This window comes from Salvia hispanica, chromosome 2 (genome assembly GCF_029641045.1).
Source record: "Salvia hispanica isolate PSC_SH4W2 chromosome 2, Shi_PSC_v1, whole genome shotgun sequence".
Lineage (NCBI taxonomy): Eukaryota > Viridiplantae > Streptophyta > Magnoliopsida > Lamiales > Lamiaceae > Salvia > Salvia hispanica.
The window spans coordinates 4,589,831-4,700,000 of record NC_142693.1 but is presented as its reverse complement, the minus strand read 5'-3'; the positions used below and the strand labels follow the sequence as shown (position 1 = coordinate 4,700,000).

At 36.7% G+C, this 110,170-nt stretch overlaps 12 protein-coding genes, 1 non-coding gene and 4 pseudogenes across 26 annotated transcripts; 7 read left to right on the top strand and 10 right to left on the bottom strand.

Annotated features, from left to right (window-relative positions):
- The window catches only part of LOC148931460 (germacrene A synthase-like), a 2,020-nt pseudogene extending 55 nt beyond the window's left edge, over positions 1 to 1,965 (top strand).
- Positions 1,966 to 7,245: 5,280 nt separating this feature from the next.
- On the bottom strand, positions 7,246 to 9,829 carry LOC125201253 (germacrene A synthase-like). The gene is made up of 7 exons (XM_048099291.2): positions 9,687 to 9,829; positions 8,968 to 9,241; positions 8,513 to 8,885; positions 8,218 to 8,436; positions 7,983 to 8,121; positions 7,638 to 7,883; positions 7,246 to 7,559 (listed from the first exon to the last, which is right to left on the bottom strand). Exons 1-7 carry the CDS (start codon positions 9,786 to 9,788, stop codon positions 7,260 to 7,262), a joined length of 1,653 nt encoding a protein of 550 aa, XP_047955248.2. The 5' UTR covers positions 9,789 to 9,829; the 3' UTR covers positions 7,246 to 7,259.
- Positions 9,830 to 14,928: 5,099 nt separating this feature from the next.
- LOC125201945 (germacrene A synthase-like) lies at positions 14,929 to 18,486 on the bottom strand (annotated as a pseudogene). Its single transcript, XR_016135893.1, has 7 exons — positions 18,358 to 18,486; positions 17,849 to 18,122; positions 17,304 to 17,676; positions 17,009 to 17,227; positions 15,944 to 16,082; positions 15,609 to 15,854; positions 14,929 to 15,365 (listed from the first exon to the last, which is right to left on the bottom strand). The product of XR_016135893.1 is annotated as a germacrene A synthase-like (transcript).
- An 8,855-nt stretch (positions 18,487 to 27,341) lies between these two features.
- Positions 27,342 to 29,780, top strand: LOC125202053 (germacrene A synthase-like). The gene is made up of 7 exons (XM_048100370.2): positions 27,342 to 27,467; positions 27,561 to 27,834; positions 27,914 to 28,286; positions 28,359 to 28,577; positions 28,807 to 28,945; positions 29,044 to 29,289; positions 29,360 to 29,780. Exons 1-7 carry the CDS (start codon positions 27,387 to 27,389, stop codon positions 29,657 to 29,659), a joined length of 1,632 nt encoding a protein of 543 aa, XP_047956327.2. The 5' UTR covers positions 27,342 to 27,386; the 3' UTR covers positions 29,660 to 29,780.
- Positions 29,781 to 30,073: 293 nt separating this feature from the next.
- LOC125202803 (germacrene A synthase-like) lies at positions 30,074 to 32,803 on the bottom strand. Its single transcript, XM_048101276.2, has 7 exons — positions 32,693 to 32,803; positions 32,097 to 32,370; positions 31,645 to 32,017; positions 31,349 to 31,567; positions 30,887 to 31,025; positions 30,524 to 30,769; positions 30,074 to 30,399 (listed from the first exon to the last, which is right to left on the bottom strand). The coding sequence occupies exons 1-7, from the start codon at positions 32,792 to 32,794 to the stop codon at positions 30,103 to 30,105; spliced, it is 1,650 nt and encodes a 549-aa protein (XP_047957233.1). The 5' UTR covers positions 32,795 to 32,803; the 3' UTR covers positions 30,074 to 30,102.
- Positions 32,804 to 42,555: 9,752 nt separating this feature from the next.
- On the bottom strand, positions 42,556 to 45,667 carry LOC125185125 (germacrene A synthase-like). Of its 4 annotated transcripts, XM_089066035.1 has the most exons (8): positions 45,540 to 45,667; positions 44,915 to 45,185; positions 44,448 to 44,823; positions 44,142 to 44,360; positions 43,517 to 43,655; positions 43,364 to 43,415; positions 43,170 to 43,273; positions 42,556 to 42,855 (listed from the first exon to the last, which is right to left on the bottom strand). In XM_089066035.1, exons 1-8 carry the CDS (start codon positions 45,639 to 45,641, stop codon positions 42,556 to 42,558), a joined length of 1,563 nt encoding a protein of 520 aa, XP_088922161.1. In that variant the 5' UTR covers positions 45,642 to 45,667. The 4 variants fall into 4 exon arrangements, with proteins under 4 accessions (XP_088922161.1, XP_047937578.1, XP_088922159.1 ...); XM_048081621.2 differs by having other exon boundaries at positions 43,170 to 43,415; positions 44,448 to 44,820; positions 44,912 to 45,185; XM_089066033.1 differs by having other exon boundaries at positions 43,170 to 43,415.
- A 2,183-nt stretch (positions 45,668 to 47,850) lies between these two features.
- Positions 47,851 to 48,863, bottom strand: LOC125185133 (germacrene A synthase pseudogene; annotated as a pseudogene).
- A 400-nt stretch (positions 48,864 to 49,263) lies between these two features.
- On the bottom strand, positions 49,264 to 52,205 carry LOC125202016 (germacrene A synthase-like). The gene is made up of 7 exons (XM_048100327.2): positions 52,061 to 52,205; positions 51,301 to 51,574; positions 50,856 to 51,228; positions 50,550 to 50,768; positions 50,183 to 50,321; positions 49,832 to 50,077; positions 49,264 to 49,762 (listed from the first exon to the last, which is right to left on the bottom strand). The coding sequence occupies exons 1-7, from the start codon at positions 52,160 to 52,162 to the stop codon at positions 49,463 to 49,465; spliced, it is 1,653 nt and encodes a 550-aa protein (XP_047956284.1). The 5' UTR covers positions 52,163 to 52,205; the 3' UTR covers positions 49,264 to 49,462.
- A 10,158-nt stretch (positions 52,206 to 62,363) lies between these two features.
- On the bottom strand, positions 62,364 to 64,118 carry LOC125201706 (uncharacterized). The gene is made up of 4 exons (XM_048099926.2): positions 63,898 to 64,118; positions 63,052 to 63,122; positions 62,785 to 62,920; positions 62,364 to 62,645 (listed from the first exon to the last, which is right to left on the bottom strand). Exons 1-4 carry the CDS (start codon positions 64,058 to 64,060, stop codon positions 62,557 to 62,559), a joined length of 459 nt encoding a protein of 152 aa, XP_047955883.1. The 5' UTR covers positions 64,061 to 64,118; the 3' UTR covers positions 62,364 to 62,556.
- A 2,085-nt stretch (positions 64,119 to 66,203) lies between these two features.
- Positions 66,204 to 66,285, bottom strand: TRNAS-AGA (transfer RNA serine (anticodon AGA)). The gene has a single exon. It is a non-coding gene; the product is annotated as a tRNA-Ser (tRNA).
- Positions 66,268 to 70,015, top strand: GATB (GLU-ADT subunit B). Of its 3 annotated transcripts, none has more exons than XM_089063506.1 (9): positions 66,268 to 66,415; positions 66,955 to 67,627; positions 67,931 to 68,139; positions 68,215 to 68,355; positions 68,460 to 68,663; positions 68,743 to 68,940; positions 69,171 to 69,239; positions 69,363 to 69,479; positions 69,566 to 70,015. In XM_089063506.1, exons 2-9 carry the CDS (start codon positions 67,003 to 67,005, stop codon positions 69,644 to 69,646), a joined length of 1,644 nt encoding a protein of 547 aa, XP_088919632.1. In that variant the 5' UTR covers positions 66,268 to 66,415; positions 66,955 to 67,002; the 3' UTR covers positions 69,647 to 70,015. The 3 variants fall into 3 exon arrangements, with proteins under 3 accessions (XP_088919632.1, XP_088919633.1, XP_088919634.1); XM_089063507.1 differs by lacking the exon at positions 66,268 to 66,415 and adding an exon at positions 66,420 to 66,551; XM_089063508.1 differs by lacking the exon at positions 66,268 to 66,415 and adding an exon at positions 66,476 to 66,498.
- Positions 70,016 to 70,230: 215 nt separating this feature from the next.
- On the bottom strand, positions 70,231 to 72,782 carry ATSEC20 (Sec20 family protein). Its single transcript, XM_048112031.2, has 7 exons — positions 72,418 to 72,782; positions 72,134 to 72,203; positions 71,962 to 72,017; positions 71,776 to 71,851; positions 71,645 to 71,681; positions 70,677 to 70,791; positions 70,231 to 70,596 (listed from the first exon to the last, which is right to left on the bottom strand). The coding sequence occupies exons 1-7, from the start codon at positions 72,723 to 72,725 to the stop codon at positions 70,347 to 70,349; spliced, it is 912 nt and encodes a 303-aa protein (XP_047967988.1). The 5' UTR covers positions 72,726 to 72,782; the 3' UTR covers positions 70,231 to 70,346.
- Positions 72,783 to 73,676: 894 nt separating this feature from the next.
- On the top strand, positions 73,677 to 77,101 carry LOC125185143 (disease resistance protein At4g27190-like). Of its 3 annotated transcripts, XM_089065920.1 has the most exons (4): positions 73,680 to 73,878; positions 73,953 to 74,689; positions 74,764 to 75,921; positions 76,027 to 77,101. In XM_089065920.1, exon 4 carries the CDS (start codon positions 76,170 to 76,172, stop codon positions 76,908 to 76,910), a length of 741 nt encoding a protein of 246 aa, XP_088922046.1. In that variant the 5' UTR covers positions 73,680 to 73,878; positions 73,953 to 74,689; positions 74,764 to 75,921; positions 76,027 to 76,169; the 3' UTR covers positions 76,911 to 77,101. The 3 variants fall into 3 exon arrangements, with proteins under 3 accessions (XP_088922045.1, XP_088922044.1, XP_088922046.1); XM_089065918.1 differs by having other exon boundaries at positions 73,679 to 73,878; positions 74,764 to 77,101; XM_089065919.1 differs by having other exon boundaries at positions 73,677 to 73,878; positions 73,953 to 77,101.
- An 819-nt stretch (positions 77,102 to 77,920) lies between these two features.
- Positions 77,921 to 98,012, bottom strand: LOC125201570 (putative disease resistance protein At4g27220). 5 transcript variants are annotated; one of them, XR_016135024.1, is made up of 5 exons: positions 97,885 to 97,962; positions 97,393 to 97,461; positions 93,763 to 93,797; positions 78,439 to 81,889; positions 77,921 to 78,108 (listed from the first exon to the last, which is right to left on the bottom strand). XR_016135024.1 is itself a non-coding variant. In XM_048099742.2 (4 exons), the coding sequence occupies exon 3, from the start codon at positions 81,886 to 81,888 to the stop codon at positions 78,502 to 78,504; it is 3,387 nt and encodes a 1,128-aa protein (XP_047955699.1). In that variant the 5' UTR covers position 81,889; positions 93,763 to 93,797; positions 97,885 to 98,012; the 3' UTR covers positions 77,921 to 78,108; positions 78,460 to 78,501. The 5 variants fall into 5 exon arrangements, 1 of the variants encoding a protein (XP_047955699.1); XR_007172937.2 differs by lacking the exon at positions 97,393 to 97,461 and having other exon boundaries at positions 97,885 to 98,012; XM_048099742.2 differs by lacking the exon at positions 97,393 to 97,461 and having other exon boundaries at positions 78,460 to 81,889; positions 97,885 to 98,012.
- Positions 91,662 to 92,905, top strand: LOC148931459 (uncharacterized). The gene is made up of 2 exons (XM_089064792.1): positions 91,662 to 91,932; positions 92,154 to 92,905. Exons 1-2 carry the CDS (start codon positions 91,662 to 91,664, stop codon positions 92,834 to 92,836), a joined length of 954 nt encoding a protein of 317 aa, XP_088920918.1. The 3' UTR covers positions 92,837 to 92,905.
- A 1,979-nt stretch (positions 98,013 to 99,991) lies between the features above and the next one.
- Positions 99,992 to 109,187, top strand: LOC125201201 (putative disease resistance protein RGA4). Of its 2 annotated transcripts, XM_089065376.1 has the most exons (5): positions 99,992 to 100,242; positions 100,370 to 103,491; positions 104,383 to 106,285; positions 106,931 to 107,041; positions 108,580 to 109,187. In XM_089065376.1, exons 2-3 carry the CDS (start codon positions 100,382 to 100,384, stop codon positions 106,205 to 106,207), a joined length of 4,935 nt encoding a protein of 1,644 aa, XP_088921502.1. In that variant the 5' UTR covers positions 99,992 to 100,242; positions 100,370 to 100,381; the 3' UTR covers positions 106,208 to 106,285; positions 106,931 to 107,041; positions 108,580 to 109,187. The 2 variants fall into 2 exon arrangements, with proteins under 2 accessions (XP_088921502.1, XP_047955178.1); XM_048099221.2 differs by lacking the exon at positions 108,580 to 109,187 and having other exon boundaries at positions 106,931 to 107,215.
- A 487-nt stretch (positions 109,188 to 109,674) lies between these two features.
- On the top strand, positions 109,675 to 109,801 carry LOC125202892 (small nucleolar RNA Z247; annotated as a pseudogene).
- Positions 109,802 to 110,170: the final 369 nt, after the last annotated feature.

Genomic DNA, 110,170 nt, shown 5'->3' with positions numbered 1-110,170 from the left:
CATTTTTGGTCCACTTGCTAGATGAAATATATAATTATGATTGTTTTTTCTATATAAATATACGTTTGTTAGTAAATTATTTTTACTAGTATATTTGCAAGTGATTTATCTAAGAAATTAAGTTGAAGAAAAGTTTATTAGATCTGTATCCTATAATAATTTGATTGGATCATTGCTGCTTTACTTTTAATTTATAGAAAAGAATAATATAGTTACAATATTTTCGTAGCATCCCTCGTTAGTTAGAGACGGGGTCCCCCAGCTTGTGGGGAGATCAGTTCATCAATTACATTTCTGACTCCAAGGTATGTAATATGCATAATCTCTACAACTTTAATTTTGACTTTACTTGTATACTTATTACAGATTCAATTATAATTAATTTGGTATTAATTGTAGGCCTTAGAAAAATACTCCAAGATAGTTGAAGAAGCAAGTTGAGCGTGCCCTCGTGCAGCCCTTGCACTTCGGGACTCCTAAAATTGAAGCACGAAGTTACATCGCGCTGTATGAAGAAGAAGAGCACAAAAATGAAACCCTAATCAAGTTTGCCAAATTAGACTATAACTTTTTGCTCCAGCAAGTTTCTAGGTAACATAATTTCGAACCAATAGATTTGTGGTGTTGATACTAACTAGAAATAATATTGATTGCTATGTATAGGTGGTGGAGAGAATTAGGGCTTATGTCGAAACTTCCTTATACAAGAGATAGGACGGTGGAGTGTTTCTTTTGGGCTATGGAAATGCACCCTGAGCCACAATATTCTTGTACCCGTGCAACCCTTGCCAAGAGCATTGCGATCACGTCTGTGTTGGACGACACGTACGATGCTTATGGCACGATTGAGGAACTTGAGGTTTTCACCAAGGCAATAGAAAGGTAAAATCGAAGAACATGCTTGTATCGTCATTTCATTTGGAATTACCATTTTTACTAAATTAGGGATAATCATTCTTTCCTCAACTAACTCATGGTGTTCTACATTCAGCCATTTCCCACCTTCACTCTTTATTTATTTATTTTTTTTCTAATATACAATTCTTTGCTAATTTCATTCCATTAATTTCACCTTGTTTATAATTAATTGCTTGCTTAAAAGGTGGGATTATGGAGAAATCTCTAAACTCCCCGAGTACAGGAGACCTATTTATAAAGCTATCTTGGAACTCTACAATCCATACGAGGAAGAATTGGCTAAGGAAGGAAGATCCTACACATCATACTACGCCATAGAGAGAGTATATATGATTCGTGCTATAAGATTTTTTTTTTTTTTTTATTTTATTACTATTACTATTATGAAAATGTGTATTCTTACCAACTTTGATATGATATGGTCCATAGCTAAAGGAATTGGCAAGAGGCTACTTTGAAGAGGCGAAGTGGTTCTTAGAGGGTAATTTGCCACCATTTGAGGAATACCTAAAGCTTGGTCAAATTACGAGCACCTACGATTATCTGGTCCCCTCTTCTTTACTGGGAATGGGATCAGTTCGAAAGGAAGACTTCGAGTGGCTATGCAAGAAGCCTAAAATACTTGTTTCCACACTCATAATCGGTCGCTTACTTGAAGACATAGGTTCTTATGAGGTACACATATTCATGCGGATATAAACTTTTTCAATTAGGGATATGGTTTTTTAAAACTATTTGTGGTGTTTAGTTTGAGACGAAGAGAGGTCAACTTGCAATTGGGACTGAAAGCTACATGAAAGATAATGGTGTGACAAAAGAAGAGGCCATGGCCAAATTTATGGAATTATGTACGAATGCATGGATAGATAACAACGAGGAGATGCTAAGGCCGTCTTGTTATAAATCCAGGATCTTCTTATGCATATCCTAAATTTGAACCGCGTAACATATGTTGCTTACAAAGACAAAGAAGATGGATACGCTCAACCCGAAAAGGTTCTGAAGCCTCATATTGTTGGCATGTTGGTCGATGCATTTGAAGTTTAGTCATTTGCAATAATATATATGTATATTTGGTATGTAATTCTATTTTGTTATTGCTATGTTATCTCTACTTTGTCGTAGAGACACTTCGATGTATGGTTCCTTTCAATCGGTTTGCAATAAAAATTAAATATTCAAGATTTTCCAAAAACCAAAATAACTTCATTTAGTGCATGTCTTCGCCACGTAATGTGTTATATCAATTTAAGACTTGTATGTGCTGTATCAATAATGCCATACACTTGGGCTATCGAAAAATTTAACCATAGATAATTACAAACAATGTTAAATCTCACGGTTTCCTTACTGGTTATCAAATTTATAGGAAAGAGTAAAAATGAGTTAGTGGAATAAGGGGTCCACTACCAAAAATGGTAAAAGTGAAATGGGACAATTTTGGGGGACAGACGAAAATGGAAAAATGGGACAAATTTTCGTGGACGGAGGTAGTAATAATTATCCTCCATATTTCATCTTGGTTGAGTGCTACTATAATTTGTGTGTCAAATTTCCAACAAATCTGGTATCTAGAGCCACTCGATCCTACCTATGACGGCAACGTTGAACATGGTCCAGTCCCAAATTCCCAAATCGAAGAAACACAATTATGGAAATTGGAGTATTCAGATGCGAGTCTTGTTGCAATCACAAGAGTTGTGGGATATTGTTCAACACAGCTACACCGAACCTGCATCCCAAGAAGCCGTAGATGCCCTGACGAACAATCAGAAGAACGCCCTCAGAGACGCAAGGAAACGAGACAAGAAGGCATTGTTCAATATCTATCAAGGTATTGATGAAACCACGTTCGAGAAAGTAAGTGCCGTCACCACGTCAAAACAAGCCTGGGAGATTCTGAAGAATTCTTTCACCAGCCTGGGAGATCCTACGTGGCGAGTTTGAAAGTTTGGCCATGTCTGAAACGGAGAGCATTTCAGACTATTTCACAAGACCGTTAGTTATTGTGAATCAAATAACAAGGCAAGGGGAGATAATTGAAGATGTTCGTGTCATAGAGAAAATTCTTCGTTCCTTGACGTTGAAATTTGAGCACGTCGTTGCTGCTATCGAAGAATCAAAAGATCTCAACACCATGTCCATCGACCAGTTGCAGAGCAGCTTGGAAATCCATGAGCAACGCATGAAGAAAGAGGCCACTACTTCACTTGATTATATGTGTTGGAATAAAAATAATTAAACTTGATTTTTGTAGTAGAATTATCTAGATATGATAAATATCTAGATATTATGAAGAATTATCTAGATATTTGTAGGTATTAAAATATCTAGATATTTTAAGGATAATTCTCTAGAATTAGTATGTATTAAAATATTAAGATACTTTAGTAGAATTCCCTAGAATGTTAGGAAAAATATCTAGATTTTTATGGAGAAAAATCTAGATATAAAATACTAAGAGCACTCCCAATGGTTAGGCGTTAGGGTCGGCGAAAAATCGCCGAAAATTGCCGGATTATTGCCGGGCGTTGGGGAGAATTCGGTGATAATTCGGCGATAAATCGGTAGATTTATCGCCAACTCCCTTATTATCGCCGGATTATAGCCGACCACTGTGGGCGATATTTCGGCGATAATTTTTTTTTTTTTTTTTTATTTCCCCCCTATAAATACACACCTTCTCTTTATTCTCTCCCCATCCCTTTTCTCTCTTCATTCTCTCCTCATCCTCATCCCTTTTCTCTCTTCATTTATTTTCTCTCTCTCCATCTATATTTAATGAACTCTAAATCATCTTCTCATTCTCGGACCGACGAGGAGATATCTCATTCTTCTTCCGAAGAGGAGGTACCTCCCGCTCCCACCGGATGGGATGTCGCGGGTTTCGCCAACAACCCAATCAACAACTATATCTCCCGTTTCATACAAAGCGAGCTTGCTCGAATGCAGCAGTCACCCCAACGGCCAATCCGCAGGCGGCGCCGATACATCCCCCGCGACCACGCTGGTGGGCACGATCGGCTGTTAGCCGATTACTTTGCTGAGGAACCACGTTATCCGGAAGATGTATTTCGTCGCCGATTCAGAATGCGCCGCTCCCTCCTCCTGCGCATTGTTAATGCGTTGTCCGCGCGTTACCCCGAGTTCCAGCTCCAGCGAGACGCCACAGGGAAGCCCGGTCTATCGCCTCTGTAGAAATGCATCGTTGCCATCCGACAATTGGCATATGGAGGGTCCGCCGACATGTTCGATGAGTATATGCAATGCGGCGAGACGACTGGCAACGAGTGCCTGAAGAATTTTTGTCAGGGCGTGCGAGAGATATTTGGGGCGCACTACCTTCGCTCGCCGGACGCTGCCAGTGGAAGAACTGCCCAACCGCGTGGCGAGGCCAGTTCACTACCGGCTACAAAGGTACGCATCCCACCATCATTCTTGAAGCCGTTGCCGACCAACGGCTTTGGATTTGGCATGCTTATTTTGGTATAGCCAGGTCGAACAACGACCTAAATGTTCTCAATTCCTCGCCCCTTTTCAACGAGCGGGTCCACGGGTTAGGCCCCTCCATCGAATTCACGGCCAATGGCAATGTGCATAACATGGGGTACTACCTGGCTGACGGCATCTATCCGCAATGGCCCGTGTTTTTGAAGACGATCAGATGCCCAATCGGAGATAGTAGAAAGTATTTTGCCCGAGCGCAAGAGTCTGCGCGCAAGAATGTGGAGAGGGCGTTTGGGGTGCTCCAATCACGATTTGCACTGGTAAAGGGCCCGACGCACTTTTTCTACCAGGGGGTATTGCCGACATCATGTATGCGTGCATCATCATGCATAACATGATCATCGAGGATGAACACGAAGGCGTCCTCAACGTCACCAACGACACCAGTGTTGCATCATCGAGTCACGGTGTCTCAACCGAGTCCGAGTCCGCCCGCCGGAGTGTACCGTACAACGAACATGGACGGTTCAAGGCGTTCATGGACATACACCAAAAGGAGGCCCATCGAGCACTACAACACGATATGATCGAAGAATTGTGGGCAAATAGAAACCGCGCCCACCGCCCTTGAATTTTTTTACTTTGAATTTTTTTTTCCATTCCTGTACTATTTTTTTTTATTAATTTTCGTCGTTGTAATGTTTACTCGTGTTTAATACAACGAACTTTATTACTATTATTTGTTTTGTCTTATAAATTAAATTAGCTAGCTTTATTATATACAAAAATAAAACAATTAAATTAGTAATGATGTAAAAATGAAATGTTGAGTTAGGGAAAAATAAGGGAGAAATAAGGGAGAAATCATTGGAGCAGTTGGCTAAAAGTTGGCTAAAAACTGAGGATAAATTTTGGTGCTGATGTGGCGCTGATGTGGCAGGAGTTAGGGAGAAATAAGGGAGTTTTTAGGGAGAGCATTGGGAGTGCTCTAAAGAATCTAGTAGAGAATTCTAGAATATGGGATGCATGCCTATAAATATGGCATAGTTGTAACAAGTTGAAGAAGTTGAGAAGTGGAAGAAGTTGAGAAAGTTTGAGAAATAGAGTGTTCTTTCCTTCCCCACATCAAAACATCTCCTAAACCATTTCCTACATATTCCACCCATCCTCCTCTCAAATATTTCCTCCAAACTAAATTATTCCTCCAACATATATCCTATATATTTCCAACAATATGCTTCAAGCGAAGATGTCAATCAATGAAGACAAGAAGTCTGAGCTCGGGACATCGCGTGGTGGATACAACCGAGGTCAAGGCTATCGTGGCCGAGGAGCACGCGGCCAGAATTACCATAACGAGGGAGGACGTCAAAATTCCACCTATCGAGGCAGAGGTCGGAATTCTTATGGACAACGAGGACGAGGAAGAGGACAATATAGAGGCGGTTATTCTCAAACCTACAATCAACAAGGGTTTGATAAAGTAAATGTCTAAGTGCTATACTTGTCACGAATTCGGGCATTACAGCTATGAGTGTCCAACGGCCGGAAATACCAGGGCCAATCAACAAGTCAATTATTTTGAAGGTGGAGATGATGATGAGCAGGTAATTTCAACCTCCCTTTTTACATATAAAGAAATTGAGGGCGATCAGTATAGCACAATGTACTTGGATACTGGAGCAAGAAATCACATGTGCGGAAATAAAGATCAAACATGGATCTGGGAGGATAAGAATATTGGAAGCATACTAGAAATTGTACCTGATCAACATGAAGATGCACGTGAAATTGAAGAACCAGAATCACCTGAATCATCTCAAGGTCTAGGTGGAAAGCCAAGAAGAATGCGCGATCTGAATTATATGTATGAAGCTACTGAAAAAGTTGATGGAGCTGGAGAAAAAAATGTGAATCTTATTCATATAGATGCGGATCTTGCCTATGTAGATGCTGCGCAAGACATCACGAAGAATTGAGTTTAAGGGAGGATGTTGAGTTATTAAACTCAATCGCTTCAATATTAAGAAATGATTTGGTGGAAGTGATGAAGTAGGTGCATCACCACTTTATCTTAGTTGATGAAATTTTGTGATTTCCTCATGGTCAAGAGAAGGCCGCAATCTATCTACGTCACATGGCGGTGGAATTAGTGATCAGTGTTTAATCTCTTCATGAATAAGCAAATCTCCAAGAATGAATATGAGGAGGTGACGTAGCATGTACGTGTATAATAAATAGCCATACATAGTTGACCACTTTATAATCTTTGAAATCTATAAATAGAATAGTTGCAGTTCATTGTAATATCAATCATAAGAGAAAAAGAAATGTAGTGAATGAGATTTAGAGAGAATGAGCCGTAGCTCATAGTAGAGAGAAAGGAAGAGTGAGTGTTTGTAAGAGCCGAAGCTCTTAGATAGGAAGAAAGAAAAGGAATTGTGTGAGTTGGAGTGGAAAGTTAGGAAAAGAGAAGAGAGTTTTGTAGTGCTGAAGCACTTTTGTTGTGTATTTTGTAATTCTTTTGTGAGAAGTCTATTAATAATTATCCTCCACATTTCATCTTTGTTGAGTGCTCCTATAATTTGTGTGTCAAATTTCCAACAAGTTATACATCTGCACAGAACTGAGTTAATACTACAAATGGACATGGGTATAACCGACATTCAGAACTCAGTATATTTCTTCGACAACATATATATATTCTCTCCAAATATGTATAGTAAGCCATCATTGTTACACCTTTTATTGCCGCAAATAACATGCATAACAACACTATATGGATTACATACCATGTGTGTGTATATATATATATATATATATATATATATATATATATATATATATATATATATGGTACAATCGTTTTGACTGCTAAATATTATTCGAAATGACTAAACCTCAAATGCATCGACCAGCAAGGCAGCGATATAAGGTTTCACAAACTTTTCGGGATGAGTATATCCATCTTCCTTGTCTTTGTAAGTAACATATGTTACACGTTCGAAATTGAGGATACGTGTAAGAAGTTCCCTCGATTTATAACAAGACGGCCTTAGCATCTCCTCGTTGCTATCTTTCCATGCATTCAAAGATAATTCCATAAATTTGGCCATCGCCTCTTCTTTTGTCACACCATTTTCTTTCATGTAGCTCTCAATCCCAATAGCAAGTTGACCTCTCTTCATCTCAGTCTAAACACACCACAAATGTTTTAAAATATATTCAATTGAAAAAGTAGATGATTAATCTCTTGATATATGCATACATACCTCATAAGAACCAATGTCATCAACTAAGCGTCCTACAATGAGTGCAGCAACAAGTATCTTAGGCTTCTTACTTAGCCACTCGAAGTCTTCCTTTCGAGCAGATCCTATTCCCAGAAAAGAAGAGGCGACCAGATAATAGAAGCCGCTGGTAATGAGACCAAACTTTAGGTATTCCTCAAATGATGGCAATTTACCCTCTAAGAACCACTTTGCCTCCTCAAGGTAGCACCTCGACAATTCCTTCAGCTATGGATTATATCATATTAAGTTTGGTAAGAATATGCACTCTTGTAGTAGTAATAGTAATAGTAATGAAAATTTCCTTATATGTAACAAGAATCATACTGGTTCTATGGCATAGTATGTTGCGTTGGATCGTCCTTCTTTAGCTAATTCTTCCTCGAATTGAATGTAGAGTTCCAAGAGAACTTTATAGAGAGGTCTCATGTACTCAGGGAGTCGAGCAATTTCTCCACAATCCCACCTTATAAGCAAGAAAATAAGTTGGATGGTTAAGCAAAAGTATTGTACCAATCTAATGAATGAATTCCATCGTATCAAGCGTGTCCTTAGATTTTACCTCTGTATTGCCTCGGTGAAAACCTTGAGTTCATCAATGGTACCATAAGCATCATAGGTGTCATCTAGTAGAGATGTCATAGCAATGGTCTTAGTGAGAAAGATACGAGCACGAGAATATTGCGGCTCATGATACATTCCCAAAGCCCAGTAGAAACACTCCACTATTCGATCTCTTGCATAAGAAAGTTTGGAGATAAGCCCTAATTCTCTCCACCACCTATATATAGAAATCAAGATTATATCTAATTAGTATTAACACTGCACATCTATTGGTTGAAAATTGCATGTGTTACCTTGAGACTTGCTGGAGCTCCTCTCTGTGCAGAATCTGCAATAGGTTAAAGTCTAATTTGGCAAACTTGATTAGGGTTTCGTTTCTGTGCTCTTGTTCTTCATACATGGTGATGTAACTGTGTGCTTCAAGTCTAGGAATCCCCAAGTGCAAGGGCTGCACTAGGGCACGCTCAACTTGCTTCTTCAGTGGCGATCTGAGGTTTGGCACCATTGATTTTAGAGTGGCCGTAGTAAAAGCAAGAGCGTCGTCAAGTATGGTGTCTCCATGTGTTCGAAGATATGAAGCTTCGTACAAACTCAGCATACCCTTCGTGTCGTTCTTAATGCTCTCTTTGAATTTCCCATTCACATCAGTCCATTTATGGAAAATTTCTGATTCCAAAATTTGCGTATTAGTCATAGATTTAGTAATTATTTTTATTAAAATTAAACACATAAATACACATTATTATACCAGTAGATATAGGGTGGCCGTGCTGCCTTAATAATCGAAAATGGAGAGCAACGGTGTACAAATCATAGGCTTCATCATCGTCGTAATTCGTTTTAAGATTGAAAAATTGTTGTAGTTTCTCTTCGATCTCGCTTTCAAAGTGATATGAAATGCCAAGCCGCTCGAGTGTGTCGATCAGATTCATGGTGTCTATCATTTTGGTTTCAGGAGCCGTTAGCAAATTTCGAACATCACTTTTCATCACTTCAATTCTCTTGGAGTATTTTTCTACGACCTACAATTGTCAAATAATTACAAATGAGGATCACATTATCTACTTAAAAGAAAATTGGAAAGAGAAATGCATGAAACTTATTATATATCACTTGTTACAATCCAATAAGAAGATAATTCATTTCAAATTATTTACTACTAGCATATCATAAGATAGAGCCGATTTGGTCAATAAATCTCACATTAATTAGTATGGAGTACAATTGATGTGAAACATTTGGGTCCACAACAATTGACCTTGTTACTAGCTAACATCTTGGTCATGACTGGTTTAGAGTCAAGGTTGACAATTTATAACCCAAAATCCCATAACTCATCGAAACGAGCTTGATAAGTATAGAGATGGCCCGAACCCAAAACGGACTAGCCCAATTGGCATTCCCTATTCGTTCCACCTTGGTAGGCAAAGTGAAAATAAATAAGTGTAGACAGATCTATATATATACCTTGGAGTCAGATACATGATTGATGAACTGATCACCCCATAAGCTAGGTGCGAACTTGGACTCAGGGCGATGGTAGAAACTGTTGGAGTTTAGAGCCGCCATTTACAAATCTAGAACAACAAAATAAGTATTTAGAGAAGAGTTGTAGTAGTTGAAGTGTTCAATAAGAATCCATGTATATATAGGCATAGGATCAAACTAAACGACAATTTGGACTATTAATTGATCACTAAACATAAATTATGGCGGCCGTCGTGTAGTTGTCTTGTGTGGTTATTGCGTTAAGCCAAAATTAATGTTTGAACAGATATAGGGCTTACTATGTGGTAGTCAAGAATTAATAATTCAATAATTTATAAAAAAATAAATAAATAGTTATGATGTTACATCGAATAATTTATAACCCAAATTAAAATGGCAACCTATCACCATTTCTATATAGTCATCAGATCTATTAAATGGATGGATGAGATTGTTTTATAGGATTAGGGTATGGATTGCTTGTTTACGAAGAAAATATTGCTAAGGATAATTTTGTCATTCTGCCTAAATTGACATCTTTGACAATGGTAAGCAAATGTTGACACATTGCGAAGCAAAACAACTAATGTAACCAAGTACTCCCTCCCCATTCCATAGTAACATGGGCGTTTTTCCATTTCCGTCCGTTCCATAGTAATAGAGTCATTTCTCTTTTTAGTAAAAGTCAATACATTTTTCCACACATACTTTACTCTCTGTTACTTTTTTCTTTCTTCATCTCTCTACCTTTTTCATTTTCCACTTTATTTTCTTTTTACTTAACTCACCTAACACAATTTTTCTTAATCTCCGTGCGGAAAAATTTTGGCTTCATTACTATGGAATGAAGGGAGTACTAAATTACAATAGGAATTCAATGTTGAGTATTAAACCACATCAAGCACAAATAGACATGTATTGATAATTTGTCAATAGTACACTTGTTACTTACAAATAATAAATTATAAATTGACATGCAATATGAGATTTATGATTATTTTTAGAACACTAATGACAAATAAGGAATCAATGACATTGATATGCACTTTCTGACCAAGAAGCAAAACACATGTAAGTAAGAAAGATGAGATACAAAATTCCTATTAAGCTATGAAAATAAAACAACTAATGAAATAAGGAGTCTATGACAATGATATGCAATTGCGATTCAGAAGCAAACAATAAAAAAATGTAACAGAGCAAATTGACATACGAAATCCATTCAAGCAATTTAGGCAGAATGACAAAATTACCCCCTAAAAGCGATATTTTTTTCATAAACAAGCAAACCGTACTCTGATCATACAAAATAATTCCATCCATCCAATTAAGAGATCGAATGGCAATTAATGGTGGTAGATTGTCGCTCTAATCATGGTGTTCCTGTAGTGTTCTCCTACATTAAAAATTTGATATATACTCCCTTCGTCCCGAATAATTCGGGTCACTTTGATCAGACACGAGTTTTAAGAATTGTAATGAAAAGTGGGTTGAAAAAGTTAGTGGAATGTGGGTCCCACCTTTATAATAAAATGTGAGTAGGAATGAGTTAGTGGAATATGAGGTCCACTACCAAAAATGGTAAAAGTGAAATGAGACAAATTATGTGGGACGGACCGAAATGGAAAACTGGGACGAATTATCTGGGACGGAGGGAGTATAAGAATTACGAGGGCAAGTTGAGCTGTCAAGAATTAATACCTACATCTTCCCTTCGCCCATCATTTAAAGAGCCATTTTGACTCGACATAACTTTTAAGAAATTGTTTGACTTTGTGAAGAAAAGTAAAGAGAGAAAGTGAATGGTATGTTGATAGGGACCTGATATTCTATTTTATTTCGGAAGGGAGCTCATATTCTCTTTGTATAGGAGATCTTTTTGTACCACACATATTATAAATATGTGTGGTGTCTTTTATTATTATTAACCAGAATGAAATAAATTAATATTTATCATTCTCTCTATTGGTTCTCTCTCTTGGAGAAACCGCCAGTTCTCTCAAAGTCACGTTATTTCATTTAATTTCTTCAAATAGGAATTAATCTCATATTAATTCCCATCAAATTGGTGCTTTCATTAGATTATCATCCTCCTATTGATTTACTTTCTACCACCATGTCCGTCTTGCTTTTAAACTCTCATCCAGACTCTCCTCTTCGGTTTTCTAGTGTTAACCTCATGAGATTGATTTTGGATATTCATGAATATTTTGATTATCACTTGTTCTCTGATGCTGACGGTCTATTTTTTGTGAGGTTATTTTTTGATCATCTAGCATCCGTATGGCTCCACAAGTACCGACGCTTGAATCCTGATTGCTCATGGTAAGAATTTTTGGATACTGTTTATCATAACTTTGATGAGGATGCAATTTATTTCACCGAGACGAATAAACTTCTCAACAAAATTATGAGAGCAGTTGCATATTTAGCAAAAAAAGATGCCATGGCTAAAAAGGAGGCCACATCTGGTTCCTTCATCAAGACTATTGCAAAAAACGACGATGAGTCAAGAACAAATGTCAAGTCTGATCCAGACATCGTAGAGACGGAAAAAGATGATGACAAATCGCCTCAAAAGATAGATGAGCCAATGGTTTTGGTGGAAACCAATAGCCCAAAAATCATTGTTGTCATCATTGGTTATGTCACTAAAGTCGAGGAAGAGATCTCATGTCCAAAGACGGTTTCTCCATCACTCGTTGCGGTCCCAAACGATACAATTTTGTTTGCAGACGAAGATCCAAACAGAGACAACGAGATGAATGATTATTTTTCTGACTTCTACCTTGAGGGCAAAGGTCCTTATCAATTCTCCACCGTTGAAAACCACCTTGAGGACAATGTGGTTTTCAATGGTGGGGGAATTGATAGAGACCTGATATTCTATTTATTTCGGAAGAGAGCTGATATTCTCTATGTATATTTATGATTTGATTTGATTTTGATTAGCTCTCTTAGTTTATAGGAGATCTTTTTTACCACACATATTATAAATATGTGTGGAGTCTTTTATTATTATTAAGCAGAATGAATTAAATTAATATTTATCATTCTCTCCGTCGGTTCTCCCTCTTGGAGAAACCGCCAGTTATCTCAAAGTCACGCTATTTCATTTAATTTCTTCAAATTGGAATTAATCTCATATTAATTCCTATCATATGTGAGACCCATTTAAAGTATTAGTTTTGTGTTGGATTGTGAATGTAAAAGGCTGGTGAGATATGAGATTCACACATTAAAAATGAAATAAAGTAAATAGTTTTATAAATCGTGGATAAATTAAAATGACAAAGAGATTCTTTAAACGAGGGATGGAGGGAATAATTTCTGAAAAAGGAAACAAAACCAGGGCAAATATGCATATTTATGGTTGGCGGCGTTGTAACTTGAACAAACATTAAAGTCTCGGAATAATTTCTGAAAAAGGGAAACAAAACCAGGGCATAATGCATATTTATGGTTGGCGGCGTTGTAAGTTGAACAAACATTAAAGTCTGGGATAAATCTATGGACCTTGGAGCTATAAAACAATATTTTAAGAAAAGGTTATTACTATTATTTTTTTAAAGTCGGGGACAAATCTATGGACCTTTGGAGCTATAAAACAATATTTTAAGAAAAGGTTATTACTATTATTTTTTTAAAGTCGGGGACAAATCTATGGACCTTTGGAGCTATAAAACAATATTTTAAGAAAAGTATATACTACCTCCATCCAAAGATAAGTGAGTAAAATTTTTTTGGCACGTGTTTAGAAAAATGGAGTTTTGTTAGTAAATTGGAAAGTAAATAAAGTAATATAGTTAATAAAGTATAGAGAAAAAGTAAGAGAGAGAATACCAAAAAAAGAAATAACTCACTTATCTTGGGATATTCCATAAAAGAAATGTTAGTAGCTTATTTAGACGTAGGAAGTAATAAAAATAATTAATGCTCAATTTTACCATGCCCGATTCGTCGACCACTTGCGTTAATAGACTTTATATTACTAAACGACCCTAATAGTGATTCCATTGAGGAAGTGAAGAAGGCCGTCGCATCTCTCGATGTTGCCCGAGTGACATCCGAAGATGTTATTGAGAATTATTTGGATAAAAATAGAGATTTGCATGATAGTGATGTTGCAAAAATGATTCATCAACCGACATTGCTTGCCATCGATGCATGATTGATCCCGCCTCGAAATTCCACGGCCTATTTGGGAATTTGTGGACGTGTTGACAAGCTTAACGTTTTAGCGCTGAGTTTTGACAACTGCATTGGTCTTGCATTGATGATTTTTTATGGAGATGTTGAAGTGGCACGTCCAATAGGGGGACTTCTGGGGGAAGATCATCTAGGCGAGAAGGAGCTTCTCTTGGTGTATGATTTCTTCAAAGATACGGATGTGAAGACATTGATTTATTTAGGATGACCTAAATGATCATTTTGCGCGCATTCGATCCTTGTATATGTGTCAGTTTTAGCAAACGAAAATATGGATTTCTTGCTATGCAGATGGAAAAATCGGATTTACGTGAGAGCGAGAAAGGGCTGCCACTAGAAGGAGTTATCAAGTGCTTGTTTGCCGCCGCAGAAACCTTTCGCATCGAGCTATGCGTGCTTGCCAAACATGTTGTCTTCACTAATGCTTGCAAATTTAATGGGGATGATGAAGGGAAACGCTCAACTGCTTGGTGTGAGTTTGATCCAGGAGGAGACACCTCGCCAAAATTTTTGCTTTCAACTATCGTAGTTGCTTTGTGGTTTCCACCTTAAGGACAAGGCGGATTTTAACCGTGAGGGAGTTGATACGATCCTCTATATCTTAGGAAATCTCAATATTTAGTTATATTTTATTTCACCATATCTTTTCCATATCTTTGTTTTCTTATTCAATAATTTAGTATAATAGTATTAGAATATTATAAATAGGAGATATTGTATTCATTCATTCATTCAATCAATTAATAAATTATTATTTTCCCCAAAGATAACGCGTCGAATAAGCAAATTCAGACAGTGTTACATAGTGTAATTGACATGCCGTTGAATACTTGTTGGGATTTACGACGAGAGTATGGTTGTCAGGACATGACTAAATTCTCAAAAGAAAACAGAAAACCATGATCAAGATGCAGTTATGGTTTGCGATTGTGTGGTTGTTAAGTTAAAATTAAGCGAATGATAGATACATAAAAACTAAATTGAGATTTGTATTTTCTTAAGTCAAAGTGAATACACAATTAATCTCATATTTATAATACTGGTACTTGAGTACCTAGACGCTTTATATGCATTGCGGGAAAGAATCAACAAAGAAAACCCAAAATGAAGCTTATAATTATGCTCGACTCATTATTTGAATTCAAAAAGACTAAACCTGAAATGCGTCGACAAACATGTCAACAATAAGAGGCTTCAAAACCTTTTCGGGATGAGTGTAACCATCTTCTTTGTCTTTGTAAGTAACATCTACTAAGCGTTCAGAATTGAGGATAACCGTAGAAGATCCCTAGATTTATAACAAGACGGCCTCAACATCTCCTTGTTGGTATCTTTCCATGCATTCATAGCCAATTCCATAAACTTGGACATCGCCACTTCTTTTGTTACACCATATTCTTTCACGTAGCTTTCAACCCCAATAGCAAGTTGACCTCTCTCCATCTCACCCTAAACACAACACAAAATATTACTAAAAATAATACTAGAATGGTAGTTAATCAATAATGACACGAGAATTTAGGAGATGTTATTCTGATTGTTTAGTGAAAGTTGAAAATAAGTAGCGTATATTAATATAAGAGAGAAGTTTTTTCTGAAAAAAAATGGAAATATCTTTTGTAGGACAAACTAAAGAGGAAAGTGTGCAATTTACTATGTGATAGAGATAGTGCTGTCTATCAATATACGCACCTCATAAGAACCGACGTCATCAACTAAGCGACCTATTGTGGATGCAGCGACAAGTATCTTAGGCTTCTTACTTAGCCACTCGAAATCTTCCTTTTGCGCAGATCCAATTCCCATAAAACAAGAGGGGATCAGATAACCCAAGGTGCTTGTAATGAGACCAAGCTTTAGGTATTCCTCAAACGGTGGCAAGTTACCTTTTATAAACCACTTCGCCTCCTCAAAGTAGTACCTCACCAATTCCTTTAGCTATATATGGATCATATCAAATAAAATCTGGTTAGCATACGCACTCTTGTAATAGTGATAAGAATTTCCTTATATATAACACATCTTACTCCTTCTATGGCATAGTATGATGCATAAGATCGTCCTTCCTTAGCTAATTCTTCCTCGAATTGAATGTAGAGTTCCAAGATAGTTTTATAGAGAGGTCTCATGTACTCTGGGAGTCGAGAGAGTTCTCCAAAATCCCACCTTACAAGAAAGCAAATAAGTTGGTTAAATTGTAACTTGTAAGCCAATATTGCACAACTTGAAATTCTTAGGACATGCATCGTATAATAGAATGAAAGGATGATGAATGGAATGGATGTAGGAAAAATACGATAAAACTGGGAGGATTACTGATACGAGTATATCTACATAATATTCTCATATCTCTATTATTTCATATATTATTGATTTAGCATATCTTTCATATTTCTTGATCCGTTAGGTTATTAGGGAGTTTTATAAATATGAGTCTTTGTTATTCATTGAAGAAATACAATTATCTTTTATTGTATTTTACTTTTCTGCACTTTACTTTTCCTAGTCTTTGTTCATCGGTTGCTCAACGGAATTCCTTCCGCAAACAGACCTCTTTTATCCGGCAATTTCTCGCCATCATTCTCCGATACGAGTATACTCGTATCAATTACTTTGTTGGTAGGAACAAGGATCATGAAAGGGAAAAAATGAAAGCATAATTCATGGAAACAAGGAATGACTATGTAATTCTATGAATATGATTTATGAATGACAATTCCTGATTTAATTACATATGGAAATAATTATTCCAATAGAATGACGATCATGCAAAAATTTCGTAACAACTAATGAATACAATATATGTAGAAATGGTCATGTCATTCTATTATACTCCCTCGGTCTCACCATAAGTGAGACATTTCTTTTGAGTATGAAATTTAAGAAAATAATGTTTAGAGAATTAGTGGAAAATAGAATACAAGACGTTTCTTTTGTGTATGAAATTTAAGAAAATAATGTTTAGAGAATTAGTGGAAAATAGAATACAGCATGTGAAATAATAAAGTTAATAAAATAGGAGAGCAGATAAAGAAGAAAATGTTTCACTTTAGGTGGGACGAGAGAGTACCAAAAATATCCATAGATTTTACCTTTGTATTGCCTCGGTGAAAACCTCGAGTTCCTCAATTGTACCATAAGCATCGAATGTGTCGTCTATTATAGATATCATAGCAGTGCTCTTGACGAAAAAGACACGAGCAAGGGAGTATTGAGGCTCATAGTGCATTGCCACAGCCCAAAAGAAACACTCCACTATTCTATCTCTTGCATAAGAAAGTTTGGAGATAAGCCCTAATTCTCTCCACCACCTATATATAGAAATCAAGATTATATCTAATTAGTATTAATACTACACATCTATTGGTTGAAAATTACATGTGTTACCTTGAGACTTGCTGGAGCTCCTCTCTGTGCAGAATCTGCAATAGGTTATAGTCTAATTTGGCAAACTTGATTAGGGTTTCGTTTCTGTGCTCTTCTTCTTCATACATAGTGATGTAACTGTGTGCTTCGAGTCTAGGAATCCCGAAATGCAAGGGCTGCACTAGGGCACGTTCAACTTGCTTCTTCAGTGGAGATCCGAGGTTTGGTACCATTGATTTTAGAGTGGCTGTAGTAAAAGCAAGCGCTTCGTCTAGTATGGTTTCTCCGCGTGTTCTAAGATACGAAGCTTCATACAAACTTAGCATACCCTTCGCGTCGCTCTTAATGCTCTCTTTGAATTTCCCCTTCACATCAGTCCATTTACGGAAAATTTCTGCTTCAGAAAAGTCATAGATTTATTATGCATAGCCAAACTAAAACAAGAAAGGTATATACAACAACAACAACAACAACAATAATAATAATAATAATAATAATAATAATAATAATAATAATAATAATAATAATAATAATAATAATACACATAAATACATATTATTATATACCGGTAGATATAGGGTGGCCGTGCTGCCTGAACAATCGAAAGTGGAGAGCAACGGTGTACAAATCATAGGCTTCATCATCGTTATAATCCATATTGAGATCGAAAAATTGTTGCAGTTTGTCTTCAATCTCATTCTCAAAATGATACGAAATTCCTAGGCGCTCGAGTGTGTCGATTAGATTCATAGTGTCTACCATTTTGGTTTCCGGAGCTGTTAGCAGATTTCGAACATCACTTTTCATCACTTCAACTCTCTTGGAGTATTTTTCTATGACCTACAATGCCAAATAGTAATTATAAATGACAATCACATTATCTACTTGAAAGAAAATTTGGAAAAGGAAATGCATGAAATCTTGTTATACTATATCACTTGTTACAAACCAATTAGAAGTCCTTTAAAATACTAAATCTTACTTCAATTAGTTGGCTTATACAATTGATATGAAACATTAGAGTCCACAACAATTGACCTTGGTTTAGGAAAAGTGAAATTATATAAGTACTTACCTTGGAGTCAGATACATGACTGATGAATTGATCACCCCACAAGCTAGGTGAGAACTTGGACTCAGAGCGATGATAGAAACTTTTGGAATTTAGAGCCGCCATTTACAAATCTAGGACAACAAAATAAGAATTTAGAGAAGCAAAATGTGATGTAGTTCAAGTGTTGAACAAGATTAATCCATGTATAAATAAGCAAATTTGGAGTATTAATTAATGGATCATAAAATATAAATTATGACGGCCGCACGCCGTCTTGTTGTCTTTCTACATGTAGTTGTCTTTCTAAATATAAATGTAGTTGTCTTTCTACATGTAGTTGTCTTTCTAAATATAAATGTAGTTGTCTATTGTGGTTGTTATGTTACAGTTTGGGTGTCAAGAATGCATATTAATAATAGCTCATTTCTAGGTGGATCTAATTTTTCAGTATTAATACTTCACTCATTTTTTCTTTCTACATCTTTCCTACTTTATCATTTTTTGCAATAAAATCTGTAACGTCCTTAAAATTTCTATTTTCATGAGACAGAGGGAGGATGAGATTGTTACTTGTGAATGTGAAGTTGTCCATCGGACGCCAATCTCTTTTTATATTTAATTTGTAATTAAATTTATAAATTAAGTTTAATTAAATTAATTTAGAGTTATTATGAATTGCCCGATCAAGTGGAGGTCCACTTCACAGGGTTTTTTTTGTCTCTACCTTCGTACATCGTGGTAGAAAGTTTGTTTATTTATGCCTTTATTAGTACATTATTGCCGATCATGTGGAATTCCACTTCATAGGGATTTGTCTCTACCTTCGTATATGAATCATATCAAATCAAATCAATCAAATAAATCAAATAAATCAAAGGAGATAGTACCAACTCCTTTAGCTATACGATAAAACTGCGTGACCAAAATTTGGACAACCAAATTCTAGTTTGATATAAAAAAAACCGGTTTGTTTATAATGTCCGGTTTAATAGTAATTGCATTTACTTTGCTGCTCTTATAACAACTAAAAGAGATGGAGTTCATAAAATTACTAATATATCCTTATTTGGTTGTCCAAATTTTGGTTGATTATCATTACTCCTAACTATATATGAATCATATCAAATCGAATCAAATCAAGTCAAATCAAATTTGGTAAGAATACACACTCTTATCATAGTAATAGGAATTTCCTTATATATATAACATAAATCATACTCCTTTTATGGCATAGTATGCTGCATATGATCGTCCTTCCTTGGCTAATTCTTCCTCGAACTGAATGTAGAGTTCCAAGATAGCTTTACAGAGAGGTCTCATGTACTCTTGGAGTCGAGAGAGTTCTCCAAAATCCCACCTTATAAGCAAGCAAATTAATTGGTTAAATTGTACTACTTCCGTCCACAATAGGAGTTATATTTGGTGTGAGTACAAGTTTTAAGAAATGTAAAAAAAAGTGTGTTGAATAAGTTAGTGGGCTATGAGTCCCATTTATATATATTAGTTTTATAAGAGCATCCACAATATGAAGTACTTCCCAACGGACTAGCACTGGGACTTTCCAAAAACACCTTCTGCCACGTCACTAAGACTTCCCACCCTACTGCCACATCACTAGGACATCCCACTACACAATAGTGGACTAGCACTATGACTAGCCGACGCCCTAGTGATACACTCGGATTTTGCACTATTTTAAGCCATTATTTGGTCTGTTTTTAATGTCAAAGTTACATTACATGTCCATTATTTGCATATTTTATCTATTTTGATATGTTGATATGTTTTGTGAGAAATGTGTATATTTGAGCCTAAAAATTGGAGTCAAAACGCGAAAGTTGGAAACTGGAGTTTCAGGTAGCGTCCGGTGACCGCCGCAACACTTCCGGCGGCCTCCGCCGCTCAGCGGCAGACAAAGACACGCCTGACGACCGCCACAAGGAGCCAGAAGCTTCTGATTGAAAGGAAACAAGAGAATTCATAAAGAAGAAAGTTATGCTAGAGAATGCCATAATTATCAAACTGAGGATTCTACTGTTTCATTACCTGCAATGTAATGTTCATACAAACGATATATATAGCTAGACTAAGAAGGATCTAGAATCCATTCCTAATCTATTGTACAAACTAATTACAGAACTTAATCATAATAGAAATCCTTAATCTTTCTTCTTCACAATTCATCTCATTGCCACGTCTCTCCAAGATACTTTGTGGTCCTCATTCTTGTTTGTTTGTAGAACAACGGATTGTAGCGAGTCATGTTATAGAGCGCGCGGTCGTATTCGGTTACGGACAGACGTCCCTAGGTGAGGTTGTGAAACTCGGCTGCCTTCGCTTTGCGGTAGCTCTTGGGTATGTACTTGTCGTAAACCTCGGTCTTGAAGTCTTCCCACGTCATCCCGTCCACACGTTCTTGGGGCATGGTCTTCAGCTTGGTATCCCACCAAAAGTCGACGGACCCGGTCAGTTGGTTCGTCACGCAAATCATCTTCTCCTCGTCGTTGCACACCAAAGTCTTGAAGATGCGTTCCAAAGCGCGTACCCAAGTTTTAGCCTTCGCTGGTTCACCCATTCCGTCGAAGGTAGGAGGCTTTTGGTCTAAAAACAGCTTTACGACTTCCCTATCTACTCGTTGAGGTGGTGGTGGCGGCGGCGGTGGTTGTGTCACGTTTTCTTCTTCCGAAGCCTGGGAAGTGGGTTCCTCGTGCCTTACGTTGTGTCTAGGCGGCATTCTGATTCATTTTCACTCGAGTCGTTAGCGTACTTATTCAAACCCAAAAATAGTGATGTGATACATATTTGAAAGAAAGGTTTGATTATTTCCACAAGTAAGGTCCAAGGAATGACCACACAATAGCATTGTAGGAAAAACAGTTTCGCAAGACAGGCGTAATAAAGTTGCCCTATACGGTGAAAGATGCTTGGAAGAAAATTAGAGCGGGAAAGTATATTTACATAATGAGGTAAAAAAGAGTAGAGATAACTCCTTGCAAGATAAGATAATAAAAAGGTGCAAATTCCCCATTAATTCTCAAAACGTGGCCAATAGGTCTTAGTACAACGAATGAAAAGGAGTAAAGTAAAAGCGAAAGGAAAGGTAAAGTAAAAAAAGGTCTTAGAATTCTCAAAACATGGGGAAAGGAAAACAAAAATCACTATTTGGTCACTAATCATCTCCACCCTCATCCTCTCTCGGTTCTTCCGACTCTCCGATACTCTCTGCGTTTGAGCTCTCTCCCTTCTCGGATGGTCCCGTCTCCTCGTCTTTCTTCTCGTCGCTTAGGAGCGAAGGAATTGAGGTGAGCATCTCTTCGACCTCCCTTCTGATCCTTAGAGGGGCCGAAGTGCGCATCCTAAGTGTCCTCCTTCGGGGAACGCGAGCAACGTGCGGCTCCTCGTCATCGCGATACTTCATTCGTCGCGCTGCTCCTGGCGAGTACCTTTGCGTTGGTGGATGGAGTGGTGGTCCGTCGGCTGCAGCTGACATGGCCGGAAGTAGGACTCCTATTAAGCTGACGAAGTCTCCTCGAGGCGTGTACTTGGGTGGGTTGAACCAAGTGTAAGACACTGCGGCTTGGGCTGTCCGCTCGCTCCAAGGAGAAGGTAGCATATGGATAAGTCTCATGATCCCCGCGTGATGGGTGGTTCCATACGCGTAAGCGTCCAGCCAGTGACCGTAGAAATCGGTGACGAAGTTCAGGAGGAACTGTTTTCCGTCCCATTCCAGCTCTCTATAGCGCTCCACCGGAAAGTTCCTATTCATAGCGTAACGGCGACGCATAAGGGCGTGATAGGGTTGAACCATCTATATAAAGAGGAAAAGAAAAAGTCAGCACCGCCACAAAGGGTGGAAGAGAATAACAAGTGTGTATGGTTCCAAGTGGTGCTGCGGAAAAGGATAGACATGTGTAAAAGCAAAAGATGGCGGTACGAAGATAGTATCGTCGGGCGTTCTCGTTCTTAAGGCAGCTATTCGCGCGTTTCCTCTCACGATTCGTCGAGTTCCATATACACTAATTGCCTTATCCTAGTCATTCCACGTTTCTATTGTTGGTATAAGCGTTGTGATCGTACAACTAAGGCATACTAGGTTCCAAGAAGTCCAGGTCTAAGCATCGCAACCATTGCAACATAATCTCACGTAATCACATTCGCATTTCACAATTCACAAGTTCACAACATTTCCAACACTTATGGCATGCTTTCTATGTTCAAAACAAAAGACATTTTCCACCAAAATTTTCAAGAACAAAAAGTTTCCAACATAAGTCACAGTAATATTTTGTACCTCTTTCTTCGCGGTTGAACGGGACGAGTTGCGGTGTTGAGCCTTCCATATTTAGCACATTAGTAAAGGGTTACAAGAAGAGAAAGAAAAAGTTTTAAAAAGACTCTTAGGTCCAGAGTGGAAAGAACTGAGGCTCTGATACCAACTGTAACAGCCCGCCTCCCTAGGGTACAATAAACGCGGCGACTGCTACCAAAACGGACTTAAAAGAAATAAACATAGGCTAGGATTTCGTTTAAAGAGTTTCGGTCAAAGTACTTAAAGGAACTACCAGAGTAATAAATCAACGGTTTAACCTAGAAGCTTTAATAAGTAAAAGAAAGGTACCATAAATTACGACCAAAAATCTCAAGAGTTTAGCATAATTTCCAAGAAAACCACAAGAAGTCTAAAGCTTCTAAATCGAAAGGAATAAGTGCAAAGTATCCAAAACAATACTAAAGTGTATCAAAAACTCGGCGGAAACGACCAAGAGAAAGTGCAGCTATGTATGAAGACACAACTACGCTTGAAGTTAAAAACACCCATCTGAATTAATTAATATGCTCAACACCCGCCACTGCTCGTCGTCGTTCAACCTGCACATAAGGAAAACACATGCAGGGCTGAGTATTTTGAAATACTCAGTGAACTCGTTGCCAAAATATTTTATAAGTTATGCCACCCTTACCATAGTGAACTCGAGTTTTAAGCAGTTAAGAGAGAATATCACGAGTATCACAAAATTATTTTCCATAGACTGGCCAGTCAAACAACTCCCTACTTTTCTCATCAATTTCCACAATCACATCATTTCCATGGTGCGACAAAAGTGTGGCCACACTTTTCGCCCACGAGACCGGCCGACTAGCAAGGACGGCTCCCGATCCCACCGTGTACACAGCCTGGTAGGATTTGCGGCCCTACTCAGACCCGAATTCATTTAAACATATCCATAGCCCTATAGCCCAATGGAGCGAACTCTCAAACTGGGCATCAGACGCACAATATCACAACAAAACAGACATAGGCATGTCATAACAGTTAAACCACCCTTATTTCTCCACATTCATAAATTTGCACATAAAAGAGTTTAAGAATAAAGCCCACCTCGACTGCTTAGATTTCAAGTATGTTCTTTCCTTTGTTATCCTGCTTCGCAACCGAGGTTTCACCTTTTAATCACATAGGCATATACCACAAATCAGATCCAACACAAACTCCTAACTCATGCATGTCTCAACGCTTTCCCTTTTTCCATCGATTTATCTTAACGTCATCAATCAAGGCCATGTTCATCACATAAGTTCCATTCGCATCTCAACTCTAGAATGTTCATCACATAAGTTCCATTCGCATCTCAACTCTAGATCTAACCAACATATGTCACACACGAGTATTTTTCCAACACACACACACACACAACACGCACACACACACACATGCATACATATTTCCATATCCCCTTTATCCCACTTTCACTCAAACAAGATGCACGAGGGTTCAAGAATACCGATTAATCGGTTAGAAAGAAGAGGAATCGACTAGAAAGAAGAAGATTAATATGAGAATACCTTTTTGAGAAAAATGAACGGTAGAAACGAAGTAAAGACTTGGTTCATCAAAAATCTTGAGGCTCAAACTCTAATTCTTCTCAAAGGATGAAGGATTAATGGAGTAAAGTAGAAGAAAATTGAGAAAGAGTGGAGAGAGGGAGGGGACGAAAATTTGGGGTAGGGGGCGAAAATTGTGATGGCTAGGGTTAGGTTTTTGGCTTCTTATTTATAGAGTTCAATAAGATCTTTAGGTAAATAAAATAGAATATTTGGTAAGATTTGATTCTACACAATAAAATATTGTGGAGTAGGGAAGAAGAAATAACAAAATGAACTAGGGTGTCAAGGCATGAAATTTTCGAAATCTATGGCTTCTAATTAGCCAAGATTTCGTTTGTTTATTTTACGGAGTGGAATAAAATATCACGGAGCAAAATAAAAATAAGAATTCTCCCAACTAGAGATTGGAAATAGGCGTGTTCTATGCCTTTTAAATAAGGCATGGATTTTTAGCACTAACTAAAATAAGATATGACAAGATCTCTTGAGGTATGGAAAGATTTGATAGAATATTTAAATTCTAGGTATGAAAGGAAATCAAATAAGGAATCAATTAAACAAGCAAAATAATACTTCCTTCCCAACATGAGTGATTTTCAAAAATCACCAATAAATAAGGGGGTGTCAATTTTCTCATAGAAATAAGGAATAAATTGGATTTTGGATTTAATTTGGATAAATATCCCAAGAATTAAATTAAATCCGGAAAAATAGAATTCCCTCTCCAAAGAGTGAAGGGGTTCGAAAATCTCAAGGATTAGGTGGCTAGTATTTATGGAAATTTTCCCTAATATTCTCACTCACCCTTAAACAATTAATTCACCTCATAATTTAATTAATCACATGCCACATCATATAATCAACAAGTTTGACTTTTCAAACTTCCAACGCAACCCTAAACTCGACTCGGTCAAAGAAACTCATGCAATAAATTCATCCATCAATTAATTCTCGTCTTCCACGTCATAAATAAAAATTCTAGAGCTCTAAAATTAGGGTTCGAAAATTCGGGATGTTACAAAAATAGTGGTTAAAGAGAGATCTAGGTTTTCTGATTTAAAAGGAAGTTTTAGATGTTCAAATATTTGAATTGAGGCAGCTAGATAGTGTATGGCTATGAAAAATATAAACAAGATTATATCATCGCAGTTTCAATTATTGATAAGCTAAAGCTAGTGGCTAATTTAAAATTATTGACCTTAAATAAGTCATTATTTAATTTATTAGGTCTATACGGGACAGACGACAATAACATAATATGCAATCATATATTTTTTTAATCCACGCGTCAATAAGAGTTTTCAAAATCAATTTTGATAATGAAATTGTTTATTTGCATGTCAATTCCATAAGATTTTCAAAATCTATCTTTTAACAATTGTTTATCTAGTTGAGTTCCGTGTCCAACCGAAAAATGCAGCAGTTCTTTTTTGGGGAACCAACATTTATCAAATAATTTTTGGCATCAGAAATAATTTATTATTCTGCCATATGAGTGGTAATAGAAGAATAATAATAAGAAGAAATCGATTCTGAAAATGATTTCTGATGCCATAAATTACTCCACAAATCTTGGTTCCCAAAATAAAAATCGCCTACATTTTCTTTCATGAGTCAGAGTCACAATAATATATATACTACTCCGTAACACTTTATAAAAATATGGACATTTTCTTTTTTTTTTTTTTTTCGTCCCATAAAAATAGTTAATTTTTATTTTGGAAAAATTTCCTCAATCATTAATTATTATATAGTATATCAATTTATTTATAACTTGTACCACTAGGATCATTTAACACTAATAATAACGTGAGTTCTACTATCCACTAATACTATTTTAATTATATGTCTCCTCATTTTTTCTTACTTTACTAATTATACATTAATTCTTGTATAGTCTCAAATGTCCCTATTTTTATGAGAGGGTGAGAGGATGAGTAATCCTATTTCTGAAATTGTTTATTCATATGTCTACTTAATAGGATTCTCAAAATCAATCTTGACAATGAAATTGTATATTCACGTGTTACGCAATAAGATTATCACAGTCAATCTTTTCAAATGCTGACCATGAAATTGTTTATTCACGTGTTTCTGCAATATGATTATCAAAATCGGTCTTTTATAAAGTTGACCGGTAATGAATCGACGAAGCTATTGATTCATTGTTCAAAATTCAAATGGGTCCGATCAGTTAAATTATGTATCCAAATAATACTAGCAAATATCCCCAGCACTAATGTCATATTATAAGCACACTACGCCTTAAGTGTATTATCAAGCTCAATTATAATCCATTGGATTAAAACACACAATCATGATTTAGCAATAATCGGAGTCTGATAGAGAAAGTAACTATTTTACGAAATTTGCCCGAGAGTCCAACTCCAGTGGACCGCTAAGTTGGTCTGAACCAACCTAGCTAGCAGTCCGATGACTTGGTCCAACGAGATTTTTGATATTTTTGCTTTTTAAAGCTCAATCTATTTCTCATAAAGATATACATTCAAATCCTAATACACTAAAAATATGTTTGCTCTGACCTATATATAATTATCCAAGATTCTATTATGTTTGTCTAGGTACGATTATTATGATCGATTAGGATCTATATCATATCTTCATCTGATAAAACCCTGAGAAGTCTCCAAACTATTGGTTTTATTTAGTTTGATCATGTTTTCTCTTGTAATTTTTTTAGTTTCGTTGTCTATGTATATAAACAAAATTGACAATGATGTATACTTAATTTTAATAATTTTTCTCCAAATCTCAAATTATTTTAATGGTCCATGTAGCTAATATTTTTGATTATGTAGTCAATAACTAAATGATTTGTTTAGTCAATGAAATCAAAGCAGTTATTTATCCTTTTTATTTAAGAATTACTATTAATTTCAAAAAGTGTTATAATTGTTTATCTAGTACAATAAATTGGTTAATGACATAATGTTGCAGTACTTTTAGATTTATATCACTAGTCTATATGGATACGATGCACACAATTACCCTTTGCTTGCAACAATGCGAATAAAAAGTACTTATCACAAACAGAGAAATGAACTCTTCTCTGCCTATATATATACATGGGCAATGGCTTCATGTTTAAGAACTACACTTACAAACCTCTTGTCTTCTTGTTTCGGATTTGCAGACATACATAAATGGCGGCTCATCGTCCCGAGTACAACTTTCCCCCCAGCTTGTGGGGTGATCAGTTCATCAATTACATTTCTGACTCCAAGGTATGTGAATGTATAATATCTACAACTTTAATTTTCACTTTACTTGTATACTTATTATAGATTCATTTATAATTAATTTGGTATCAATTGTAGGTCTTAGAAAAATACTCCAACTCAGTTGAAGTGATGAAAAATGAAGTGAGAAATCTGCTAACAGCTCCACAAACTAAAATGATAGACACCATGAATCTGATCAACACACTCGAGCGCCTTGGCGTTTCGTATCACTTTGAAAATGAGATCGAAGAAAAATTGCAACAATTTTTCCATCTCAATACTAATTATGACGATGATGAAGTCTATGATTTGTACACCGTTGCTCTCCATTTTCGATTGTTCAGGCAGCACGGACACCGTATATCTACTGGTAAATATTAGTGTATTAAATATACCCTTCTTGATTTAATTTGGCTATAAATAATACTAATATGATTGTTTTGAAGCAGAAATATTTGCTAAATGGATGGATGAGAAGGGGAATTTCAAAGAGAGTATTAAGAGTGACACGAAGGGTTTGCTGAGTTTGTACGAAGCTTCATATCTTCGAACACGTGGAGAAGCCATACTAGAAGACGCGCTTGCTTTTACTACGGCCACTCTCAAATCCATGGTGCCAAACCTCGGATCGCCACTTAAGAAGCAAGTTGAGCGTGCCCTCATGCAGCCCTTGCACTTCGGGACTCCTAGAATTGAAGCACGAAGTTACATCGCGGTGTATGAAGAAGAAGAGCACAAAAATGAAACCCTAATCAAGTTTGCCAAATCAGACTATAACCTTTTGCAAATGCAGCACAAAGAGGAGCTCCAGCAGGTTTCTAGGTAACATAATTTCGAACCAATAGATTTGTGGTGTTGATACTAACTAGAAATAATATTGATTGCTATGTATAGGTGGTGGAGAGAATTAGGGCTTATGTCGAAACTTCCTTATACAAGAGATAGGATGGTGGAGTGTTTCTTTTGGGCTATGGCAATGCACCCAGAGCCACAATATTCTCGTGCCCGTGCAACTCTTGCCAAGAGCATTGCGATCGCATCTGTGTTGGATGACACGTACGATGCTTATGGCACGATTGAGGAACTTGAGGTTTTCACCAAGGCAATAGAAAGGTAAAATCGAAGAACATGCTTGTATCGTCATTTCATTTGGAATTACCATTTTTACCAAATTAGGGATAATCATTCTTTCCTCAACTAACCCATGGTTGTCTACATTCAGTCATTTCCCACCTTCACTCTTTATTTATTTATTTATTTATTTATTTTTCTAATATTCAATTCTTTGCTAATTTCATTCCATTAATTTCCCCTTGTTTATAATTAATTGCTTGCTTATAAGGTGGGATTATGGAGAAATCTCTCAACTCCCCGAGTACATGAGACCTATTTATAAAGCTATCTTGGAACTCTACAATCCATACGAGGAAGAATTGGCTAAGGAAGGAAGATCCTACGCATCATACTACGCCATAGAGAGAGTATATATGATTCGTGCTATAAGAAACTTTTTTTTTTATTACTATTACTATTATGAAAATGTGTGTTCTTACCAACTTTGATATGATATGATCCATAGCTAAAGGAATTGGCAAGAGGCTACTTTGAAGAGGCGAAGTGGTTGTTAGAGGGTAACTTGCCATCATTTGAGGAATACCTAAAGCTTGGTCAAATTACGAGCACCTACGATTATCTGGTCCCTGCTTCTTTTATGGGAATAGGATCTACTCGAAAGGAAGACTTCGAGTGGCTAAGCGAGAAGCCTAAAATACTTGTTTCCACACTCATAATAGGTCGCTTACTTGATGACATAGGTTCTTATGAGGTAACGCATATACACACATATATATACTTTTTCAATCAGGGAGTTTTTGAATACTATTTGCGGTGTTTAGTTTGAGACGAAGAGAGGTCAACTGGCTATTGGGATTGAAAGCTACATGAAAGATAATGATGTGACAAAAGAAGAGGCGATGGCCAAATTTATGGAATTATGTACGAATGCATGGATAGATAACAACGAGGAGATGCTAAGGCCGTCTTGTTATAAATCTAGGGATCTTCTTATGCATATCCTAAATTTGAACCGCGTAACTTATGTTGCTTACAAAGACAAAGAAGATGGATACACTCAACCGGAAAAGGTTTTGAAGCCTCATATTGTTGGCATGCTGGTCGATGCATTTGATGTTTAGCCAAGTCGAATCATATATAGTACTCAAAATAGTTGTACCATGTATTTGGTATGTAATTCTATTTTGTTATTGTTATTCTATCTTTACATTGTTGTAGAGAGACTTTGATGTATGGTCCTACTTCCTTTCAATCTGTTGGCAATAAAAATACTACTATAAAATAGTAAAGATTTTCCAAAAGCCACCAATTAAGTACAGTGCCCCTCTCAAATTTCCTTTGCTTGTAAATTTGACCACTTCGATGATTCTTCGTGTGTACAATTTCACTATTTTTCTGACAATTTGACTTAATTACATAATATCCATGGGTTTAAAAGACATTCAGACATCTAAAATAAGTATATATTTCTTTTATTGCCATAAGAAACATACAACACAATAGAATTTCATACCATATTATATATGGTAATACAACTATTTTGATTATATATGATTCGAAATGACTACGCCTCAAATGCATTAACCAACAATGCAATGATATGAGGCTTCAAACCTTTGGGTTGAGTGTATCCATCTTCATTGTTTTTGTATGTAACGTCTGTTACCCGATCAAAATTGAGGATACGCGTAAGAAGAACCCTAGATTTGTAACAAGAAGGCCTTAACATCTCCTCATTGGTCTCTGTCCATGCGTTCGTGGATAATTCGATAAATTTGGTCATCGCCTCTTCTTTTGTCACACCATATTCTTTCATGTAGCTTTCAACCCCAATTGCAAGTTGTCCTCTATCCATCTCAAACTAAATACCACAAATAGTATTCAAAATTATTCTCTTACTGAAAAAGTAGTTGATTAATATCAAGATAAATATACGTATGTATATGATGAAGCTGTTGCAATAGATATCGGTAGTATATGCGTACCTCATATGAACCAATGTCATCAAGTAAGCGGCCTATTGTGAGTGCGGCCACAAATACTTTAGGCTTCTTACTCAGCCACTCGAAGTCTTCCTTTCGAGCAGATCCTATTCCCATAAAAGAAGAGGGGACCAGATAACCGAAGGTGCTCGTAATGAGACCAAGCTTTAGGTATTCCTCAAATGATGGCAAGTTACCCTCTAAGAACCACTTCGCCTCCTCAAAGTAGTACCTCACCAATTCCTTTAGCTATATATGGATCATATCAAATCAAATCAAATTTGGTTAGAATACAAACTCTTATAATAGTAATACTACTAATAGTAATAGTAATAAGAATATCTTTATATATAATACAAATCATACTCCTTCTATGGCATAGTATGTTGCATAGGATCGTCCCTCCTTAGCTAATTCTTCCTCGAATTGAATGTAGAGTTTCAAGATAGCTTTATAGAGAGGTCTCATGTAGTCAGGGAGTCGAGAGAGTTCTCCAAAATCCCACCTTATAAGCAAGCAAATAAGTTGGTGAAATGCATCAAAAGTAGTAAATGGATGAATATAGAAAAGAATAACAAACCTTGGAGAAGCATGAAGTGGAATGAGAGTGAAGTGGGATGGTGATAGAAATTAGAAAGTGTATGGATGTAAAAAGGATGAATGACAAAACTTTGATGATTCAATTGTTTGATAGACACAAGGAATGGAAGCGATATTAGTTGAGAGAGTGTGAGAGCCAAAATTTGATGGTGGAACTAAGAGGTTTAGGGGAGGAATGCTTATTCCTAATAAGAACTCGAATGGAGATGGAATGGTCTTGGATTTTACCTTTGTATTGCCTCGGTGAAAACCTCAAGTTCCTCAATTGTACCATAAGCATCATATGTGTCGTCTATTACTGATGCTATAGCAACACTCTTGGAAAGAACGACGCGGGCACGAGAATATTGTGGCTCATAGTACACTCCCAAAGCCCAAAAGTAACACTCCACCATCCTATCTCTTGCATAAGGAAGTTTCGACATAAGCCCTAATTCTTTCCACCACCTATATATATGTATAGCAGTTAGTATTAGCACTACACTACACATATATTGACCTTTTTTGGTTTAAAATTATGCTACCTTGAGACTTGCTGGAGCTCCTCTTTGTGCAGCATCTGCAAGAGGTTATAGTCTAATTTGGCAAACTTGATTAGGGTGTCGTTTTTGTGCTCTTCTTCTTCGTACGTGTCGATGTAACTTCGTGCTTCAAGTCTAGGAATCCCCCAGTGCAAGGGCTGCACGAGGGCACGCTCAACTTGCTTCTTCAGTGGCGATCCGAGGTTTGGCCCCATTGATTTTAATGTGGCAGTAGTAAAAGAAAGCGCCTCGTCTAGAATGGTTTCTCCCCGTGTTCTAAGATACGAAGCTTCATATAAACTCAGCATACCCTTTGCGTCGCTTTTAAGGCTCCCTTTGAATTTCCCATCCGCATCAGTCCATTTTCCAAATATTTCTGCTTCAAAAAAAAAAGTAAATTAGGCCTAGTTTATTATTTATAGTACAATATATACATAATAAATACATATATATACCAGATGATATAGGGTAGCCGTGCTGCCTGAATAATCGAAAATGGAGAGCAACAGTGTACAAATCATACGCTTTATCATCGTGATAATTCGTATTGAGATCGAAAAATTGTTGCAGTTTCTCTTCGATCTCATTCTCAAAATGATACGAAACGCCTAGGCGTTCGAGTGTGTTGATCAGATTCATGGTGTCTATTATTTTAGTTTCTGGAGCAGTTAGCAGACTTCGAACATCATTTTTCAGTACTTCAATGGTCTTTGAATATTTTTCTAAAACCTATAATGCATGGAATTCAATCTTTGTTATAAAAATAACAAAATGAAAGCGTAGACATATAGTACCATATGTAATTAAATGCAAACTCTAAATATTGTACAAACTCCAAACTATGCTCAGGAGCGTTAGAAAATGTCAATAGATGATAAAATAATAGCAACAAAAAATGTCAAAACAGTGTCAACGGTTGATGCTGTGTTGACATTTTTTGTTGCTATTATTTTGTCATCTATTCACATTTTCTGATGGTCCAGATTATAGTTTGGAGTTTGTATGATATTTAGATTTGCATTTTATCACTACCCATGATATAGATATATACCTTTGAGTCAGAAATGTGATTAATGAAGTGATCACCCCACAAGCTAGGTGGGAACTTGGACTCAGGGCGATGATAGAAACTGTTGGAGTTTAGAGCCGCCATTAATTTACAAATCTAGAACAGCAAAATAAGAAGCTAGAGACGCAAGTTGTGTTGTGGTTCAAGTGTTGAACAAGATTAATCCATGTATATATAGGCATAGGATCAAACAAAACGACTATTTGAAGTATTAATTATTGGATCATAAAACATAAATTATGACGGCCGCCGTGTAGTTGTCTTGTGTGTTTGTTACGTTAAGCCAAAATTAATGTTTAAACAGACATAGGACTTACAATTAGGACAGCGTGGTTGACAAGAATTAATACCTCGATAATTTATAAAATACATAAATAGTAAGTATATTAATATATTGAGTACTTGATATAGGACTTACATGCAAGAACAGCTTGTGTGTCAAGAATGCATATTTATGGTTGGCGGCAGTGTGGTTAAGTAAACAAGATTTTAGTCCGGGACAAATCATTAAGCTATGGGCCTTGGTCGGCTATAAAACAATATTTTAGGATACGAGCAATAAAAATAAGAGTATATTAATCGTCTCTTTTAATGCTCTGTTTTTTTACATAGTACTATTATGCTTTCTTAATCATTTTAGAGAGACACCTATCATCTAAAAATATCAATTTTAAACTTTTACTTGGAAGAGAGATCCATTTGGTAAATGGATTGATGTAAATGGGAAATTTCAAGAGAGTAATAGGAGCGACGCGAAGGGTTTGGTGAGTTTGTATGAAGCTTCATATCTTCAACACGTAGAGAAGCCATACTAGAGTACGCGCTTGCTTTTACTACGGCCACTCTCAAATGCATTGCGCCAAACCTTGGATCGCCACTGAAGAGGCAAGTTGAGCGTGCCCTCGTGCAGCCCTTGCACTTTGGGACTCCTAGAATTGAAGCACGAAGTTACATCCCTAATCAAGTTTGCCAAAGTAGACTATAACCTAATGCAGATGCAGCACAAAGAGAAGCTCCAGCAAGTCTCAAGGTAACATAATTTCGAAACAATAGGATCTATTCGAAAGGAATACTTCGAGTGGCTAAGCTAGAGGCCAAAAATATTTGTTGCAACTCTTATAAAAGGTCGCTTACTAGATGACATAGGTTCTTATGAGGTATGCATATACATATCTATATATCTTTTCAATTGGAGAATAGTTTTTTAATACTATTTGTGGTATTTAGTTTGAGACGAAGAGAGGTCAACTTGCTATTGGGGTTGAAAGCTACATGAAAGAAAATGGTGTGACAAAAGTAGAAGCAATGGCCAAGTTTATGGATTTATGTACGAATGCATGGATAGACAACAACGAGAGATGCTAAGGCCGTCTTGTTATAAATCTAGGGATATTCTTATGCATATCCTAAACTTGAACCGGGTAACGTATGTTTCTTACCTAGACAAAGAAGATGGATACACTCAACCGGAAAAGGTTTTGAAGCCTCGTATTGTTGGCATGCTGGTCGATGCATTTGAAATTTAGTCATTTTGAATAATATATATATATAGATACATAGTACTCAAGATAGATGTAATGCTATTTTGTTATTGTTATGCTATGTCTACTACTTTGCCTCTTAGAGAGTAGGGCTGACAATTTTTGACACGACACGATAACACGACACGAGCCGGCACGAAATTAATGGGTTTGGGTCAGAGCTTATTGGGTTCGTGTCCTTATCGGGTCGACCCATTAAGGACATGAAAATTTCGTGTCGGGTTCGTGTTATCTGTTAACAATGCGTGTTAGTGTCGTGTTCGTGTTATCCGTTAACAAATAATATTTTAATATTATTAATTCTTATTATTTTCATTTTTCAATACTTATTAAATGACTCTTACAATCTCATTTTTCAATACGTGTTGTTATCGAGTCGTGTTGATCCGAAGTGGTTCGTGTCATGTTCGTGTCTGAGGGTAGCGGGTCGTGTTCGTGTTCGTGTTTGTTGCTATCTTGTTCGTATCGTTATCGTGTCGACACGATAACGACCCGACACACACGATTTGTCAGCCCTATTAGAGAGACTTTGATGTATGGTTCCTTTCAATCTGTTTGCAATAAAAAATTGAATAGTCAAGATTTTCCAAAAGCCAGTGACTCAACTTATTTTCAACACAAGTGTACCCACAAGTGTATGGGGCTAATGTAGCAAATAGTAAGCAAAGAGTATCGTATCCATAGAGACAATGTCAACCTAATTACCACGAATCAACCTCAACTACTATCTAGATGAATCGGAAAGTTTGGGTTTTCTAAATCTACTTAAAAGCAAGGTAAAAATAATTAAAAATAACTAGAGAACTAAAAGCAAATAAGAAAACGGATGTAGATCAAGGATGAGAAGGGTAGAATCCTACGGGATCGATAACAACTATCCTATGCTCAACTAACTTTCTAACTATGCCAACAAAGGGTCTCAAGGGTTATTAAGCTATCACTAAGGTAAAACTATATCTTTTCTCAAAGCATATAATTTGTAGATTCCTACCTAGAACCGAAGTCTCCTTCCTAGAACTAAGGCAACAACTCCTAATAGCTCCTAAGATACTTAGCTTCATTCAAAGGCTCAAATCTCTCGATTATATTGGCAAAGACGTCAATTTCTTCTCTTTCAAATTAAACTACTCACTTCTCAGTTCTTGTAGTAAAATCCACATGCATTTATAAGGTGATCAGTCAAATAAATGTATAAGCACAGAAGAAATCAAAATAACCACATGAGCCAAGGCATAGAAAAAGGAAATCAATTAAACATAAGAATCGTTGTATCTCCCCCGTAGAACTCTACGAAGGATTTAGCTACTCATGTTCATCACAAAAGTCAAAGAAATATTCAAAGAAATAATCGAAAACATTGTTTGAACAAGAATAAGACTAAAGGTAGAAACTCCTAGAATTGGATTGGGCGGATTGGAGGTCTCGTCTTCGATCTTGCGATGAATACTCGTCCTTTGCTCGCTCTTCTCTTCTTTCTTGGTGAAAAAGTAGTATTTTTGGGGTTGAAGGCGTGTAGAATGTGTTGGGAGGCGTTTCCTAGGCATATATATACCTAGGGTTGACTTTGGGCTCGAAATAAGCTGTCCGACGAAGCTGGCGGGTCGCCAGCTTGGGTGTGCGTCGAAGCTGGCGAGTCGCTAGCTGCTTACGGCGTTTTTTTCGTGTGTTGCTGGCGGGTCGCCAGGTTCGTTTGCATGCGAACCTGGCGGGTCGCCAGCTATGTCACTGCACTGCGCAGTCTTGGTAAAACGGCCAAAACTTCTTCTACCAAACTCCGATTGAGACGTTTAAGATATCCACGCGAAGCTCTTTCGAAGACGAAGAGAATGGTATACATTACATGCGAATCGGACTTCAAAATATCCAGATAAGCTGTCTCGAACATTGAGCAGCTGCACATCCACATATTTTGTACATTTTTCTACACATTCTTCACAAAATGGTCAAAATACCAACATAATAGAGAAGTAGCTATAACCATGTCTCAAAGTACACAATATATGATCAAAACCAAGTAAAACTACCCTCTAAAATTATGTAAAATCCAAGTGAATCAACTCCCCCAAACTTAAACAATTGCAAGTCCTCGAGCAATAAAGAAAAAGAACTAGAAGAAACTTGGATTCAAAAGAGTTTTAGACATCATCATCGTCTCAAATAATACGGAATAAAGGAGCATATCACAATACAAATTCCATCAAGTTAAGCCGTCGAATGCACTTTTACTACTAACTCGTATATCACCTTGGATTCATGCTCCACTCGGGATGTATATGTGTGTATATTCACCTCACTCAAAGTGTATAAGATATCAAGTAACACTCAAATCAATCAAAAATGCATGGTTTACCATAGGCTTGCTCAATGTCTAACCTCTCCTCTACTTCGTCTGACTATAAATCTAGAGTCCGAAAGGTCTTTTGTTTAGGTTATAATGTAGGCTCTTTGGTAGGTAGGGTAATATTTGGCTAAAGTGACTAAATTCCTAATAAGATAAAATCCCAAGAAATTGCACAATCCACTTTCAACTTCAACCATTCACCAAAACACTTATCAACAATAACTAGACTTTGTCTAATTTCTTCCCAACTTCCAAAGACCTCAAATTATTCTCTATATACAATATTTTTTCTTTTTTCTTTCTCTTTTTTTTTTCTTCTTTCTTTTCCATTTTTTTTCTTCTTTCTCTTTTTTTTCTTTCTAAGTACAACCAATTTTCAACTTGATAAGCTAAACACGACCAATTTCTTTCAACAACTAAGCTCTTCAAATTCTTCTTTTCACAACTCAACAATTCTAGAGTCTAGAATTCCCAACCCCTTTGATTAGCTTGACAAAAGAAAAGGCAATAGGCTCAAACTTGGCTATCAAGGGTATTATTATATAATAAGGTTAGTGTTTAGGTAAAAATAAGGCTAACAACAATGGCCTAACATCTTCCCCTATCTTTAAGGTCACTATGTAGACTCAAGAAGACAAGGAGCAAGTTCTAGAAACACATACACAATTGATGATAAATCACACATGAAAGAATTAAAAGCTCAAGTCTCTCTGGGCAAATAGCATGAATCAAGGCAAACAAGCAATTCGTTACTTATGCATCATATTACTCAAACTCTCAAGTCAATGGTCAAGTGATAGCTCAAAGTGGAAGGTTCTTTTATCATAGACGACTAGTCTTCACCCAAATTACTACCAAATTTTCCAATTCAATTTCAAAAATTTTTCATTAAAACCCAACCAATCAAAGCAAGCATTCAAGGAGTTCTAACAAAATAATTCAATCCTAAAACAAAATAAAGCAACAAAAGTAATAAGATACGTACCTCGTTAGTGTTCCTATCCACCATATCATCCCCCCAAACTTATTCAAAGCTAAGCAAAGAATAAGTTTGAAAAGTTGGTGGAGAAGGGAGACTTACATGGTAAGCAAGCAACAAAAAAAAAAAAAAAAAAAACAAAAAAAACACACCAAAAATAAAATGAAACGATAAAATTAAAAGTTACCTACTAGGGGTTACCTCCCCTACAGTGCCTTTGGTTATCGTCGTTGGCTCGACGTCCTCCATGAGCTGCATCATGTCACGCCATAAATGGTGGTGTTGGATTTTCTATCAATCTTGGAAGCATATGATCTAGCCAATCTCTTCTTCCACCAAGTAGTTTTCAAAGCTCCATCACAAATTTTGGTTTCCACTTTGGGTGAATTTGCAGCTTTTGTTTTCTTCTCCTTCACTTTAGGATTTGATGCAGTCTCTTCTTTAGAAAGTGATCCACCACATGAACCAAACATCCACCGCGGCAATGAAAAATCCCCCAATGTGGACTCAATTGCTTGTGTCTTTTGGACCTCTACAACATGCACCGCTTTGCACTCCATCTTCATAACAAGTTCCTCATCTTCATGACTCTTCATAGCATTATAGATAGACAAAATGTGTCGTTTGTTTCCCATACGAAGAGTGAGCTCTCCCTTTGCAATATCTATCAATGCTTTTCCCGTTGCTAGGAATGGACGCCCTAGGATAAGCGGCACATTCATGTCTTCCTCCATATCCAACACTACAAAATCGACGGGAAATATGAAGTCGTGTACCTTCACTAGAACATCCTCAACAATTCCTTTAGGATAGGTGACTGATCTATCTGCCATCTGCAGTGTGATTGTAGTCGGCTTGAGAGTGCCGATCTTCATCTTTCTGAAAAATGATAATGGCATCAAATTTATGCTCGCCCCCAGATCACACAATGCCTTTGTCTGTCGGTCATTTCCAATGACGCATGAGATATTGAAACTCCCAGGATCTTTAAGCTTGGCAGGTAGCTTCTTTTGAATTATCGCACTACAGTTTTCAGATATGTTCACCGTCTCATACTCAATCCACTTCTTCTTCTTGGAGAGCACATCTTTTAGGAACTTTGCATACGTAGGCATCTCTTGCAGAGCTTCCACCAATGGTATATTAATGTGCACCTTCCTAAAAATATCGAGAAATTTGGAGAATTGCTCATCCAACTTCTTCTTCTCCACCGCAAATGGGAAGGGAACTCTAACTGCCATAGGAATGGGGGGAGAGGGCAGCTTTTCTGGCACTGCGTCTTTCTTGGTCTGAATTTCCACCTTATTCTTTCCCTTGGAATTCTCTTCTGCTCTGACATCTTCTTCTGGAGTACTCTTCTTTTCCTCTACAGGCATGGAAGGACCTTCATAGCTTTTACCACCTCTCAAGTGTATGGCCTTGCAGTCCTTGGGATTGTTTACTGTTTGTGCTGGAAATTGCCCTGGCTGATGTTGGACACCTACAACTTGAGAAATTTGACTAATCTGAGTATCAATGCTCTTCATATGCACATTCAAGCTTTGCACGTCGCTTTCAACTTTTCCCAGCCTTTGATTAGTAATCTCCATGTACTTGTCAGTTTTCTCCATGTACTTGGTAGTCTGAATCATGAATGCTCCCAAGATATCTTCTGTAGTAGGCTTCTTCTGCTCATTGACCATTCCATTAGCTACTGTGAATCCCGATGGTGGTTGCAAAACATTGTTAGGATTCCCATAGGAGAGATTGGGATGCACCTTGTTACCATAGTGGTTATAGTTACCACCCCCTTGGTTGGGGCGATAGTTGTTGAAGTTCATGCTGTTCCCTCCTTGGTGCACATAGTTCACATCTTCAACTCTTCCCTGCAGTCTAGTCCAGGTTGTCTCATCTCCATGATCCCCATTTGAGTGGTCAACAGATCTAGCTGCTTTGACATTTTGTCTATTCTATCATCTTCTATAACAGAGGCCACCCTATATGATGTATTTCTTTCATTATTCCATCCTTCATCAGTGGAAGCTACTCTCTCAATCAGTTGCATGACATCATTCTCTCCTAATTGAAGTAATGCTCCTCCGGCGCTCCAATTCAGTTCACGCATTGCCTCTGGAGTACATCCCCTATAAAATGTTATGACTTGGTGTCCCGGACTTAGACCATGTTTGGGGCATCTTTTCAGCAGTGTCTTGAATCTAGCCCATGCTTCTCGGATTGTCTCATGAGGCTTCATCTTAAACTGAATTATCTCTGCTTGCCTCCTTAGAACTTCACTGGGTGGGAAATACTTCTCCAAGAATAAGTCTACCATGGCATCCCACGTTTTAACAGATCCTGACCCCATGCTGTCGTACCAATCTCTAGCATCATCTCTCAAGGAAAATGGGAATAGCCTTAGTCTGATTTGTTCATCTCTCACCCCATTAAGATTCACCGTGTTACTGATCTGAATAAACTTAGTAAGATGCTTGTTGGGATCTTCATTGGCCTTCCCCGCGAAAGCATTAGCCTCAGCCATATTTAGCAATCCTGGCTTGAGCTCAAAATGATTGGCATCGATCCCATCGTTGCCAATTGGTGGGTCCTCTACCCCTCTGTAAGCGTACATGTTTTGCACTGGCACCATGGCTTGTTGTTCATTTTTTTCTTTAACCTGTTTCACCAAATCTGCAAGTTGTAGTTGAAGCTGTTGGACTACCAGATCTGGATGTGGTGCATTGTTCTCTCCGTTGTCCGCCATTGTTACTGCAACAAGAATAGGCGGTTCTCTCTTATGAGGCGAAAGTGATCACCTTTGGTTGAGCCTTCTCTGAGCGTTTCTCCTTCGATTGGATGCTTCGATCTCAGGATCGAATAACTCTAATGGTTGCCCCTTAGAGCGAGTGAGCATACAACCTGAAAAGAAAAACACGAAAGTGAGAATAACTCAAAAAGAAAAGAAAAATATAGCAAATAAAATCTAAATTAGTAATCTTAATTTTTATCACGATATTAGGCTATAGTAACACTAAATTGTCCCCGGCAACGGCGCCAAAAACTTGACTCAACTTATTTTCAACACAAGTGTACCCACAAGTGTATGGGGCTAATGTAGCAAATAGTAAGCAAAGAGTATCGTATCCACAGAGACAATCAGTGTCAACCTAATTACCACGAACCAACCTCAACTACTATCTAGATGAATCGGAAAGTTTGGGTTTTCTAAATCTACTTAAAAGCAAGGTAAAAATAATTAAAAATAACTAGAGAACTAAAAGCAAATAAGAAAACGGATGTAGATCAAGGATGAGAAGGGTAGAATCCTACGGGATCGATAACAACTATCCTATGCTCAACTAACTTCCTAACTATGCCAACAAAGGGTCTCAAGGGTTATTAAGCTATCACTAAGGTAAAACTATATCTTTTCTCAAAGCATATAATTTGTAGATTCCTACCTAGAACCGAAGTCTCCTTCCTAGAACTAAGGCAACAACTCCTAATAGCTCCTAAGATACTTAGCTTCATTCAAAGGCTCAAATCTCTCGATTATATTGGCAAAGACGTCAATTTCTTCTCTTTCAAATTAAACTACTCACTTCTCAGTTCTTGTAGTAAAATCCACATGCATTTATAAGGTGATCAGTCAAATAAATGTATAAGCACAGAAGAAATCAAAATAACCACATGAGCCAAGGCATAGAAAAAGGAAATCAATTAAACATAAGAATCGTTGTATCTCCCCCGTAGAACTCTACGAAGGATTTAGCTACTCATGTTCATCACAAAAGTCAAAGAAATATTCAAAGAAATAATCGAAAACATTGTTTGAACAAGAATAAGACTAAAGGTAGAAACTCCTAGAATTGGATTGGGCGGATTGGAGGTCTCGTCTTCGATCTTGCGATGAATACTCGTCCTTTGCTCGCTCTTCTCTTCTTTCTAGGTGAAAAAGTAGTATTTTTGGGGTTGAAGGCGTGTAGAATGTGTTGGGAGGCGTTTCCTAGGCATATATATACCTAGGGTTGACTTTGGGCTCGAAATAAGCTGTCCGACGAAGCTGGCGGGTCGCCAGCTTGGGTGTGCGTCGAAGCTGGCGAGTCGCTAGCTGCTTACGGCGTTTTTTTCGTGTGTTGCTGGCGGGTCGCCAGGTTCGTTTGCATGCGAACCTGGCGGGTCGCCAGCTATGTCACTGCACTGCGCAGTCTTGGTAAAACGGCCAAAACTTCTTCTACCAAACTCCGATTGAGACGTTTAAGATATCCACACGAAGCTCTTTCGAAGACGAAGAGAATGGTATACATTACATGCGAATCGGACTTCAAAATATCCAGATAAGCTGTCTCGAACATTGAGCAGCTGCACATCCACATATTTTGTACATTTTTCTACACATTCTTCACAAAATGGTCAAAATACCAACATAATAGAGAAGTAGCTATAACCATGTCTCAAAGTACACAATATATGATCAAAACCAAGTAAAACTACCCTCTAAAATTATGTAAAATCCAAGTGAATCAGCCAGCAATTAATAAAACATAGTGCCTCCGATAAAAAAAACCAACTTGGATCCTCTTATAGAAGAAAATCATATTTTAGCAATTCCCACATTTTATATCCCATGTTGCATATATAGATATAATTGCAAATTTGCTATACTAGTAAATTTTACCATTTCCATTAATCTCCATGAGTAGAAAATGTTACTCAACAATACAATGGACGACTTGACTTTTTTAAAAAAAAATTAGAGCATATGATTATGATCATTAGAAAATGGACAAGAAAATTCCACATCATACACAAAAACATAACGTCACACAATATCTAATTTTCAAGATACATAAAATTAAATTGAGAATTGTATTAATTTTCTTTAAGTGAAAGTTAATACAAAATTCTCGGCGGTTCAACTCTTATTTGCATTCTTGAAAAGATTCGACAAAGAAAACTTAGAATGGAGCTTATAATTATGCTCGACTCATTATTCGAATTCAAAAGACTAAACCTCAAATGCGTCGACAAACATGTCAATAATAAGAGGCTTCAAAACCTTTTCGGGATGAGTGTAACCATCTTCTTTGTCTTTGTAAGTTACATCTACTAAGCGTTCAAAATTGAGAATAACCGTAAGAAGATCCCTAGATTTATAACAAGACGGCCTCAACATCTCTTTGTTGGTATCTTTCCATGCATTCATAGCTAATTCCATAAATTTGGCCATCGCCTCTTCTTTTGTTACACCATTTTCTTTCACGTAGCTTTCAACACCAATAGCAAGTTGACCTCTCTCCATCTCACCCTAAACACAGCACAAATATTACTAAAAATATATTTTCTAATATATTAGAAAGGTAGTTAGTTTTGATAATGACATGAGATTTTAGCAGATGTTATTCTATTTTTTAAATATTAGAAAGGTAGTTAGTTTTGATAATGACATGAGATTTTAGTGATCAAGGTAGAAAATAAGTATATATTAATATGAGAGAGAAATTTTTTTAGAAAAAAAAGAAAAGAAATATGATATCTTTTTGTAGGAGAAACTAAAGAGGAAAGTGTGACATCTACTTTAATTTTTGTGACTGGGATGGTACTATCTATCTATATGTGTACCTCATAAGAACCGACGTCATCAACTAAGCGACCTATCGTGCATGCGGCAACAAGTATCTTAGGCTTCTTACTTAGCCACTCGAAATCTTCCTTTCGAGCAGATCCTATTCCCATAAAACAAGAGGGGACCAGATAACAGACGGTGCTGGTAATGACACCAAGCTTTAGGTACTCCTCAAAAGGTGGCAAATTACCCTTTATGAACCACTTGGCCTCCTTAAAGTAGCACCTTACCAACTCCTTTAGCTATGGATCATATCAAATCAAATTTGGTAAGATGAGTACTCATGTAATATAAATCCTAGTATTTGTAATAAAAATTTCCTTATATGTAACACGAATCATACTCCTTCTATGGCATAGAACGATGCATAGGATCGTCCTTCCTTAGCTAATTCATCCTCGAATTGCATGTAGAGTTCCAAGATAGCTTTATAGAGAGGTCTCATGTAGTCAGGGAGTCGAGAGAGTTCTCCAAAATCCCACCTTATAAGCAAGCAAATAAGTTGGTTAAATTGTAGCATGTAAGCCAATATTGCAGAACTTGAAATTCTTAGGACATGCATAGTATGAATGTAGGAAAAATATGATAAAACTTGGAGGATTTCTTTGTTGGTAGGCACGAGGATTATGAAATGAAAAAAATGAAAGCATAATTCATGGAGATTGTGTAAGAGGGGTTGCACAAAATTTGAGGGTGAAATTGTGAAATCATAAAGCATATAGAAATGGTCATTTCATTCTATTATACTCCTAGCTCGGTCTCTTCATAAGTGAGACGTTTCTTTTGAGTACGAAATTTTAGAAAATAATGTTTAGAGAGCTAGTGAAAAATAGAATACAGCAGGTGAAATAATAAAGCTAATAAAATAAGAGAGCGAATAAAGAAGAAAATGTTTCACTTTAGGTGGGACGTCCCAACAAAAGATTACGAGTCATGGAGAGAGTACCAAACATATCTATTGATTTTACCTTTGTATTGCCTCGGTGAAAACCTCGAGTTCCTCAATTGTACCGTAAGCATCGTATGTGTCGTCTATCACAGATATCATAGCAGCGCTCTTGGCGAAAAAGACACGAGCAAGGGAATATTGAGGCTCATAGTGCAATGCCACAGCCCAAAAGAAACACTCCACTATCCTATCTCTTGCATAAGGAAGTTTGGAGATAAGCCCTAATTCTTTCCACCACCTATGTATAGAAATCAAGATTATTTTTAGTACTTAGTATTAACATTATTGCACATCTATTAGCCCTTTTGGTTGAAAATTATGTTACCTAGAAACTTGCTGGAGCTCCTCTCTGTGCAGCATCTGCAATAGGTTATAGTCTATTTTGGCAAATTTGATTAGGGTTTCATTTCTGAGCTCTTCTTCTTCATACATGGTGATGTAACTGTGTGCTTCAAGTCTAGGAATCCCGAAATGCAAGGGCTGCACGAGGGCAAGCTCAACGTTCTTCTTCAGTGGCGATCTGAGGTTTGGCACCATTGATTTTAGAGTGGCTGTAGTAAAAGCAAGCGCCTCGTCTAGTATGGTTTCTCCGCGTGTTCTAAGATACGAAGCTTCATACAAGCTCAGCATACCCTTCGCGTCGCTCTTAATGCTCTCGTTGAATTTCCCATTCCCATCAGTCCATTTACTGAAAATTTCTGCTTCAAAAATTTGCATATTAGTCATAGATTTAGTAATTATTTTTAGTAAAATTAAAAACATAAATACACATTAGTATTATACATATACCACTAGATATAGGGTGGCCGTGCTGCCTGAACAATCGAAAATGGAGAGCAACGGTGTACAAATCATAGGCTTCATCATCGTGATAATTCGTATTGAGATGGAAATATTGTTGCAATTTCTCTTCGATATCATTCTCAAAATGATACGAAACGCCTAGGCGCTCGAGTGTGTCGATCAGATTCATGGTGTCTATCATTTTGGTTTGTGGAGCTGTTAGCAAATTTCGAACATCACTTTTCATCACTTCAACTGTCTTGGAGTATTTTTCTACGACCTACAATGCCAAATAGTGATTATAAATGACAATCACATGATTCACATTATACTAGGAGTATATATAATGCTATATCACTTGTTACAAACCAATAAAAAGTCATTTAAAACTACTAACATACCAAAAGATAGAGCCTATTTGGTGTATAAATCTTACTACATCAATTAGTTGGCTTATACAATTGATGTGAAACATTATATTAGAGTCCAGAATAATTGACAGGGTTAGGGTTGATAATTGATGTGAAACACTGAGATACTGTGAGTGTAGAGTTGGCCTAAACCGAGACCGATAAGCTTGATTGACATCCCTATTTATTCCATCTTGATAGGAAAAGTGAAATTATACACTTACCTTGGAGTCAGATACATGATTGATGAAGTGATCACCCCACAAGCTAGGTGGGAACTTGGACTCAGGGCGATGATTGAAACTGTTGGAATTTAGAGCCGCCATTAATTTACAAATCTAGATAAACAAAATAAGAATTTAGAGAAGCAAATTTTGTTGTAGTAGTTCAAGTGTTGAACAAGATTAATCCATGTATGTATATATGCCTGCATAAGATCTAACTAAACCACAATTTGGACTATTAATTAATTAATGGATCATATAAAACATAAATTATGACGGCCGCCGTGTAGTTGTCACGTTAAGCCAAAATTAATGTTTAAACAGGTATAGGACTTACAATTAGGACAGTGTGGTTGTCAAGAATTAATACCTCGATAATTTATAAAATACATAAATAGTAATTATACATTCCTTAGCCGGCATGGAATTTTAGGAGTTATTGATTAATGTATTTAATTGGAGAGAGAAAAGGTGGGTGGAAGTATTAAAATAGAGAGAGAAAGAAAGAAGATAATTTTAATAGGGGTGAGAAAAAATGGTTGGGTGTATTAATTAGAGAGAGAAAATTTCCAAAAAAAGGAAATGTCTCATCTTAATCGGGACAAAAAAAAAAGGAAAAGGGGTCATCTTAAGTGAGACGGAGGGAGTAATATATTGAGTACTTGATATAGGACTTACATGCAAGAACAGCTTGTGTGTCAAGAATACATATTTATGGTTGGCGGCTGTGTGGTTAAGTGAAACAAATATGGGCCTTGGTCAGCTATAAAACAATATTTTTAGAAAAGTATATAATAAAAATGAGAGTATATTAATTGTCTCATTCAATGATTTTCTTACATTATTATGCTTTCTTATTCATTTTAGAGTGACACATTGTCCTTTAAAAATATCAATTTTAAATTAAGATACTATCTTCGTTCTACGTTACTTGCGGCGTTTCTTTTCGGCACGGGATTTAAAAAAATTGTGTTCAGTGAGTTAAATAAAGTAGATAAAGAGAATAAAATAAGAGAAAAAACCATTAGAAAAGTAAAAGTAAGAATACCATAGGTAACATTAAATATTTTGTTTTTAGTCAGAAAAAGAAATGACTCAAGTAACTTGAGACAACCCAAAATGGAAACGACTCAAATAACTTGGGACTGAGGGAGTATATTTTAACGTGTATATAGAAATTCCTACTTCTTTGGATAGTTACCAATTTTCACAACAACAATATCTATTTATATAGAAAATTTAATAAAATTAGTTTAATCTTTTACTGGAAAGAGAGATACATTTGTCAAAATATTATTTGCAGGACACTCCATGTCATATTACCATTTGTTATGCCTAGACTACGATATTGTTTTTTCAATTTATGTAAATTTAATCTTGTTCATTCTGAAACTCGGTTGGGCAAGTTTTTGGTATGTATTCAGTTAAAAGTTAGTCTCAAATTACTTGAGTAATTTTTTTTTTGGTTAAAACAGAATATATAATCTCATTTACTTTATTCGCTACTCTACGTACACTCTCGGCTCTCCTGTATTATTTTATCTTATTTAACTTCTTAAACACAACTTTTAGAAATCTATAAAAAGAAAAGAAACGATCCAAGTAATATGGGACAGAGTAAGTAATGATAGTAAACATGAAACTATTTGTAAAAAAACATCAACCCACACGAGTGACAATTTTTTTCACTTTTGATTGTTTCTTTATCTATGTACTCCATTTGTCCCATAGAAAAAGTAGTTGAAACTGTGTAGTGGATGGTGGAACTCATAAATAATAAAGTAAAAGAAAAGGAGAAAAAGGTTGTCATAAATGGATATAAACTATTTGTATGAGACGGACAAAAGGAAATACTTATTTCTATGGAACGGAGGAAGTATTATATTACAATTATGAATGTATAACGGTTTTATTAGGAATTAGGATTAGATAAAGTAGATGGTCTGGATCCTTCATGGCGTCACGATGTGCATGCATCCATACGCATAGCGACCGAAATTTTTCACAGTTGTATTTTCAATGTTGAGTACAAACCCATCCCGGTTTGTACTCAACACAAACAATGTTATATCTCATGATTTTTCAAAGACATGGGACGGGCAAAAATTTATTCAAGCTTGAAGGTTTTTTCAAATAATTTGACCTGATTATATAGTTGCACACCGAATTAGGCAGAATACTATAAAGGACACGAGTATAAAAGGATTTATTAATTGTTCTTTATTCAGTTTTATAGTAAATTCATTGCTAAGAGTACATCAAAGTCTCTCTACAACAACGTTTGAGATTTCTAGTAAGTAGAGATAGCATATCAATAGTACCATATGAAGCGAAGTTTGATCACTAAACCTCTATGGTCAACTAACAAGGAAATAATATGAGGCTCCAAAACCTTATGGGGATGAGTATATCCATCTTCGTTGTTCTTGTAACTAACATCTACTACTCGTTCCAAATTGAATATTTTCGTAAGAACATCCTTCGATATATAGGAAGACTCCTTTAAATACTCTTCGTTGCTATCCTGCCACGCATCCATAGACATTTTCCAAAATTTGGCCATGGCCTCTTCCTTTGTCTCACCATTCTCTCTCATGTAGCTGTCCATGCCAGTTGCAACTTGGCCTCTCTCCTTCTCTGTCTAAACACCAAAAATTTATACAAACTCAAGAGTAATAATACCACATTTATTAGAAGATAGAAAGAAAACAAAGCTCAAAGTTCCTCAATAAACTAATACTAGGGTTTATGTAATGGCAAAGTACAAAACCAAGAGATTTGTTTACTTAGCATAGGATTAGCATTTTCATATAAAAGAAGACATTTAACTCTCCGCATTTCAATTTGATTTTACACCACCATGATCATAGAGAAAATATTTCATATGCGTACATACCTCATAACTAGATGCATCACCAACCAATCGACATATTGTGAGTGCGGCTACAAGCATTTTAGGCTTCTTACTTAGCCATTCAAAGTGTTCCTTTCGAGCAGTTCCCATTCCCATAAAAGAAGAGGTGGTGAGGTAACAGTAGGTGCTGGTAATGAGAGCATTGTTTAGGTATTCCTCAAATGGCGGCAAGTATCCTTCTATGAACCACTTCGCCTCCACAAAATAGCCCCTTACCAATTCCTTTAGCTGCATATATATAACTTTTGTATGAATACACACTTTTATAATAGTACTATAGAATTCTCCTTAAGGCACATGAATCATACTGTTTCTATGGTATAGTGTGTTGCGTAGGATCGTCCTTCCTTAGCTAAGATTTCCTCGAATTGCTTGTAGAGTTCTAAAAGAGCTTTGTAGAGAGGTCTCATGTACTCTGGGAGTCTAGCAATTTCTCCATCATCCCATCTAAGCAAGCAAGAAATTTTGTCTGAAATTTTGTAAACCCTAATTGATGACCACTGAAACCTGATTCCACACTCTCTCTCCAATTGTCATTATTTGTCTCACTTCACCTTTTATTATGAGACTGGTATGTTTCCTATTCTATTAACTCAGTCCATTCATGTTTAATTATAAAACTGATAGTAGTATATAAATTATAAAAGTGGAACAAACATTCCACTAACTTTTTCAACCAAACATTTCATAAAGTCTGAGCAGCCAAAAAGTAAGACTGCTTCTTGGTGGACAACTTACCTTTTTTTGCCACGTGGCAGCTTATTATTCGTCCACGTGTACAAATGATTGGCTAGGAATGGTAGTATGGTGTTATTTTAAGGGGTGGTGGCACCCTAACATGCCCCTATATATATATTCTCTCCAAATATGTATAGTAAGCCATTATTGTTACACCTTTAATTGCCATACATAACATACATAACAAAAAAAAAAACACTATATAGATTACATACCATACATGTATATATATGGTACAACCATTATGACTGTTACATATTATTCGAAATGACTAAACCTCAAATGCATCGACCAACAAAGCAAGGATAAGAGGCTTCAAAACCTTTTCGGGTTGAGTGTATCCATCTTCTTTGTCTTTGTAAGCAACATATGTTACGCGGTTCAAGTTTAGTATATGCATAAAAAGATCCCTTGATTTATAACATGACGGCCTAAGCATCTCCTCGTTGTTATCTATCCATGCATTCATACATAATTCCATAAATTTGGCCATCGCATCTTCTTTCGTCACACCATTATCTTTCATGTAGCTTTCAATCCCAATAGCGAGTTGACCTCTCTTCGTTTCAAACTAAACACCACAAATAGAATTCAAAAACTATTCCCTAATTGAAAAGTATATAGATATGTATATGCATACCTCATAAGAACCTATGTCATCAAGTAAGCGACCTATTATGAGTGTGGCAACAAATATTTTAGGCTTCTTGCTTAGCCACTCGAAGTCTTCCTTTCGAGCAGATCCTATTCCCATAAAAGAAGAGGGGACTGCATAACCGTAGGTGCTGGTAATGAGACCAATCTTTAGGTATTCCTCAAACGATGGCAAGTTACCCTCTAAGAACCACTTCGCCTCTTCAAAGTAGCCCCTCGCCAATTCCTTTAGCTATGGATCATATCATATCAAATTTGCTAAGAATACACACTTTTGTAATAGTAACAGTAATAATAAAAGTATTAAAAATTTCCTTATACATAACATAAATCATACTCCTTCTATGGTGTAGTGTGATGCGTAGGATCGTCCTTCCTTAGCCAATTCTTCATCGAATTCAATGTAGAATTCCAAGATAGCTTTATAGAGAGGTCTCATGTACTCGGGGAGTCGAGAGATTTCTCCATCATCCCACCTTATAAGCGAGAAAATAATAAGATTTGCATGGTTAAGTTGTACATGATTGAATATAGAAAATAAATAACGAAACTTGGATGATTCTTTATATATATAGGATGAGGTGATCAAATCTGATTGAATTGTGAAACCATCGGTTAATTTGGGTAAAGAATGAATATTCCTAATCTAGTAGAAATGCTGATTCCAAATGAAATGACGATTAAAGCACGTTCTTAGATTTTACCTCTGCATTGCCTCGGTGAAAACCTCAAGTTCCTCAATCGTACCATAAGCATCGTATGTGTCGTCTATTACAGATGAGATCGCAATGCTCTTGGCGAGCACGGTACGGGCACGAGAATATTGTGGCTCATGGTGCACTGACAGAGCCCAAAAGTAACACTCCACCATCCTATCTCTTGCATAAGGAAGTTTCGACATAAGCCCTAATTCTTTCCACCACCTATATATATATAAAAATCAAGATTATTTGTAATTAGTATTAATACTACACATCTTATGGCCTTTTTTTGATTGAAAATTAGGTTACCTTGAGACTTGCTGGAGCTCCTCTCTGTGCAGAATCTGCAATAGATTATAGTCTAATTTGGCAAACTTGATTAGGGCTTCATTTTTTTGCTCTTCTTCCTCATACACGGTGATGTAACTGCGTGCTTCAAGTCTAGGAATCCCCAAGTGCAAGGGCTGCACGAGCGCACGTGAAACTTGCTTCTTGAGGGGTGATCCGAGGCTTGGCACAATTGATTTGAGGGAGGCCGTAGTAAAAGAAAGCGCCTCGTCTAGTATGGTTTCTCCATGTGTTCGAAGATACGAAGCTTCATACAAACTCAGCATACCCTTCGTGTCGCTCTTAATGCTCTCTTTGAATTTCCCATTCCCATCTGTCCATTTGCGGAAAATTTCTGCTTCCAAAATTTGCATATTAGTCATAGATTTAGTAATTATTTTTGGTAAAATTGAACACATAAAAATACCAGTAGATATAGGGTGGCCGTGCTGCCTGAATAATCGAAAATGGAGAGCAACGGTGTTCAAATCATAGGCTTCATCATTGTGATAATTCGTATCGAGATTGAAAAATTGTTGTATTTTCTCTTCGATCTCGTTTTCAAAATGATACGAAACGCCTAGGCGCTCGAGTGTGTCTATCAGATTTATGGTGTCTATCATTTTGGTTTCTGGAGCTGTTAGCAGATTTCGAACATCACTTTTCATCACATCAACTCTCTTGGAGTATTTTTCTACGACCTACAATACCAAATAGTGATTATAAATAACAATCAGATTATACTATATCAATTGTTACAAACCAATAAGAAGTGATTTAAAAATACTAACATAACAAAAGATAGAGCTTATTTGGTCTATAAATTTTACTACATCAATTAGTTGGCTTATACAATTGATGTGAAACTTTATACTTATTAGAGTCCACAACAATTGACAGTGTGAGGGTTGATAAGTTATAACCCAAAAAAACCATAACACTGAAATAGCGTGATAAGTGTAGAGTTGGCCCAAACCGAGACCTATAAGCTTGATTGACAACCCTATTTTATCCCTAATTTAAGGACATTTTTTATTTGCATCTCCAATTTTATAAATTTTTAAAAACTTTCAACGCAACTAATTGTGTCTCTAATTTTGCGTCTTTAATAACTTGATTTGTTGTAGTGCAAGTCCGATTGACATCCCTACTTATTCCACATTGGAAAAGTGAAATTATATACTTACCTTGGAGTCAGATACATGATTGATGAATTGATCACCCCACAAGCTAGGTGGGAACTTGGACTCAGGGCGATGATAGAAACTGTTGGAATTTAGAGCCGCCATTTACAAATCTAGGACAACAAAACAAGAATTTAGAGAAGCAAATTGTGTTGTAGTTCTAAGTGTTGAACAAGATGAATCCATGTATATATAGGCATAGCGCATAGGATAACTAAACGAAAATTTGGAGTATCAATTAATGGATCATAATAAAACATAAATTACGACGGCCGCCGTGTAGTTATCTTGCGTTGTTGTTACGTACGTTAAGCCAAAATTAATGTTTAAAAAGTTATATAGTACGACTTACATGGAGAGTATGGCTGTCAAAAGTTAATACCTCGATAACTTATAAAATACACAAATAGTTAAGATGTTACTTAGACATGGATGTATTCACATTCGTAATTTAAATAGCGTTCAAAATCAAAACACTTGTAGTCTATTGGATCTTGTGATCTAACGGTTAGATTAATGTCACATGTCATTTAAAAACGTAGATTATTAGTCTAATAATGTAACTTAGCTAATAATGTACTCCCTCCGTCCATAAAAAATAGGGTGATTGGTGTATGACACGGATTTTAATGTAGAATTGGTAAAGTAAAAAAGAAGGGAAAAAAGTAAGAGAGAATGAGAAAAAGTAAATGAGAAGTAGTAATAGTGGAATGATGTGTAGGGTTATTATATGTTGAAAACTTTCCATAAATGAATGTGCTCTATTTTTTGTGGACGGCAAAAATGGTAAATGTGCTCTTTTTTTTGGACAGAGGGAGTACTATTTTAGTAAAATAATGTATCAATTTAGTCTAATAATGCAGCTCGGCTAGTAATGTACCATTTTAGGCTAATAATATAGCTTATCACAACCATTCAATCCAAGGATCCAAGGGCTGTGATTTGTGCTATGATTGATAAGTACTAAAGAGCTGTGAGGACACTAATACATCCCTACTTTTATATACTACTGGATATAGTCATGCCAGGATGTAGTATATTGACTCACTCGGTTAACTATAACTAAATGATAGGCGTTATATCTTAATTTAAATCAAGGGTCAATATTATTGAGTTTTTAGTATTAATATCATGCACAAAAAATATTTATTAGGGTATTAATGTCAATTAACAATAAATTAGTTATAACTAAATTTTGAAAAATATCTCAAAAATTTAAATGCATATAATTATCTCGATTTAATTTTTTTTTCACACAACATATATATATATATATATATATCAAATTGAAGATATTTTATAAGGATTCCAACGAGATCCTACATGCATATGTTTCGATGTCAAAATTTGATAAATTTTCGTAAATATTCATAAACTTCATAAAGTTGTGTTATATCAATACATCTTACATAATAGTATGTCATTACAGTACTTGTACAATGTCAATATGAAATCGTATTGACATTGTCATGTCTTCGTGTTGATATATCCATTGACGGGCCTATATGGGGGTTTGGGGGTCCCATGGAACCCCCAACAATTTCAAATATTAATACTCCCTTTGTCCCATTAAATATGAAACATTTGGGAATCAGCACGGGTTTTTATGTAATGTTGTTTTGTGAGTTAATGAAGAAAGAATGAAGTAAGAGAGATGAAAAAGTAGAGATAGAGATGTTTCCATTTTAGGAAAAGTTTCATTTTTAATGGGAAAAAACTAAAAAGGAAAACGTTTTCTTTCTAATGAGACAGAGAGAGTATATGTTTTATATTCATAGGTATAATATGATTAGGGATGTCAATGTAGCCCGCAACCCGTGGGCCGGCCCGAATAGCCCGCCAAATTTATAGGGTTAGGGCTGAAAATTTCTAGCCCGATAAAATTACAGCCCGATTAACCCGCAACCCGTTAGGGCCAGACCCGAAAACCCGATAAAATTTCTATTGTTATATTTGTTTGACTCTAATTCGACACTTCATTGGTTATTTTATAATATAGATTACTAAAAAAATAACTTTCAATTTTATATAATAGATATTTAAATTATTTATTAAATTTTTATTAACATAATAATAGATATATTAATTAGGAACTTTAAATTCACTAAAAATATATTTAAATTTCTAAAACATGCTTTAAAATTTCTTGATGTTTATGTTTTATTTTGCATAAATCTTAAATATTAGTATTTGATTATGTTTATGTTTGAGTTTAAGCATATATCTCAAATTTATTATAATTAAATATTTTACATTTTATAAATATAACTAATTTTATCATTATTTATTGGATTGAACGCATATTAATTTTATCGGTAACAACCCGATTAGCCCGTTGGGCTAGCCCGAAACCCGAGCTTTTAGGGTTAGGGTTGAACTTTTATAACCCGAAAAAATCACAGTCCGATTAGCCCGCACCCGATTAACCCGCAACCCGAATAGGGTTGGCCCGAAACCCGGTGGGCTGGCCCGATTGACATCCCTAAATATGATAACTTAGAACAGTTGGTAAGCTTCCTTGCCTAACCTATCCCCAGCCTGAGTTTGAATCTCATCAAGTTCAGCTTGGCATTTTACCATTTTCAATTGTAGTTTTACTACTTTTTTTTATGTTTTTTTATATTTCTTATATCAATTATACACAAAAAATTCATGTTTTATGTACTTCATTAATTAATCTATTCAAAATTAATCATTTCAAATTTTCTTTTAGCTAGTATTTTTTTATGTTTTTTTTTTTTTTTTTTTCTCTACAACTATTATACACAAAAATTTAATGTTACATACTTTATTACTTCACTTATTTCAAAATTTATTCATAGTTATTAATAATATTAAATATGTACATATATCTAGTCTCTATATCATCTAATTAAATCTACCCCATTGCTCATTTCCATCGCATTGTAACAATATCATAACTTTCAGCTACGACGACATTAGAGCATCTCCAATAGCGGCTAGCCCACAGGCTAGCCGATTCGCGTCGCTAGCTGAACCATTGGAACCGGCCATCGGCATTTCGGCTAGCCGATCGGCGAGCTCTAGCCAATTTGCGGGCGCTAGCCGCCATTGTAGGCTTAATTTCGGCTAGCCGGTTGAATTTTTTTTAATGTATTTTTTTATACATTTTTTTTATTTATTGCATTTTTTTAATGTATTTTTTTATGCATTTTTTTTATTGCATTTTTAATCTATTTTTTTATGAATTTTTTTTAATTATGTACTTTTTTTAGGATAGACCTTTTTTTAATTTATATAAAATTATTGCATTTTTTAATGTATTTTTTTAATAAATTAGTGAGGAGTAGCGTGGGGCGGTGGCTCGTGTGTGGAAGCCCGATTTTTTTTTATTATGTAATTTTTTTGATTTTTAGTTAATGTAATTTTTTTTATTTAAATAAAATTAACAAATTTTTCCCGTATATGTGTCGTAAATTTAATTCCGCATTTTGTGTTTAATTCTGCAAATGTAGTTGTTTTTGAATTATTTTTATTGCGGCTAGCCTGTGGCTAGCCTATTTGATTAAAATGATGATGTGGCAGGTGGATTTTTAATGATGATGACGTAGCAGGGAGAGAGAGTGGCTAGCCTGTGGCTGACCTAAAGCCATTGGAGATGCTCTTAAATAATACTCACCCTCCGTCCTCGAATAGGAGTCCAATTTTTTTTTTGGCACGGATTTTAAGTAATGTGTAGAAAAGTGGGTGGAAGAAAGGTAGTGGAATATAGGTCTCACTTGTACATATTAGTTTTAAATGATACGTGACTCCTATTCGTGTACGGGCAAAAAGGGAGAAACGGGTCTCATATTCGTGGACAGAGGGAGTACCTTACAATTGTTATCGGAGAATTGGACCCCCCAACTTCAAAATCCTTCGTCCGCCACTGGATGTATCTAATCTACTATATTGATGGTTGTTATTATCTTTTTAATATTAAAAAATAAAAAATGAAATACGCATGGCAACTTATAGATCATTAGATCTCTAAAATTCTATGATCTTAAATTAGTTGTAGTTGATAACTAAAAGATGAGTTAGCAATTGCACATATTGTCATGTCCATATAGGACTTAGAGTGTCCACAGTGGGAGGACAAGCCACCTCCCACCGCTGCCCCCTTCTCCCACAGCCATGTCCAAGCCGCGGCTCGCCGTTTCCACGCAATAGGGCGCCGTGCCACGCGCCCAAGACCTTCTCTCACAGCCGTGTCTGCGCTGACTAGTTGTAGCGCCCATGTCCAACCCCCCCACCGTGGCCCTCAGTTTCCTCAGCTATAGGGAGCCGCGGCCCAGCCATGTCCTCGGGTGGGAGCCTCGGCTCCCTATTGTGGACACTCTTACATGCGAGAACAGTTTGGGTGTCAAGAATGCATATTTATTGCTGGGGGCTGTGTGGTTAAGGTTAAACAAACATTGAAGTCTGGCATAAATACTAAATCTATAGGCCTTGGTCAGCTATAAAACGATATTTTCAAATAAGAATATAATAAAAGAGTAGTGATAAATTAACAAAATTTGTATATAAAATTGGACATTTAAGTTATTTTACATTTTAAAATGTAATGTATTGCTACATATCTACCATTTTATTGATTATTTAGGAAAAGTTAAGTTTTTCATAACCAATATTTATGCATTTAAGGAATAATTAGTAATTAATTATGTATACTAACCGTTACATAATTTCTTCTCCATTTTATTAAAATTTAAACTCTCCCCTACAAATTAACTAGATTCATATGGTTCATGATTTCATAATTTTCAGATGAATATTTTAATTAGGAATATATTAAAATAGATTTAATTAAAATTTTTTAAAAAAATGATTATCATTAGCATCTAATTGTGTTGTTATTAAATAATCTTTAGAATTCTATGTTTATAAAAACAAATACATGTATATATACTTCATTTCTTAGTCTTATCATCGAACGAATTAATCATAGTCATACTCATCCAATTATATATAATTTTTAAAATTCTAAGTTATAAAAACGATTACATCTGTATATACTTAATTACTTAGTGTTATTATCCAACGAAATAATCATAATCATTCGCATCCAATTATATTATACTATAAAATAAACTATAAAAATTTCGAGTTATAAAAACGAGTACATGTATATATACTTCATTTCTTAGTGTTATCATCCAACGAAATGATCATAGTCATTCTTATTCAATTATTTTATTTAAATTATTTAAAATTTTAAGTTATGAAACGACTACATGTATATATACTTAGTGCTATCATCCAACGAAATAATCATAGTCATTCAAATAATTACACTTTAATATTATGTAAAATTCTAAATTATGAAAACGCATATATTTAATTTCTAAGTGTTATCATTCAACGTAATAATCATAGTCATTTACATCTAATTATTTTATTAATAAAAAATCTTTAAAATTCTAAGTTATAAAAATGACTGCATGTATGTATAGCACTTAATTTCTTTTTGTTATCATCCAACGAAATAATATTAGTCATTCACATCCAACTTTTTTTTGTTAAATAATTCTTAAATATTAAAGTTATAAAAATGATTACATGCATATATACTAGTGTTATCATCTAACGAAATAATATTAGTCATTCGCATCCTAAAATAGTAGTATTAAATAATCAATAAAATTTAAGTTATAAAAACGACTACGTGGATGTATATATAATTTGTTAGTGTCATCATCCAAGGAAATAATCTTTAAAATTCTAAGTTAATAAAAACAACTACATGTACACATACTTTATTTTTAAGTTTTATCATCCAACGAAATATTAACAGCCATTCTCACCCAGTTATTTTATTTTAAAATAATTCTTAAAATTCAAGTCATACAAACGATTATATGTATATATATTTAATTTCTTAGTGTTATCATCCAACAAAAGTATTCCACCTGTTTCATTAAAAATGAATATTTTTTTTGAATTGTCCCACAAAAATGACACATTTTCTAAAATAGAAATAACATCATCTCTATTATTTTTCTCTTTAATTTTTTTGTCTTTTTCTTTAACTTATAAAACAATAATAGTACTATCACATAAAATCCTGTGAGGGAAAAAAATATTTTATATTTAATTAAACAAAGAAAGTAATATTCATTAACATTTAATTACTTTATTATTAACTTATCACTAAAATTTCAAGCTATATAAACAACTTAGATGTATATACTATTTTCTAATATGTCATTCACGAAAATAATGCTCCTACTAATAATTATTCATATCTTTCTTTAGTCTTTACTATATTATTCATATATAATTGATACTATATTGGAGCTCAGTTCTTTTAAACTTTTGGTTGTTTTCCCCCTTAATTTATACTATATAATACTATTAATTTAAAATTATAAAGTAACTTTTTTTTTCATCACTTACTGGTAATACACAAGAAATAAGTAAGAAATTTTAAGATATGTAATCTTATAATTTTGAATTTAGCGAAAGTTTAGTGCTAAATATTAGTAGTAGTATATTTATTTGTTTAAAACATATGTATAAGTAGGGATGTCAATTCGACCCGTAACCCGTGGGCCGGCCCGAACAACCCGGTAATATGAGCGGGTTAGGGCTATAATTTTATTACCCTAATACAAAACGGGCTAAATGGGTTGGCCCGAATGGGTTGGTGGGTTAAACGGGTTGGCCCGAACGGGTTGTGGGTCGGCCCGATGGGTTGTGAGTTTTAATTATAAAATATTAAGCTTTAGGGATTTTTTATATTTTTAAATCCTCAATCTTCATTCTACACAATCATTAGTCTTATCCAATCTTCATTTTACACTTTTCCACTCGATCCCATAATATCAACTTTCAAGTTCGATCTCAACTCATTATTGCACTGTCCCATCATCTGTCATTAGTGACTTACTACCACCAAAGTCAATCAAGACAAAATTAAGAACTAACCTATCAAAATCTTAATATATTTATCATTTTAATAATGATTCATGTAAGATATGATTTTTAATTTTCATAAAGAATTAGTTACGAACAATGCCATATAATGACACGAACGCAAGCTTTAATTTATATTGTAGTTGATCGAGATGAAAGGCTTCTTTTTCAAGTATTATTGAAGAAAACTATGAAAATTTGAAGATTTTTATATGATTCTAAATTAAAAAGAAAAAAATATCTAAAATTTAAAATCATTTTATAGAAGAAAATTTTGATACAAGAGATTATTTTCGAAAGCTTTTAGACCCGAATAGCCCGATGGGTTAGCCCAAAACCCGACGGGTTAGGGTTAGGGTTGAAAATTTATGACCCGAAAAATCCATAACCCGAATGGCCCGCACCCAAATAGCCCGGCAACCCGAGTGGGCTGGCCCGAACCCGAACGGGTTAGCCCGATTGACATCCCTATGTATAAGCAACAATCTTGGCTACCTAAATTTTTAATTATCTTAATTTATGAAATTTCCATAAATATTGTATTGATCTTCCACATATTCATAATTTTCCGTATAAATATAAAAGGAGTAAATTAGTAAGAAAATAATAAAACAGATTTAAATAAAAACCGATTTAAAATATAAGGGCATTTTGTATATATAATATTTGTTAATAAATCTTTACTCATAATAAAAATAAGAGTATATTAATTGTGTCATTTATGCTCAACTTTTTTACATTAATGGTCTCACACTCTCATTTAATTCTAACTTTTTCACATTTACTCATTTAATTCTCAACTTTTTCGCATTAATGGTCTCATACTCAAATTTTTTACACTAATTGTCTCATTAAATTACTCAATTTTTTTACATTATTAGAGCATCTCCAATGGTGCATAGGGCAGCAATAGACTAGCAATAGGCTAGCCATTCTTTCCCCTGCCACGTCAGCAGCACTAAAAAATCTATCTGCCACATCAAATTTAGGTCAGCCATAGGCCAGCCGCAATAAAAATAATTCAAAATATACTACATTTACGGAATTAAATTTACGATTAAATTACGGAATTAAAATTCCGACACATATACGAGAAAATTAATCCATTCCATTCAAAAAAAGTACAACGATTTCAAAAAAAATTACAAATATTTAAAAAAAAAGTACATGATTTTTTTTTTAAAAAAAAGGGCTTCCACACACGAGCTCCGCCACTCTCTACTCCTCCTCGCCGTCGCTGCCGCCACCCGTGGTATCTGAGCCCACGTCGGAACCCGCTAGCCGTGCCCTCGCGATCTCCAAATCAACCCGCATGCTCTCGAGCATCGAGTGAAGAAACATCTTCTTCGTGGGGTCAGTGGCGGCCTTCCAATCTTGGAAGACCTTGTACATCTGATCCCGCGTATGGTTACGCGAATAGAGAGTGTACTCGAGTGGGGCGGGTGGGAGGGCGGAGGACTGGACCTCGCGGGGCGATAGGGGGGACCCGCCCCTCGCAGCTCGTTGCGCCTGCTTGCATCCAACCGGGCGAGGACGACCAGCATATGAAGGAGGGGATGGAAACTCCTCAACATCCGGGGGGAGGTCGTGGGATCCGCCGTTGCTGCCGCTGTAGTCGCCGGAATAGTTCAGCCTCTGCTTCTTCGGCCACCCAGCGTCGCACTCCGCCCGGAACTTCTCGGAGTCCTTCAGCAACAAGAAGCACTCCCAGAAGGTGAACTCCTTATATGTCCCCGCCAAGGGGAACTGACTCTCGGCTATCCTCCGGGCGTCATCCTCATTCTGCCCACTAGTGAGCTGACGGACGGCGTTGGCGTACAAATTCGCAAAACGGCCCACTGCGGCCCTGATGCGCTCCCACCACTTCCGGACCTCCTCGTTGCTGAAGTCCTTCCCATGCGGGCAGTGCCTCCTATTGGCAGCTCTGATCTTCGCCCACATGTTGACGATCCGCTGGTTGTTCGCAACCAGCGGATCGTCGCACACCTCCAACCACCCCCTGGCCACCCCGGCGTACTCATCCTCCGTCCACTTCCTCCGGCCGAGGGTGCCGTCACCAACGGGCTGCGATGACTCGCCGACCGCCTTGGCCTTCCCCTTCGTCTTCTTCTTCGGCGCGGCCCGCCTCGCTGGAACGGGAGTATCCGGATCCTCGAGATCGATCCTCATATCATGCAATGACAGAAGGTCATCGCCAGTGAACTGCGTCTCCACTGGGGTCGACGTGTGAGACGCAGCCGTAAAAAAATCAAGCGAGGCACGATATACCGTGTCCCCTCCCGGTGACCCCTGCATACCCCCCATCATCCCGGGATGCATCTCTCCCTGCATCATCATCCCCATCATCTGCTACTGCATCTGGGGCATACCCCCCCACCCGGGCGCTGACTGCCCGCCGCTCCCCTGCCCCCCGCCCGGCATCCCCACGGCATACCCCCAGGCATACCCTCCTGGTTCCCCCCCTGCATCCCCCCCGGCGCACCGGATCATCCCCATCAACTGCCCCCAAGGGGCGTTAAACCCCGGGCCCATCTGCCCCCATCCAGATCCCACAGTTACCGTGGGAGTCTGAGATCCACTTGTCGCTGGACTAGACTCGTTGTTGTGATCCATCGCTCGATGATGCTCTTGTACAGAAAGTTAGAGAGAGAGAAAACTCATTAAAACAAGTGGTGCAAATGAAAATGAAACTAAAATCGCGTTTATATAGGTTTTAAAAAAAACAAAAATAGGCGCTGGCCGATCGGGCCGCCACAATGGCGACTAGCCGATCGGCCCAGCGTCGAGCGATCGGCGAGCCCACGCCGATTCGCTCGCCGATTTTGCGCTGGCCGACTCCAATGGTTCGGCTAGCCGGTCGCTAGCCGACCATTGGAGATGCTCTTATGTTTTCTTATTCATTTTAAAAGACATCTATCCTTCAGAATTATCAATTTTAAAATAGCATACTCCCTCTTTATCAGTTACTTGAGTCATATTCTGTTTTGAGTTATTGCAAGTTACTTAATTTATTTCTCTTTTTGGTTAAATACAAATATCTTATCACATTTATTTTATTCTTTCTTTTTTACTTTACTATCTCTTACTCCATTCTCTATTCTATTTTATTTAATTCACTAAACACAACTTTCTTAAATTTTCTATTTTATTTAATTCACTAAACACAACTTTCTTAAATTTGATGTCAAATAAAAGTATATGATTTGTACAATATTCACAGCAATGTCTATTTATATAGAAGTTAATATAATTAGTTTAAACTTTTGAAGTGAGATCCATTAGTCAAAATATTATTTGCAGGACACTCCACGTCATACTGCCATTTGGTATACCTGGACAGCCGAACTTATTTTCAATTTATGTTACATAATCTTGTTCATTCTGAAACTCGGCCGGGCAAGTTTTTGGTATGTATTCAGTTAATCTTGAGTAGTGACAATTAGATGCCACAGAAAATGTTACACAACGGCAATGTACAATATACAGAATGAACACATCAAATATTCAAGAGAAATAAATACAATATGGATTAATGATGATCTAGTTTGTGGAATGACGACCATCGAGCAACAAACAGCAATTCAATAAGGTTGGGAGCTGGCCGTTCCGTCCTTCCCCAAAGAACGTTGCCTCGCCCTCTCCATCTTCCGCTTGCGCCACTCCTCAAGTGCTGCAGATGTTTCCACAGTCACAACACACGAAACTTGAACTTTCACATAGTTTTTCAATATATTGGAAGCCAATGTCTAAAGACGAGAAAAGCTGAGGGGCTCGAATAAGGAAAGGGAAAGGGAAAGGGAATAAATAACCTTTGTTGCTGCCTGCATCTGAATACGAACGGAAATTATTCAATCTTGATCTAAGGTCCAGTGCAGCTGTCTGCTTCGCATCTTTCTGTGGGATCTGTTCTGTTTCGACATACACATCCTCTCCAATTTCTCTAACCTAACCAGAAAATCGAATTCTTTTTCAGATCCTCTCACCAAACTTGGAAGAGCAGCTGCATTTTTTACTTAATCGAGATGCATTATAAAAATGTAGTCTTTCAGAAGGCAATGAACCATGACAATACTCACTCTCTTGATGAGATCCCGAGGAATTAAAGCACGTCTTATGTCTTCGGATTCCTTTATATGCCTGTATAGAGCTGTGCCACAAAGAATCAGCAGCACATCCAAGTTTAGAAGCAAACAAACCTTTTGTTTTAGAGAAATATACAACATGACTAATTTCAGCTAAACGAGGCAAAAACTACAACAAACAATAAGGTTGAAGCGAAGAATTCACGATCAAGCTATAATTTACTAAATAGATAAGTGAACTGATTCGATCAAGCTTTGGCTTCATGGAATTTGGTCATTTACAACTACACAAATGGAAGCATGGAACAAGCATCCCCATTATAATTCTTAACACATTTGAAACAATGGCCACCCTTCACTTCTTTTCGACATAAAACGAGAACAAAGAACTCAAATTTTTTAAGATGGCTATTAAACCAAACATTAACACTTGCTGGTACACAGACAATTTACAAATACTACTTCAATAACTAACCATGAGCTTCACAATTCAAGTAATAAACCCACATAAAAATCTAACCTTTAATTCCACATTGCAAAATCATGAATCAAATCCAATCAAATTTATGCTCCCTAATTTATTCCATCTAATTTCCTAGAGTAAAACATAATTTCAGATAGCAATCAATTACTTCAACAATTAATATTTCTAGCCTAAACCCAACTCTACAAAAGCATAGTTAATTAATTTCTTCAAGATTTGATACAGTCAGAAAATAAAACCCCTCTTTTCGCATAGACGGCAGAAACCCACATAAGCGGAAACCTTATATCTAAAATCTAAACAAGAAGAAGTTATATCTCGATAAAATTTGATAACAAAATTAAGAAAGATGAGACCTTTATTAGAGATGGGCGATTTGGAAGAGGGAGAATAGAGGAAGCCATGGAGCAAGAGAAGAACAGTGGTGATGTTGAATAAGCAGACAAGAATTGTGGCGTTCTTGTAAGATAACCGTGATTTCACAGCTCTCGACCATTGATGTTGCTGCAATTTCTCCATTTTCAGCTGTATTGTTTATGCTTTACGATTGGGGGAGAAGAGTCATTGATAGTCAATTTCATCAGTAAATTGTTGATTTCTAATGGTGGGTGGTAAGCTGAGTAGCGCTTTTTAAAATTGCTATTGCAACTTAACTTACTTTACCATTTGGATTTTTAATTTTATGCCATAATATATTTTTAGAACGAGTATATTATTATTATTATTATTGGGAAAATGTGTTAACATTTCATGTGTAGTGAAGTTTTATCAAATAAAATGGAGTATATAAAAATTAAAATCTACTCCCTCCGTCCAAAAACAAGGACAAATAGGGCACATTTACTATATTTGGCTATCCAAAAATTATAGCACATTAATTTATGCAAAGTTTTCAATAAGTATAACTCTACACATCATTTCCACTAACACTATTTCTCACTTACAATTTTTCTTCTCTCTTACTTTTCTCCCTTCTTTCTTATTTTACCAATTCTACGTTAAAATCCGTGTCATACACCAATTGCTCTATTTTTTTTGGATGGAGGGAGTACTATACTTAGAATATGTTAATTCAAGTAACGGATTTTATTGTGACATTTCAAATAAAAAATCTATTTCAAAAAATATCGTGACAACACTTTGAGTTAAAGTTAGAGAATTTAACATGTGTGCAATTTTTTGTTCTTTTGTATTGCATACGAAAATTTGTGCTGCGAATCATGCATATGAGTTATAGAATTTGGGTCAGAACATATTGAAACATTGATTAGAGTTTAATGACTATTTCACGGTAATGTTAGTTAAAGTTTAATGACCATTTCAATGATAGAGTTTAAAAGGCATTTCAATGATATTTCTGAATCCCCAATGACTTGTCAGTAACATTAATAAAACCACCCGATAATGTAGAAGATGAAAACAATGTGAAAATAATTCATCTAATTAGCAACACCACACATCAAGACGTGTTGATACGAAGATATAAGTACTGAACCACTCGATAATGTAGAGATTGAAAGTAGTATGAAAAATATTCTACCTAATAGCAGGACCACACAATGAGCTGGAGAGTCATACTAATAGAAGATAAACACATCAAAGTCCTTTTGGATATGATTGTATCTTGTCTTGTTGCTAATTTGCAACTCTTTGCTTTATGCTTTGATAAATTTGATAGTCTTGATTCTTAATTTAGATATTATAGTAAGTGTTAAAATATGGGAGTGATGACCATCTTTTTTAAGTAACAACATTAGCACTTCAATATGCATTCCTTCTTTGTTCATTGTTCAACATTGAAAATAGGCCTGTCAAATTGGATACCTGCGGGTATCCGATCCGAAAATTTCGGGTACCCGATCCCAAATTTCCTAATATCTAATACCCGATACCCGATCCGAAAATAATTTTGGGTACCCAAATACCCGACTCGGGTATCCAGTCCCGAAAAATCGGGTATCCAATCCCGATTTTGGATTTTAATTTTAATTTTTTTTATTATTTTTTAAGAAAATTAACTAAAAACTTTTAATCAAAATTTTAAAATAATTAAAATAAATACATAATTTATTATATTTAATTAAAAAAATTGGATAATTCGGGTAATTTGGGTATACCTGATCGGGTATCGGATAACCCGATACCCGATAATCCAAAAATTCTATACCTGAACCCGATCCCGAAACATCGGATATCGGATATCCAATTACCCGATATTTCGGGTTTGGATATCGGGTATCCAATTCCCGATATCCATTTTGACACCCCTAATTGAAAACATTAATCAATTTATAAAAATCATCACTCCATAAAATTTAATTAAATAAATCGTGGCAAAATAACATTAAACAATTTTATAGCAAAAATAGAAAATGAAAAAGGGTGGTCGGCAGGATTCCCGATCGGGTATCGGATAACCCGATACCCGATAATCCAAAAATTCTATACCTGAACCCGATCCCGAAACATCGGATATCGGATATCCAATTACCCGATATTTCGGGTTTGGATATCGGGTATCCAATTCCTGATATCCATTTTGACACCCCTAATTGAAAACATTAATCAATTTATAAAAATCATCACTCCATAAAATTTAATTAAATAAATCGTGGCAAAATAACATTAAACAATTTTATAGCAAAAATAGAAAATGAAAAAGCGTGGTCGGCAGGATTCGAACCTGCGCGGGCAGAGCCCACATGATTTCTAGTCATGCCCGATAACCACTCCGGCACGACCACTACTGTGAAACAATTCAGAAGTAAATTACTTTAATTTTAAATTATTCCATGGTTATCTTCTATTTTAGTGGCAGTGAGAGTGTGCAGACCAGAAAGAAAGCTGTGCGCTTCTCGCCAATCCGTTGTTAAGGTTTGCAAAAATATTTGTTACACTCATACCATTCACAAGCTGATCGATTGAAGACCGTTTTGGCCACAAAATAATCTTTCTGAGTAAAACAATCCCTGCAAATTTTTGGTCTTTAACTTTGCATATTTCATTTGCGGTAACCCTTTATCTTATTTGAAAGAGAGGATTTTATTATTTTTGCCTTCATTTCTATTGGACTCGCTGGTTTATCTAATCGTTGTCGCAGACCAAGTGTTTGAGGAAATGCTTGGCTGAATTAGTGTTTCTCTTTACTGAAAATGTGATTCATGAATGGGACAAGCTACAATTGTGTTTGATTGGTTAGAAGATGAATGTGTTATCCGAATTCTGGTTCCTTCCATAATCCCTAAGCATTGGATTCTATGTGGTTGCAATGGTATCTAAAGGTTTTGGGCACCAATAGCCTTGAATTTAGCTGTTCTGGGCTCAGTTTATTTTTTGTTTTATCTTGTTTGGTTTCTCATATCAATAAAAATTCAGTCTTGATACTTATCATTGTTCTTGATGTATTATATTAGGTGAATTTTTCATTTGGGATCTGAGGTTGAAGTTTTGGAGTCTATGAAATGGCATTGACGTTATTAAGGGGCATACATTCGAATTGCTTTCGGTTGTACCCGTCGGTTTATGTTGCTAGAAAACATGTCAGACATTTCAGGGTGCGAAGTTCACAAGGACAAACTGCAATGCAAGAAAAGCAACAGACTCAATTGAAAGCTTCTCCGAAATCAGAATCAGCAAAATACGAAGAAGTCTTGAAAAACTACGAGGCAGTCATTGGAATTGAAACCCACGTGCAGCTTTCCACCCTCACAAAAGCCTTCTGCAGCTGTCCTTATAACTACGGGGCTCACCCAAACACTAGTGTTTGCCCCGTTTGCATGGGATTGCCTGGGGCCTTGCCGGTTCTCAACTCAAAGGTTATAGAGTCCGCAGTAAAAGTCGGTCTAGCACTCAACTGTAAACTCTCTCTTAGCTCAAAGTTTGATAGGAAGCAATACTTTTATCCGGACCTTCCAAAGGGTTACCAAATATCGCAGTTTGATATCCCGATTGCAGCTGGTGGTTATCTTGATGTTGACCTCCCGGTTGAGTTTGGTGGTGGGCATAGAAAGTTTGGTGTGACTAGAGTTCATATGGAAGAAGATGCAGGGAAGCTGCTTCACACTGATAATGGAAGCTTTTCTCAGGAAATTAAAACTTTTCCCTACTCAAGTTTATCGTATCAAATTTACTGTGCTTTTATCTTTTATAACATTTACAGTTTTCTCCCTATCAAGATCATCATTTTCATGTTATATTGTCTGCTTCTTGATCTAAAATAGCCAACTATTCAAAACTATTTACTGATTCATCACTCTTAATATTGTTCTCAGTGTTATCTTAATAGAAGACTATGTATGTTGTTTGTGGTGCATTTTTCAATAATTTCATAGTAGAGATCAATACGAGGCGCAGATTTGTTCAGATTGATTGATTCTTTCTTTTGACAGGTTGACTTGAATAGAGCAGGAGTTCCGTTGCTTGAAATTGTCTCTGAACCTGATATGAGAACAGGTACTGAAGCAGCAGAATATGCAGCGGAGTTGCAGAGATTAGTTAGGTATCTTGGAGTGAGTAATGGGAATATGCAGGAAGGATCTCTACGTTGTGATGTCAATATCTCAGTTCGTCCACACGGGCAGGAGGAGTTTGGCACAAAGGTAGATTAATGTGCTATTCACTTCAAGCTGCTTTATTGTAAAATTAATGGAGTATAATAAATTTGGCATGAGCAGGTCGAAATAAAAAATTTGAACTCATTCTCATCAGTGAGTAGGGCCATCGATTATGAGATATTAAGGCAGGCACAGCTCCACAGTCAAGGTCAGGCTGATCAGATTGTGCAGGAAACTCGTCTCTGGGAGGAAGGATCTCAGGTCTTAGTTCATTATTTCTTACAAGAATAAACACTAATGTATCAGTTTGATTCAGTCAGCTTGGTTGCTTTATCACTAATCCATTGGTGTGTTTTGCTAATTAGAAAACATTTACAATGAGAAAGAAGGAAGGCCTTGCAGATTATCGGTATTTCCCGGAGCCTGATCTTCCAGGAGTTAATCTCAGTGAGGAGTACATAAGTACTATTCGTGATTCCCTACCCGAACTACCTGAAACAAAACGTCGCAGATATGAGACCATGGGGCTGAACATGCAGGATGTTCTTTTCCTCGCGAATGATATAAATGTAAGTCGTGCTGGCTGTTTGGTTTAATAACATTGCTGCCATCATGTCTATCTGATGAGCTCGTGCAAATATTTCTCAGGTTGCAGCATTTTTTGATGCCACAATCGCAACAGGTGCTGATGTTAAACTAGCTGCTAATTGGATAATGGGTGATATTGCTGCGTATATGAACAATGAGAAGTTGTCTATCGATGACATTAAGCTTACCCCTCAAGAATTGGGAGAGCTTATTGCCTCAATCAAAGGGGGCACCATTAATGGGAAGATTGGCAAAGAGGTACACAATTAAGCAACATCCGATCCGTATTCTCCTTCCATACAATTTTGCTATCGTTGCTGACTGGTGTCAATAGCAATTATGTTGTCAAGTTTACTTCTAAAAAATTGTGACACGAAAGAAAAACACTGGTGAAAGGAGATGGAAGAATCGATTTACTACCTTGCGTTTCGTGTATTGCTGTGGAACTTTTCTATACTATATCTGGTTCTTGTCCGTGACATGTGCAGATATTGTTCGAGCTAGTAGCCAAGGGTGGAACCGTTAAAGGACTTATTCAAGAAAAGGATTTGGTTCAGGCAAGTTGTTTCACATTGGTTATTTCTTGAGAAATGGTCAAAAATGTTTACCTGAAAGTACAAACCAAGTTAGTCCATGTTACTAAGCTTAGCCCTTATTCTTGTTTTTGAATCTTTAATCAGATTGCTGACCCCTCCGAGATTGAGAAAATAGTGGACAAAGTCCTTGCAAATAACCCAAAACAGTTGGAGCAATACCGAGGGGGTAAAACTAAGCTACAAGGCTTTTTCGCTGGCCAGGTACGATCCTGAGCTTCTCGTTGTATTCAGTCTCAATTTTGTTTTATGTGCCTAAGAGGTTCCAATTTCACGACGATAAACTCTAGATAATGAAAGAAACAAAGGGCAAGGCGAATCCCGCGCTTTTGAACAAGATACTTCTCGAGAAGCTGAATGCAAAGCCCTGATGTTTCTTGAATAATATGACATGACTCGATCATTCTACTCAGAAATTCGGGCCCCTCTATGCATTATTTTTGCTAGATAAAGACTAGACACTGTGAAAAAGACATGACTCAGCTGTGTCTAGGATGTGAAAGGTAGCAGGGGATGCCAAAGGATGTTTAATGGTTGATGTTTTTAGGCGAAAATAGAGGAAAGATTTGTGTTCTTCCATTTTTTAGCTATTTAGCTGTGAAAATTTTTTAGCAAGGCAAATTCTACATTTTATGTATTCCAGTTCCATCAAATACTATATCTGATAGTTATGTTTGATATTAGATCATGAAAAATTTACAAGAATCTTATAAAAGAGGCGAAAAACATTTTAAGGTCCCTATACTTTTGCCTTTTATTTTATACTATTATTATGTTAATGTTAATTAATAATTAATTAAATTTTATATAGTTTATTCCAATTGGAATGTTAATGTAGAAGACATCGTGAAGAAGAAACATGATCTATTAAATTTCTGTAAGCTGATTAAATTTTTTATTTTGAGATTTTACATGTGTAAAGCCAATTTTACAAATTTAAATAACACAACAATCATAAACTATCAATTTCATCTATGATCCAGAAAGAAAATATCATCCCCTCACTACCCCACATACACAAAAAAAAGGAAAGATTGAACAAATATTTCACACTAAATATAAATGAACAATTCAAAGTTCATCATGCCTGGCTTGTTCTAATGGAACATTTAAGTCAGGAGCCATATTTTGATGAACTGGAACAACATTCACACCATCCCTGCCACCTATAATAGGTGGCGGCGCAATCACTTCTCGTCCCGCCATCCCCGCTTTCACAGCAGCAATTACTTGCCTCTGCAGCTTTAGGATACCGACACGTTTCGAAACAACGTACAAAACGGCCAAGGAGAAAATGACAAATCCGGTGATAAGGATCACTCTGCCAAAAGAAAGACGGCGTTAGATATGAGGAGGTTATGAGACGGCTACTTCAAGATTTAGAAACAATCGTATCCGTGCCTGTCAAGAACGTCTTGACGCTGCATTGTGGACAGAAGGCCTCGGGTGCGTGAGAATAGTGACCGGTGGCCCTTGTATTCACTTTCAGCTTTCTTTAACACTCCAGACGATTCCTCTGCAACAACACTAAAAATGTCAGTAAAATCATCATCTAATTTGAATCTTCTTGTTTACTTGGCACAACTATGCCTAGGATATGCTTAGGCTTGTTGAATGCTTATTAGTAGAAAATAAATTAAAAAGCACAGAATAAGAACAGCAACAAAGAGATGGAAAAAAGAAAGGTTGCGAGCGAGTTACAATAGGCTCAAACGTGGGAGCTTATCCTCAGAGTATATACTAATAATACAGGGCTTAGGGTAATCTCTCAAATACTTTATCCTGTTCATTGTCAATCTAATTCATCACCCAAAGGAAACGCTCCCTATGAATATAATGTTTCTTCGCAAGATTTGAATTTCTCCAATTATGGTTAGAACAAAGGATCTGCTCAGCAATAATCATATTCCATTGTCAAGTGACTGACGTGGGTACTTCCCCGTAAAGAAAGAATCACATAAATCTCATGAGCAAACATGATAATACGAATTCAGTAAGATGGTATGAAAAAAATATACATGAAGTGGCATGCCAAACTTATTCCCTGTCCTACTTATCAGATTTCTAAAGCAAAAGTTAGTGGCGAAAAATCCTATGAGTTCAGTTAAAACAGTTAGCTGTATCATTATATATTATTAAATCATCATATGACTACTTAACATAATTGGTTTAGGCTGGTGGCGATGCGGGGTGATTGGCGGAACTCAACTTGCAATATGAGCGAGTAACGATACCAAAAACATCTTCATGGAATGAATATAAGGTAGAAATGCAATAATCAACATAAATAATAGCCATTGGAGAAAGATACTATTAATTTGGAGCCAAGTTAGAATATTTGATAACTTCAAACAAGGAAACAAACATACCGAAAGTCATGATAGTGCTTGCACTCCGTTCAACCTCCTATAAAAACAACAAATGTAAGAAAATTGTATTAGAGTCCTCGTTTTCCAATAACATACGTAAAATATATATTAAACGTGTAGTCATCTGTGACCTGAACCATAAGCTGGCGAGTCCGACGAAGGCTCTCTGTGATGCTCTCAGCCGCAGAAGTCATTCCTGCTTTAGTCCTGACAACATTTATAAAATACATCATATATTCCCAAAAAACAAGCATTTTCATGTTAACATTTGTGTTATATTACAAGCATATAACACAGCGAATAGCAATTACACTCACTGTAGATTGCGCCTTCGAGCTGTAGACTCTTCTCCCCCTCCTAAAAGAAGCTCTCTCTGATATCATCACATCAAGTTAGAACAGTATCAAGAGATTCTATACTAATCAAACAGAAACAACATTTTGCATTTACACATGAGCAACTTGTCAAATGTTGATCAAGAATCACTACCTCTTGTTGAGCAGATTTCTTCATGTTTGCCTTTGCTTGCAAATTTGCATTCCTTAACTTCAGCCGCAAACTGAAATTTGATGCATGTTTATTTCAACAATTACATAAATAAGGAAATAGAAAGTTTCAATCAACTGATCCAAACGATATAAAGCACCAAAAACCTATGCAAAAATTCATCAAAAACATGTAATTTCACCAAAAATTGTCAATTACAGCTAAAATCAGTGGTAAAATTCAGAATCTGAAGAAACCCTAAACCCAAAAAAATCAAGAAAGGGCACCTCTGGATTTGATTTTTCCACGACTGCGCCAAAGATTGCGCCTTTTCGGCATCATCGGCAGAGGGCAATTGTGGGGCGAGGAGATCGAGATTGAACTGGAGCGATTGCAGCATGTTCAGCCCATCTTGAGCTAACCCGTTTAATCTAGGCAGTGAATCTTTCTTCTCGGCTTCATCAATTTCAATCTGATCAGAAATTCGCGATGTTTTCCCGTAATTTTGGATTGCGTCGATGTGATCTACGGTTTGATCGAATGTATCTTGATACTCTTTCTTCACTTTCTCCACTTCTTCCGCCACTTTATCCATCTGATTTCGGAATGTCTGAACAATTTAGGATGCGTTTTGATTCAAGAAATTTGTTTTGCAACGAAACAGAAACGAGAAACTGATGGATTGTATTCGGGTTCGGGCTGACGGGTCAAGTCTAGCTGGTTTCGGTCGGGTTTGGGCTTTAATAAGGGCCCAAAAGTTATTACTACTTAATTGCCTCGGTATGAGTTAGAAGTTAGTGAAATATTTATCTTGCTTTTATATATAGTTTTATTAAAATTTGGGTAAAATAAATTAGTAAAAGCTAAGATTCATTACTATAAATAGTACTCCCTTCGTTATTTAAAATTTGGCATCATTTGACCCGGCACGAGTTTTAAAAAATGTAATAGAAACTGGGTTGAAAAAGTTAGTGACACGTAGATCCTACTTTTATATCTTAGATTTATAATAAAATGTGAATGAGAATGGGTTAGTGGAATATGAGGGCTACTGTCATCAAAATTATTAAAAGTGAAAGTGATAAATTTTTTGGGACAAATGAAAAAAGAAATAAATGACAAATTTTCAGGAACGGATGGTAAAATAATTAAATGAGATAATTAATGATTTATAAACGAAAATAATAAAATGTGATAATTAATGGTGGAAGGAGAGGGGACGTATTTGTGTCAAGGTTCACAAATTTTGGGGTTTGGTTTTGCACATTTAATTTTGGAATATTAAAAAAAAAAATACACAAACTTAGGTGTGTGGCAATGAAGCAACACACGAAGGTGGGTGGCAATTTCATGACTGTAACTTTGGTTGGTAGAATCTAGTGCATTAACTTCACAGGAAGGTGAGTGGAAATTTCATTATTTGTGACTTTGGTTTAAAATTTTAAATTTATTGTGATCACATGGGGGTCACGAAGGTGAGTGGCAATTTCATTTTTGTAACTTTGGTCTACATTTAATGTGATCGCATTGGATTCTCCTTTTTTAATGAGAGATGGAGGTTAAGTATGACCACTCTATTAATTGGTAGTACTATTCAACTTTGGTTGTAATATTAAAACCCCCCTCACAAAAAAAAATTACAATCTTTTCTTTCTCTCTTGTCAAGATCTGGTTGAGAGATGCTGATGAACTAAGCTATCTCTTCTTCGCAAGAAAGTCAACACAAGGCATCCAAAGCCAAGGATAAGGTACTATCACTTCTCTCATCTTTTGAAGATATTTCAAATCAATATGGCTCATGAAATCGAACAAATCAATACAGATTTCAAGATCATGAGCACTTGGGAAGCAGAAACTGATTCATTCACACTTGATCCAATTTTTGTTGGAAAATATGATGTGGTGGAGGAGGAGAAGGTAGTCGTAGTTGTCGGAATGGGCGGCGTTGGAAATATAGCTTTAACTAGGAAAGTCTTCAATCTTAGACCAAAGATGAAGGCTGGATTTATTTTTTTTATAATATATTGATTCCGTGATCGGTTTTAGAAAAATTCCTACAAGAAGATTTGAAAGATAAAACTTATCTTCTTGTACTTGATGATGTTTGGAATGAATATATTATAAAAATATATGAGTTACTTCCACTAAGGGAAGTAATATTATCATTATTTAGGAATAGGAATGAGATTGCCTTAGTTCCTAGCTTATCTAATGTCTGGTCCATAATCAAAGCAAAAACTTTTGGACATGGAATGTTAGGTCAAAACTTAAATCATTGGAAGAATAATAATAGCATAAAGATATAGGTTTTGCCCTCAATGAAAATTGAGTTTCACGTTGTGGAGGAGGTGAAAATATCTCAAAAATATTGAAAATTGGGCCTTTTGATCATTTGCCTCCACCAAGTGCTTCTTGTATTGTTTGATTTTCCCAAATACGAGAAAATGGAGAAGGGTTCTTGTATCATTTGATTTTGGAGAAGGGAGACAAGTGTTGGAATAACATATTGCAAAAGTATCTCAATGCTCTTTCTTGGTTCATCACATCATGAGTTTGCAAGTAAGTACTATCATCTTTAATGCATTTCTTAGGGAGACCGTTACTATATTTTTATTATAATAACTTTTATGCAGATGAAATCGAAGAGAATGGCATTGTCTTGGGGTTGGCGAGACAGAGATTGACACGCCCTCGTACTCATCCTTAGCCGCGCCTAGCACTCTTGCTCCGGTTGAAGTCCTATTGCGTAGTGAGCTGATTACTCGAGGTCGAAATGATGCGTTTAAGCTTGCCTTGCGTAGGTTTGGCCAAGGAGGCAGTGGGCTCTAAATCCTTATGCAATAGAAGAAACCATTAAGACCAAGAGTTGATGATTCAAAGTCTGTAAAGAGGAATATTGATTCAAAGTTTCATCACTTGTGTTAGTTGTGTCTTCTTTATATCCTTAAGAAGACCTTTCGTTTTGTTAAACATTGTTTGTGAGTGTCAATAATTTATCAATATGTTAACAAAATTTAAATTATTGACAAAATAATTAAGGAAACTTTCTACCACAATATTTTGGTGCATTAGTTTCCATATTACTGTGTAGGATTTTGATTTTTTTAAAAAATTCCTATGTAGGATTTTGATTAATTAAGGAAATTTCTCCCCCTTTTAATAAACCACAAAATTGTGACCTAATTATGCAATCCCAAACCGTACCCCTTCCTCTGTTTTTCGTCGAAATTCCGGCAACCTTGTCACCGGCGCCTCACCCTCCAATTTGTCCAAAACCTAATAAACTTTTGCAATGAAGAATATGCTCAACTTAGGTTACAACATTCCCCATTGCAAGTAAGTACATTTTTCATGCTTAGGTTACGGAAACCATTATATTTTGTATTAAGTGTTTATTACAATATGTCATAGATAGTGTTTAATTTGAATAAGAAAACAGATGATATCATGGAGTACTTATTTTATAAGGAGGTTTAAGGACAATCTGTTTATGGAAGAACAAAAAAAGTCATAATACAATTGCAAAATTATGTATTCTTACAACTTTTGATATTTATTATCTTTATTTCAATTTTGATCGAAAATTCTGCTAGAACTGAGGTACACAAATATTTATGCAGTATATATGGAAAAAATATAAACTGACACTGACAGTCAATTTTTGCTGCTCAGTTCAAGTTCTGCGGGTGATTCTTTACCGGCTGCTGTTGAGTCGCGAAAGGAAAATGTTGCTGAAAGTTGTGTAGAAAGTCAAGAATTTGGCGTGCTGAATTTGGCTGACCGAGACTTGCGTGAGTTATCCTCGAAGCCAGACTATGCTGATTCATTGATCTTATTCCTACAGAGAAATAAACGTTTAACTCTCATTCAACCTTCGTTTTTCGACAACATGCCAGAGTTGCATTTTCTAGACTTATCAGATACCAAAATCAGGAACTTACCTAGTTCACTTTTCAAGATTTCAAAGCTTAAAGTCCTGTTGTTGAGGAACTGCATTTGTCTTGAAAAACTTCAGCCTGAAATAAGAGAACTCAAGAAAATGGAGGAACTGGATCTGTCCGGCACTGAGCTCTACGACCTCCCTGCTGAAATCAGTCAGCTTGAGCATATGAAGAGAATTCACCTATCCTTCTATGGGCCGGATGATGAATGGGATTATAAGCATTTGCCACATCAATTGGTTGCTCCCAGTTTTCTATCAGAGATGAAAGGAATAGAATCACTAAGCATTAGCGTGCACCCTGAAGATCACCGATGGACAGAAGTTGCTGCATGCATAATCAAGGATATTAGCAAGTTGGAGATGTTGAGTTCTCTTCACTTCTACTTTCCAAAAACAGAAATGTTTGAAAATTTCATTGAAACGAGTCATTCATGGAATGATGAGAAGAAGAGCTTGAGCAAGTTTTATTTTACGGTTGGCCAAGATGTGAAGCGAATTGCATCTCGGGTCCCAGAAGAAGTGGAATCATTGTTCAGTCAACATGAGAGATGTTTGAGGTATGTTAACGGCGATAAGACATCCCCATTGGTGAAAAGAGTCATCATTCGTGCCACGGCATTCTACTTGGATCACCACACTGATGTCCGGAGCCTGTCTGAATTCGACATTTCTAGTTTCCAGTCACTGGAATTCTGTGCCGTGCGAGAGTGTCCGAAAATGCAAACGATTTTGGATGAGGAAAAGGCTAAAGATGCATTTCCATGTCTGAAGTCTTTGAGAATCTACTTTGTATGGGAATTGAGACAAATTTGTAAGCCCCGGTCGAAAGTATGGTGATTGAACAGATGCTTTAAGACGCCTTTGAGAAACTTTGAAGCACTTAAACATCTTACGGTCAATACATGCCCAAAGCTACGATTCATATTTTGGGAATCAATGCTTCAATGTCTTGCCAACCTGGAGGAACTTATTGTTAAGGACTGTGAAGTCTTGGAGAAAATAATCAAAGAGGAAAGTAGGAATGTGAAGTACCAACACAATGTCCTTCCGAGGTTAACAAAACTCGTACTTGCCTACCTACCGGAGCTGGTTAGCCTTGGCTGTGGTGTTCGTCTGTCAGAAGAAAAGGTCAGTGTTTATGGTTGTCCCAACTTGAACCTTGAACCAGAAACATAGAGCATACTAATTAGCAGTGTCCCAATTTTTTTTTTTTGTCTTTAATTCTGTTTATGGAATATATTCTTACAACTTTTGACAATACCTTGTTTTTATTTTTAGCTAATATGATCATCTTTGTGTGGGAACTTCGGCTTAGAACTGAATAGCATAAATTTTTCTGTCGCAATAGATCCAAAACTGCTTTAAGATTATTTGACCATCGTCTGCTTCCTAACACATCACTGGTGCCAATGTTTTGGTGTTTTCCATCGGCTAGGAGTTACGTTTAGATCAAAATTTACAAGAGTTGTATGTTTTCTCTTATTTCAAGGAAGAACATCTCTATTCAATTCCATTTTGTGGTTGCTTATTCAATCTTCGATTGATTAGGTAAAGATATGCATTTTAATTTAGTGATTCTAGATTGTGGATCTAATGTAAGTAAGATGAAGTTCAAGAATTTCTTGTCATCAAAGTAGGAGTAGCATTTTGGTTGCAATTCAACCCCTTAGCTAACAGAGTGACCTTACTTCTGTAGCCACTTTATTTGACTTACTCACAATCACAACTAAGACCATAAGTTGTAACCAAAATCCAGTAATTCATAATTGAAGAGTCTTCTTAGTTAGGAATTATAGTTCAAATAGATTTGCAAAGATCAAAGCTTCGATACGGACAGCGAAACGACATCAAACAAGATGAATCAAATAACAAACTGAAAATTTTAACTTGTGAAACTGCAGTTTCAATCCATATTGATTCAATACTTGTACAAACCACATAAATAGAATATGAGATTGTCTCATTTTTATCTTCAAACACCAAAAAGAAAAGAAAGTTCCTCTTTTCTGCACACCATCATCCATACTCTGAAAACCTATAAGATAGGAATGGATATGTAAGAAAAACACAGATGAAGTAACTTTAGTAGATCTCATATGTAAGTGCTAATCAACAAGGACCTACTACACATATAGTAGAATTAAATACATACAAATCAGATGAGGAAATGGGTAGAGGAATATGAACTAGATTTAGATTTAAACAGATCCTTACGACAAAATTTTAGCCTTTCTTTCTAATACACACAAAGTAGTGGTTGGTATATTAAGATTTAGATAAATAATGATTTAGATGTGTAATGTTTGAAAAACAAGGTCTCATTTTTTAAAGCAAAATGCTCAACACCAAAACTTGTAGTACCAACCTTTACTTGCTAGAACAGTACCTCTGATTCCTCAATCATCAAACTCTGTTAAGTAAAATATCTCTAGTGAGAGGATACTGAAAAGTCCAGTTTTGAACATCTTCCCACCGATGCTTCTTCATTTGCCGGAACATTGGTGTTTGTTGACTGATAAATAACATGCCCCGGTCCATTTGATGTTTCCAGAATGTCTTGAAGGCCAGAACTTGTTCTTGACATGGGCTGCTTGTTCTTACCATTGCACTTGTTGGAAACGCTGGCAATTGATGTCTCATGATTGGTTGATCTTCCATGTTCATATGACTCTCCTGCATGGCGGCCTTGATTACCTAATTCTTGTTCCACGACAATGAAGTGGCAAGGAAGAATTTTTTGGTTTTGTTCCTCTGGCAACTGAATCCACCAACTCTCTTCACACTCAACAGTTTCCAACTTGTCTGCATTCCTCAAACTCAAATGAATATCTCGCAATCCATTGCAACTTATTATTGAAATTTTCACCAGAGACCTCCATTCCATAGACGTAGTAGTCTTGCATATGCTTCGCAGCTTTGGCAAGTCCACCAGGTCGACGGTCTTTACCTTGTTTAGCATACTAGATAGACCAACGTTGTCAGCAGCAACATTGTCATTGATGATTTCAACAACCTCAGAACAGTTCTCAACTTTGACGTACTCTAAGCTTGATAGAGTTGTCGCTTGTTCATGATTGAGAATTGTAGTCAACTCTGGACAACCAAATAGTGTAAGTTCCCTTAAGTTTGCAAGACTTCCTGAACAAACCGATCCATTCCAAATAGACCGCAACCTTTGAAGTTCAAACAAATATAGTTTCTCCAAACACTGAAGTACAACAAAATCAGATTCTTCTGTAATTTCCATTTGCTCGTTGATTCTAAGACCATCCACAAAAGTTGTCATATTTCTACAACCTTTCAAAACACAAACTTTTAGTGCTTCGACATTTCTCAAGTTAAAGTCACTCAAGCTCACTACATCCCCGTGGCCAACTAATTCAAATGAGTTGGCCTGCCGCAGTAGTTCTTTTACCGAAGAAATTTCTTCACCAGTGGAGAATCTTAAGAGTCTTTCTGGTTTCGGTGAAATTCCAGAGATTACCGAACCATATGGATATCTCGTATCATAGCAACCAATGGAAATATTAAACGACCTTAAAGTGTTTGTACTCCAATGCGTGTCCGTATTTTGGAGAGATTTGCTTTGAGCAACAAATAGTTCAAGTGTAGTCACATTTGGGAAGTGAAAATTAAGAGTACTCACCTTTTCCAAACATGCAACCTCTTTGACTATTTGCTCAGCAATACTATTCCAAGCTTGATTGCAACACCCCGCCTCAATTGTCAACTCTTCAAGCCGATGAAGACGACTTATGGTATTATAAGGAATCATCATTTCTACCTCCTTACATTTGCCATTGCGGTGGCACCTTGTTTGGCAAAATGAAATACGCAAACACCTTAAGTAAAGCATATCGCCAATTTCACTGGGCAACGAGCGAATTGAAGTTCCACGAATGTCAATGAGTTCAAGCTTCTTCAACTTTTCGACTTTTGGAGGTAACATAACAAGACGACGACAATCATTTAGATATAAACATCTGAGACTGACCAAACTGGAGAAGGAAGTCGGAAGTGATTCTATATTTGCCTTGTGCAAGTCCAAAATGAGAAGCTTTTGCATGTTCTCAAAGAACATATCTCCAAGTGTCACCAAATCGCGATAACATTGCATTAGCAATGTTGACATGTTATCACTTATTGGTTTGCTAGGTAGCTTGGACTTACAACGGATCAATGACATCCTCCTAGCCGTCTTCCAAGTTTCATCAGTAAGGGGTTGAATCTTTTGTGGCATCCAACTTATGCATTCGTTTTCACCTGGATATTCCTGCTCAGCAGCCACTCTTCTGAAGTATACCGGCATCTTAACATGCTCGTCTGAGTGATCTTCCAGCAAATACTGATCCGTTAGCTCTCTCAAAGTTGTTGCTCCACGTTCTCGTGCAGCCCTAAGTTCCGGAACATCTAATTCAAGAAATCTCTCTGCATTCCAACATTCTACAAGATAATCTTTGTAGACTTTTTGATCACTTGAAAACAATGTTACAAAAAGTAGGCATTTTTTCTGACTCTTCTCTAATTTATCATATGCCAGCTTGTAAGCATGTCCGACTCCTTCCAATTTTCGCAAGTTAGCTTTTGTTTCAGATTGCAGAATCCGCTTCACATCACTCCACACTTGTTCATCTTTTTGCCCTTTTAAATGATAAGCTACTAACTTGATCACCAATGGCAGCCCTCCACATGACTCTACTATGCTCTCAGCAATAAGTTTGACACGCGGGTCGTTAACTTTGCCATTAACTTCTAGAAAGAGTTTCATCGCATCAGTGTCCGATAGAGGCTTGATCTCAACCTGTTGATCGGTCATAGATAAGATAACTTTCCTGTTACTAGATGCAAGTACAGCTCTGCCAAACCTGTGGTTTTTATGAGCTCCAACTTTGTCTAAGTTGATAGTTGAAGAGACTTGATCAATCAGCAATAGATACTTTCTATCATAGAGGAAATTTGATATGATTGTTGCATTTTGTTCTATGCTATTTGCTTCATTTCCTATTAGCATTAGTCGTCCCAATATGACATCCTGAATCCCTTTAACAACATCATCTTCTTCCTCATATTGTTTATGACAATCTATCCAAATAACAAAATCAAATTTTGTTATCACTGTCATTCCACAAGAAGAAGCCAAAGAATGTTTGAGCTGATTATTCAACCTTTTCATGATAGTTGTTTTTCCTACTCCAATAAGACCGAGAAGGCCAACTCGTTTGTTTCCATCTTCGTTGAGGTACCTTATAATTTTGTTGACATATTCATTGGATGAAGGAAGATCAATATCATCATATTTCACTTGAATGGGTTCGATTTTTTTGTCACGTAACACGTTTTCGGGTTCCATTTTGCCACTAACTAGAGAGATCTCATTCAGCAGCTCATTAATCTTCTTGCTAAGTGTCGCAAGCTTGAAGAACTTGCGTGTCTTGATGGTTGGCTTTCTTTTCTGCACAACATCCATTACTTTTGTTGCACTCGAAACATCGTGAATCTCAAAACTTGGCAGATCCTGGCAATATCGTTGATACTTGTTGACAAACTCATAGTATCGTTTATGATGAAACTCTATTTGCTTAACCAACACATCGTATTCACCATTTTTTTCTTCGAACACAGCTGCTTCTAGCCTTCGATCAACCTTTTCCTTCCTTGAATAAAAGGTGGCCAACTCTCTAATCATCTTTGTCAAATTGTCTTCTAAGTTTTTGACAAATTCTTTCTTGTCCATCATGTATGAAAACATGTCTTTAAGAGGTGCATACACAGTTGAGGAAGCTTGCAACACCACTTTAGAAACTTCATAAGCCATCCTAGTAAATTTATGTAAGATGGTGCAGATTCACCATGATCAACATGAGCCAAAAACCTCAATATATAGATAATAAAGTAGAAGCGAGAATAAAATAGATAATTATAGAAATAATAAAGTAAGAGTGATTAAATGTGTTCATTTTTGTCAAAAAAATGGAGTATATGACTCAATTACAACGAGACAACAACAAAAAAAAATAATACGACTCAACTCCGGCAGGACATGGAGATTACTACATTTTGTTATTTACTCCTTCCGTCCACCAATAATTGTCTCGTTTTGTCATTTTTCGTTTGTTCACCAATAAACATCTCATTTGCTTTTTTACTACTTTTGGTAATGGATTACACATTCCACTTAACTTTATCTCAATCAAATTTTATTTTAAAACTAATACTGCTATATAAAAGTATAACTCATCTTATTATCTTTTACCATTCACTTTCTATTATATTTTTTTAAATTGTGTCAAGTCAAATTGATCTTATTATTCGTGGACAAAGGGACTATAATATTTATTCAAAATAAGACAATGTTAAAGTGCATTTTTCAAAGTAAAATTTGTGTAATGCAAAACACCATGCACCTTGATAATATATTAGGGTGAGCACAATTTGGTTAATCTTACTATTTGCTATACAAAAAAGTCGAAATACATTTTAAGTCGGGTCAAATTAACTGCTAAAAGTTAAAATAAATAAAAAAATATATTTGTGCTATGAATCTTGAAGGAAAACCAAATTGAAACCGAGAAGGAAAGGTTTTGAAGTATGTGAGAGTTCTTGAGGGAAATGTGTGAAAGATCTTATTGAAGGGAAAACAGAGATTACACTATGATCATCACTCAACAATGAGCTGAAAATCCACACTATATACACCTCTAGCTAACTGCCTTCACACGGCTGAAACAAGAAAAGGGAAAAGGAAAGCCTATAACAGAATACTAACCTCCTAACATCTTCCAACGGCTAGTTCTAGATATTTGAACTTGCTTCCTTCTTTCTCTTCTTGGGTTGGATCGGTTATTGGGCTGGGCTACATTATGCACACACTTCTCACAATTCTCTACCTTGAAGATGTAGCTCAACCATGTTCACAGACATTGATCAACTCCTTACAATGCTCAAACTTCTCCTTAGGAAGGGCTTTTGTAAGCATGTCTGCTGGATTGTGCAAAGTACTGATCTTGACAACTTTTGCATTCCATTTCTCCACCTCATCCCTGATGAAGTGTAGCAGCACATCAATGTGCTTGCTCTGCTCATGGAACACCTGATGCCGAGAAAGACACAGAGCATTACTACTATCACAGTGCCCAGCATCTTGGACTACCTCAAACTCAGCTGCTATCCCTTTGATCCAGAAACTTTCTTTCACTGGGGTTAATGTTATGTACTCAGCCTCTATAGTAGATAAGGCCATAACACTTTGTAGAGCTGACTCCCAACTAATGGCTGAGCCAAACATGGTAAACACATAGCCTGTTTGGGATTTTCTGTTGTCAAGGTTAGTTGCATAGTCTGCATCACGATAACCTTGAATTGCTTCTTCCTTTGACTCATCACAATCTTTATATAGGATACCATAGTTGTCTGCTCCCTTAAGATGTATGAGCACCCTTTTCAATGCACTCTAGTGCTCTCTCCCAAATGCAGACATATATATGCTATATACTCACTGCATGAGAGATGTCTAGCCAGTACAAATCAAGCTCCCAATAATGTTAGCATAGGGAATATTCTCCATCTCCTTAGCTCCTAAATACTTCCTTGAGCTTGATTCTTTGACAGCTTGAAATGCTGAGCAATTGGTGTAGCTACAGGCTTGACATTGCTCATGTTGAACCTCTTTAGCACCTTGCTCACATAATCTGCCTAAGATAGCCAAAGAGGCCTCTCCATTCTGTTTCTAATTATATCCATACCTAGGATTCTCTTTGCATCTTCAAGGTCTTTCATTTCAAAACTCTTATTCAGTCCACCCACTGAATTTCATGTTTAGAGGGACCAGCTATGAGGATGTCATCCACATAGATCAGCAGATATGCTACTTGAATTTCACTTCTTCTCTTAATGTACACACAATCATCATACTTGGATCTAGCAAAGCCACTTATGTGCATCAAATTTCTTGTTCCACTACCTTGGGCTTTGCTTGAATCCATAGAGGCTTTTCTTGAGTAGACACACCTTATTCTCATATCTCTTCTTCATATATCCTTCAGGCTGATACATATAGATAGCTTCCTCAAGATCTCTATGTAAAAATGCAGTTTTCACATCTAGTTGTTGCGCATTTCCCAATCTCTCTAGTTTACCACAGCTAGCAAGATCCTTATTGAAGCATGTTTGGGTAGAGGTGCAAATACTTCATTGTAGTCAACACCCTCTTCTTGAGTGAAACCTCTGGCAACCAATCGAGCTTTATATCTCACATTCTCAATTCCAGTAGACTCCACCTTCTTTTTGAATAGCCACTTACAACTGAACAACTTCATAAACTCATTCTTTCCACCAGTCTTATTTCTGATTAGAGAGTGTATCTCATCATTCATTGCTTCAATCCATTTCTTACTCTCACTAGTTGATACTGCCTCATTGTATGTAGCAGGTTCAGAGTACTTAAGAAATTGTGTCAGCTTCTGCATATCTTGCTGGAGCCCTTCTATTCTCTCTTCAAGTCATATCTCTTGCAAGCTGATAATTCCTCAAATCATCGGTGTGTGCTGGACTTTCTTCATATGTGCGTTAATATCTATAGGCTTTTGAGACTGATCCTCAACATTTATCACAGGCTCAAGAAACTGATCTTGATGCTCCACCTCAACTTGAGTAGAGTCTTCCTTCTTTCCATCCTCATCTGCCTTAGCTAGATATAGCATTAGGTGCTCAATAAAGGTCACATCCCTGCTGATAACCACTTTATGCTTCCCTTCTTCAACACACCACAGCCTATATCCCTTGACCCCTTTCTAATAGCCCAACATCACACACTTGAGAGCCCGAGCCTCTAGCTTTCCCTGCTTGATGTGAGCAAAACACTTACAACCAAAGGTTCTGATTTTAGAGTAATCCCCATGTCCACCATACCATCTGGCTGGAGTCTCACCTTTCAGGCTTGTAGATGGACATTTATTGATCAAGTATGCAGCAGTAGAAACAGCCTCCCCCAAGAATTTCTTGCTCAAACCAGAGCCAAACAATGAGGGTTCTGTTCATACGTTCTGCCACTCCATTTTGTTGTGGAGTGTCTGTGAATGTTCGTTGCCTCTTGATTCCATTTTCTTTGCAGAAAGCATCAAATTCTTTTGACAAATACTCTAGACCATTATCTGTCCTCAAGCATCTCAACTTGGTGCCCTTTTCAGCTTCAACTTCTTTGCACCAATATTTGAACTTTTGAAATGCCTCTGATTTCTCCTTTAAGATGTAGACCCAAACTTTTCTACTATAATCATCAATAATAGTCATGTAGTACTTTCCACCACCAAGAGTGTTTACTGGTGCTGGGCCCCATAGATCTGAGTGTGCATACTCAAGAGGTGAGTTAGAGTAATGAGCACCTGTAGGGAATGGAGTCCTCTTTGCCTTTCCAAGAACACACTGCTCACATGGATCAAGTTTTGTGGTGACATCTCCTAATTCTGGAGTCAGGCCTGATTTTATCAGCTCCTTAATGCTTCATTCTGCTAGATGTCCTAGCCTCTCATGCCACAACCTTATGTCATCAGTTATTACTGAATTATAGTCTCTAACAGTCTGCCAGCAAGTAATAGAGGATATTTCTTCTTTCTGCCACCATAACAACCTTATGCCCCTTTCTTACCTCCATTCTTCCATTAGATGAACTAAAGGTATAGCCCTTATTCTCCAATAATCCTAGAGAGACTAGGTTCCTCTTGACCTCATTAATATACCTAACATCACTCAGCATCTTAACAGATCCATCATGCATTTTCAGCTTCACCATCCCAATCCCCCTCACATTGCAAACATAGTTATTACCCAACAAAACAAAAACAGTAGCCTCTTCCATATCATGAAACCAAGACTAATAGGGACACATATGAAAACTACAACCAGAATCCATAATCCATACACCACTCAAACCACTTTCCATGACATTTAATATTACTGGTGCTGCACATTCCTCAACGCAATCAGAGGAGGGATGAGAGTTACCTTCAGCCTGTTTTCTTTCCCAGGCATAGCAGTCTTTTTTAAGATGTCCCAGCTTTTTACACCAATGGCATGATCTGGACTCCTTCTATTCTGATGTAGAGGCCTTCCCATCATCAGCATAGACCATTGCATCTCTTAGATCATCAAAACTTTTTGGGAGAGCGTTTAATAGCATGATGGCCTTATCCTCATCATTGATCTGAACATCAATGTTCTCAAGATCATCCACAGCTTTGTTAAATTCCTCAAGTTGCTCCGTGATTCCTCTTTCTTCCAAGAACCTATACGAGTACAGCCTCTGCTTCATACACAACCGATTGGCTAAAGATTTTGTCATGTAGAGACTTTCAAACTTGGTCAAGACCCCATAGTTTCCTTTGAAACTTCCCTTATCACCTTATCACCAAGGCATAATATTACCACGCTATGAGCCTTAGCGTGAATCTTAGACAGCTTGGCCTTTGCCTTTTCATTGAGCACTTCATCGGCCTTTTTCTGATCACCCTCCTTTTCTTCCAATCGCTGCAGACAATTCTTGTTGGATTAGCAATGCCTTGATCTTCAATCGCCAAAGCCCAAAGTCATTGCTTCGGTAAATTTCTCAGCCTCCAACCGTGCTACCATTTCTGCAGTTGATCCCTTCTCTGGCATCTTTCCCACAGACAGCGCCAAACTGTTATGAATCTTGAAGGAAAACCAAATTAAAATCGAGAAGGAAAGGTTTTGAAGTATGTGAGAGTTCTTTAGGGAAATGTGTGAAAGATCTTATTGAAGGGAAAACAGAGATTACACTATGATCATCACTCAACAATGAGCTGTGAATCCACACTTTATACACCTCTAGCTAACTGCGTTCACACGACTGAGACAAGAAAAGGGAAAAGGAAAGCCTATAACAGAATACTAACTGCCTAACAATCTTCCAATGGCTAATTCAAGAAATTTGAACATGCTTCCTTCTTTTCCTTCTTGTGCTGGATCAGTTATTGGGTTGGGCTACATTATGCACACACTTCTCACACTTTGTAACAACTAACCTCGGAGTAGTGAACCCATTAGCCAAATCTTTTTATGTAAATTGTAGCTAGATAAACTTTGTCAAAACTTAGTAGTAGTAATTTCTAATATGAATGTGTTGGCAATCAACAAGACCCACAAATCAAACCCTAATCGCAGAGACTAAAACTTGGAAGATGAAAACAGTAAAACAAGGGATTTTTGGAGCAAAAAGAAACTCTCTAATTGAATTGAAAAACTAGAACTACAATTACAATCAAGGCTGCTATATATGTAAATCACATATGCAGTAACTGCTCCTAACCGAATGGAGCTAAACCAACAAACAAATGAGCTTCCTCAAACGGCTCTATTTTCTTCTAGCAAACTAAGCTCTAGCAACGGCTAGTTGCTGCTGTTGTTTCACTTTTAGTCTTCATGTTTTGAACTGAGTGTGGACTCAATCTCACAATTTTCCACCTAAGTACACAACTCAGTTCTTGCAGCAGATGTTGATCAACTTCTTGCAGTGAGAGAGTTTGATGAATTTTTCAGATCTAAGGGAATCAAGAGGCATAAGACCAACAAAGTGGTGTGGTAAAAAGAGGTAATAGGATCATTGTAGAAAGAGATCTGCATGGATAGGAAATGGATAGGAAATTTTGGGCTGAAGCTGCATCTACGGCAGTTAAAATGATCAACAAATGTCCCTCATCTAGCGGTTCTTGCTACTCCGAGTGAGAAAGGGAAAACTCCAGCACTTGATGAGAAATCCCAGGCTAAGCTTGATGATATGCAGCTCAAGGCCCACAGTGCAGTCATCTTGGGCTTTGGAGACAAAGTTCTGAGAGATGTGCAAGAAGCCAAGACATCAATGGATCTATTTGGCTAGTCTCTAGATAGACTTTACCTGAAGAAGAGGCTCTACTCCTACAGTGTTGCTACTGACAAATCCATCATAGAGCAGTTGGAGGAGTTCAACAAAATTATTGATGATCTTGGCTCTGTGGATGTCAAGATTTCTGATGAAGATAAGACTATCTTGCAATGCTCTGCCTAGTTGAGTGATGCCATCATCATCATCTATGGCAGAGACAAGCCTATCACTTATGCAGAGGTTTATTCAGCTCTGATGGCTAAAGAGCTTCAGAGAAATACCCTGATCTTCAAGCCTCAGAGGCTCTAAATGTGAAGACATTCAAGAAGCCTAAATTAAGAATAAGTATGAAGAAAATTCCAAGGCATCCACCTCTGATACCCCAAAAGAAACCAGATCGTGCCACTAGTGCAAGAAGCCTAGGCATCTAAAGAAAGATGATTATTGATGACTAGTGTCAATCATAGGTGTTCTTCCCTTTGCCCTCACATTCAGAAGCTAGGCTGGTGGATTTACACCCACTTCCATGCAAAGCAATCTTTCTTTGGATGCCCAGGCTTCTTGCACCATTGCAATGATCCGGTTTCATTTGGGGTATCAGAGGTGGATGCCTTGGAATTTTCTTCATACTTTTTCTTGAATTAAGGCCTCTTGAATTTGTTCTCATTCAGAGCGCCTCTGAGGCTTGTAGATCAGACCCCTTGCTGGTATTTCTCTGAAGCTCTTTAACCATCAGAGCTGAATAAACCTCTGTGTAAGTGATAGGCTTGTCTCTGCCATAGATGATGACATCACTCAATTGATCATAAGAACTAGGAAGAGCATTGAGTGTCAAGATAGTCTTATCTTCATCATAAATCTTGACATCCACCGAGCCAAGATCACCAATAATCTTGTTGAACTCCTCCAGCTGGTCTATAATGGATTTGTTAGTAGCAAGACCGTAGGAGTAGAGCCTCTTCTCCCGGTAAAGTCTATTTGCTGGAGATTTAGCCAAATAGACTTCATCTAATTTCTCTAGAATCTCCATTCCTGTCTTAGCTTCTTGCACATCTCTCAGTACTTTGTCTCCAAAGCACAAGATGACTGCACTAGAGCTTTCCCTTTCTCACTATAAGTAGCAAGAACCGCTGCCAAACCTTGCTGGATCAAAACTGCCTTTATCTTCATCTTCCACATGCTAAAATCATTTTTGTCTGTGAATTTCTCCGCATCTAGCCTTGTTGCCATCTCTGATACCGTCTAAACTTCTGCAAACCAACTTCAATTTCCCACCGGACGGCGCCACTTGTTAACTCAGCACACAAGACTCACAACTCTTTGGTATTCTCACTGTAATTTACACAGAACATACCCACCGAGCACACACAGAGAACACACACTAATCTTGAAGAAGAGAGAGTAGTTTCTTGGAGAAAAAGGAATTCTCTTTATTGATTGACTCACTAACTAACTAGATACAAGCAAATGAGCTATATATGCGGCTCATACAAGTGGTAACCGCTCCTAACAGATTTGGAGCCAGCCAGAGCATTGACAACTCATACACTAATAGAATATCTAACTCTAACAGCTAGTTTCTGATTCCTGATTCCCTCTTTATCCTTTAATTCTTCACGTTTTAAGAGCTGACTGTGGACTCACTTCTTATAATGGTGAATCAATTGGACTGGGAATTGCAACAACTTGATCTCAAACTGTTTTTCTCAATGGAGATCTTGAATAAACTATTTTCATGGATCAGCCTGAGGTATATGTGAAAATTGGAGATGAAGGCAAGGTCTGCTTACTAAAAGGAGCCTTTATGGACTAAAACAAAGTCCTAGGCAGTGGAATAGGAAGTTTGATGAGCAGGTGATGAAGATTGGTTTCACAAGAAAGTTTGATGATTGTATCTACATAAAGAAGAAAGGCAACACTCGATATGCTCCTTGCTTGGACCATATATGACTGAGATACAGAAAGTCAAGGCAGGTTTGAAGTCTAGCTTTGAAATGAAGGATCTGGGTGAGGCAAAGAAGATCATTGGAATCAATATTCATAGAGATAGAGGCTGTACGAGGTTGTGGCTAATTCAGTTTGATTATATTGAGAAAGTTCTGAAGCTGCTACAACACCTCTATCACAAAGTTTTAAACTATCTAAGGAACAGACTTCTAAATCTAAGCAAGAGGAAAATGAGATGGAGTCTATTCCTTATGCTAGTGTGGTTGGGAGTATAATGTACACTATGATATGTACAAGGCCAGACCTGACCCATGCTATCTTAGTTACTAGCGGATACATGGCTGATCCTAGGAGAGAGCATTGGAATGTTCTTAAGTGGATAATGAGGTACATGAAGAGCACTGGTAGCTGGGGGGTATTCTGTTCAATGGTTTTAATAAGGAGGGTGAGGAAGTAGTGGTGGGCTACTGTGATGGTGATGCAAATTAGGCTACAAATCTAGATAATAGATAGTCTCAAATTGGCTATTTGTTCACTATGTTTGGTACAGGGTCAGTTGAAGCCTAGAGTGTTGTTGCTTTGTCAACAACAGAGGCAGAATATATGACATTAACAACAGTTCTACAAGAAAGCTTTTGGATTCAAGATGTTATATTAGATTTTGGTTTTGATCAGAAGAGCATGGTTGTCCATTGTGACAGTAGCTCAGCTATGTGCTTAGCTAAACATCAGTATTTCCATGAGAGGAGTAAGCACATAGATGAGAGACTACATTTTATTCGAGATGAGATTGAGAAGGGAAGAGTGAAGGTGGTCAAGATTATCGCCTTGCACAATCCAGCTAACATGCTCACAAAGTCTCTAGGAAGAGACAAGTTTGATCATTGCAAGGAGCTGATCAAAGTTTGTTGCAAGAACTGAAGTGTGTACTCAGGTAGAGAATCGTAAGAAGTGAGTCCACATTCAGCTCTTAAAACGTGAAGAATTAAAGGATAAAGAAGGAATCAGAAACTAGCTGTTAGAGTTAGATATTCTATTAGTGTATGAGTTGTCAATGCTCTGGCTGGCTCCAAATCTGTTAGGAGCGGTTACCACTTGTATGAGCCGCATATATAGCTCATTTGCTTGTATCTAGTTAGTTAGTGAGTCAATCAATAAAGAGAATTTCTTTTTTCTCCAAGAAACCACTCTCTCTTCTTCAAGATTAGTGTGTGTGCTCGGTGTATGTGTTCTCTGTGATTCACAGAGAAACAAAGAGTGTGTGAGCCTTGTGTGCTAAGATAACAGTTTACATCAAGAGCAAGAATGGAGTCCCTGTTGCCCTACCTTTTGTTGTATGAGGATGATATGCTGCTGCTTGGGGCATGTATGACAGAAATTCAGTCAGTCAAGGATGATTTAACTAAGGTCGTTGATATGAAGGATGTAGGAGAAACAAGAAGAACCTTGGGCATGACTATCACCCGATATAGACCGAAGAGGCTAATTTGGCTTACTCAACAAGATTATGTCATAATAAGATTGAAGAGATTCAAGGTGGAGAATCTAAAACGAACTGCTACACCCATGGCTTTACATTTTAGACTATGTTCTGATCAGAGACCAGAAACTGAGAAGAAAAAGGCTGATATGCATAAGATCCCTTATGCCAACATCATTGATAGTATTATGTATGCTATGATAAGTACGAGGCCAGATGTAGTTCAATCTGTGAGTGTAACTAGCAGATTTGTGGAAAATCATGGTAGAGAACATTGGAGTGCTCTCAAATGACTACTGAGATACTTAAAAGGAGCTGGAGATTTTGGCATAAGTTCAGAGGTGATGATCAACATGTTGGTGATGTATTGGTTGGTTATTGCGACTCAGATTTTGCAGGCAACATTGATAATAGAAGGTCACGGTCAGGGTACATCTTCCCCATGTATAGATTGGCCATCAGCTGGAATTCCAGCCTTCAACATGTAGTGGCTTTATCAACTACTGAAGTAGGGTTTATGTCTTTGACTGCTGCAGTAACGAAGAGTTATTGGAACAAAGGCAATGCTGCTGATTTTGGTGTTGTGCAGTCAGCTGTGGCAGAGGCGGACATAAAGAGAGCCATGGGGGGCCCATGGAACCCCCAATATTTTTTAAAAATTTTAGGGGTATTTTAGTAATTTCACATTAAATTTAAATTAAATAATATTTTATATTAAATTAGAGTTAAACCTAGATAATTAATATCCCAACTTTGATCCTCTCGGAAATATTCACTCCAGCCGCTACCCTTTCTCCCCCTTTCTCCAATTATCCAATACATAATTTAATATTGCAGAACTCAAAAAATGAGTATGTACCTCGAGGAAGAGTACGCAGAACTCAAAAAATGAAGAATCTCCACTATTATCGAGTTGACATATTTTGTTATGTGATTGACATGCAAGCTCAAGAGTTAAATCATCGTTTTGGTGAAACTAACACAGAATTACTTTTATGCATGGCATGTTTCGATCCTAGAGATTCATTTTCTGCATTTGATTTGGAGAAGCTGCTTCGCCTTGCTAGTTATTATCCATCAGAGTTTTCTGGAGTTGCTTTGTATGAGCTTGAAAATCAACTTCAAAGCTTTATTTATGATGTGCGGATAGATGAAAATTTTTCACAGGTATCTGGGATCGGTGGTCTTGCTCAGAAGATGGTTTCTACAAGAAAGCATGAAAATTTTCCATTGGTTTATTTGTTAGTCAAGTTGTCATTGCTCTTGCCGGTTGCTACCGCCTCAGTGGAAAGAGCATTTTCAGCAATGAAATTCATCAAGAGTTCTCTACGTAATAGTATGGGAGACCAACTATTACAAGATTGCTTAGTTCCTTACATTGAAAAGGATGTTTTTGTTAATGTTACTAATGAAACCATTATGCAGCGATTCCAGAAGATGAAGAATAGAAGAGAAATGTTATGATATGTTTGTTTTTTACTTTAATACTTAAACATTATTATTTAGTTTTATATTTTTCTAATTTTATTATAAATTATTTTTGGACCCCCCATCGTAAAAATCCTGCGTCCGCCACTGAGCTGTGGCAATAGGTTGTGATAACAACAGCGCGTTGTGCCTTGCAAAGCACAAGGTATATCATGAAAGAAGCAAGCATATTAATGTGCGTTTGCATTTCATAAGGGAGCCAATAGAAAGAGGAGAGGTGAAAGTATTCAAGGTTCGGACAGAGGAGAACCCAGCGGATATACTGCCAAAGGACAAGTTTGAGCTATGCAAAAGCTTGGTGAAAGTTTGCAGGTTGGCAACTGATCAGCCATCGAGCAATTAAGGTGGAGATTGTTGAGTGATTAGCTCGATCACAGCCATGGATTGGTGGACTAAGCTAGAAGATGGAGGACATCAAGCCATTGATCAGCTCAAACAATGAGGAACCGTTGGATTTGAGATTAGTTTGAAATGGATTATTCCTAGCCATCTGATGTAAGTAGTTATTTGTTTTGCTTAAGAGTTTATATACTCAACTAGTTTAGGGGCTAGAGTTGTTATTCATTCTTCTCTCTCGATTGTAAGCTCACTACTTCGATTTTTCAGTTCTATGCTTTCAGTAAAAGATTTGCTTCTTCGCTTCAATTCGTCTTCAAATAACTATTAGTCTTCATATTCCTAAATAATTTACCAGCAAAATCCAAGATTATGCACATTTGACAACAGATGGTATACATCATCGTAAAATTGACAAGGATACTCTTCCTAAAGCTCAAGAAAAACAAAGTCATAATTCTTTGAACCATGGAAAGTAAATTCGAGTAATTAATTAGCCGTAATCAAGGAAAGTAAGTAAAGTAACGATTAAAGAATAAAGGATGCAAGCTTAGATGCAAGCTTACCTCTATTTCTTCAACTGAGAAGTCTTGTGCTTTATCTGCAAAAAAGCAAACACTTTAACGTGATGATAATTGATCATTTTCATATGCAAATTTAAGTCAATCGCTGAAAACAATCTGTCGTCTCATCATCTTTTGCTACATTTATTATGAATTGAAACTTTCAAAGACTCCAACAGCAACCTTTTTTTAATTATTCCATTAGGTAAGTCTATTTCTCTTTTCCCCTACAAATACTTTTCCATCCCTCAGTATGTGTTCCATTTTAATTCGACCTGAATTTTAAGAAATATAATAGAAAGTGGATTGAAAAAGTTAGTGAAATATTAGTTCTAATGGCGCAAAAGTGACCGGGACTCCTAATGGCGGACGAAGGGAGTAGCTTTTATCTAATTAAATTGAACCCTAATTTAATATAAGCTTGAATTGGAATATTATTATCATCCGCTACAGTAATAATATTGATTTACCAATCCAAATCCGCAATTACAAGTAATCTAGGTTTCCCCGTTTAAATAATTATTTCCCGCGCTTAAGACATAAATATCCATTAATTAATAAAAGTCTGCTATGGACTTAATTAATTAACATCTTATTCATTTCGAGAGTGGGTTCAGCAAGAAACGTTTATTTATTATTCATGGAATAATTAAATTTCAACTGGCTAGTTTTCCGAATAATAAAACCTTGTTTCTAGCTCCTCTTGAGGACATTATCAAACCAGACTCACCAGGCGCGCTATTCAACATAATAGCAATCCTAGCACCGCTAGATATTAATTACCACTACCCGCACCATTTGATAAGTCAAACTAATGCATAATTCATAATGTATGCCCACGGCTAAATATATTGATTAAGAAATGGTAGTTTATAAACAACTAGTCTTTCAGTAGATAGCATAAAGACACATATTGCTGTTAGATCCATTCAATTTTATACCATACCAATGTCATCATATTTCAATAAGGCTTAGAAATAATGGAACTGACATTGCAACCTTTCGCGATAGGTAACCAAAGCCTATCTAGGTTGTGAAATTCTTCTTTCTCTTTTGCAAAGCATTGCATAGAACCGATTGTAGTTACCTTAAAGTGGACGACGCCCACAACCAGTCTAATAAGCAAAAAACTTAGGCTTTGTTTGTTTCTTATGCATTTAAAAAATGTTTGAAAAACATCTTTCAAATGCACAAGCAAACACAATGTAATAATAATACTAATTCTATTCGTGCGAAACTGCTCGAATAATACTGAATCGGTTTAAAAGTGGAATGTCGAGTTTTTGTATACAAGCAAGAATCTATTCGTGCTCGAAACATGCTTTTCAGTATACCAAACCTAACAGTAAGTATGATGTTAGTTTAGTTATTGCATTGAATCGTGTGCCTGTGTGGTTTGACTATATCCCCGAGAGGTGTTCAAGAAAAGTTTATTATTCAAACCCGACTGGTTTGGAATTTATTCCAAGAATAATAATAGGAAAGTATATTTTAAATATACATCTCGAACTGGACAAACTCTTGGAAAATAAAAAGATATTGATTAATTTAAAGTCCATAGCAGACTACAAATTAATTGATGGATATAGCTGTCTTTGACACAGGGTCACCCGGACGGGTGAAGGTGTCAAAGCATGGAGCTTCTAGCAGTTTATACCCATACGGGTATCTTTTGGCCACTCATGGCCACTCGGACGGGTTCGACAGTCATGCGTTTTGTAACGATCAAACACGATTTTTGAAAGTAAAGAGTAAAATAATGCCTAGGTGAAGGATTATTCACTCCCAGCCGCCTCCTACACTTCCACACACCCCAAGAGCACCTCTGAGAGAGAATTGAAGATTGAAGGTTCTACATTGGAAGATTGAAGCTTCACTCCACAAATCTATCTCACAAGAGTACTTAGTATCTTTTATTATTGTATTTGTTGGATTCCTTTGTGTTAGAACTTGATTTGCCATGAACATGAGTAGCTAAACCCTTTTTGTAGAATTCTTGATGATGATTCACTAATTTCATAGTTTTTATTCAATCAATTTGTTCTTACTTTGCTCTTGTAGTTGAGTGAGGTATTTGATCATATCGTGCTTTTGAGAGTTAGGGGTCAAGGGTTAGAAGGGGACTTCAATCCTAGCGCATAATCTACAGGTTTCTTGCCTCGGGAAGGGGTTTAATATATATTTGAGATTGACTTAATAACTCTAGGGACACTAAAAGGTAAGACAACTAGATTGGATAAAAGCTTGGAATTGTGCATCAGATCCTTAAGTTCTACATTTTCTCCATATTATCTTTCCACAACTTGTTCACGTGTTTTTAATTGTTTACTTGCTCATTATATGCTTTTATAAGTGTTAAAACAAACCAAACTTTTTCTGATTGTCTAGTTAGTACTCCCTCCGTCACGGCTAAGATGACACATTTCTTGATCGACACTAGATTTTAGAAGTTATTGGTTAATGTATTTAATTGGAGAGGAAAAATGTGGGTGTGAGTATTAAAATAGAGATAGAAAGGAAGATGAATATTTTAATAGGAGTGAGAAAAAGTGGTTGAGTGTATTAATTGGAGATAGAAAATTTCTAAAAAAGAAAATGTGTCATTAGTTGGGACAAACTAAAAAGGAAAACGTGTCATCTTAAGTGGAACGGATGCGGTAGTTAATATTTGTTCGTGCTACTTAAGTTGGTACAAATTTGTCTCTTGGGATACGATACTCTTGCTTAGTTATTGCTGCACTAGCCACGTACACTTGCGGGTATTACTTGTGTTAAAATAAGTTGAGTCAGATGCGGAGCTTATGGCTCTTCTTCAAGGCTTATCTGGCTATGAAGTTCTCTACTCACATTTGGACAGAGCTGGACTCGGCGACTCTTGTTTCTTCACTGTCATCTTGACAATTTGGTTCCGTTGATCCAAGAAATTATATGGCTTAGATTCACAGCTTGATCTCTCAGCAGCAGGTTCAATTCTCACACATCTACAGAGAGGGAAACCGTGCTGCCGACTTTCTTTCAAGGGGGAGGTGCAGACCCTGCCTTGTCCTTCTATGGTTCAGTCTTGCGCCTCGGTTTTTGAAGGCGCTTGTTAAGATGGACTAGCTTGGTTATCCTAACTTACGCTTCCGACGTAGAGATGTGAATTGATCTTGTTATTATTTTAGTATATGATACTTTGTTTTTAGCTATTCCACTTGTTCATCCTAGTTTTAGTTTAGTTTTGATAGTATGAGGGTTCTCAAACCGTGGAACTTCCAATTTATTGTTTCTTGTTCTATCTTTGGATCCAAGTCACTTTTGGGCTTGAGTCATGTTTTGGAACGATATATTTTGATTTTATTCAAAGGTTGGGTGTCTGAATAAACATAACCACCCCCCACCCTCCTCCCCGATATTTTTGGTTATAAAAAAGATATATTCAAGACATGGCGTTGTGTTGATATGTTTGATTCAATGTGTTGACATTTTGATCTAAAACCATAAATTTAGAGCTATTATTATTTTTTTAATGTTAAAAAAAATTAAAAAATGAATTTACACATGACAATTTCTTAGATCAATAAATCTTAAAATCCTATAATATTAAATTAACTATAATTAATAATTAAGGAATGTGTTAACAATAGATCGTACCTCTAGACTAGTAATTATATACTTGGCTATGACACTCTGCAAAATGGCTAAAATATTTTCCATCTCCATCTATACGATCAAACATATCAAGCAAAAAGAGACAATTAAATGCTTCACATAGTTTTTCGTCAATCATATTGCACACCAGTAACTTTCCCTGCCAGTTCACATTTTCTCAAAGTGATGAAACTAGTAAATTAATCTGGATTATATCCGGTTTGTAGATACATGAATCACAGGGTCAAAGAACATATTAATTTCTCAAACTTTAAAACCTTATTCCTAACAAATTAACCAGAAAAATCCAAGATTATGAAGATTTGACAACAGATGGTATACATCATAAAATTGATAAGGTTAGTCTTCCAAAAGCTCAAGAAAAACATAGGCATGATTCTTTAAATCTTGGAAAGTAAATTCGAATAGTTAATTAACCGTAATCAAGGAAAGTAAGTAAAGTAGCGATTAAAGAATAAAAAGATGCAAGCTTACCTCTATTTCTTCAACTGAAGTCTAGGGATTTATCGCAAATTCTGAAGTGATGAAAAATTGATTTTTTTCCAGATGCAAAATTAAGTCAATGGCTGAGGTTAGTCGGTCATATCATTATCTTATGCTTCATTCATTGTGAATTGAGATTTTTAAAGGCCCCGCATAGCAATTTTTTTTTATTATTCTACTAATTCAATTTTTTAAATAAATTAGCTAGTATGTTGTGAGTTGAACTAGTGTTATTGTAATTTTAAATTTAATTAAATGTGTTCTAATTGGAATAATTCTTTAACTTTTATTGAAAAATAGTACTCCCCCCGTCCCCCATAATTTGTCACTATTTGATTTGGCACGGATTTTAAGAAATGTAATAGAAAGTGGGTTGAAAAAGTTAGTGGTACGTGAGTCCTACTTTTTTATATTAGTTTTATAATAAAATGTGAGTGAAAATAAGTTAGTGGAATATGAGGTTCACCACCAAAAAAGGTAAAAGTGAAAGGTGACAAATTTTTAGGGAGGACAAAAAAGAAAATAGGTGACAAATTTTCAGGGACAGAGGGAGTACTATATATATTCACATATAGGGATGTCAATTCAACCAGTGAGCTGACCCGAATAGCCCTGTAAATTAGTGGGGTTAGGGCTATAATTTTGTAACGCAAATACAAAACGGGTTAAATGGATTGATAGATTAAACGGGTTGGCCCGAGCGGGTTGCGGCTCGGCCATATAGGTTGCAACTTTTAATAAAAGAGTGAACTACATTAAAAGTATCTGATTTTTCACTTTCGCACATAAATGAAACATGATCTTTATTTTATATTGTTTTTGGTACCTATAAATCACATTTTTTGTATCTGATGCGATGTTAACCCCAAAATTCCCTCTAAACAAATACATTTTCCCATTTGTGTCATACACAAAACTAGTACCAAAAGTGATATTATAATATCTTTTCTCATTCTCCTTAATCTTTATACTATTATTATTAATCAAATACTCCCTCCGTCCCGCCATAAGTGATGAATTTCGTTTGGGCACGAGATTTAAGAAAATGATATGTATTGAGTTAAAGTAAAGAAAATAAAGTACGAGAGAAGAAAAAGTAAGAGAGATAAATAGATAATAAAGTAAATGAGGGAATAAAGTAAGAGAGAGTTAAAGTTTTGTTTTTTGTGTGGAGATAGAAAAAAGTAAGAGAGAGTAAAGGATGTGTGGAAAAATGTGTTGACTTTTACTAAAAAATGAAATGACTCTATTACTATGTAACGGACGGAAATGAAAAAACACCCCTATTATTATGAAACGGATGGAGTATTACACATCAATATGTAATAGTGACCTATATTTGGCAGCACTGAGAAAAGTTAATTGTCGTGCTGTGAGAATAAACCTTGATTTACAGCCTCCTTATACGACCTCTGCCAAAATTATCACGTTGACTTCGTGGTCCACGGACCAAAATACCCCTCCTTTGATCCGTTATGAGATTTAAAAACCTAACTTTTTAGTTTGTGACCTTATGATTCCAAATATATTATTTTAGTATCTTTTAGTCCCAAGTAGGATCACAAACTTATTAATGTATTACGTATAGAATCCGAAAAGAATTTTATGGAAATGTAGGGGATCGCAATTGGACTCTAATCCTAGATTATAGTTAAATTATTAAATTAGTCAAACATTTTGACGGTTAATTTTAACAAAAAAAATAGTTATTTTAGACTTAAAATATATTTAGGATCAAAAGGTCACAAAAATATTTGAGGTCAAAAAAATTTTAGGACAAGTGTAAGGGAGTGTCCACAATAATGTTGCCGCATGACACGGTGCAGCCGCAGCGGCTATTGCTGGACGGGAACAGCCGTGGAGGGGGAGAGAGCATCGCGAATGCGGCGAGAACAGGGCAGTGGTAGATGTCGCGCGGTTCCGCGGCGGCCTATTGTGAGCCGCTGAGACCGCTGCGGTGGTCGGAAAAATTATTTTTTATTATTTTTTTATTTTCTTAGTGATGATGTGGTTGAAGAATTTTTTTTGGCCGCAGACTAGGCGGACAAGTTTTTAGTAACGTGACTTTCGCCATTATTTTGTGGACACTAAAATTCAACTTTAGTCACCACAAAATTGTAGCCAACCACGGCTCTATCTGATTCTATCTCCGTCTTTCATCCGGCAATCCCAGACTCTATTTCCTTCATCTCTCTTCCTCATCACCACCGCCCTGCCCGCTTGAAGCCACCTTACCCTCTCCACCGACAAGATCTTCCGTTCTCCCCCCGACCTCCTCGGCCAAGAACAAGAACGAGGTCAGCCTATCTCCAACTCAACACTTGTTTTCAGCTCGGACAACACGACTTGGTAAGTTAGTAGAACTCAAAGCTTGTTGTTTCTTTGGAATTTTTAGACTTTTTAGTTGCTTTCTCATGACAGAGAGAGATGAAATGCGTGGAATTATGATATTGTATATTGCTGTTTGTGCTACAAGGTACTGCGAAACATGGCTACAGCTTTGTATAGAGCATCCATCGAAGTTCTTGTCCAGAACCTGATCAACTATTGCAGTGGAGAATACCCCCTACTTCGAGGTGTCGATAAAGAAGCCCAACAGTTGCAAAGGACTTTGGGCATGATTCAAGCCTGCTTGATTGACGCTGAGGAGAAATCCATCACCCGCAATGATGTCAAGATCTGGCTGGAGGAGCTTGAAACTATGGCTTTTGATGCTGATAATGTGTTGGACGAACTCAACTATCACCTTCTCCATAAACAGGTGAAGATACCCAGTTTAAGTCCCAAGGTGCTACCACGGTTTTCTTCCTTTAATCGCATCTCACTTCAGCGTAATATAGCTCGTAAAATCAAAAAAATTACTGCAGATTTTAAGTCTATGAACGAAAGGGCAATCGACCTTGGCATTCAAAGCATAGTTTTGAATGCTTCTGCTGTTGATGCTCATATTTCCACTAAGACTGCTTCGATCAGTCTTGATCCAATCTTTGTTGGCAGAGATGATGATGTGCATAAACTAGTTGACATGCTCACCCAGACCCAGGAAGATCAGATCTTCTCCATTGTTGCTCTTCTCGGAAGGGGAGGTGTGGGGAAGACTACGGTGACTAGGAAAGTCTTGAATCATGAAAGGATAAATGCTCGATTCGAATCACTTATTTACATTACTGTTTCTAAAACTTTTCATCCGATCATTCTTTTCAACAAAATCCTTTCGTCATTGACTTCACACACTCGTGATGGATTTGAGAGTGGGGATGTTATCCTAAAAAGGCTTCAAGAAGCTCTCAAGGCTAAGACTTATCTTCTTGTTCTAGATGATGTCTGGAATGAAGATGTTCCAAACTGGAATGGTTTTATCAATTCCATGTCAGAAGTTACTTCTACTAATGGAAATGCCATTATTATCACTACCAGAAATGCAAAGGTTGCTTCAATTGTTAATCCATTTCATATTCATCGATTGAGTGGCTTATCAATTGATGATTGTTGGTCCATAATCAAAGCAAGAACTTTTGATGAAAATGGAGAAGTTCCATCAAGTTTTGAGATGGTTGGAAGAAATATTGCAAAAAAATGTCATGGTTTGCCCTTAGCCACCAATATAATTGGGGGAGTGCTCCGCTACAAGTCTGAAGAAGAATGGCGCCTTATCTATGAAAAATGGCTTTCGGTTGATGAAGGATATGAACATATCATAAGAATATTGAAATTGAGCTTTGATCACCTGACTTCATCACTAAAAAAGTGCTTTGCGTATTGTTCAATTTTTCCCAAAGATTGGCGTATTGTGAAGGAGGAGTTGATTGAACTATGGATGGCAGAAGGATTTCTTCAAACAAGCCAAAAGGATGATATGGAGTTTGCGGGCACCATGATATTTAATGTGCTTCTGCAAAACTCTTTGTTGCAAGTTGTATGGAAAGGTAATCATGGTCAGGAATATTATGGGATGCACGATCTTGTGCATGATATTGCTTCTTTTGTTTTATATGAAAGAGGTGGAAGATTTCGATACATGTTTCTCAACGAAGAATCAAGTCCTATTCCAAAAGAAGGTTGGAGGAATTTGCGTACATTATTCTTGGGAGGTGGAGTTTCTTGTACCATGTTCTCAGACTTCAAATGTCTGCATAATTTAACTCTCATTGGCAGCAATTATAAAGAGCTCTCCAATTCAATTAGAGAGTTGATACATTTGAGAAATCTCAATATTTCTCGTACATCAATTGGAAACTTGCCAGAGTGGATCGGTGAACTCCATTGCTTGCAAACATTAAGAGCAGAGACATCGTATTTAAAGAAACTTCCAAGTACGTTGAAGTACTTGATTGAGTTGAGGCATCTTTATATTACAAGGGATACAGAGTTGCCTGCAGAGATTGGGAGGTTGATTAGTCTCCGAACACTACCGCACTTTACAGTGGGCAAAGAAAAGGACTACGGAATTAAAGAGCTTGGCAATTTGAAGAATCTCAAAGGAAGACTAGTGATTGAGCATCTTGAAAGGGTGCGTGACAAGGAAGAGGCTCAGGGAGCAAAAATAAATCAGAATCCAAACTTAACTGCTTTGCAGTTTGAATGGAATGATGGTGGAAAAGATGGAAGAAATGATGAGAGTGTGTTGGAAGGCCTCCAGCCTCATGCAAATTTGAAGAAATTGATGATTGTAGGATACAAAGGAAAAATATTTCCAACATGGTTTAAGAACCGTTGGATACCACTTGAGAACTTGATTGAGCTGAAAATCTACAATTGCTCAGAATGTCAGGAAATCCCAAGGCTAGATCACTTGCTGAATCTCAAAACTCTTCATTTGATTGGATTGGATAAGGTCAGGTTCATAGATTCTTCAAACAAAAAATTAACATCCCTCAGAATAATTGAATTAGAGCGATTGGAAAGCATTTGCATTTGGCTATTCTATGACAATCACAACATCTCAACGTGTATAGAATTACCAGATTCTCCCTCAGAGTTGATTATCAAGTATTGTCCAAATTTGAAGTGGATTGTGGATCCTCTAGAGTTGTGGGTGCCGACAATTGAGAGGCTCGAATTGGAGGGATTACCCCGCTTGGAGGATCTACCAACGCTAATTTACAACCTCACTAGATCATCTCCTCGTCTCAAATATTTGATAATTCTTGGTGTTCCCATTTTCATGTTGAGTGTCAGTGTTCAGAGTTGGGATTTAGGCAAGTTGAAGGAATTACATATAGATGTGAGTGTGCAGTGGTCAACAGAGAATAGTGGTGCAATTGAATACGCTGTGGATGGAATATTGCAAGGCTGTTGCAACTCACTCACTTTGTTAAAGTTAAGAGGGGTGGGAAATTGGGACTGGGTGCCAATGTCAATTCAACATCTCAATGTTCTTTCTTCGTTAGTTTTGGATAGTTTTGGGGTAGAAGAATTGCCCCATTGGTTTGGAAATCTCTCATCTCTAGTAGAGCTTAACCTATCCAACTGCCAAAAGTTAAAGTGTCTGCCTTCTTGCCTCACTAAATTGCGATACTTGACTGTTGAAGATTGTACAGAATTACGCATTGATTCTGAGTGGTACAACATTCCCCATCTTATCATCCATGTTTGCAAGTAAGTTTCATTACATGCTTTGGTTATGGAAACAAACCATTATATTTATATTAAAAATAGTTATAGTTGTCTTTATCTCAATTGTTTTTACTACATTAACATGCAACCTGTCTTAGATGGTTTTTTAATTTAAATTAATAATAGAGTAAATGCCAATTTTGCTAAACATGTGACCAAAAATAAGAATTTGGTTTTAAACATTTACTTTTTGAAAAACAGGTCCATAACAAATGAAAATATCGACGAAGTAGTCCTTTTTTTTATGGTTTCATCAAAAAACTAACGATCAACGATAATTGCACAGTGGCATGCCCGTTAATTTTTGAAGGAACCGTCAAAAAAGGATCACTTCAACATAGATTTCAATTGTTATGGACATGTTTTTCAACAAATGAATGTTTTGGACCAAATTCTATTTTGGCCATATATTTAGGACCAAAAGTGACCTTTACTATTTATATTACAAGGAGCTTTAAGGAAAATCTATTTGTTGTAGAACAAAAAAGTCATAATATGATCCTAAAGTTGTTTACTCCTACAACTTTTTATATACCTATATTATCTTTATTTTAATTTTGAGCTCGTAGCGTTACGTGTGAAATTCGGGGTTAGATCCTCCTACGAACATGAAGTGTTTTATAAAAGTGAACATATAGTATATTTGGTGTTATTTTGCTATTAATATATTTCATTCTTTGAATTAAATGTATGAATATAAATTGATCTGATGGAAAATACTACTAGAACTGAGGCACATAAATATTTATACAGCTTGGATTGTAATGTAAAACTAAACATCTGCATTTTGGTACATTAAGTCAATGTCTTTCTTAGTATGTATGGCAAAAGTATAAAATGAAACTGACAGTCAAATTTTGCTTCTCATGCAAGTTCCATGGATGCTTCGATCACAATTTTACCAGATGTTGAGCCACAAGAGGAAAATGTTGCTGAAAACTTTGTACAAAGTCTAGAAAGGGAATCAAGATCTGTTACAGAAGCTAAGCTTGACATGCAGATTCTTATTGAAGAGTCTTCTGATATGTCTGATGGGGTGGTATCCGCCGCTTACTCAAATCCTCCATCTGTTTCAGGACACGAAATCAAGCGGCAATCTGCACATGAAATTGAAGAAGAGGGCGTTGTCTTGGAGCAGAGCAAAACAGAGATGTCTATGAGTAACTTCACTTCACCACACAGAGTTGAACCAGAGTGCCATGGAGAAATTCAAGCAGTGAATGAGCAACAAAAAACTGGCACTATTATTTTTCCAGCCAAGGAATGTTATGTGTTTGCTATAGAGGGTAAACATCTGAAGCTAAAATTTGATAACCAAAATATCTTGGTAGGAGATTATCCATCACTATCACCACATGTGCGGAATTTGTTTGATAAAGAATTGCATGAGCTATCTTCGGAGTCAGACTACGCTGATTCATTGATCTTATTCTTACAGAGAAACACACGTTTAACTCTCATTCAACCCTCTTTTTTTGACAACATGCCAGATTTGGTTTTCCTAGACTTATCTGATACCAAAATCAAGATCTTACCTAGTTCACTTTTCGAGCTTTCAGAGCTTAAAGTCTTGTTGTTGAGGAACTGCATTTGTCTTGAAAAACTTCAGCCTGAAATAGGAGAACTCGAGAAAATGGAGGTACTGGATTTGTCTGGCACTGAGCTCTACGACCTCCCCGCTGAAATCAGTAAGCTTGTTAATATGAAGAGAATGCACCTATCCTTTTATGGGCCGGAGGATGAAAGTGAATACGAGCATTTACCATGTCAATTGGTTTCTCCCAGTTTTCTATCAAATATGAAAGGAATAGAATCATTAAGCATTAGCGTGCACCCTGAAGATCAACGATGGACAAAACTTGTTGCATCCATAATCAATGATATCAGCGAGTTGGAGATGTTGAGTTCTCTTCATTTCTACTTTCCACAAATAGAAACGTTTGAAAATTTCGCTAAGATGAGCCCCTCATGGAATGATAGGGAGAGCTTTAGCTTTGATTTCACCGTTGGCCAAGATGTGAAGCGAATTAATTCTCGGGTCCCAGATGAAGTGGAATCATTGTTCAGTCAACAAGAGAGATGCTTTAGGTATGTTAATGGCGATAAGACATCCCCATTGGTGAAAGGTGTTATCACCCGTGCCACGGCATTCTACTTGGATCATCACACTTATGTCCGAAGCCTGTCTGAATTCGACATTTCTAGTTTCCGGTCGCTAGAATTTTGTGTCGTGCGAGAGTGTCCAAAAATGCAAACGATTATGGATGAGGAAAAGGCTGAAGATGCATTTCCATGTCTAAAGTCTTTGCGAATCTACTTTGTGTGGGAATTGAAGCAAATTTGGAAGCCGCCTTCTCAAGCAAGGAGACTGAACAGAATCTTCAAGACCCCTGTACCTGTGAGAAACTTTAAATCTCTTAAACATCTTACGGTCAAGACCTGCCCAAAGCTACAGTTCATATTTTGGGAATCAATGCTTCAGTGTCTTGACATCCTGGAGGAACTTATTGTTGATGACTGTGAAGTCATGGAGAAAATCATCAAAGAGGAAAGCAAGAATGTGAAGTACCAACACAATGTCCTTCCGAGGTTAACAAAACTTGTACTTGCCTACCTGCCGGAGCTGGTAAGAGTCGGCTGTGGTGTTCCTGTGTTAGAAGAAAATGTTTATGGTTGTCCCAAGCTGAATCGAGCTTGATGGCACAATAAAGTTGCTAATTTTGGAGAAACGCAAACTGGACTTTCAAGGAGTTGGAAAATCATCTGTTTGGTTGATGTAAGTGAAACTGCATTATGCAAATTGAATGACTTTTCATTTCATTTCTCTGCGGATTCTGCATGAGCAAAAGTCGTAGATTCGTAGCTGTATGTGCTGCCACTGGCTCACTGCTGTGGTATAATTTTAGTTTTTAATAGTACTAGGACTTGGAATAGATACTTTGGAATGTGAAGGAAACAAGGGGATTGCAGGAGATTTAGTGTAGCACCCATTCTTTACTTGTGTGTGTTTATATTTTAGTGACACTTTTAACTTGTGTAAAATTGCTTTGAAATAATTTTGCTGAGAGTAGATACTCTACTGGTAATGGTAAAATTTTATACCGTTTGACTTGAGGGAGTCTGTAGTTGCATTCCTAGCTAGAAAACAAACTTTGAAATTTTATTCACAAGACATATGCACACATATTATTAAGATTTACTTAACACAAGGTATTTTGCTGCATTCATAGTTTCTGAAAAAGCAAGAAAAAGAATACAAAACTTTATTTTCTTTGTTGAAATGAATCTGCCAAGTGGTGTTCGGATCATGGATGCGTCAATCAGGCTCTATTATCAAGATATGCTCAAAGCTACGATTCATATCTTGGGAATCAATCCATCAGTTTTGCTAACCTGGAGGAAGTTGTTGAACATTGTGCAGGGTTGGGGAAAATAATTGATGAAACAAGCAGGAAAGTGAAGTACCAATATAGTATTCTTCCTAGCTTAAGCTGGACTTCCAAGGAATTGAACGATCATGTGTTTGGTTATTGTAAGTAAAACTGCTATCTTCTCTTTGAATGATTTTATCTTTTCATTTATCTGCATGAGTAAAATTGGTAGTGGACAATGTTATAGTTAGTTTGTAGTACATGTATGTTTATCACTGCTGAGTTTGCTTTATGTCATGAATCTGATCAAATTGGATGGGAATTAGGTCATGGAAGTTATGCCTCACTTGCAAAATCTAAAATCTAGAACTGACAAAACAGTTGGTACAATGAGTTTTAGGTAAATAATGATTTAGACGTACTTTCAGCAAACTCTGTTAAGGAAAAGATCTCGAGTGAGAGTATAATGAAGAATCCAAGTTGGAAAATCTTCACACCGGATGGGACAATGCTTCTTTGTTTGCTTGAGCATTGGTGTTTGTTGACTGATGAATAACGTGCTCTACTCCCTGTGATGATTCTAGCATGCCAGAGCTTGTGCTTGATATGAGTTGCTCATTTTTCTTTTTATGCATTATTTTACCATTGCACTCGTTAGAAACACTGAAATTTGATGCCAGAGGATCAATTGATTTTCCATGTTCAGATAACCCTCCTGCATTGCGGGCTCGATTAACTAATTCTTGTTCCATGACAAGGAAGAATTCTTTTGTTTTGTTCCTCTGTCCACCAGCTCTCTTCACATTCAACAATTTCCAACTTGTCTGGGTTCCTCAAACTAGAATGAATATCACTCAATCCTTTGCAACTTAACGTTGAAATTTCATCAGTGACCTCCATTCCATGGATGTAGTAGTCTTGCATATGTTTCGCAGCTTTGACAGGTCCACCAGGTCGACAGTCTTCACCTTGTTTAGCATATTAGATAGATCAACATTGTTGTCAGCAAAATATTCATAGATGATCTCAACAACCTCATAACCGTTCTAAATTTGATATACACTAAAACTTGAAAGAACTCTCGTTAGTTCATGACTGACAAGTAGTCAAATTCGGACAACCAAATAGCGTAAGATCGTTCAGATTTGCTAGGCTTTATGGCGGATCCTCTCCATATATAATGAAGTGTTTGAAGTTCAAAAAAATAGAGTTTCTCCAAATACTCAAGTAGCACAATCAGATTCTTCTCTGATTTATGTTTGTATCTCATTGATTCTAAAACCATCCACAAACTTGTCATAATTCTACCGCCTTCCACGACACAAACTTTTAGTGTTCCAATATTTCTCAAGTTAAAGTCACTAAAGCTCCATACACCCTCATGACCAACTAATTCAAATGAGTTGGCTTGTTGTAGTAATTCTCTCACCGAAGAAATTGCTTCACCGGTGGAGAATATCAACAATCTTACCGATGAAATTATGGTGATTTCCGAAACATATGGAAATCGCATGTCATAGCACCAAAGAAAATATTAAACAAACTTGAAGTGTTTCTACTTTTTGAGAGATTTGCTCTGACCAACAAACAGTTCAAGAGTTCTCACATTTGGAAGTGAAAGTTACAAGTACTCAACTTCTTTAAACATGCAGCCTTACTGGCTATTTGCTCAACAATAATATTTCAAACTTGATTGCAGCATCGTGTCTCAAGATCAACTCTTCAAGCTTGTGAAGACGACTATGATATTAAGAGGAATTGTCAATTCTGCTTCCTTACATTTCCCATAGTGGTTACATCCCGTTTGGCCAAATGAAATCGGCTAACTCCTCAACTGAATTATATCACCCATTTTATTGGGCAATGAGCCAATTGAAGATCCCCAAAACTAATGAGCGTTAGCATTCCTCATCAATCAGATGAGAAGTCTCATAATAAAGAATGAAGAGTCTGCAGTTACACATCACATTAAAGAGGAACATGTAAAGTTGTGTTTCAGTTATGAGAATTGTCTTCTCATTTTCTCGTTTCTTAACTAGCTATGCTAAGGTGTGTTAGTCTAGATCCTTCCATCGAGCAGTATATATAGAGATAAAAATTGTATGTCCTTCATCATCAATCACCTTATGAAAGTGACTATACATTAAATCTCATATCCTACGTTTTGATCCTATCTCTTGACAATGGGTCTACTGCATTTCCTTTATGGTATCAGAGCAGGTTTTTAACCTGTCTCTCTTACCCTTCTATCTCCCTTGCCTTTGCTTTTTTTTATTTTAGAAAACATGGCTGAGTTTTCAAGCTCAAGCAGTACCTTGCATAGTGATTCTACCTCTTCCTCCCTCACCTCTAATATTCCCACCTTACCAAATAACCAACCAATCTCGGTCAAATTGAATGATACAAATTATTTGATATGAAGGCAACAAGTTTTAGCCACGATTGAAGGCTATGGGCTGGAGTCCTTTCTCACAGGGGATCATCCACCCAGAATGATTCAAGACCAAGGAACTGAGCGAATGAATCCAGAATATTTGAATTGGCATCGCCAAGATCAACGATTGTCGGCCTGGATCCAGCCTTCTCTCACCGAAAGTGCAATGGTGTTAGTCGTTGGACTGAGATCTACAAATGATATATGGAATGCTCTTTAAACAAGCTTCTCAAATCAGTCAAAGCCCAAGATGATGCAATACAAACTACAACTCCAGACTATGACGAAGGAATCCTTATCTATGAGGGACTACTTGAGCAAAATAAAGAATTGTTGTGATTTACTTGGAGCTGCTGGATGCAAAGTGACAGATGAAGATCAGATCTTGCACATCCTGAGTGGCCTTGGAATGGAATATGATCCTGTTATGGTGACTATCACTTCAAGGGCTGAGCCTACAACTGTAGCAGAAGCAAGTGCTTTGCTACATAGTTTTGAAACACGATTAGAATCTGGAAGAAATTCATCTATTAATCTGGATGGTTCGCAACCCTCTGCTAATGTTGCTAACATGTCTGAGTCAAGAAAGGAAAGTGGTTATGGAAGAGGAAATCCACAATTTTTTAACAGGTTTCAAGGAAATAGGGGAGGACACTCCTTTAGGGGTGGAAGAGGTGGAAGAAGAGGAAGAGGATTCAACAACCGTTTGGTTTGTCAACTCTGTCAAAAACCAGGACACTCTGCTGATAGATGTTGGAACAGATATGAACAATCCAGTGGCTTCAACTCACATCCTAGACAGCAGCAAAATCACTCCTACCAGCAAACTCCCTTTCACCCTTCAAATCCTACTGCT

Coding starts and splice junctions, on each gene's coding strand:
- LOC125201253 (XM_048099291.2), bottom strand. CDS start 9,788: ATGGCGGCTCTAAACTCCAACAGTTTCTACCATCGCCCTGAGTCCAAG. Junction 8,437..8,512: donor GAGCTCCAGCAAGTCTCAAG/GTAACACATGCA, acceptor TTCTATATATAG/GTGGTGGAGAGAATTAGGGC. Junction 7,560..7,637: donor ATGACATTGGTTCTTATGAG/GTATGTATGCAT, acceptor TGGTGTGTTTAG/ACTGAGATGAAGAGAGGTCA.
- LOC125202053 (XM_048100370.2), top strand. CDS start 27,387: ATGGCGGCTCATCGTCCCGAGTACAACTTTCCCCCCAGCTTGTGGGGT. Junction 28,287..28,358: donor GAGCTCCAGCAGGTTTCTAG/GTAACATAATTT, acceptor TGCTATGTATAG/GTGGTGGAGAGAATTAGGGC. Junction 28,578..28,806: donor TTCACCAAGGCAATAGAAAG/GTAAAATCGAAG, acceptor CTTGCTTATAAG/GTGGGATTATGGAGAAATCT.
- LOC125202803 (XM_048101276.2), bottom strand. CDS start 32,794: ATGGCGGCTCTAAACTCCAACAGTTTCTATCATCGCCCTGAGTCCAAG. Junction 32,371..32,692: donor ATCACATTTCTGACTCAAAG/GTATATATCTAT, acceptor CATGCATTATAG/GTTTTAGAAAAATATTCAAA. Junction 30,770..30,886: donor CATACTATGCCATAGAAGGA/GTATGATTTGTA, acceptor ATCCATATATAG/CTAAAGGAATTGGTGAGGTA.
- LOC125185125 (XM_089066034.1), bottom strand. CDS start 45,641: ATGGCGGCTCTAAATTCCAACAGTTTCAATCATCGCCCTGAGTCCAAG. Junction 44,821..44,911: donor CGGCCACCCTATATCTAGTG/GTATATGTATAA, acceptor TTTTTGAAGCAG/AAATTTTCAGTAAATGGACT. Junction 43,656..44,141: donor TTCACCGAGGCAATACAAAG/GTAAAATCAATA, acceptor CTTGCTTATAAG/GTGGGATTTTGGAGAACTCT.
- LOC125202016 (XM_048100327.2), bottom strand. CDS start 52,162: ATGGCGGCTCTAAATTCCAACAGTTTCTATCATCGCCCTGAGTCCAAG. Junction 51,229..51,300: donor CGGCCACCCTATATCTACTG/GTATTTTTATGT, acceptor TTTTGGAAGCAG/AAATTTTCCGCAAATGGACA. Junction 50,322..50,549: donor TTCACCGAGGCAATGCAGAG/GTAAAATCTAAG, acceptor CTCGCTTATAAG/GTGGGATGATGGAGAAATCT.
- LOC125201706 (XM_048099926.2), bottom strand. CDS start 64,060: ATGGAGAAATTGCAGCAACATCAATGGTCGAGAGCTGTGAAATCACGG. Junction 63,123..63,897: donor ATCGCCCATCTCTAATAAAG/GTCTCATCTTTC, acceptor TTTGTGGCACAG/CTCTATACAGGCATATAAAG. Junction 62,646..62,784: donor AGATGCAGGCAGCAACAAAG/GTTATTTATTCC, acceptor AAACATCTGCAG/CACTTGAGGAGTGGCGCAAG.
- GATB (XM_089063506.1), top strand. CDS start 67,003: ATGGCATTGACGTTATTAAGGGGCATACATTCGAATTGCTTTCGGTTG. Junction 68,140..68,214: donor AGGAGGAGTTTGGCACAAAG/GTAGATTAATGT, acceptor TGGCATGAGCAG/GTCGAAATAAAAAATTTGAA. Junction 68,664..68,742: donor TCCTCGCGAATGATATAAAT/GTAAGTCGTGCT, acceptor AATATTTCTCAG/GTTGCAGCATTTTTTGATGC.
- ATSEC20 (XM_048112031.2), bottom strand. CDS start 72,725: ATGGATAAAGTGGCGGAAGAAGTGGAGAAAGTGAAGAAAGAGTATCAA. Junction 71,852..71,961: donor GCTCGAAGGCGCAATCTACA/GTGAGTGTAATT, acceptor AAATGTTGTCAG/GACTAAAGCAGGAATGACTT. Junction 70,792..71,644: donor AAGCACTATCATGACTTTCG/GTATGTTTGTTT, acceptor GTGTTGTTGCAG/AGGAATCGTCTGGAGTGTTA.
- LOC125185143 (XM_089065919.1), top strand. CDS start 76,020: ATGCCAGAGTTGCATTTTCTAGACTTATCAGATACCAAAATCAGGAAC.
- LOC125201570 (XM_048099742.2), bottom strand. CDS start 81,888: ATGGCTTATGAAGTTTCTAAAGTGGTGTTGCAAGCTTCCTCAACTGTG.
- LOC148931459 (XM_089064792.1), top strand. CDS start 91,662: ATGACTACTGAGATACTTAAAAGGAGCTGGAGATTTTGGCATAAGTTC. Junction 91,933..92,153: donor GAAGAGTTATTGGAACAAAG/GCAATGCTGCTG, acceptor TATTCACTCCAG/CCGCTACCCTTTCTCCCCCT.
- LOC125201201 (XM_089065376.1), top strand. CDS start 100,382: ATGGCTACAGCTTTGTATAGAGCATCCATCGAAGTTCTTGTCCAGAAC. Junction 103,492..104,382: donor CTTATCATCCATGTTTGCAA/GTAAGTTTCATT, acceptor TTCTCATGCAAG/TTCCATGGATGCTTCGATCA.